This window comes from Pongo abelii, chromosome 9, assembly GCF_028885655.2.
Source record: "Pongo abelii isolate AG06213 chromosome 9, NHGRI_mPonAbe1-v2.0_pri, whole genome shotgun sequence".
In the NCBI taxonomy this organism is placed as follows: Eukaryota; Metazoa; Chordata; class Mammalia; order Primates; family Hominidae; genus Pongo; species Pongo abelii.
The window spans coordinates 84,598,936-84,743,114 of NC_071994.2; the positions used below are offsets into that span (position 1 = coordinate 84,598,936).

At 37.5% G+C, this 144,179-nt stretch overlaps 1 long non-coding RNA gene across 1 annotated transcript; it reads left to right on the forward strand.

Annotated features, from left to right (window-relative positions):
- The first annotated feature begins 16,266 nt into the window (after positions 1-16,266).
- On the forward strand, positions 16,267-85,031 carry LOC129048723 (uncharacterized). The gene is made up of 3 exons (XR_008511301.1): positions 16,267-16,305; positions 47,996-48,100; positions 84,959-85,031. It is a non-coding gene; the product is annotated as an uncharacterized LOC129048723 (long non-coding RNA).
- Positions 85,032-144,179: the final 59,148 nt, after the last annotated feature.

The window sequence follows — 144,179 nt, forward strand, 5'->3', positions numbered from 1 at the left end:
TCCATGTTTCTAAGCCAGTCTCTCTAGCTTTAATCTAAGCAGGCTTTTTCTTAATCAGCTCTCCAAAAGTACAAAAAAAAAAAAAAAAAAAAAAAAAAAAAAAAAAAAAAAAAAACTTGATTAGGATTATCCCACAAATATTTTTTGTCAAACACAAGCTAGTTTTTAATCACTTTGTATACAGAGGAAGACTTTGTGGTAGAGAACAGAGCACTGGAGTCAGACTCCAAAAGACTTGTGAAGTCCCAGTCCTGTAGTTTATCTACTGTGAGACCTTGGCCAGGTCACGTAACTTCATTTTCCTCGTTTATAGTAAAATGAGATTAATAATTTCTACTACATAAGAATGTTGGGACAATTAAATTAAATAATATAATAGAAATAATGCTTCGAAAACTCCTTAGCACTATGTCAGTAACTACAATTAATGTTTTGAATTAATGAGGAAAGGGCTCATTCTTCTCTTTTTCTACCTTGGATATAATTGATCAAAATCTTTAATCTTCAAATTTATTGTTGCTCTTCAACAATTGAAAAGGGGCTTGATGGTGCTTTAGATTTTAATGAGAGTTTCATTATAAAGCAGGAGAAAAAAATGGAAGAGAGGTGCATTTCACAAATGCTCTTCCCTTAGCCTGAATTTTCCTTCTCTCAAACTGCTTCTCCAATCCACTAACCACACTCCACACCCCCAGATCCATCTGTTTTCCTATGTACCATTTAAGTTTCATATCCCCTATCATCCACTATAGAGAAATGTTTTCCTCAGATAGAACTACCTACCAGTTCTTCTAGGTCCCCATTGTATGGGTGCTCCATTTTTCTACCTGTCATGCAGAATAACACTTACCTGTTTACATATTTGTTTTCCTTTCTAAACTATGGTCTCCTTGAAATACAAGTCTATGTATTACTTATATTTGTATCACCTACACTTAGCATAGACAATGACACATAAAAGTCCAGCATGCATGTCTTTTCAATTGAATGGAAGTGAGAATTTATTAATCACATATTATGAATCAAAAAAATATGCTAGGTGCTTTACATATGTTATCTCATTTAATCCTCAAAACAACCTAGTAAAATGGAAATTACGTTACCATTTTAAAATGTAAAAAAAACTGACGCTGAAAACCATGCAAAGTCCATTCCATAATCTTCTGGATGAACTAAGTTTCCAACCTGTGCTCATTAATAAGAATATGAATTATAGAAAAGTAATAGCTGTATATTTCTCCTTTTTATAACTATGGCCTACAAATAACCATTGTAATTGATAAAGACCATTCTCAATTCTGTGAGCATGCCTAGACTTGTTGATTAGCCAGAAAAGGGAACAATCATTCAACAGATTTTGTGACACAAAAAGTCTGATCATTCCAAACTGCATTGGAGGAGCTGTTCCTGAGACATTAGAGAAAATAAATGTAAGTATAGAAGCTCTATCTGAGAAATCTAAAAGCTAGTCATGTCCTTTATCTATTGGAGAAGAGCAGTAGTTAATCAATTTGAGCTAGGAGCTACAGGACCAAGGCTTACCAATAAAATAATGGTACCCCTGGTAGTTAAGAATAAACCATGGGGTAGTAAAAGATAAGGAAGACATATTCAGATAACTATAATTATAAATGACTTTTAGCCTCAGCAAAATTAATTGAGAATCTCTTGATAGATGGTTAAGACTGAGCCCTAAATGACATTGACTGTGAGATAACGACTTTCTGGTACAAACTCTGAGAGAATTTCCCTGAAGTGAATCAAAGCTAGATCTATTCCGATGACAATGCATGAGACGGAGAGAAAATGTGTCCAGTGATTGATCAGATGCTTGACCACAGGGTTGCTGAGTATAAATTTTAGAAATTGAAAAGAAGTTTTTACGAGAAATTGGGCTTTAAACTACATCATCTAGGGAGGAAAAAGGAAGGTCACAGAGAATAGACTGCCTCAGTGGGAGGCAATAGATTAGTCTCTGACTTAGTCTTTAAATTCCTGCATGATGGCCTATCATCACCACCTTCTGATCATCTAATCCAAACTCCGCAGTGCCATTAGCATTATCATTTTCAAACACAGAACAGTTCAAAATATTTTAGGGCTCCCAGTTTTCCACAGAATGAAGTCCCTTCCTCCTCATATGGCATGTATTGCCCTTTACGATGTGGACCAGACTTACATTTACAGGACTAGCTTCTTCCTACCTAAAGCATAACTCTTTCAAATATATCATACTTTTTACATGCTAAAAACTGTCTAAGATGCTCTTTCCCCTTCCTGCCATTTGGTGGATTCTATGCCAGTATTGCCTTTTCTGTGAATCCTGTCTCAGTTCTCCTAGGCAGGATAGTGATATTATCTGAACACTCATCTTACAGCATTATCCTGTCACCTTATAATTATCTATCTCCTCCTCCAAACAGCAAGCAGAGACCAGGACATGTCAGCCTTTGCATATACTCCAGGGACTAATGTCTGATCTCGAGCACTCACTATATTCCTTAGGTCCTGAAATACAGTAGTAAACAAAACAAATCTTTGCTTTATATTATGGTGGTGGAGAAAAAAAGAAAATTATAAAATCAGCAAATATATGACAGGTAATAATAATTGCTAGGAAGAAAAATCGAACAGGGTAAGAGAATAAAAGAATAGGAGATGGGTGTTAATTTAACTTGTGCGATCAGCAAAGATCATCTGAAAAGGTGATATTTGGTATCTAAACAGAAAAATTTAGTGGAGACATTGAGAAAGTAAGCCAAAGTATGCCATCATCTGGGTGGCACCCAGATAGGGGAGCATCATAGGAGAGTCATCCAGTGTTCAAGAGCAAGAAAAGCTGAATGTAGAAAATAAGCCACATCCTAGAAAAGACTGAAAGTCAAAGCTGAAGAATCCATACAGACAGCCCTAACTCTGATGTCCAACCAACCCAAGTTGATATCCTAGCAACACCAACTGTCAGCTCTGTGTGTGTGCGTGTGTGTGTGTGTGTTTGTGTGTGTGAGAGAGAGAGAAAGAGAACGCGCATGTGTATATGTGTTTATGAGAAAGTAAGGTAGGGTGGGTAGATTGCAGATTTGCCTAGAATCTTGAACCTCCAGTGGCCAAACTCGCAATGCAAGTAGCTTTAAACAACATCAGACACTTGCATTTCATTTCCATGTGCAGTGCCACAGTTAACAGCCCATGGGGAGCTCAGAGGTAGGAATAGTTTAGGAGATCAGAATCCTTGCAATCAAGGGTTTCTCAATAGCAGTGTATTCACAATTCAGACCAGACAATTCTTTGTTGTCAGGAGCTGTCCTGTGCATTGTAAGATGTTTAGTACCATCCCTGGCCTCTATCCAGTCTCCAACATTGCCAAATGAGCCCTGTGGTTAAGAGAGACAAAATCTCCCCCGGTTAAAAAACACTTTTATAGACAGAGGGACAGCAGAGAAGCCATGAAGACATCCCACAGACAATTAAAGCCAATAGGCCTGAGGAGTCTAAGACAATTTTTATTTTAGTTTTCATTTATAAGTTAGCAACAATTAGCCAGAAATGTCTTCATAATCCTGTTTCTGAACTCTTGAAAATCTTTAATTATCTGAATCATTTATGCTAATTTGACCAAACCAAACAAATTAAAATAATTTATTTTAGAAGGGTTTTTAACAAGGTTTGAAAAGATAGCAAGAGTTCATTAAATCCTCCTTTCTGACATACTACAATTAATCTATGTTTTGTTGGCTTGTAACAAATGTCAAGTTTATTTTTGTGTTCCCTAAGGATTGGATTTTTTTGATGTGTCACTTTTATTCCTTTATTATAGACAAGCATACATTAAATGATTACAGTGTGTTTGTATATAGGTACTTAATAGAAATAAGATACAGTCTCCAGCATTCAGGATACACAATGAAAAAGACATATATATCCTACTTCTGATCAGTTCATAACTTGGTGCAATAGCATGTGCTGCTCCTGAATACTGAATTAGAGATGCCACAGAAGTGTTAGGAAGAAAGTTGGTGGATCTCAGATACTGACCTAAAAATCTATGAAAAATTCCTGGATAGACAGAGTGACTGGGTCCTGGGGTGTCAGGGGGAAGATTGGGGAAAAGTGGAGAGAGAAATGACAGTCCAGAGCAAAAGAGGGCTATGCCATAAGATCCCATTTGTCTCTGCAAATAGGCATTACCTACCAAATTAGCTGATATCTTCAGGAGACTATTCACTTGCAAAAAGAAAGATATACAAAATACAAATATTAGAAAAAGCTATACAATCTACATTATTTGAAACAGTCTTAATGAACTAATCAAATAATAACTCAAAATAGCCATATTAAATATTACCAAACAGGCTGGGCATGGTGGCTCATGCCTGCAATCCCAGCACTTTGGAAGGCCGAGGCGGGTGGACTGCCTGAGCTCAGAAGTTCGAGACCAGCCTGGGCAAAATGGTGAAACGCCGTCTTTACTAAAATACAAAAAAAAAAAAAAAATTAGCTGGGCGTGGTGGCGTGTACTTGTAATCCCAGTTACTTGGGAGGCTGAGGCAAGAGAATTGCTTGAACCCAGGAGGCGGAGGTTGCAGTGAGCCAAGATCGCACCACTGCACTCCAGCCTGGGTGACAGAGTGAGATTCCATCTCAAAAAAAAAATAATAAAATAATATTACCAAACAAATAAAGGAGGATATCAGGGGAAATGAGCAGGAACAAGAGCAGTGGGCATCAAGAAAATTATAATAGTTATAATAAAGAGTTCAATTATTGGTTAAATTAGCAGAATGGATCTATTCAAAGAATAAATTAGTGAGTTTGGATATCAGGATAATGGACTCTTCCAAAAGCCATCAGGAATAACAGAGATAGACAGATTTTTAAAAATCATTAGTACCAGAGGAAAGAAAAATAATAATAGATGAAAAATATTTTTAAATTATAACTGAGAATATCACAAAATTATAACTGAAAATTTCATAGATGTTAAACTACTTCGCAAATAATAGTTTAAATTTAACATTAATTATGGTACTATAGGCCAGGCATGGTGGCTCACACCTGTAATCCCAGCACTTTGGGAGGCTGAGGCAGGTGGATAATTTGAGGTCAGGAGTTTGAGACTAGCCTGGCCAACATGGTGAGATCCTGTCTCTACTAAACAACAACAAAAAAATACAAAAATGAGCTGGGTATAGTGGCGCACTCCTGTAATCCCAGCTACTCAGGAGGCTGAGGCAGGAGAATTGCTTGAACCCTGGGAGATGGAGGCTGCAGTAAGATGAGATCGTGCCACTGCACTCCAGCCCAGGTGACAGAGTAAGACTCCATCTGAAAAAAAAAAAAATATATATATATATATGTATGTATATATATGGCACTATAAATGAGTTAAACTTATATCAAAAGACAGAGACTCTCAAATTAGCTAAAAAAGCAAAATCCAGAAATATATTAGCTGTGTAAGATAATTTTAAAACAAAATAATATACCAAGTTAGTAAATACACAAATAAATAAAGATAATCCAAACAAAAGTCATGGTTAGCAATTTTATATCAGTCAAACTATAATTTAAGCTGGAAAACATCAGAACTATAAGAAGAGCTGCTACATATTGGTATAATGAGCAATAAATTGTGTAAAAAAATTATACTTTTTATATAAATTTAACACTATTGTTCCAATCTATATAAGAAACAGTTGACATATATAGGTAAAGATTAAATAAAATTATAGTTGGAGATGTTAATATACACCCACTCAGAATCTGATAGAGTAATTCGGCCAAAAAAAAAGACAAAACGACAAAAGATATAAATAATTCACTTTCTGTGAATTATTTACCCAAATGGCTGTAAGTATATAAAGACATGCTAAAACTCATTAGTAATGAGAGAAATGCTTGTGTTTTTTCTATCTTCTCCATACTTCTTTTAGGATCAATGGATTAAGTATATGGTATATATAATATGGATACATATTAAAACCTAATTCTACAGTAAAAAAGAAGAAAATACATTTTAGCATACATATGAAAACTTAAAACATACAAACAAAATGAAACTATATAATTTTTAAAAATTTATGCATAGCTAAGAACATAAATAACATTCATCAGAGGGACTACCCATTGGGTAGAAATTAGAAGTAAAAAGATGACATGGAGAACAGAATAATAATGTGAAATAAAGGAGCCGTCTTTTGCATACAAATAATTATTATAACCCTGTGAAATGATGAATATGATTTAATCAACTCTATGAACTGATAAAAAATAAATTACATTATTTTGGAAGCAGAAAAGGAGGAGAAACTTGTTGTATGTAAGAAAAATGGGTTGTAAATGCCTCACGGAGGCAAGAACAAACAACTAAGCTGAGTATTCAAAGAGAAGTAGGATTGTTTATACTGGGTGGAGAATGTGGGAAGAAAATTGTTTCAAGGTTATGAAACCTTGTATTCAAGGGCATGGCCAAGAAGGAGATCATCATGTGCAGGGAACCGCAGGTAGAGTGGTGAGTATAGACTGTACGATTTGGTGGATTGGCTGGGGAGAAAGGAGTCACAAGGCTGGTGTCAAGGCCAGAGTGATAGATTGGGTCCAAACTGTGAAGCTCTTGCATGCCCTTTTAGAAAGCTACTAGAAACCTATAGAGGTGGGAATGAAGGGTAGACTGACCCTTGGTGGCTTGTGAAAGCCACATGAAGAATTTCCCGGCTGTCACAAAGTAGCCAAGCTATCAAGATTCCAGAACTGGAGCAGAGTAAAGCAGTTAACTAAAATGAGGCTTCTGTGAAGAATGTCCCTGTCACTCTGTCTGGGGTGGCATCTGCTGTAACTAGAGACTAGCAAGTCAGCAGACACTTTGATTGTCAAATGATTTATGTCAGCCATCATGTGTTGGAGTGGCAGCCACACATCTGTCATCAGGACCATGTTGTACAAAAGCGATTTTAATTGCCTCTGGATTATAAATAAAATGAGCACAGCATCACAGAGATAAATTATGGGATCACTGCTAATTTGCAGATTGTGTTATGAAGGACAAAGTAAACCCCCAATGGGCTTAGGGGGGAAAAGTTATTTTACTGATGGGAGGTGCAGGCAGGAGTGTTTTAATAACAAAAGGCAACATTCGTCCTATGACAAGAGCCTCGATTCTGAAAATGTCAGGCTGATGTATTCCATTTTCTGTCCTGTATTTAATCAACTGTAGAAGATATTGATGGAAGAAGCAGGCTGTAAGAAAAGGACTTGTGAATGTCAAACGTTAAAAGAAATATTTGCATCTAGGTAATCTTTTCAAATTTGCTATGCCTAATGGCCAGAATTTAATGTCTTCGTACCTACTTTTCACTTGCCTTTCTCTAACATTTCCCTCCCCTCCATTCCCTACCGCCTATGCCCTCATGTAAATGCTTACATTTCTCTTCCTCACTTGTGTCTCTCACCTGTCACTGCAGAATGAATCCTCCTGAAGCACAACTAGGGTTATTCCAGCCCCTTGCTTAGAAACTCCTCTAGGCTGACCACTGCCTGCAAAATCCAGTTCTTATTCTTTTTGTGGTCAGAGTCCTTCATGATACCCATTCATTGATTCAGTAGTTATTGAATACCTTCCACATGCCAGACACTGTTCTGGACACTTTTAGAGCATATCAGTGAACAAAACCTTACAAATACCCCTGCCTTCATGAATTTTACATTCTAAGGAACCCCTAAACTTAACACTTCAAACGAAATTTCCATCAGACATCTAAGCAAACACAAACTAGGTTACTCATAGACTGACAAGCTCAATCTCTACTTTGGCTTGACTTTTTAATTTACATATTTAATAAGTACTATTTTTCTATTAAATGTCTTTTACATTGATGTGTATAAGCCATCCAATTCCTTTGGCTCTCAGTTCCTCAATCTTTTCTTCAAAGATCCCTTCCTTCTCTTCACCTCAGCCACCATGGTCATTCATTTGACATCCCACAAAAAACAGCGCGAGCTCTTAACTCTTTATTCCAAGTTTCCTGCCTCTGATGACCACCTCCTGATCTTCCAGCTCTCCTCTGTCAGTGCTCAGCTGCCATAATTCCCTGACACCATCAACACTTCTAAGAGACACTTTCTCACTCACTATCAGTCCCCATTACCATGTCCTTGCTGAACTCCTTACTCAGATTTAAGGCCAAATTATTACATTTTTAACATCATATGTCCATGTAACTATCTCCCCATGCATATATTTTTGTCATTATATCCTTGAGACCCAGGGCAGTAACCCACGCAATAATCACAACTCATATTTATTGAGTACTCACACGATACCAGGTTCTGGTCTAAAATGCTTTAATATGTGAGCCAATTTAATCCTTACAGCAACTTTATTTTCTTCCCTTTTAAGGATGTGAAAACTACTATTTTGCAAGTTTCAATTATTTTATTTTTGATTATTTCAAATTTTATTTTAGATACGGGGTACAGGTGCATGTTGGTTACATGGGGATGTTACATAATGCTAAGATTTGGAGTATGGATTTCAACACCCAGGTAGTGAACATAGTACCCAATATGTCATTTTTAAACCCATTCTCCCACCCTCTAGTAGTCTACAGTGTCTATTGTTCCCATCTTTATGTCCGTGTGTGCTCAGTGTTTAGCTCCCACTTATAAGTAAGAACATGCAATATTTGGTTTTCTGTTTCTGTGTTCATTTGCTTAGGATTATGACCTTCAGCTCCATCCATGTTGCTGCAAAGGACACGATTTCTTTCTATTTTATGGCTGCATGGTATTCCATGGTGTATATGTACCACGTTTTCTTTATCTGATCTACCATTGACAGGCACCTAGGTTGATTCCATGTCTTTGCTATCAGGAATAGCACAGCCATAAAAATACAAGGGCATGTGTCTTTTTGTAGAATGATTTTTTGGGGGGTATATATCCAGTAATAGGATTGCTGGTTTTAATGGTAGTTCTGTTTTAAGTTATTTGAGAAATCTCCAAACTGCTTTCCACAGAGGCTGAACTAATTTACATTCCAACCAACAGTGTATAAGCATTCTCTTTTCTCTGCAGCCTTGCCAGCATCTGTTGTTTTTTGACTTTTAAATAATAGCCATTATAACCCATGTGAGGTCGTATCTCACTGTGGTTCTGATTTGCATTTTTCTGATGATTAGTAATGTTGAGCATTTTTTCATGTGTGTTGGCCACTTGTATGTCTTCTTTTGAAAAGTGTCTGTTCATGTCCTTTGCCGATTTTCAATGGAGTTATTTATTTTTTGCTTGTTGATTTCAGTTCCTTATAGATTCTAGATATTAGGTTTTCGTCAGATGCATAGTTTGCAAATATGCTCTTCCATTCCGTAGGTTGCCTGTTTGCTCTGTTGATAGTTTCTCTTGCTGTGCAGAAGTTCTTTAGTTTAATTAGTTCCCACTAATCTATCAAACTATAAAAATCCTGGAAGACAACCTAGGAAATACTTTTCTTGAACTCAGCCTTGTCAAAGGATTTTTGGCTAAGTCCTCAAAAGCAACTGCAACAAAATCAATTCTTTTAAAAGCTAACATATAATTATAATAAATATCCTTGATTTATGAAATCTAACATTAATAAGAGGCCCTAAGAGCTTAAGTAAGCTACTCAAGTTCACACACCTTCCACGTAATAGAACAACTATTCAAAATTCAAACACAGAAGTCCTGGTTCTAGATCTTATTTACTTAACCACTACACTATCCTGGAACATAGTAAGTACTCAATAAATATTTGTAAAATGAAAGAACAAATGGTTCCTCTACTTATAAGTCATGCATTCCATGTGATTCTTGAAACTCTTCCACTCTATCATGACTCGGCTTGACTATTACTTCCTTCTGGAAAACTTCTTGCTAAGTCCTTCTCCTTCCCCAATTCAACTAGAAGCAAAAAGAAAATCTGCTAGCTGCCCCATATAAATCTTGAAAACAACCTTATGAGGTAGAAATTATGTTTACTTTACAGATGATAATAACAATAATTGTAATAATAGGCATTTTTGAGACCCTACTATATTCCAGGACGTGTAAAAGAGCTACAGATCTACTGTCTCATTTAATACTCATAACATCCTCATGAAATAGATTATATTATTATCCTCATTTTATACATGAGGAAACAGAAAATTAAGTAGTTTCAGAATATGGTGATAGGTAAACAAGTAAGTTCTTTTGTTTTTTCTTTTTCTTTTTTTTTTTTTTTGAGACCGAGTCTCGCCCTGTCACCCAGGCTGGAGTACAGTGGCGTGACCTCAGCTCACTGCAAACTCCACCTCCCCAGCTCACAACATTCTCCTGCCTCAGCCTCCCAAGTAGCTGGGACTACAGGTGCATGCCACCACACCCAGCTAATTTTTTTTTTATTTTTTTTTTATTTTTAGTAGAGATGGGGTTTCACTGTGTTATCCAGGATGGTCTCAATCTCCTGACCTCGTGATCTGCCCGCCTTGGCCTCCCAAAGTGCTGGGATTACAGGCGTGAGCCACCACGCCCAGCCTAAACACGTAAGTTACAAATAAAATTATAGCTGCTCAGTAAATGTACAGTGAATATAACTCAATCCCAATGTAACTAGAAACCACATACTTTTAGGAACAATCTTACTCACTATTATTGTGTTAGTAAATATCAATGTGTTTTGTCCACAACACAATTATCCTTTAACTTCTGCCTAAATGCAATAGGGTTGTCACCAAAATCAACATGAGATGAAATTATCTCTTTTGAGTTTACTCTGGTTCTTTCTGTGTCTAGCCCAGGCCACAGACATACTGGCTGGAATGTGACTAGATCACAACTCAGCAGCCAAAAAGCATAGCCAAGGACTGATTCAAAGGAGACTCATCTTTCTGTGAGTGGACTGCAATGGCAAACACCATACTGATTTGGCAAATGGATTCTTAGAATTTTAGGATTCCTATAGGATGGTATACTAGGCAGAACAGTGCCCATGGAGTCAGAAACCTAGGATTCAAATTCTAGCTCTGTTATATCTCCTCAGACAAATTCAGTAACCTCATTCTTTTTCCTCATCTGAAAAATGAAACAAATTATGTCCACTAGATAGAGTTATTTTTAGGGTTACTTGAGCTTAATATCCATGGCAGCAACTTTATAAACTATGAAACACAATAACTATTAGACTACTTGATATTGGCTTCAAAATTCCAGCCCACCCAAAAACATGCCTAGTCACCAATCCACCAAAGCCTAAAATTTCATTCTTGAATCTATCTAGTTATCAGGGAACCAGGTTTCTTCTTTACTTCTGTTTTACCATCTTTACCAAATGGATTCCATCCTCAAAGTCATGATATGGCCGTAAAAGGTATGCCAACATGTCTGCATTCCAGCCAATAAGAATAATAAAAAAAAAAGGGGGAGGATATTTCTCCCTGCTAAATCAATCTTATTTAAAGTACTTCCTGAAAAACCCTCAAAACAATAGAGTCATCTGTTGTGCCCACTGCTACCATGGAAACGTTGAAGTTTTATAACTAGGGTAGAGAAAAAATTGGTTACTGATAATCAAGTAACATTCTTTGTTACAACTTATATTAAGTTTTAATTTTACAAAATAATCTAAAGTTAATTTACCAATTTTATTTTCCTAAAAATTTTACCAAGTAATCAGAATAAGAATTATTATTCACATTTTATAGATAGAAAAACTAAGGGCTGTGCAATACAGTGTTTCAGAATATGCTTTTAAAAAACATGTTATTGTAAAATATGACACATACAAATAAAAGTCCACTTAAAAACTAAAGCTCAATGATTTACTGAATGAAAAAAAAATGTAATGACCATCCTAAGTTAAAAACAAACAAACGAACCTTGCCAGTACTCCAGAAAATCTCTATGTTCTCTCGTCTCCCCAAAGGCAATAATTAGTCATTTTAATTTTAATTACTTTCTTAGTTTCATAGCTATTTTTCCCACTAAATATAGAACGTTTAAAAGTATAAATGTTATCCACCAGAATGACTGAGGATCCTAAGATGGAATGTAGACTGTGAAGAAGAATTTTACTGTACTAACAATGTAAAACTGAAGTAAGAGGGGGAGGGGTGGAGGAATTAAGTAACTTTTGAAAACAATGTTTTCACTAGAAAGAATAAGGCTAAATAAAACTATACATAAACACCCTACTTTCACTGATAAATGTGTTTCTCATCAGGGTGTGGGTTAGCAGTTCTGAAACTACATGTGTTCTAGGATTTAACACATAAGTAAGTCATTTGTCAATAAGACCAAAGTTTTTCACTGTCAGAGAAAGAAGTTATAAATAAACAAGTGGAGAAGGCTAGAAAGGACTCTGGTGTGCTGGAGTAAAGGCCGAGATATCAGCATGAACAGATATTCATTTAGATAGATAGGAGGCTAGATAGGAAGACAGATAGGAAAGTGATATAGACGGATAGATAGCGATAAATATGTATGTATACATGAGTTAGTATACAGACATACGTTGACTGTCTTTGTCCACTAAGAGAGCTGAGAATCAGTAACACCCCAGTTGCAAAAAATACACATAGTACCCAGATCTTTACATCTAAATACTATTATTCAATGAAAGAAACCAGAGATCCTTGGAGAAATGACTGATTATAGGGCTGGGATAAGTAGTGAAAAAAGATGAGCGTGGAGCATTGTGTAATGTCAGAAAATAAGGTAGTGCTCAAAATGAGAGAGAAAAAAAAAAAGACTCCTCAAAAAGATTGAGGAGCCAACCTGAAAGTTCCCAGTGACCACATCTGGAACAATTTTGTCAACAAGGTAAATAATGATAGTATTGGATTATAAGCTAAAAATAAAATAAATATCCATGAGCCTATATTAATATAAATAAGTTATTGAATAAATAAATGGAGGAGAAACAAATCTTCCTCACAAAAGAATTACAAATAATAAATCTAGAAAAGAATAAGTGAAATAAAAATTACCAATAAAACACCACCACAATAATAATTGTTGCATAAAAGATATGCTAATGAATGTTAAAATTAGTGGGCAAAACTTTTTAAGGAGCAACAGGATATTTCCATCGCCTCAAAATATCTCTTCCAAAATATTTTGGTTACTGTGGTAGTTTTAACTCATGTCCACAAACTCCTTCTAGGAAGTAAAGTTTAATTTTTCTGTCCTTGAATATGGGCTGGACTTAGTGATTTGCTTCTAAAGAATGACTTATAGTAATTAGCTGGGCATGGTGGTGGGTGCCTGTAGTCCCAGCTACTCGGGAGGCTGAGGCAGGAGAATCGCTTGAACCTGGGGGGCGGAGCTTGCAGTGAGCTGAGATCACGCCACTACACTCCAACCTGTGTGACAGAGAAGACTCTGTCTCCGAAAAAAAAAAAAAAAAAAAAAGAATGGCTTACAGTAAAGGAAAAGTAGCAACTTTGCAGTGGAGAAACCTGGCAGACACCACCTTAACCAAGTAATCAAGGATAACATCACCAGTAATAAGTCTTGTTAATATTATCCCCCTCATCCCCTGCTATGATTCAATGAGTGTTCCCCAGCTATGACACTCTACCTCTGTGGTGTTCTTCCCAAAAGTCGATAACACAAGTCTAATTAAGAAAAAGTAGACAAACTCAATTTTAGGCAAATTCTACAGTATAACAGGCCAATTCTCTTCAAAAATACCGGTCATGATAAACACAGACAGACTGAGGAAACATGATGACTAAATGTATCCTGGAACAGAAAATGAACATTAGTTCAAAAACACAGGTGAAACAGAGTAGAATGGTGTTTAGCAGAAGTTAGGGAGTGGGAGGTGGGAATAGGGAGGTGTTGATTAAAGGATATAAAGTTTCCATTAGACCGAAGGAATAAATGAAAAGTATTTGAGATGATATGCTAATTACCTTGATTTCAATCATTCCACATTGTGTACATATATGGTAATACCACTTTGTACCCCGTAAATATATGCAATTATAATTTGTCAACATTAAATAAAATTTTTAAAACACAGGTGAAATCTGAAGAGAATCTATAGTTCAGTTTATGGTATTAGACCAATGTTAATTTCCTAGTTTTGATAAATATACTATGGCTATATAACATGTTAACATGAAGGGAACCTAGAAAAAGGGAACCTTTGCCACTCCTCTGAAAATCTAAAATTATTTCAAAATAATTTTTTTAAATTATAGGCAATTTGTTTTCTAAACTTTGTGTAAGTGGAATGAAATTATATATATTATTGGTTCCCTGAGTTCTTTCAACACATAATTATTTTTGTGAAATATACTCATATTGTTCACTAACTTTTGATGTTGCAGAGCATTATATAATGTCAATATATCATAATTATTTTTAATGGAAATTTGGGTTATTCCCAGTTTGTTATTAAGAATACTCATATAAATATTTATGTAGATGTCTTTCAGTGCCCAAATGCACACATTTCTGCTTATTATACACCTGAGAGAATTGTTTGATTACAGATAAGGCCTATGTCCAGCTTATCAGACAATGCCAAATAGTTTTCCAAACTTGCTTTACCAAATTACATTCTCACCAGCAGTGTATGTGAATTTCAACTGAGTTTCACATCTCAAACAACACTTGATATTGCCAGCATTTTAACTGTAGTTCATTTTCATCATGTCAATTTTAATATGTATGATTATTGGCCATTTGTATAGCCTCTTTGCTAAAATGTCTGTTCAGGGCTCTTGCCAATTTTTCTACAGAATTTGTTTTTACCTTTTTACTTATTAAGTTGCAGATTTTTTTATGTACTCTGAATATGAATCTTTTGCTATAATATGTATTGCAAAAAGTTCCCTCCATTTTGTGCCTTGTATTTTCATTCTCTTGATGACACTTTCTAAAATATTTTTGTGGATACATAGCAGTAGATCTTAATTTTAATACAGTCCAACCTAACAATCATTGCTTTTGTAATCAGTGATTTTTTAAATAAATTTTTTATCTAACCTAAGATCGTAAAGGTATTTTCTTATATTATGTTCCAGAAGTTTTATTGTTTTCATATTTAGATCTACAATCTACCTAAATTTTGTTTATGTCATTAGATAGGTTTCAAATGTCCTTTGTTTAATATGAATATTCACTTGATAATCAACTTTCATTATTATACCACTCTGCAATATTATTTTTATGCAAAACCAAGTGTCCATGTAAGTACGGATTTGTTCCTGGGGTTCTTAATACTATCCCCTTGGTCTTGTTCTCTGTTTCTAGGCCTACACCAAACTGTAGCTCTATAACAAGGCTCAGCATTTGGTAGAAAAAGTCTTCCTACCTCGTTCTTCCATAAGAGTGTCTCAATTCTTCTTGATCCTTTGCATTTATATATAAATTTCAGGTTTAGTTTTCCAAATTACACCAAAAAATTTTTTAGAATTTTGATTCAGATTGTATCAAATCTATATAGATCAATTCAAGGATAACTGGCAATATTTAGACTGATTTCATTTATTAATATTAATGTCATTTTAGTTTAACTTGTTAATATTTGGCAGTTTTTATGAAAAGGTGTTGTAAATCATTTTTAAATATATTCTTATATACATATTTTTGATAGTACTCTAAGTTGAATGTTTTTATAAATTTTGTTTTCTAACATTTTATCAGTAACACATACAAACAAAATAGTCATATTTTGTTTATCTTTCCATATTAGTCATATTACCAGCAAGGCTAATCATTTAATTCCAGTAATTTATCTGTATTTTTTATTTCCTATTTACTCAATCTAATCATCTGAAAATAAAGGCAATTCTTTATTATTTAACAATGATTTTTCTGTCTTTCCAAACTTCATAACTTTTATTCATCTTGTCTTACTGCAATGGCCAGGATCTCCAATACAATATCAAATAGAAGTAGTGATTGGGTTACTAGGTCTGTTCCTGTTTCTATGACAGAATACCACAGATTGAGTAATTTACATAAGACAATATTTCTCACAGTTCTGGAGATTGAAAGTTCAAGATCAAGGTGCCAGCAGGTTTGGTGTTTGGTGAGGACCCAGTCTTCTAGGACCCAAGAAGGTGCCTTGTTGTTGTGTCCTCTAGAGGGAACAAACACTGTGTCCTCACATGACGGAAGGGCAAAAATGTCACATCTAATCCCCCCTGGCCCTTTTATAAGGTCATGAATCGCATTCATGAGGGTAGAGCCCTTATGACCTAATCCTTTCCAGAAAGCCACATCTCAGTACTGTTGCTTTGGGGATTCCATTTCTACATTAATTTTGGAGGGGATACAAACATTCAAGCCACAGCAGTGAGTATCTTGTATTGTTTAAAAGAAAAGCTTTCAATATTTCACCACTTAGCACGTTTTCTATAAGCTTTTTTAAAGGTACCCCTTGTTAGATTTGAGGAAGTTCCCTCTTTTTTTTTTTTTTTGAGACAAGAGTCTCGCTCTGTCGCCCAGGCTTTAGTGCAGCGGCGCGATCTCGGCTCACTGCAAGCTCTGCCTCCCGGGTTCATGCCATTCTCTTGCCTCAGCCTCCCAAGTAGCTGGGACTACAGGCGCCCGCCACCATGCCCGGCTAATTTTTTGTATTTTTAGTAGAGACGGGGTTTCACCGTGTTAGCCAGGATGGTCTCCATCTCCTGACCTCGTGATCTGCCTGCCTCAGCCTCCCAAAGTGCTGGGATTACAGGCGCGACCCACCGCGCCCGGCCGGAAGTTCTCTCTATTAATAGTTACCTAATAATTTTCTTTTTAAATATAACCTCCTGTTGAATCTATTTAAACTTTTTCTCCATCTTCTGAGATGATCACACAAACTTCATGTTTTATTTTGTTAATGGGATTAATTACATAGATTTTTAAACTTTCTATTTTGAATAATTATAGATTCTAATTATAGATTCACAGAAGGTTGCAAGGAAATACCCAGAGATGTCCTGTATATGCTTGATCCAGGCTTCCCCAATGTTAACATCTTATACAAATCTAGTACATTTCAAAACCAAGAAATTTACATTACGATAAGCTATAGAGCTTATTCAGATTTCACCAATCTTACTTGCACTCATTCATGTGTGAACAATTGCAATTTTATCACACAGATATCCTCCTGTATCCACCATCACAATACTAATACTCAACTGATACTCATCAACACAGGACTCTCTCACATTATCTCTCTGTAGCCCTCCCTATTCCCTCCCCAATACTTAACTCCTAGAAAACATGAATCTGTTCTCCATACCCATAATTATTCTATTTCATCAATGTTACATTATTTAAAATCATCCAGTTTGTATCCTTTTGGGATTGAACTTTTTTTTTAGGTGAAATTCCTTGAGGTTGATCCAAGTTGTTGCATGTATTAATATCAAGTTTGTTTCTTTATAATTGCTGAGTAGAGTTTCATGGCATGGATACATCACAATTTGTTTAACCATTCACCCATTACAGGACTTTTGGAGTATTTCCAATTTGAAGCTATTAGGAATAGTGTTTCTGTGAAGAATAATTTATAATTTCTTGTGTGAAAAATAAGTCTTCATTTCTCTAAGATAAATGACCAAATACAGCTGCTAGGTCATTTTATAAGTCCATTTTTAGTTTTGAAATGAACTGCCAAACTAGTTTTCAGATGGGTCGCACCATTTTCATTCCTAACAGGGATGTGTAGGTGATCCAGTTTCTCACATTTTTGCCAGAATTTGGTATTATCACTATTTGTTTTTCAGTAACACTAGTAGGTGGATATCACATTGTAATCTTAATTTGCATTTTTCTAATGGCTAATAATATTGGATATTTTTCTCATATTTATCATCTATACATCATTTTCAGTGAAATCTCCATACATTTTTTGCACATAACTTGATTGTTTAATGTTGAGTTTTGAGAGTTCTTTTTGTATTCTAGATTCAAGGCTTTTTTTCAGATATGTAATTTGCAAATATTTCTTCAACTCTGTAATTTGTTTATTCATCGTTTTAACAATCAATCTATTTTTCCTCTTATAGATTGCACTTTTGATGTTAACCTAAGAACCCTTTACCTACTTCTAGTTCCTGAAAATTTTTTCCTATGGTCTTTTCTAATAGTTTTATAGGTTTACATTTTATATTTAAGTCTATAATTCATTTTTAGTTAATTTCTGTATAATGTGTGAGGTTTAATTTAATGTTCTCTTTTTCTTTTCCTTTTTTTTTTTTTTTTTGTCATTTTTGTTTTTGCAGGGGAGGGGTTTGGGGAGTGGCTGATGGATGCCCAATTACCACAGCATTGTATGTTGAAAGTCTTATCCTTTCTCCATTGAACTGTGTGTGTTCATTTGTCAAAAACTAATTGAGAACATTTGTATAGATCTATCTTTGAGTTTTCTATTGTGTCCCATTGATCAATGTGTTTATTTCTGTGACAGTACCACAATGTCTTAATTACTAAAACTATATAGCAAGCCTTATTATTAGGCAAAGTAATTCTTCCCACTTTATTCTTCTTTTCAAAATTGTTTGAGCTATTCTAGGGCCTTTCCATTTACACATAAATTTTAGAATAAGCTGTCTACATCTACAAAAACACTTGAAATTCTGACAATGTATATTAAAACTAAATATCAATTTAAGAAAAATTGTCATATATACTATGTTGAGCCTTTCAATTCATGATTCCCAAATATGTAGGTAATTTTTTTTATTTCTTTTATCACTGTTTCATAATTTTTATCAGATTTTGATCATGTTTTATAAGAGTTATACCTAAATATTTCATTTTTTAGAGTAATTGTAAATGCTATTTTTTTTTTATTCCACTTGTTTGTTGTCAGTGTGTAGAAATGCAATTGATTTTTATGTATTGGTCTTGTATCCTGTAGTTTTACTGAATTCACTTGCTTGTTACAGGATTTTGTGTGTGTGTATATTCCTTGAAATTTTGTACCTTCACAAGCATTAGTGTCTGAAAATAAGGACAGTCATATTTTTTCTTTCCAATTATTTAATTTTTTTAACCACATTGCAGTGGCTAGACCTTCCAGCACTATTAAATATGTGTATAGTGAGAGAGCAACTATTCTTGAGTTGAAGAAGAATGCCTTATTCTTGAGTTTAAGAAGAAAGCATTCAGTTTTTGTCATGTTTAAGTATGATGTTAGCTCTAGGTAGGTGTCTTCACCAGATTAAATAAGTTCCTCTTTATTTCTAGTGTACTGAGAGTTTTTATCTTGAAAGGATGTTATATTTTGTCAAATGCTTTTTCTGTGTCAATTGATGTATTCATATAATTATTTTGTTTATTTAGTCTGTTGATAAAGTAGACACGTAGATTTTTGAATATTCAAATAAGTTTGCACTTATAAAGTAAGTTCAACTTAATTATGATACATTATCTTTTTAATATATTGCATAATTCAGTTCCTTACACTTTTTTACAGTTTGAGATTCTATGTCTTCTCTCTCTTAACTGTCCTGTAGGCTTTCATGTCAACATTATATTGCCTTTATAAACTGAGCTTCAGTGTCATTCTTCTTTTTCTATCTTCTGTGGAAAAAAAAGTTCAAACTGTGATTTATTCTTAAATATATTACATATTTTATAGATGAAGGTATCTTCTGTCCAGGATGGTTTTTAAATTATGGATTCAATGTCTTCAGTAATTCTAAGATGATTCAGATTTTCTATTTCTTTTTGTGTCAAAATTTGTAAGATGTATTTTTTTAGGGATTTCTCCATTTTATATAAATTTATTAGCATAAAAATTTTTATTTTGAAAGTCTGTTCAAATGGAAATTATACTCTCATTCCTGGTATTGTTGTGTGTCTTGTTCTTTCATTTTTTTTTTTTTTTGAGACAGTCTCACTCTGTCACGAGGCTGGAGTGCAGTGGTGCAATCTCTGCTCATTGCAACATCTGCCTCCCGGGTTCAAGTGATTCTCCTGCCTCAGCCTCCCGAATAGCTGGGACTATAGGCACTTGCCACCATGCCTGGCTAATTTTTGTATTATTAGTAGAGACAGGGTTTCACCGTGTTGGTCAGGATGGTCTCAATCTCTTGACCTCATGATCCGCCTGCCTCAGCCTCCCAAAGTGCTGGAATTACAGGTGTGAGCCAACCCACCTGGCCTGTTCTTTTATTCTTATCAGTATCACCAGCAGCTTGTCAATTTTATTGGTCTTATTAAAGGATAATTTTAGGTTCATTGATCTCTCATATGTTCTTTTTCTTTTTCTTTTTCTTTAATTTTTGCTCATCCCTTTCTAATTTATCACACTCTGCTTTTGAAGTTTAATTTGTTATCATTTTTCTACATTTTATTTTTTATTTTTGTAGGTACATAAGTGTGTATATCTATGAGGTGCATCAGATACCCCAATACAGGCATGCAATGCATAATAATCACATAGACATAGAATTTAATGGCAACAACAGGGTGACTATAGTCATTTTTCTACTTTTTGAAATGAATACCTATTTTACTGATTTTTGTCTTTTTCTTTGTGTAATAGATTATTTAAGCTATAAATTTCTCTCGAGTCATGGTATTATTGGCATCCCAGAACTATTTTAAAAAAGCTTGTGTTGAATTATTGCATACCTATGGAGAACTGTACAAGCACATTTGTCAGTTCTATTCATTTACCAGAGTACATGCAGTCACATTGCCGCTTCTCCCCAGTAGATTTCTAAAATAATAGTTTACTTTCATGTACATCTGGAATTGGTATAAATAAAACCGTATCAATTATTTTGTGTCTAAATTCTTTAACACCACGTTAAGAATATAAAATTCATCTATATAGTGGTATGTAGCAGTAGTTTGTTTATTCTCATTGCTGTACAGTACGTTATTAGGGAAATATACTACAATTTATTTTTTCATTTTGCTGTTGATGAATACTACTTATTCTCAAGTTTTTGCTATTTAAAAAAAAACTATTATAAACACTCCTGGTTAGGCCTTTTGATGCCTATGTGTACAAATTTTTGATAGGCATATTTGCAAAACAATGTATTTTTTTCCTGTTTTCTGAAAATAGATATTAACGTCATAAATTTTCAGTCTTCTTTTCAATTGTATGCATTTAAAGCCATTAATTTCCCAGTTCATGGCTTTACCTGAAGTGTACAAGTTTTAAGATACCATATTTTATTATTATTTAGTTCAAAATATTTTCTTCTTTATCTCATAAATTATTCTTTGACCATGAGTAGTTTAGAAAAAGAGGACTTGATTTGTACTACACACAGTTATTAATATTTTCTAGATATATTTCTATTATTGATTTCTAAATTTTTTCTATTACAGTGGACAAAAATTATGCTCTATGTAATTTCAATCTTTTAAAATATGTTAAAACATATTTTACTATTCTAAAATTAATATGGAACTGTGGAAGGAAAATAAATCTTGGGGCCCCCAAAATCACTAAGCTAAAGGGAAAAGTCAAGCTGGGAACTGCTTAGAGCAAACCTGCCTCCCATTCTATTCAGAGTCATCCCTCTGCTCACTGAGATAAATGCATATTGGATTGCCTCCTTTGGAAAGGCTAATCAGAAACTCAAAATAATGTAAACTTTGGCTCTCACATACCTGTGACCTTGAAGGCCCTCCCTGCTTCAAGTTTTCCCACATTTCCAGATGGAACCAATGTACATCTGCATATATTGATTGATATCTCATGCCTCTCTAAAATGTATAAAACCAAAAAAGAGCTTGTATAGCCAAGGCATCATGCTACCCAACTTCAAACTATAGCACTACAGTAACCAAAACAGCATGATACTGGTACAAAGACAGACAAATAAACCAATGGAACAGAATAGAGAACACTGAAACAAGACTGCACATCTACAACTATCTGATCTTTGACAAAACTGACATAAGCAATGGGGAAAGGATTCCCTATTCAAGAAATGGTGCTGGAATAACTGGTGAGCCATATGCAGAAGATTGAAACTGGACCCTTCTTTACACCATATGCAAAAATTAACTCAAGATGGATTAAAGACTTAAATGTAATATACAAAACTATAAAAACTATAAAAAGACAACCTAAGCAATGCCACTCAGGACATAGGCACCGGCAAAGATTTCATGACAAAGATGCCAAAAGCAATTGCAACAAAAACGAATATTGACAAATGGGATATAATTAAACTAAAGAGCTTCTGCACAGCAAAAGAAATGATCAACAAACAATCTACAGAATGGGAGGAACTTTTTGCAAACTATGCATCTAAAAAAGGTCTAATATCCAGCATCTATAAGGAATTTAAACAAATGTACAAGAAAAAGACAACCCCATAAGAAAGCGGGAAAAGGACATGAATAGACACTTTTCAAAAGAAGACATACATGCAACCAGCAATCATATGAAAAAATGCTCAGCATCACTGATCATTAGAGAAATGTAACTCAAAACCACAATGAGATACCATCTCACACCAGTCAGAATGGCTATTATTAAAAGGCCAAAAAATAACAGATGCTGGTGAAGTTTTGGAGAAAAAGGAACGCATATACACTGTTGACAGGAGTGTAAATTAGTTTAGCTATTGTAGAAGACAGTTTGGCAATTCCTAAAAGACTTGAAGACAGAAATACCATTCAACCCAGCAATCCCATTGCTGGATATATACCCCAAAGGAATATAAATCATTCTATTAGAAAGACACATGCACACATATGTTTATTGCAGCACTGTTCAGAATAGCAAAGACAGAGGATCAACCCAAATGCCCATCAATGATAGAATGGAAAAAGAAAATGTGGTACATATACACCATGGCATACTATGCAGCCATAAAACAGAAGGAGATCATGTCATTTGCAGAGACATGGATGGAGCTGGAGGCCATTATCCTTAGCAAACTAACACAGGAACAGAAAACCAAATACCACATGTTCTCACTTATAAATGGGAGCAAACTGATGAGAACACGTGGACACATAGAGGGAAACAACACACAGTGAGGCCTTTTGGAGAATGGAGGGTGGGAGGAGGGAGAAGATCAGGGAAAATAACTAACGGGTATTAGGTTTAATACTTGGGTGATGAAATAATCTGTATAATAAACCCCCTTCATGCAAGTTTACCTATGTAACAAATCTGCACTTGTACCCCTAAACTTAAAATAAAAGTTTAAAAAAAGAGAGAAAAAATGTTTTACAACACAAGGCAAAGTCAATTTTGGTAAAGTTCTATGGGTATTTGAAAAATACACACGCATTCTTCAGTGTGCTATATAAGTCAACTAGGTCACTTTTGTTAAGGTGTTCAAATAATCTCTGTCTTTAATGATTTTTATCTATCTGCTCTGTCAATTACAGAGAAAATAATTTGGAAATCTTCCCATATGATTATGACTTTATTTGTTTTTCCTTTTAGTTTTGTTAAATTTTTCTTTATATATTCTAGGATTATTTTGTTGGGTGCATACAAATTTAGAATTGTTATATTGCCATCATAAATTGAACCTTTTCTAATTGAGAAAAGCATTCCCAGTTATGTTATAATTTCTTAAAGTCTTTGATATTGATATGGCTACGAAAACACTCTCACTTAGTGTCTGCATAATGCACGCTTTTTCATCATTTTACTTCTAAACTTTTTGCCACCTTGTGTTTCTTACAAGATTTCTAAAATTGAATATGTTAAGTGTAGTTTAGTTGAGTCTAAAAATATCAATCTTTTGATAAGAACACTTAGACCATTTACATTGAAAGTAATTATTGATATATGCAGGTCTAAGCTTACAGTGTTACTCAGTGATTTGTATTTTTCCAGCTAATTCCATGTTCCTATTGGTCTGTTTTTATTTATCCTGTCAGATTACTAATTTTATTATTTCATTTCCCCTTCACATGTTTGCAATTGTCAATAATTTTAGTGTTTACATAAATTATAAATTCTTAATTTACAAAGTGCAATGATAATCAGTGCATTATCTTTTTAAATTTCTTATTAATATATAATATTTGTACATATTTGTAGGATATATGTCATATCTTGTTACAAACATAGAATGATGATCATGATCAAGTCAGTGTATTTATTTCTTTATTTTTATTCTTTTATTTATTTTTAATTGTTTTTTTGTTTTTTTGTTTTTAGATGGAGTCTCGCTCTGTCGCCCAGGCTGGAGTGCAGTGGCATGATCTCAGCTCACTGCAACCTCCAGCTCCTGGGTTCAAGCAATTCTACTGTCTCATCATCCTGAGTAGCTGGGACTACAGGCTCATGTTGCCACACCTGGCTAACTTTTGTATTTTTAGTAGAGGCAGGGTGTCATCATATTGGTCAGGCTTGTCTCCAACTCCTGACCTCAGGTGATCCACCCACTTCAGCCTCCCAAAGTGCTGGGATTACAGGTTTGAGCCACTGTGCCTGGCCTCAAGTCAGTGTATTTAGAATATGCATCACCTCAAGTATATATCATTTCTCTGTGAATGCATTATCTTTAAACTGGAAGTTTGTGAATAAATCATTCTAATGACTTTTACTGAATTCTTGGTTATAGTTTTGAATTGATTAACTACATGTTTTCCTATGTTGCTTTCTAAACATTTAAACTGAAAAAGCAAAAAATAAATTATTTAATGTGTCAGGCATCAGACCATGAATTTTCACATATATTGAATTATTTAAAAGCTTCCAGCACTATGTATTATATATCCTGATATTCTGATTTTGGAGATGAGGAAACTAAAACAAAAAGAAGCTCTTATGTATTAGAGTGCTGGTTTTACCAGCTTGGTTTTACTTTTACTGCTGTATAGTTACTGCACAAAGAAAGGGCAGTGTGACCTGCAAGGACACAAAAAACTGTTTGGCTCTCTAACTGTCGGGACTTTTCTAGAAAAAACAAACTCCCCATGAAGAAATGGTCCCAAATGATAGGCTGAACTATCTGGGTATCAGTCCTCTGCACTGTCCAACTGTTAATTTGGCACTGTCTTGTTAGGTCTTCAATATCCTTAAGCAGATTTATGCTTATATTTTATCTAGATCTTCCAAGTATCTTCAGTTGTAGTATTGGCCCAAATTACTCATTCTACCATTACTGGGAGAAGTCATAATCAACTTTTTTCACCCAATATTTGATCTCAAATATAGTCTCATATCAACAGCCCATAGTTTATTTTTTTTCCTTATTTATTCTAAAAAGAAATGGGATACATGGGAAGAACATGCAGGTTTTTTACATAGGTATAAATCTGCCTTGCTGGTCTGCTGCACCTATTGACCCATCCTCTAAGTTCCCTCCCCTCAACTCCCAACCCCCAACAGGCCCTGGTGTGCGCTGTTCCCCTCTCTGTATCCATGTGTTCTCAATGCTCAACTCCCACTTATAAGTGAGAACATGCAGTGTTTGGTTTTCTGCTCCTGCATTAGTTTGCTGAGGATGATGGCTTCCAGCTTCATCCATGTCCCTGCAAAGGACATGATCTCATTCCTTTTTATGGCTGCACAGTATTCCATGGTGTATATGTACCACATTTTCTTTATCCAGTCTATCATTGATGGTCATTTAGGTTGGTTCCATTGTAAATAGTGCTGCAATAAACATATGTGTGCATGTGTCTTTATAGTAGAATGAGTTGTAATCATTTGAGTATATACCCAGTAATGGGTTTGCTGGGTCAAATGGTATTTCTGGTTCTAGATCATTGAGGAATCACCATACTGTCTTCCACGATGATTGAACTAATTTACATTCCCACCAACAGTGTAAAGGCATTCCTATTTCTCTACAGCCTTTCCAGCATATATTGTTTCCTGACTTGTTAATAATCACCATTATGACTGGTGTGAGATGGTATCTCACTGTGGTTTTGATTTGCGTTTCTCTGATGATCAGTGATATTGAGCTTTTTTTCATATGTTTGTTGGCCACATAAATGTCTTATTTTGAGAAGTGGCCATTCCTATCCTTTGCCCACTTTTTAATGAGGTTTTTTTTTTCTTGTAAATATGTTTAAGTTCCTTGTAGATTCTAGATATTAGACCTTTGTCAGATGGATAGATTGCAAAAATTTTCTTCCATTCTGTAGATTGTCTGTTCACTCTGATGATAGTTTCTTTTGTTGTGCAGAAGATCTTTAGTTTAATTAGATCCCATTTGTCAAATTTGGCTCTTTTTTTTTTGCCACTGCTTTTGGTGTTTTAGTCATCAAGTCTTTGCCAGTGCCTATGTCCTGAATGGTATTGCCTAGGTTTTCTTCTAGGATTTTTATGGTTTGGGGTTTTACATTTAAGTCTTTAATCCATCTTGAGTTAATTTTTGTATAAGGTGTAAGGAAGGGGTCCAGTTCCAGTTTTCTGCATATGGCTAGCCAGTTATCCCAGCACCTTTTACTGAATAGGAGATCCTTTCCCCATTGCTTGTTTTGTCTGGTTTGTCGAAGCTCAGAGGGTTCCAGATGTGTGGTGTTATTTCTGAGGTCTCTGTTCTGTTCCATTGGTCTATATGTCTGTTTTGGTACAAGTACCATGCTGTTTTGGTCCTTGTACAGTGATGTATGGAAAATGGAAGTGAAGTATAGAAATAGCTGTATTATTTACAGCTTGTTGTTTGCCTAATTTGAACACAATTTGAACAGACGGCCTTCTTTGATTGGCCAAAACTCAGTGATTGACACAGGAGTTTATACCTCCATTTAGGTTATAGTTCACCATGTTACACATTTATACAGCTTCTTAATTTTTACTATTGTAAATCTCCCCATAATATTAGTAACATTAATAAGAACAATAAAAATTGCAAATAAATGTTGTGATTAAAATAATCCATAAACTATACTAAATTATTATCTAGTGCTTTATTGACCTTATAACAACCTTATTCTAAAGATAAAATACCGAGAAACTTAGATGGGTTAAGTGGCTTGCCCAAGATCACAGAAGTGGAAGGTCATGGGGCTAGATTACTTAGTTGCCATTAGATGAGGTACCTGATAGAAGGAAATGGAGGGACCCCATGGCAAAACAGCCATCCTTCCTCACATGGTGGCAACAATGAGAAGTGCTGAGTAAAAGGGGGAAAAGCCCCTTATAAAACCATCAGATCTCTTGAGAACTCACTCACCATCACAAGAACAGCATGGGGGAACCACCCCCATGATCCAGTCACCTATCTCCTTCAACACGTGGGGATTACAGGTCCTCCCCTCAACAGGTATGGACTACAAATCAAGATGAGATTTGGGTGGGGACACAGACCCAAATCATATCACCTTCCCTGGTCACCATATAAAATCACTTCCTTCCTGCCCTGCTCCCCCATTTCTTTTGCTGCTTTAATTTCACCTTTTAGTCTTCTTTATCATCTAACACACTATGTTTGTTTTCGCGTGTGTGTGTGTGTGTGTGTGTGTGTGTGTTTTGTTATGGTCTGTATTTCCCTTGCGAATGTAAATTATTTTTAAGGGTAAATTTTTGCCCATTGTTTTTTGTTCAGTGTTGCATTCGCAGTGCTTGGAATAAAGCATGGATTATAGTATGCGAAACATAAATATTTGTTGAACAAATAAAATTAACATTTCTCTTCAATTTTTCTCTCAGACTTTCCATCAATTCAAATGCTTCTAAAACAGTCCATACGTCCTACTAGAGTATTGAGATGCTTTTCCCATGTTCTCTGAATGCCTGCCTTGGACTAATCCCTAAAGGTCAGGAGTCAGTGACTTCCAGAAAGCAGAGCAAAGGGCCTAAATCTTGAAATCAGAGCTCATTTCCAGCATCTCCTATTCGCAACTTTCACTTTTATTGATTCTGTCTGAGCTCCCAGACTCTGTATTCCACATTTGTAGTCCTAAGGTAGGTTCATATTCAGTAACAATCCTCGGCTGATTGACTCACTCCTGGCTGAATGTTCTTACTCCTGCTTCTGGTTTGCTTCTCTCCTACCATCTGTCCAACAGCAACATCTCAACAGACTCAGCCCTAGATAAGACGTCAAGTTCAGGTCCCTCTTATTCCCCGTGTCAGATACTGAGGAATTTCTTTAAGAAAATCTACAGCTCCAGAAGGATACAACTCTTTGTTCAAAAAATTATGAATCACGTTACATTCTATCTGCCAGGCCTAAGCTATATTAGTGGTTTTGTGTATATTTGGGGAGGAATGACTGCTAATGGGTATGAAGTTTTTGTGGGGAGGTAGAGAAAATGTTCTAAATTAGATTGTATTAATGGTTGAATATGCTTAAAATCAGTAAATTATATACTTTAAATGTATGAATCTTATGAAATGTGAATTATATCTCAATAAAAAGGTTTTTTAACTAACTTATATACACTCTGTTTTGCCTCCTTAAGTATCCATCTACTGTTGTTCTGATCTTTATATCTCAAACGCTTCTTCTTTCATTCACTACATAGTTATTGAGTGCCTGTTACTTATCAGATACTGTACTGGGGATATAGGAAACAAGGAAGCCACAGCCCCTGCTTCTGGAGATATACAAAGAAGTGATAAATGTTTGAGGTGATGGTTATTTCAATACCCTGATCATTACACACTGTATGGAAAATATCAAAATACCACTTGTACCCATAAATATGTACTGTCATGTATCAATTTAAAAAGAGATTGGATAAGTGATAATAAAATGAAATGGGTGTTTTGAGAGATGACGTACAGGGTGCCATGCCTAACACAATAGTAACTATAGCCCAGCCATCATAGTTACCATAATAGTTATTTGATAAACATTGAGAGAATATTGTCACTCATATCCACAATTCTGATTGTGTGTTTTTTTCTTTCACTCTTCAGGTTTTAGCAATTTCCACACAGGTACCAAAATATCTGCCACTATCACAGACCTCGTGTGTGTTCTCTGTGTGTCCAGAAAAGACTCAGACACAGTCTTTCCCATGACAGACACATAACTCCTGGAATTCTATGAAGTCTTAGGTTTTTTTCATGCAAACTCCCATTGTTTGAGAAGAACATGTTTTCAGGAGATAATTTCCCTTCAAATTTACTTTAAAAAATCAATAGATTCCTCTTTGTTGTACAACTTGAATCCCAATGATTTGGCATGAGCTATTTCCTCCTGGCACTCTGCTTCAAAACATAATATTGACTTCTTGTTAAAGTGCTGAAAAGATATGTTCATAACACAATCATCTATGAAACAGCATCTTTCACTTCAAAGTGGAATGAGAGACCAGTGGATTCAGGGATTATATTATTCCAGAACAAGTGTTACACTTATGAAATTTGAAGTATTAATAGTTTTCAAACACCAGCATCAGGGTGCCCCTAAGTTATTTCGTTGCACTCCAATCTATGAGGAAAACCATAGTGAAGTCTTGTATTGCCTCTCTAGATGTGTTCAGCAGTGTGCCTTAATTTGTGAACCTTTATAGCAGCAGTTTGTGGCATGTCTTGTTTGTTTTCATTTTTTTGGCTTTTTCTCAGCTGCAGGACAAAAGTCAATAAAGAGATGTTTAAGAAGATCCTCAAGAAACTAATTACAATCCATCTGAGCCACCTTTGTAGTCTGATCTACGCCAAAAGAGTCTATGATTGTTTAGACATTAAAAGATATTAAAAGAGGCAGCCATGTTTTAGTGGGAAAACTGGGGTCAAAACACCTATATCCAAGATCTGCCTTGTCAAAGCCCTACTCCTCTCTGGGACTCAGTGAAAATGTTTAGTAATCTGTAAGGCACTGTGGAAATGTAAGGTTTAATTCTGAAGATATTTTAATAACTCAAAGTGTTTTGATATTATTTCATGCTGATTTTCCAGTCATGATGTTATATATACAGAATTATCAGTAAATATTCACACTTAAAATTATACTACTGCATCAGAAGATAAAAGCTGCACCCTCCAAGACCCCAGAACTATAGCCTACTCTGGCCCACCCTCTATTCTTGTCAGTCCAGTTTCTTCCCTGCCACCCTCTTTCCTGCCCCCTTCCTTCCACATCTCCAGTCTCTGTGTTTGTACTCATGCTGTTACCCCACCAGATATGCCTTCCTTCTCCTTGTCACCTACCTTTTCCCTATTTATACCACAAAACCCAAGATAGGTCCTATTTTATCCTTGATGCCTTTTTTAGTTTCTCAAATAAGTATGGTTCTTTTCTTTCTCTAACTTCTTTTGACAAAAGCACCATACATACACATTTGTTTTCCAAGTTACATCATGTTTCTTGAAACTATGACAGATTAGGCTCCTGCTTAGAGGGAATGGTAGAAAATCAGCTTGGAAACATCAGTTGGGATGAGATTGTGTAAGACCTTGAATTCCAGGCCTCTAGAAGCACCTCGGAGATATAAAATGCTTTAAGTGTAAGGGTGACACATCAGAGCTGTGTTTAAGGAAAGTTAAAGAGTTTACACACCAGCCATAAGCCTGCTGCAATGGTCTGGGCATGAGGTGATAGAGAATAATGAGAACCCTGACAGTCAAAGTATTGAGAGGCTAATGGTAAGAAGACCAGGTAGGAGGCCCATGGCAATGTCCCACGTGGTCCTCATCTTCTCACCAAATCTGCTCCTGCTGTGTGCTCCCTGTCTCATAAACTGTGGCCATCCTTGCAATCGTGAGGACAGAAATCCAAGAGGCCTTCTGGACACCTTTTTGTCCTTCACTCCACATTCTACCAAGTTACTAAGTTATACCAATTCAGCCTTTTCAATTTCATCTACCGCTTCGCTCTAATAACCTGCTATCCTCTAGGACCAGGCCTGTGGCATCTCCAACCTAGGTGATTTATACCTGGTATCTTTCCTCCAGGCCTAACCCTCCAATCTATCTTCCAACTTTCTATCAGATGAATCTGTCTCAACTGCTACTCTTATCCTTTCATTTTCATGCTTAAAACATATCAGTGTTCGCGTCTTGCCTATAACGTTAACTCCAATTTGATATGACTTATAATGTCCACTGTGATGTGACCCTGTGCCAATCCCCTCAGACTCTCCTCTTGCCTCTCTATGTTCTAGCCATCCTCCCACCCTAAACGTCTCACATTTCTGAACGGGCTGTAATGTTGAATACCTTCATGTCTTTGTTTACTCATTCTGTTCCCCCTTCCCTCTTTCCTCCTCTTAAAATCACCCTATTCTTCAAGTCTTCAAGGAAATGTTCATCCTTGCTTGAAAATCTTCCGTGGCCCTTCCTTCCACTCCCAGAACACCATCATAATCCCTGCTCACTTCACAAAACATAATAATTTGTAATTATATATACTTTGCTCTATTTTATTTAGCGTTCCATGAGGAAAAAGACTGAGATTTTTATCCTATTATCCTCAGAAAATTTCAAGGCACAGACATGATGTTATAAATTTTTTAAAATATAATTTCAACTTTTATTTCAGATTCAGGGGGTATATACACAGGTTTGTCACATGGGCATATTGTATGAAGCTGAGGTTTGGGGTACTATTGATCCCATTGCCCAGTGGTGTGCATATTACCCAATAGTAAATTTTTCAAACTTGTTTCCATCATTATATCCATGAGTACCCAATGTTTGGCTCCTACTTATAAGTGAGAATATGTGGTATTTAGTTTCCTATTCCTGTGTTAATATGCTTAGGATAATGGTCTCCAGATGCATCCTTGTTGCTGCAAAGGAAATGAATTCATTCTTTTTTATGGCTTCATAGTATTCCATTGTGTATGTGTACCACATTTTTAAAAATCTAATCCATTGCTGATGGGCGCTTAGGTTGATTCATTGTCTTTGCTATTGTGGGTATTGCTGCAATGAACATATGAGTATACGTGTCTTTTGGATTAATAATTTATTTTCTTTTGGATATATACCAAGTAATGAGATTGCTAGGTCAAATGGTAGTCCTAATTTCTTTCAGCATACCAAACTGCTGTCCACAGTGGGTGAACTAGTTTACACTGCCACCAACAGTGTGTAAGTATTCCTTTTACTCCACAGTCTCACCAGCACCTGTTACATTTTGACTTTTTAACAATAGCCAGTCTGACCAGTGTGAGACGGTATCTCATTGTGGTTTTGTTTTGTTTTGTTTTGTTTTTGAGACAAAGTCTCGCTCTGTTGACCAGGCAGGAGTGCAGTGGCGCAATCTCGGCTCACTGCAAGCTCCGCCTCCCAGGTTCATGCCATTCTCTTGCCTCAGCCCCCCAGTAGCTGGGACTACAGGCGCACACCGCCACGCCCAGCTAATGTTTTCGTATTTTTTTGAGACGGGGTTTCACTGTGTTAGCAAGGATGGTCTCCATCTCCTGACCTCATGATCCACCCGCCTCGGCCTCCCAAAGTGCTGGGATTACAGGCGTGAGTCACTGCGACAGGCCTCATTGTGGGTTTTTAAATTATTTTTTAAAGCTACTTTATTCCAGAGCCCAGGAATCCATCTTAGGTATTGCGAAAAATGAGAAATTACAAGGAAAGTAAAGAGCCAGTCCATTCTTCATGAATTCAAAATAAAAATATGAGGGAGAGGCAGATGATACAAAAAATTACAAAAAACAAATTAACATTCTGAAGTTGTTTTTTTTTTGCCACCAATCACTGGTATAATTTTTAAACATGCACCATTCAGGGTGGAAAGGTCAAGACCAGTTGTTTTAAGTCAAATGTGTATAATGTCACACTAATTTTACTATTTAGCAAATTAACAGATAGTAATTTTTAAAAAGCAAAAAAAACTATTAGTGTTTTGTTACAAATGTATCAAAATATCACTTCACCCTTAGTTTTAGATTTGGATTCTTGTGGGCTTGTAGACATGCGTGTTCACACTCAAGCAGAGATAATACTTTTGGATGGCAATGACAAAGTCTCTCAGATTACACACTTTTTCCAAAATAATGTATCTCCCACTGCCCAACTAAACTCCTAGACCATTATAGATCCTTGTAAAATAGAATACATGTTCAACAAAATGCTAAACCTGCGCAAGGAACTACAATGAATATCAAACAAACCATGCTTCTTTTACAAAATAGTTTTCTCACAAAATGTCAATGCAAACCTAGCAAGATGCTATTGTGTAATATGTTTCTATGTATACTCACATGGAATATTTTCTCTTTTTTTTTTGGATGACTTTTTATTTTTTTATTTTATTTTTATTTTTTTAATTAATGAATTAATTTATTTATTATTATTATACTTTAGGTTTTAGGGTACATGTGCGCAATGTGCAGGTTAGTTACATATGTATACATGTGCCATGCTGGTGCCCTGCACCCACTAACTTGTCATCTAGCATTAGGTATATCTCCCAATGCTATCCCTCCCCCCTCCCCCCACCCCACAACAGTCCCCAAAGTGTGATGTTCCCCTTCCTGTGTCCAAGTGTTCTCATTGTTCAGTTCCCACCTATGAGTGACAATATGCGGTGTTTGGTTTTTTGTTCTTGCGATAGTTTACTGAGAAGGATGATTTCCAATTTCATCCATGTCCCTACAAAGGACATCAACTCATCATTTTTTACGGCTGCATAGTATTCCATGGTGTATATGTGCCACATTTTCTTAATCCAGTCTATCATTGTTGGACATTTGGGTTGGTTCCAAGTCTTTGCTATTGTGAATAGTGCCCCAGTAAACATACGTGTGCATGTGTCTTTATAGCAGCATGATTTATAGTCCTTTGGGTATATACCCAGTAATGGGATGGCTGGGTCAAATGGTATTTCTAGTTCTAGATCCCTGAGGAATCGCCACACTGACTTCCACAATCATTGAACTAGTTTACAGTCCCACCAACAGTGTAAAAGTGTTCCTATTTCTCCACATCCTCTCCACAACCTGTTGTTTCCTGACTTTTTAATGATTGCCATTCTAACTGGTGTGAGATGGTATCCCATTGTGGTTTTGATTTGCATTTCTCTGATGGCCAGTGATGGTGAGCATTTTTTCATGTGTCTTTTGGCTGCATAAATGTCTTCTTTTCAGAAGTGTCTGTTCATGTCCTTTGCCCACCTTTTGATGGGGTTGTTTGTTTTTTTCTTGTAAATTTGTTTGAGTTCATTGCAGATTCTGAATATTAGCCCTTTGTCAGATAAGTAGATTGCAAAAATTTTCTCCCATTCTGTAGGTTGCTAGTTCACTCTCATTGTAGTTTCTTTTGCTGTGCAGAAGCTCTTTAGTTTAATTAGATCCCATTTGTCAATTTTGGCTTTTGTTGCCATTGCTTTTGGTGTTTTAGACATGAAGTCCTTGCCCATGCCTATGTCCTGAATGGTAATGCCTAGGTTTTCTTATAGGGTTTTTATGGTTTTAGGTCTAACATTTAAGTCTTTAATCCATCTAGAATTAATTTTTGTATAAGGTGTAAGGAGGGGATCCAGTTTCAGCTTTCTACATATGGCTAGCCAGTTTTCCCAGCACCATTTATTACATAGGGAATCCTTTCCCCATTGCTTGTTTTTCTCAGGTTTGTCAAAGATCAGATAGTTGTAGATATGTGGCATTATTTCTGAGGGCTCTGTTCTGTTCCATTGATCTATATCTCTATTTTGGTACCAGTACCATGCTGTTTTGGTTACTGTAGCCTTGTAGTATAGTTTGAAGTCAGGTAGTGTGATGCCTCCAGCTTTGTTCTTCTGGCTTAGGATTGACTTGGGGATGCGGGCTCTTTTTTGGCTCCATATGAACTTTAAAGTAGTTTTTTCCAACTCTGTGAAGAAAGTCATTGGTAGCTTGATGTGGATGGCATTGAATCTCTAAATTACCTTGGGCAGTATGGCCATTTTCACGATATTGATTCTTCCTACCCATGAGCATGGAATGTTCTTCCATTTGTTTGTATCCTCTTTTATTTCATTGAGCAGTGGTTTGTAGTTCTCCTTGAAGAGGTCCTTCACATCCCTTGTAAGTTGGATTCCTAGGTATTTTATTCTCTTTGAAGTGATTGTGAATGGGAGTTCACTCATGATTTGGCTCTCTGTTTGTCTGTTGTTGGTGTATAAGAATGCTTGTGATTTTTGTACATTGATTTTGTATCCTGAGACTTTGCTGAAGCTGCTTATCAGCTTAATGACATTTTGGGCTGAGACAATGGGGTTTTCTACATATACAATCATGTCATCTGCAAACAGGGGCAATTTGACTTCCTCTTTTCCTACTTGAATACCCTTTATTTCTTTCTCCTGCCTAATTGCCCCGGCCAGAACTTACAACACTATGTTGAATAGGAGTGGTGAGAGAGGGCATTCCTGTCCTGTGCCAGTTTTCAAAGGGAATGCTTCCAGTTTTTGCCCATTCAGTATGATATTGGCTGTGGGTTTGTCATAGATAGCTCTTATTATTTTGAGATACGTCCCATCAATACCTAATTTATTGAGAGTTTTTAGCATGAAGGGCTGTTGAATTTTGTCAAAGGCCTTTTCTGCATCTATTGAGATAATCAAGTGGTTTTTGTCTTTGGTTCTGTTGATATGCTGGATTACATTTATTGATTTGCGTATATTGAACCAGCCTTGCATCCCAGGGATGAAGCCCACTTGATCATGATGGATAAGCTTTTCGATGTGCTGCTGGATTTGGTTTGCCAGTATTTTATTGAGGATTTTTGCATCAATGTTCATCAAGGATGTTGGTCTAAAATTCTCTTTTTTGGTTGTGTCTCTGCCAGGCTTTGGTATCAGGATGATGATGGCCTCATAAAATGAGTTAGGGAGGATTCCCTCTTTTTCTATTGATTGGAATAGTTTCAGAAGGAATGGTACCAGTTCCTCCTTGTACCTCTGGTAGAATTCGGCTGTGAATCCATCTGGTCCTGGACTTTTTTTGGTTGGTAAGTTATTGATTATTGCCACAATTTCAGCTCCTGTTATTGGTCTATTCAGAGATTCAACTTCTTCCTGGTTTAGTCTTGGGAGAGTGTATGTGTCGAGGAATTTATCCATTTCTTCTAGATTTTCTAGTTTATTTGCGTAGAGGTGTTTATAGTATTCTCTGATGGTAGTTTGTATTTCTGTGGGATCGGTGGTGATATCCCCTTTATCATTTTTTATTGCATCTATTTCATTCTTCTCCCTTTTCTTCTTTATTAGTCTTGCTAGCGGTCTATCAATTTTGTTGATCCTTTCAAAAAACCAGCTCCTGGATTCATTAATTTTTTGAAGGGTTTTTTGTGTCTCTATTTCCTTCAGTTCTGCTCTGATTTTAGTTATTTCTTGCCTTCTGCTAGCTTTTGAATGTGTTTGCTCTTGCTTTTCTAGTTCTTTTAATTGTGCTGTTAGGGTGTCAATTTTGGATCTTTCCTGCTTTCTCTTGTGGGCATTCAGTGCTGTAAATTTCCCTCTACACACTGCTTTGAATGCATCCCAGAGATTCTGGTATGTTGTGTCTTGGTTCTTGTTGGTTTCAAAGAACATCTTTATTTCTGCCTTCATTTCATTATGTACCCAGTAGTCATTCAGGAGCAGGTTGTTCAGTTTCCATGTAGTTGAGCAGTTTTGAGTGAGATTCTTAATCCTGAGTTCTAGCTTGATTGCACTGTGATCTGAGAGATAGTTTGTTATAATTTCTGTTCTTTTACATTTGCTGAGGAGAGCTTTACTTCCAAGTATGTGGTCAATTTTGGAATAGGTGTGGTGTGGTGCTGAAAAAAATGTACATTCTGTTGATCTGGGGTGAAGAGTTCTGTAGATATCTATTAGGTCCGCTTGGTGCAGAGCTGAGTTCAATTCCTGGGTATCCTTGTTGACTTTCTGTCTCGTTGATCTGTCTAATGTTGACAGTGGGGTGTTAAAGTCTCCCATTATTATTGTGTGGGAGTCTAAGTCTCTTTGTAGGTCACTCAGGACTTGCTTTATGAATCTGGGTTCTCCTGTTTTGGGTGCATATATATTTAAGAGAGTTAGCTCTTCTTGTTGAATTGATCCCTTTACCATTATGTAATGGCCTTCTTTGTCTCTTTTGATCTTTGTTGGTTTAAAGTCTGTTTTATCAGAGACTAGGATTGCAACCCCTGCCTTTTTTTGCTTTCCATTTGCTTGGTAGATCTTCCTCCATCCTTTTATTTTGAGCCTATATGTGTCTCTGCACGTGAGATAGGTTTCCTGAATACAGCACACTGATGGGTCTTGACTCTTTATCCAATTTGCCAGTCTGTGTCTTTTAATTGGAGGATTTAGTCCATTTACATTTAAAGTTAATATTGTTATGTGTGAATTTGATCCTGTCATTATGATGTTAGCTGGTTCTTTTGCTCGTTTGTTGATGCAGTCTCTTCCTAGTCTCGATGGTCTTTACGTTTTGGCATGATTTTGCAGCGGCTGGTACCGGTTGTTCCTTTCCATGTTTAGTGCTTCCTTCAGGAGCTCTTTTAGGGCAGGCCTGGTGGTGACAAAATCTCTCAGCATTTGCTTGTCTGTAAAGTATTTTATTTCTCCTTCACTTATGAAGCTTAGTTTGGCTGGATATGAAATTCTGGGTTGAAAATTCTTTTCTTTAAGAATGTTGAATATTGGCCCCCACTCTCTTCTGGCTTGTAGAGTTTCTGCCGAGAGATCCGCTGTTAGTCTGATGGGCTTCCCTTTGAGGGTAACTCGACCTTTCTCTCTGGCTGCCCTTAACATTTTTTCCTTCATTTCAACTTTGGTGAATCTGACAATTATGTGTCTTGGAGTTGCTCTTCTCGAGGAGTATCTTTGTGGCGTTCTCTGTATTTCCTGAATCTGAATGTTGGCCTGCCTTGCTAGATTGGGGAAGTTCTTCTGGATAATATCCTGCAGAGTGTTTTCCAACTTGGTTCCATTCTCCCCGTCACTTTCAGGTACACCAATCAAACGTCAATTTGGTCTTTTCACATAGTCCCACGTTTCTTGGAGGCTTTGCTTGTTTCTTTTTATTCTTTTTTCTCTAAACTTCCCTTCTCGCTTCATTTCATTCATTTCATCTTCCATTGCTGATACCCTTTCTTCCAGTTGATTGCATCGGCTCCTGATGCTTCTGCATTCTTCACGTAGTTCTCGAGCCTTGGTTTTCAGCTCCAGCAGCTCCTTTAAGCACTTCTCTGCATTGGGTATTCTAGTTATACATTCTTCCAAAATTTTTTCAAAGTTTTCAACTTCTTTGCCTTTGGTTTGAATATCCTCCCGTAGCTCAGAGTAATTTGATCATCTGAAGCCTTCTTCTCTCAGCTCGTGAAAGTCATTCTCCATCCAGCTTTGTTCTGTTGCTGGTGAGGAACTGCGTTCCTTTGGAGGAGGAGAGGTGCTCTGCTTTTTAGAGTTTCCAGTTTTTCTGCTCTGTTTTTTCCCCATCTTTGTGGTTTTATCTACTTCTAGTCTTTGATATGGTGATGTACAGATGGGTTTTTTGTGTGGATGTCCTTTCTGTTTGTTAGTTTTCCTTCTAACGGACAGGACCCTCAGCTGCAGGTCTGTTGGAGTACCCGGCCCTGTGTGGTGTCAGTCTGCCCCTGCTGGGGGGTGCCTCCCAGTTAGGCTGCTCAGGGGTCAGGGGTCAGGGACCCACTTGAGGAGGCAGTCTGCCCTTTCTCAGATCTCCAGCTGCATGCTGGGAGAACCACTGCTCTCTTCAAAGCTGTCAGACAGGGACATTTAAGTCTGCAGAGGTTACTGCTGCCTTTTTGTTTGTCCGTGCCCTGCCCCCAGAGGTGGGGCCTACAGAGGCAGTCAGGCCTCCTTGAGTTGTGGTGGGCTCCACCCAGTTGGAGCTTCCCGGCTGCTTTGTTTACCTAAGCAAGCCTGGGCAATGGCAGGCGCCCCTCCCCCAGCCTGGCTGCCACCTTGCAGTTTGATCTCAGACTGCTGTGCTAGCAATCAGTGAGACTTTGTGGGCGTAGGACCCTCTGAGCCAGGTGCGGGCTATAATCTCCTGGTGCGCCATTTTTTAAGCCTGTCAGAAAAGTGCAGTATTTGGGTGGGAGTGACCCGATTTTCCAGGTGCCATCTGTCACCCCTTTCTTTGACTAGGAAAGGGAACTCCCTGACCCCTTGCACTTCTCGAGTGAGGCAATGCCTCGCCCTTCTTCGGCTCGCGCATGGTGCGTGCACCCACTGACCTGTGCCCACTGTCTGGCACTCCCTAGTGAGATGAACCCGGTACCTCAGATGGAAATGCAGAAATCACCCATCTTCTGCGTGGCTCACGCTGGGAGCTGTAGAGCGGAGTTGTTCCTATTCGGCCATCTTGGCTCCTGAAAGTCATTCTGAAGTTTTATATTTACCATCAAGTCAACACATTATGGTAAAATGCCTTCAAGCTTTATGAACTCCTTTGTATATTCCCAAGGTATTACTTCAAAGGAATAACTTATGTTTTATTATGCTTTAAACCTACTTCAGTTTAGCTATAAATTTTTAATACTGTAAAAATAAACAATACAAAATTCTGGATTAAATTTTATATTTGCTAATATTTGGGTTTGAGCTCAAATTCCCGCTAACTGTAGAAAGAATTTTATAAAAACACTGTTCGTTTTTTTCTTTTCTCAAGCTATATATTTATCATTATTATCATTAATTATTATTTCAATAGTTTTTGGGAAACAGGTAGTTTTTGGTTACATGGATAAGTTCTTTAGTGGTCATCACTGAGATTTTGGTGGACCCTTCACCCAAGCAGTGTACAATGTACACAATATTTGTGTTTTATTCCTCAACTCCCTCTCACTCTTCCTCCTGAGTACCCAATGTCCATTACATTATTCTTATACCTTTGCATTTTCATAACTTAGCTCCCACTTATAAGTGAGAATATATGATATTTGGTTTTTTCATTCTTGAGTTACTTCATTTAGAGTAATGGCCTTCAACTCCATCTAAGTTTCTGTAAAGGTCATTACTTCATTTCTTCTTATGGCTGAGTAGTATTCCATAGTGTATATATATATACCACGTTTTATTTATCCACTCATTGGTTGATGGGTATTTATGTTGGTTCCATATTTTTGCAATTGCCAATTGTACTGCTATAAACATATGTGCACACGTGTTCTTTTCATATTTTCATATTTATTTTCCTTTGGATAGTTACCTAGTAGTGGGATTGCTGGATCGAATGGTAGTTTTACTTGATTTGCATTTCTCTAAGGATTAGTGATGTTGAGCATTTTTCCATGTATTTGTTGGCCACTTGTTTGCCTTATTTTGGGAAGGTCTACTCATGTCTTTTACTCCCTTTTTAATGAAGTTATTTGTTTTTGGTTTGTTGAATTAAGTTCATTATAGTTTCTGGATATTACTGGGTATTACACCTTTGTTGGATGCACAGTTTTTAAATATTTTCTCCCATTCTGTAGGTTGTCTGTTTACTCTTTTGATAGTTTCTTTTGCTATGCAGAAGCTCTTTAGTTTAATTAAGTCCCAGCCGTCAATTTTTGGTTTCGTTGCAATTGCTTTTGAGGACTTAATCATACATTTTTTTTTTGCCAAGGTTGATGTCCAGAATGGTGTTTCCTAGGTTTACTTCTAGCATTCTTATAGCTTGAGATCTTACCTTTAAATCTTTAATCCATCTTGAGTTAGTTTCTGTATATGGTGATATGTAGTGGTCCAGTTTCATTTTTGTGCATATGGCTAGCCAGCTTTCTCAGAACCATTTATTGAATAGGGAGTCTTTTCTCCATTGCTGGGTTTTGTCAACTCTGTCAAAGATCAGATGGCTATAGGTGTGTAGCTTTATTTCAGGGTTCACTATTCTGATCTATTGGTATAGATGTCTGTTTTTGTACCACTACCATGCTGTTTTGGTAACTATAGCTTCATAGTATAGTTCCAAGTTAGGTAATGTGATGCCTCTGGCTTTGTTCTTTTTGCTTAGGATTGCTTTGGCTATTTGGGCCCTTTTGGGTTACATATGAATTTTAGGAATTTTTTTCTAATTCTATGAAAAATGATGTTAGTAGTTTCATAGAAATAGCATTGAATCTGTAGATTTCTTTGGGCAATATGGCTATTTTAATGATATTGATTCTTCCAAGCCCTGAGCATGGAATATTTTTCCAATTGTTTCCATCATCTCTGATTTCCTTCAACAGTATTTTGTAGTTTGCCTTTTAAAGATCTTTCATCTCCTTGGTTAGATGTATTCCTAGGTCTTTTTTTTTTTTGTAGCTGTTCTAGGTGGGATTATGTTTTTGATTGGGCTCTCAGCTCGAATGTTATTGGTGTATAGAAATGATACTGAGTTTTATACATTGATTGTGTATTCTGAAACTTTACCAAAGTCATTTATCAGTTTCAGGAGCTTTTGATAGAGTCTTTAAGATTTTCTAGTCTAGCATCTATCATTGGTGAAGAGAGGTAGTTATTTTCTTATTTGAATATTTTATTTACTTATTTGAATATCTTTTATTTCTTTCTTTTGCCTGATTGCTCTGGCTAGGACTTCCAGTAATGTTTTGAATAGGAGTTATGAGAGTAGGCATCCTTCTCTTATTCCAGTTCTCAAGAGCAATGCTTCCAGCTTGTGACCATTCAGTATGATGTTGGCTGTGGGTATGTCATAGACAGTTGTTACTATTTTGATGTATTTTCCTTCAATGCCTAATTTTTTGAGTGTTTTTATCATGTAGAGATGTTGGATTTTATCAAAAGCTTTTTCTGAATCAATTGAGATTATCATATGATTTTTGTTTTTAATTCTGTTTATGTGGTGAATCACATTTATTGATTTGCCTATGTTGACACGACCTTGCCTCCCATAAATGAAGCTCACTTGGTCATGGTGAATAACTTTTTGTTGTGCTGCTGGATTCAGTTTGCTAGTATTTTGTTGAGGTTATTTTTGTGTCTATAGGCATCAGAAATATTGGCCTGTAGTTGTCTTTTTTCATTGTGTCCTTGCCAGGTTTTTGTATTAGGGTGATGCAAGCTTCATAGAAATAGTTAGAGAGGAGTCCCTCCTCCTAGATTTTTTGGAATGGTTTCGGTAGAATTGGTACCAGCTCCTCTTTGTACATGTTGTAGAATTTGGCTGTGAATCCATCTGGTTCAGGGCTTTTTGGTTGGTAGGTTGTTTTATTACTGATTCAATTTTAAAATTTGATATTGGTCTGTTTAGGGTTTCAATTTCTTCCTGATTCAGTCTTGGGAGGTTATGTCTTCCCAGGAATTTATGCATTTCCTATGGATTTGTATGGATAGAGATGTTTGTATGGATAGAGATGTTCATAAAAGTCTCTGAGGATCTTCTGTACTTCTGAGGGTTTGGTTGCAATGTCGTCTTTGTCATTTCTGATATTGCTTATTGGGATCTTCTCTTTTTTCCTTTGTTAATGTAGCTAGCACTCTTTTGGTCGTGTTTATCCTTTCAAAGAACCAACCTTTGGTTTTGTTGATTCTTTCTATGGATTTTGGCTTCACAGTTTCATTCAGTTCTGCTCTTATTTATTTCTTTTTTCCTGCTAGCTTTGGGGTTGGTTTGTTCTTGTTTTTCTAGCTTCACTAGCCGATATTAATTTGAGATCCTTCTAATTTTTTGAGGTAAGCATTTAGCACTATAAATTTTTCTTGTATCACTGATTTTGCTGCATCCAAAGATCTTGGTATGTTGTGTCTTTGTTCTCATTCGTTTCAAAAAAATTTTTTAATTTCTGTCTTAATTTCATTGCTTACCCAAAAGTCATTCAGGAGCAAGTTATTCAATTTCCATGTAATTATATGGTTTTGAGGGATCTTTGTATTAATTCCTATTTTTATTCTACTGTGGTCTAAGAGTATGGTTGGTATTATTTTGATTTTTTAAATTTTTATTGAGACTCACTTTATGGCCAAGCACGTGGTTTGATTTTGGAGTATATCTAATGTGCATATGAGAAGAATGTATATTCTGTGATTGATAGGTAGAGTATTCTATAGATCAGTTATTTTCAACCCCGGGGCTATAGACCACTACCCATCCTTGGCCTGTTAGGAACTAGGCTGCACAGCAGAAAGTGAGTGGCAGATGAGAGATCATTATGACCTGTGCTCCACCTCCTGTCAGATCAGTGGTGCCATTAGATTCCCATAGGTGCGCAAACCTTACTGCAATCTCCGCATGCGAGGGATCTAAGTTGTGTGCGAACTCCACATGTGAAGGATCTAAGTTGTGCTCCACCTCCTGTCAGATCAGTGGTGGCATTAGATTCTCATAGGTGTGCAAACCCTATTGTGAACTCCACATGCGAGGCATCTAAATTGTGCTTTCCTTATGAGAATCTGATGCCTGATGATCTAAGGTGGAACAGTTTCATCCTGAAACCATCCCACACAGGTCCATGGAAAAATTGTCTTCCATAAAATTGATCCCTGGTGCCAAAAAGTTTGGGGATCACTGCTATAGATGACTACTAGGTCCAATTTGTTAAGTGTCAAATTTAAATCCAGAATACCTTTGCTAGTTTTCTGCCTCAGTGATCTGTGTAACTCTGTCAGTGGGGTGTTGAAGTCTTCCACTACCATTGTGTGGCTGTCTAAGCCTTCTCATAGGTCTAGAAGTACTTATTTTATGAATCTAGGTGCTCCATTATTGGGTGCATATATATTTAGGATAGTTAAGTCTTCTGGTTAGATTAAACCCTTTATCATTATGCAATGCCCCCGTTTTTGTTCTTTTTTACTGTTGTTGGTTTAAAGTCTGTTTCATCTGTCATAAGAATAGTGACCCCTGCTCTTTGTCTATTTGTATTGTAAATCTTTCTTTGACCCTTTACATTGAGCCTATAGGTGTTATTATATGTGAGATGCATTTCTTGAAGACAGTAGATAGATGGGTTTAGTTTTTTTTTAATCCAACTAACCACTCTGTGCCTTTCAAGTGGGATGGTTAGACTATTTACATTCAAAGATAATATTGATATGTGAGATTTTTATCCTATCCTGAAGTTGTTAGCTGGTTTCTATTGTGTGGTTGCTTTATGGGATTTTGGGCTATGTACTTAACAGTGTTTTTGTGGTAGCAGGTATTGTTTCTTTGTTTCCATGTTTAGAACTCCCTTAAGGATCTATTGTAAGGCTGGTTTAGAGGTAACAAATTCCTTTAGTGCTTGCTTGTCTCAAAAAAAAACACATATTTTTGCTTCGTGTATGAAGCTTAGTTTGGCAGGATATTAGATTCCTGGTTGGAATTTCTTTTCTTTTTTTTTCTTCAAGAATGCTGAAAATAAGCTGCTGATCTCTCTTGGTTTGTAGATATCTGCTAAGAAGTCCACTGTTAGCCTGTTGGGGGTTAGCTTTGCATTAGTTGATCCTTTCTCTTTAGCTGTCTTTAAAATTTTTCTGTAGTGTTGACCTTGGTTAAATTAGGTTTAGCCTAAAGCTGCCTTTTTATGCATTTTAAGTTCAGCCAACTACTTTTTCTGTATATAGTGAACTGTAACCTAAATGGAGGTATAAACAGACTAACCTACTCTTGTGCCAATCACTGAGTTTTGGCCAATCGAAGGAGGCCATCTGTTCAAATTGTGTTCAAATAAGGCAAACAAGAAGCTGTAACTAATAGACTGTTTCTATACTTCACTTCCATTTTCCATACGTCACTTTTCTTTTTCTGTCTATAAATCTTCTTTCACCATGTGGCTGTGCTGGAGTCTCTCTGAGCCTACTCTGGCTTGGGAGGCTGCCCAATTCATAAGTCATTCCTTGTTCAACTAAACCCTGTTAAATTTAATTTGGCTAAGGTTTTTATTTTAACACCTTGGACAATCTGGTGGCAATATGCCTTGGTGACGTTTGTTTTGTATATCTTGCCGATGTCCTCTGGATCTCTTGTATCTGAATATCTACCTCTCTAGCAAGATTAGGAAAATTTTCTTGAGTTATTCCCTGAAGGATGTTTTCCATAGTGTTTACTATTCCTCCTTCTATCTCAAGAATGCCAATAATTTGTAGGCTTGGTCACTTTACATAATTCCATATTTCTCAATGACTGTTCATTTTTTAATATTCATTTTAAAATTCTTTATTTTTGTCCAACTATGTTAGTTTGAAAGACCAGTCTTCAAGTTTTGAAATTGTTTCTTCTGCTTGGTCCAGTCTATTGGTAAAGCTCTCAATTGTATTTTAAAATTCCTAAAATGAGTTTTCCAATTCTAGAAGTTCTGTTCTGACTGATTTCTTTTTAAGATGTTTATCTCTTCCTTCATTTCCTGGATTGCTTTAGAAGTTCTTCCTTGATTTTAAACCTGTCTTGGATCTCATTGAGCTTCTTTGCAACTATGCTTTGTATTCTTTGCCTGTTATTTCTGCATTTGCATTTTGTTTAAGAACCATTGTTGGAGAGCTAGTATGGTCCTTTAGTGTTATTACTACACTCAGATTTTTCATGGTGTCATAATTCTTTCTTTCTTTTTTTTTTTTTTTTTTTTTAAGATGGAGTCTCCCTCTGTGGCCCAGGCTGGAGTGCAGTGGCATGATCTCGGCTCACTGGAAGCTCCGCCTCCCGGGTTCACACCATTCTCCTGCCTCAGCCTCCCGAGTAGCTGGGACTACAGGTGCCCGCCACCGTGCCCGGCTAATTTTTTTGTATTTTTAGTAGAGACAGGGTTTCACTGTGTTAGCCAGGATGGTCTCGATCTCCTGACCTCGTGATCTGCCCGCCTCAGCCTCCCAAAGGGCTGGGATTACAGGTGTGAGCCATGGTGCCCAGCCTAGGGTGTCATAATTCTTATACTGGTTCCTTCTCATCTGGAAATGCTGACACCTCCAACTTTTGCAATTATTTTTTATTTTGATTTTTTCTTTTTTTTTCCTATGTTTCCTTTTACCTTCCCCCAATTCCTTAGGGGGTGTAACTGTAGAGAATGCTGAGTAGAATCTTTTGGCTTTGCTTCTATAGCTAACACTATGCAATTTTGTTGGCAAATTTTATATTAGGCTGTGTGGTTCAACCTATGAGTCAATAGGTGGCACTCGTGGGTAAAAGCTAGGTGTATACTGGATCCTTGTTTACTAGGAGGAGCTCTCTGTTGCCTCAGGCAATGGGCTGATTCTTGGCATGAACAGTAGTCAGAGCTCCCTGCTCAGCTCTGCGGGCTGGGGACAAGAAGGGTGAAGTCAGACTGGGCATGCCCACCTGAAGTTCCCCCATTGACAGGCACAAGCACCAGCACCAAGGGAAAATCCAGTGGCTAGCCACCTAGCACCCAGAGTAGTGCATACGCAAGGAGATGGGAAACCACTTTGGCCCCAAGTCCTCTGCACAGGGAAGAGGGTTGCCTAAAATCCTAATCCAGGAGAGTGGGTGCTCCAGATGCCCAGACATCTGCCTAGACACGGGGCAGAGAGGGCCCTGCTGCATCAAGATCTCTTCATAGAAGGGGTGAGACAGCTCAGGCTGCTGATTCAGGTGAACAGGCACTCCAAATGCCTGGAGAGCTACCTGAACATGGGGCTGAGAGGACCCCACTGCACCATGATCTCTCTGCAGGAAGGGTAGGGCAGCTCAGGCTGCCAAGCAAGGTGAGCAGGTGTCTGAAAATTTGCCTGATTGTGGAGCAGAGAGGACCTGGTGCACCAGCCTCTGCCCAGAATAGTGGGATGGGTCAGGATTTGGAACCAGGCAAGTGTGTGCTTCAACTGCCTGGAGATCTGCCTAGTCATGAAGCAGAGAGGGTCCCCTTGCACCCAAATTGCTACATAGGAAGGGTGGGGCAGCTCAAGCTGCTGATCCAGGTAAGTGTGTGCTCCAAATGCCTGGAGATCTGCCTGTGTGTAAAGCAGAGAAGGCCCCATTACACCTGGGTCTCTGCACAGGAAGGATGGGAAGGCTCAAGCTACTAATCTGGGTAAGAAAATATTCCAAATGCCCAGAGAGTTGGGACTAAATCAAAGGTAAGGACTCCTGCTAAGATCAGTGACAGAAGCAAATTAAAGCTGGTATTTTGTCAAGCTGCCTTTTTAACTCATAAATGCTGTTGATTTTGAAGGAGTAGCCAAAAGTGCTAGAGTGAGCTTGACCTATTTGTCATTGTTGTGTGGGCAGAAAACAAACAAACCAACCAACACTGGGCATATTATCAGAAACCCTCAGTTAATTTTTTATTCTTGCCTCTTACTTGCCTGTAACTGAAGCTTATCCTTTCTGTGAGTTTCTAAGTTTCACCATCTGTAAATGGACAGGATAATATCCCCACCTCTCAGAATTTATGTGAAGTTTAAACAAAATAAGGTATATAAAGTGGCTATGATAGTGGCTGGATCTGAGTAATAAGCAGAAACTATAATAATGACTGCTATCATGTGAGAGTTCCAGGCAAAGTATACTTTACATGTGTTTGTACTTAAGGAGTGTGGACAGTCCAGCTCCAGGCTGAATTCTAGGTGAGCCTGATTCTGCAGAGGATACTAGCTCAGGGTTAACACATACTAGAGATTCATCTCAGTTGGTTGTTGATCATGCTACAGGGCATAAAAGATGTATAGAGGATAGAGGATTTCAAAAACTGAATGCTGTTCTCACCTATGCAGTTATAGAGCAATGATTATATGTCAGATGCCTTAAATGCATTGCTGCATTTAATCTCCACAATTGTAGGAGGTAGATGTTATTGTCCCCATTTTACAGATTGAGGAAATATGTTCAAAGAAGTTAAGTAATGTGCGCAAAACCACATGAATATGGCAAAACAAAGACTTTAAACTGGTCTGTTGACTGCCAGCCCCATGCTCTTCCTATCCTTGCTGTTTTTTCACAGAGTGTTGCCCCACAATTTATGGGATGCACAGCCCTTTATATACATGATGCTCTTTGATTCTGCCAAATTTCCTATGAAATAACCAAATAAAGGAACAGAGACTCTGGACATCTAAGTAGCTTTCTTAAGGTCACAAAACCAGTAAACAGCAGTTCAGGAACCCAAGCTTCTTTCTTCTGACTCATATTCACTATGCTTTCCTACAAAGGAGTAACCACCCTCTGGCCAGACTAAACAGAATAGAAATATTAAGGAAAACACTACTTCTCGAACTTAGTGTTATCAATTTATATGAAACTTCCTTCCGGTGCAGTAGTTATAGGAGCTATTCTTATGTGAGGAAAAGATTATTACATATTATATATTAATTTCTTCCCAACTTTCTCTTAGGATTAGAAGAACCTAAATAATATATGCAAAACCATGCATTTGCCAAAGAGCACACCTGTGATTGAAGGAATCTGCTCATAAATCATGAAGCTGTAATATTTTAAGGTGATATTTTATTTATTCAGAAGATGAAACTTTGTTAAAACTGTAGAGATTTGTATAAAAATGTAAATATGTGTTAAATGTAATGTTAGCCAGCTGTATTATGTCAAGTAAATTGTAAATGTCTGTTATTCAAAAACAGCACCTATTCCATTTGTTTGAAAAGTCTATTGAGCATTTATTGAGATGGTCATTGTCTTAGGCAGTGGGATACAAGGGTGAATAAGTCATGGTTGCCCCTTCAAGGAGTTTCTGGCCCAGTGAGGAAAAATGACTTATAAATAAATGAGAGTAATAAAGTATGTGTTTCATTTGCCTTCATTATCATACTAGAAAGAGGTACACAATGTATGAAACAGCCAGTTTTATGCAAAGATAAAAGTAGACTTCAGAAAATAAGCTATGCTCAAGTGAATCTTGAAAAGGGAATAGGTATCGCCAGGTGGACAAGGAACTACAAGTGGCTATGGGTGGGTCAAAGAGCATTATATCCTCTTTTGTCCTGAGTACTGCAAATGGTGTCATGAGAATGCAGTTTAGGAACAAAGGGAAGCATGTGCGGTAAGGTGATATAAAGTTATATTAAAAAAACTATAGCAATAGCAATAAAGTTAAACAGATGAGCATGTGTCTGTGAGAGGAAGGGGACATAAAGTTTGAGGCCTGACTACATGTGAAGGACAAAAGGGAAAGCTTTCTGCTTTGGTGGCTTGAGGATGTCAATAACTGTGATAGGGAATAAAGGAGGAATATATTTATGGGATAGGGCATCAAGTTCTCTCCAGGATGATGGGCTTCAGAGGCTATATGAAATCCATATGAGGAAGGGAAGTAGGCAGCCAGATAAATGTAACAGGATCTCAGAAGATAGGTCCAGACTGGAGATACAGCATCATATTTGATAGTTGATAAAATCTCATGAATAGATAACTTTGCCCAGAGAGGGTAGAGAGAGTGAAAAGGGAAAAAGAGCTGAGGACTGAGTACTAAGTACTAATACTGAAGAAATGGCATAGGAATCAGAAAGATGAAAAGAAACCCTGTAAGAAGATGAAAAGGAAAGGTCATATAGGTAAAAGAAAACCAAAAGAAAGCTGTGTCTTAAAAGCCAACAGAGAAAAGAGTTTTAAGAAAAAAGAAGGAGCAGTCACCAGTTCCAAATTTCACAGCAAGCTTAAAGAAGAAAGGAACTAGGAAGAGGAAACAAGATGTGCACAGAATACAATTTAAAATTCCATGTAATAGACAAAAGATTATCAGAATCTTCACTAGGACAAGAATAAAGGAATGATGAGGATGTAAGAAATGGAAGGGAAGTTGAGCAGTAATAACATGCCTTGAATTCTTATTGGATATGAGGGTTATGTAAAGGTACAGCCAAGGATGATCTTACCAACATTTGTAGGTTATGTGACACAACTCACCAAAATAAGAAATACTGAAGGACCTGGTTTGGTCACAAACATGAGTTGAGTGTTGGACGCTTTTTGTTTTAAGTTCCTGGGGTACACCCAGGATAGCTTCTATAGAAATAAAAAGTGGAAGGGTATTGAAAAGAAAGGAAGTAGCTGTAATGAAGTACCACTGGTCTAAGGTAACTAAAGAAATAACTGAAGTCACGAAAGAAAATACCGGGGAAAAAAAGGCAAAAGAAAGAAACTGAACCCTCAAAGAGAGAATAAAGACCTAGAGTGATAAGGTAGCATCATTGCAGTTTAACATTTCAAGAGTTGTAGTTATACCTGCAATAACTGCCATATGACTTTGGGAGTGAAATAGCTGGAATAAAGGAAAAATTTATTGGGGTCCATAAGGACAGGAAGATTTGAGGCTAAAATGGATCACCCACTTGGGTATGGAAATTATGGAGGATGACAACAGGAATTGGAATAATGCCCAGGAGCAAATGTTCCTGATGAATATGAGGGAGTGACTGGAATTTCAGGAAATAGGAGCCACCCAGAGAGAGAGAGAGAGATAAGACAGATAGATAGATAGATAGATGATAGATAGATAGATAGATAGATAGATAGATAGATAGATAGATAGATAGATCGATAGAGATAGATAGATAGATAGATAGATAGATAGACAGACAGGCAGACAGACAGACAGGCAACAACTATCATGAGCTTCATATATGGAGGTGTTTTATGAAAGGTGGGAAGTAAGAGTGGTGGTTTGTATGTGACAATGAGGAAAAGGATAATGTTGACAGAGGCTCCAAGAATTTTAGGCACATGACTTAAGAGAACAGTCTCTGCTTAAGGGAATTGAAACAAAAAATTGTATCCATGCAGAAACACCAGAGTTCTAATCATAGTTTGAGAGTAAAGGTCCTATGGAAAGGACAGAGGAATAGAACCAGAAGAGAACAAACACTAAGCAGAATAAGGATGGCAGTACTTTTAAAAGTAAGCTGAAGATGGAGGCCCTTACCTTTCACTCACATGTCTATGATGATAGGATGAAAGTCACCTTTGAAATTGTTGGTGTCAGACTTCAGAATGGGAATGGAATGTCAGAGGTCGGATGAGGCTGAATCTTTAACTTACATGAGGTATTGTTTAGATACTTCTAAAAGGAATCTGTGGTGACAGGGAGCACACATTCTCTGGTCTCTGCCTTTAAGGAGCTTCCGATGTAGGAGGAAAGGCCATCTCAGAAGCAAATACTCATTTACATGGTAGAAAGATGTAATTTCTCTGATAGATTTAGAAATCCTGTCCTGATCTAGTTTCTGCTAGAAATGTTCTCTAGTGCAGCTTTTATAGTCCTTTCCTTTTAAAGTTGTTTATGTGAGTGCTACCTTGCCTGAGCAACAAGGTAAGAAGTGGGGTGGATAAAGTAGCAAGGGGCAGAGCCCTGGTGGTAAAACACAATTGCTAACTCACCAGAAGACATTCACTGTCTCAGGTATGAAGTTTATCCAGAATGACAGCAAAAATTGGTACAGAGATAAAAAATATGACCAGGTGCAAAAGTCTTTGATGACCTAAAGTTCAAGGACTTTTTATTGTCTTTCCTTGGAAAACAGTAATATCACTTAGGGTTACTTTCATGGTAGTAGAGTGGGAGGTTGCAGTTTTCTTGTTTTTATATGAATTATCTCATCTAATCTTCAAACCAGCCCTGCAATGTACATTGGCAATAATTTTTGGAATATCAGGTTCCACAAAAACTATTTCAAGTCATTAGCCGTCTCTAGGATTAAGGTGAAGTAAAGAGAGAACACATATAAAAATAACTGTTCCACATTGTTAGAATCAGGTATCTACCATGTACATTACAGGGCTGCTTTGAAGATTCGATAGATAATTCATATAAAAATTCTTAGCATGATGCTAGACACATGGTAGATACCTGAATCTAACAATGTGGAACATTTATTTTTATATGTGTTCTCTCTATATGTCATCTTAATCCTACAGATGGCTAATGACTTGAAATGGCTTTTGTGGAACTTGATATTCCAAAAATTATCACCTATTCAGTTGTCTTTTAACTGGTCCCAATTAATCCTCATCTCTCTATATATTAATTTTGAAACTTTCATTCTCTCTAGCTAAGAATTGCATCATTCATTCCAAAAATTAGCATATAAATGCTAGCATATATAACACAGCCCATACATATATATTGAAGTATGCATGCATATCATAGTAGGAAATTAATTTCCCCTCTATTCCCCAAAACTTATTTTGTTGCTTGTTTTCAATTTGCTTTGTTCATTGGATTTTTAAACCAATTTGCTGATGTGTCACTATCATTCTTGAAAGTGAAAACTTCTTTCAACTATCTTTCTTTATAATGAGAATAAAACTTACATCAAGAGAGGTTCTGTGAAGATTCAAAGGTCTCATGTAACTGCCTAATTCAATGTCTATCACAAGGTTGGAACTCAATTTATTATAAAAATAGTTATTTTTTTCCTTGACATAGAGGCAGCATAGGGCGGAAGGAAGAGAATGAGCTTTGATCTCTAAAAAACATGAGTTAAGGCCGGGCGCAGTGGCTCACGCCTGTAATCCCAGCACTTTGGGAGGCCGAGGCAGGCGGATCACAAGGTCAAGAGATCGAGACCATCCTGGCTAACACAGTGAAACCCCGTCTCTACTAAAAAATACAAAAAATTAGCCGGGCGTCGTGGCAGGCACCTGTAGTCCCAGCTGCTCGGGAGGCTGAGGCAGTAGAATGGCATGAGCCCAGCAGGCGGAGCTTGCAGTGAGCCGAGATCGCGCCACTGCACTCCACCCTGGGCGACAGAGCGAGACTCCGTCTCCAAAAAAAAAAAAAAAACATGAGTTAAAATCAGGTCTCTACCTTTTACCAGTCATACGACCTTGGTCGGTTATTCAAATTCTTTATGTTTTAATGCTATGTCGTAACATGCGAAAAATTATATTGACTTCAAAGCCTCATTGTAGAAATGAATGAGACAAGATTTGCAAAGAGTTTGGCACAGCAAATAATACATTATAGTTGCTCCATAAAGTTTTTTTTAACAAAAACCACGTAGTTTTCTAACTGTATGTTTTTTCAAGCATTTTGAAGATTTTTATTTCTTATTTCAACCCTTTATAGCAGCAAGGTAATCTTTTTGTGATTAGAAGAAACTTGCATTTCTGAGAAGTCCTTTCCCCAATATCAGAGAAATGACAACCTTGTCAGGGTTCATATTGGTTTGGAGACTTGGACCATCTTCCCAAAACAGTCTAAAGAGGCTTTATTTTTCCTCCTACTTCACTCCTTTTAATCAATATTGATAACTTACATCAGTATAGTCATTTTTACTCCTATAAAGTGCTTTCAAAAATTTCATTCCATGATATTCATACAAATACTCCCTCAATATAAAGTAGGACATACATTCTCATCTCCTTTCTAGAGATGAGAACTGAGGAATCAAAAATGAGCTCATCAAGGTTGAACAGCTGATAAGTGACAGACTGGGATTTGAACCTGGTCTTTTCAACTCCAAAGCCTATATTCTGCACACAAAGAGTTAGAGTGGAAAGGCCAAATTGAAATTATAACTGCAAATTCTAATTTCACTGATTGTTTTATTAGATTATAGCTGCCTGTCCCATCAGCTAATAGTATCTTCAGAGTGCCATCTTTCCCTATGTGACACCACTAAAATAATCAATCTAATACATTTCTATAACATAGTCATAAAGTCACAGAATGTTAAAAGTAAAAAATCCCATAAAAACATCTAATTCAATCTTTGGGCAAGAAATTAAGACCAAGAAAATATTGGAGACTTATTCAAGATTATACTTATTAATGGCAAGCCAGAGCCCACCATAGATAGGTCTCTGACTTCTGATCCAGTGGCCCTTTCAAACACTCCACATTGATCTTCCAGACAAGGATAACAAGAACGACATTGAATTTCTTTTGTTTCTTCATTGAAATACTTGTTTGCTCAGAATTCCTGAGACAATTCTGTATTCTATTAACTTAAAATCAATTCTGTATTCTATTAACTTAAAACCAGAGAGGTTTCTCTAAACCAGAAGTTTCACTTAAATTTGTTCAGCACTCCTTTTAAGAATTGTTCAATCTATAAAAGAAGGAGTATTGTTCATTCAAATGTTTCACTTTTATCCCATAAACCTAGATTTAAGTAAATATCCTATTTTAATTAGAAAGAAAAAAAGAGCAACTTTTTTGTCATTCTTGAGGTTTCCGTTTATTTGCTTAAATCAAAACTCACTTTAGAAGTGAAATCTGGAGTATTCTGCTTTGATTCCACAATTAATATAAATTTTTCTCAATTATTCTGCCACCGTCATGAATGTATTAATGAGACACATTTTACACTGTTATGATATAGGATGTAACTACAACTATTAATACATCAGAACCTGTTGCAACATTCCCAGCATAGTAGTCAGTTTCTTTTCTTTTCACCTTTCTATCAAAGTAGTAGAGCATTAGCTCAGGCATAAAAACTCATTTTTTACCTTTATCTTTGAAACACTAGTTCATAGAATTGTACTTTCTTACAACAGCTATTTTCTTGTGCTTGCAGAAAGCTTCTGGGAACTGACATATACCACCTCTTTTCCTTTTGGGCAATTTAAACTTTAGAATTGGATTAAGACAAAGCTAAAAGTTACAGATTGTAAATTTATTACTTGCCTAGACTACAAAAAATATGGGGAAAAGTGTGGACTTTCAAGTTACACATACTGTGGTTTAAGCCCTAAGTTTATATCTTCCACACATAAACTTTATGAACTTGTATAAGCCTTACTTTTGGCGTTTTCAGACTATAAATAATAAAACCTACCTTACAGAGAAGTTGCAATTATTAAAGGATGTAAGGTATGTAAATAGCCTAACACAATATTTAGGACACATTCATAGCACACATTAAAGAAATATCGAAATAAAGTAATAACAATAAAAAAAACTAACATGCTAAAGTTTACATTCGTTAAATTGGAAACAGTCAGATTATGCTGCCAGGTTTTATGGTCTTTTCCTAAGCTTGGAGCAAATAATCCAAAAGAAGTGAGTGAGTAATTGGGGCTTTAGTCCCTATTCTTTAATCATTCATTCAACAATGATTTAATGAGAGCCCACTGTGAGCCAGGCACTTTGCAAGTCACAGAAGATACAGCAGTGAGTAAAACATTGTTACTGAAACACCAGGGGTTCAGTCTATGTCTTGCTGCCTGCTGCAGGGAAAGCCAATGACTGAGACAAGTATTGTCAAGGAAGAAGGCTTAATCGGGGGCTGCAGTCAAGGAGATGGGAGCTCAGTCTCAAATCCATCTCCCTGACTGACTACAATTCCTATATAGAAAGGAAGAAAAGTAACTATGAAGGAGAAAATAGGAATTCGGGAGGGGTAAGGAAGCAATCATGATGAATGAGGGGCCTAGAATTCATTGTCTGGATGCAATGATCTGATGAATTTCAGTTCTTTGATACTTTTCTAGAAGGCTGGAGGTCCTTTCCTGAGGAAGGAACTCAGATAAAACAAATGTAAGTTTCAAGCTTTAAGACCAGAAATGTCCATTTCTATGTTTATCCAAAAAAAAAAAAAATCTGTCCATGGGAATACTGGGTCAGTTTCAGCATTGTCCCCATGAAGCTCATAAGTATGTAAGAAAAACAAGGAATAGAAAACGACAAGTGAAGGCACCTAGTTGGGGGTTCTACCAAAAAGATACCCTAAGACAAGGATTTGAGCACATATAATTATTTGGTAGATAGTCCCAGTAAACAAAGAAGGGAATAGGGAAGTGAGAAAAACTAATAAAGAATTCCTTGATGAGTAAGTTACCATGTGGGAAAATGGAGGTAAATCTCACTGTAGATTTTTGGAGACACTGTGTAGCACATACCTAAGAATTGTTCCATCAAGAGGTTAAGGAAGTTGAAGTGTGTATCCACCAAATACTGTCCCTAATTGGTTGGCAGTTGCTCCTCAGGGAATTAATTCTTTTTTAATGTTTTTTTTAATTGACAGATAACATTTTAGGTATTTATCATGTACAATGTGACGTACTGAAATATATATACATTGTGAAGTGACTAAATCTAGCTAATTAACACATGCATGAGTAAGCCTGGTCTCAGTGTCCCCACTTCAAGGAGAGAATGGTCATCCTCGCTCTTGGTGGTTAATGAGTATGTTGTATGAAGTGACGCCAACTTTGCTTCTTTGTGAGAAATAGAAACTAAAACTATGAGGACTCCCAAAGAAGACAACTCCTTATGTTATTCACAAAAACAAAAGGAAATTGAAAGTTTATCAGAAAATTGAAGTTTTCACTAGGTTAAAGAGTGTATGTTGCTGCTAGTAGTGTTCATATTTAGAGCAGGAATAATTGCAGCTGCCCCTCTGAACTTTACAGATGAGAGGTAACTTTGCAAGGCTATAAAGCTGTTGAGAGATGAAGCTAATACACTCTGCTGTGTTGCTTATTGTTGTTGCTGCTGCTACTATTTCAGAAGAAACAATGAGAGGAGTTAAATAGGTATATAGGCAGCCCTCCCTCTGCAAACTGTAGATGCATCTTACCATCCCCTTCCAGATTCCCATATGCCATATTTCTTGTAGCTTCCTCTCCATGGGTGAAGTTGCTGATATCTTTGTTCAAAGTTCTAGAAACCACTAAAGATCACTGTATATTGATAGAGTAGCAGTCTGGCACTGGGCTGCTTTCTACATCTGTATAATACGGAAACACAGGCAAAGTTTGGCCTCTCAGGGGATTCTGGTTCTCTCTCACCTTCTTCATTCTTCACTAAAGTGGACAAGTTTAGCCAGTCTGCAATATACACAGGTTTAACTAGCTCCTCCCTCTTTGCTTCTCCCATGCAGCCAGAGGGGTGAAGAGAGCCTGTTTAAGACCTAAGCCTGAGCCAAAACTCCCTACCTAATCTTTACTAGGTGTTTATATTAGGAAATCAGGTACTTGTACAGCTTGTGACAAAGTGATGCTTTGTTTCCCAATCTGCTATTGTGCCCTGTGTGTATGGCTCCCATAGGAGCCCTGTGGGAGAAGGAACAATTGGCAGGGCATGATTCATGACATAATGCCATCAACACCCACCCCAAATTACAAAGCCAAAGTGACAGGATGTTTTCCAAGTCACTACCAAATGCCATATGTTAGTTTGTGATAATTACTGCTATGATAACACCAATGGAAACAATAATAATTACATGGTGAAGCAACCGTGTTATCACTCAGACACCCGGAGTATAACACTTGTCATCATGGTATTGACAAGAGGGATTAGGATTTCCTCTGCTCCAGTGCTTTTACAGAGATGTCTTCATCTACCAAATAAGAAGGTTCCCTTTCATTTTAATAATAATACAGCTTTACAGGTTTTAAGAATTCCAAAGGCTGATGCTGGGCATTTTTAATATCATCTTTTTAAAGGGATGGGATGTGTTTTCCCCAAGTCAAGCATATGGATACAAAAGCTGATGACATAAGAGGATGTTTTCTGTACAGTCTCAGTTAGTGGGTAGACTGGTTATGCATGTGGGCTCTGCCCTTCAGTGAATTAGTTCAAATATGTTCTCTGCTACCAGCTTACAGCTGTTCAACTTTGGACATCCAGCTAGTGGGCCTTCTTATCTCGCCTTTCTAAGTCTCATTCCTCAGTTATAAAATGGACATGATTATAACTACTTTATAGGATTGCTGTGAAGATTAAATAAGATTATGCTTCACACAGAGCCAGACACAGAGTAGTTGCTTAGAAATATTAGTGTGTTCTTATAGTGGCTTTGTTCCAGATTTCGGGGGCATTGCTTATTTCCCTTTCTGTTTCTTGATTCAGTTTTTGTTAAATGTACACAAAACCTAAGAAGTCAAGAGGGGAAAGGGGACTGGACAGCCACTCTTCCTGCTTCTAGAATAGAACTTTGGTCTGCTTCAGCTGAAATGAAAGGATTCCACATGGTTCAATGTTGTTCAGCTCAGCTCACCAGGAGAAGTGTATTGGGACTTGTAATCAAACTCCAGCTAGTGATTAAAAACACCACTCCCACCATGAAGCATTCACTTGACCTTGTCCTCTATGTGCCCCCACATAGGCCTGATCGAGGGATTTGGGATCTCTAGCAGTAGGTGTCTTAAATAACCAACTACCAATACAGTCCTTTCATTGAAACTATTACAACACTGACAGTTGAACATTATTATCCTCTTTTCACGGGATGAGGAATCTGAGACTTAGAAAAGTTATAAACTACCAAGGGTCATCACACCATAAGGAAGCTGAGATTTAAGCTCAGGTCTCTGTCTACCAATGCAGGAGTCCTTTCATGGCGGTTTATCTGTACAAGATTCATAACAGAGAGGCTGATACACTAACCAAGACAATAGGTTTAGATGATTTTCAGTCAAAGCAATTCTGTTGTCACCTGGAAATCACTTTAATTCAGCATGTTTGTTTTTAATGACCATAAGCAAGCCCCCCACAAAAAAGCTAAGGGTTTTTTTTTTAGTTTAAATAAAGCAGTTTTTAACACCCTTGAATTAAAACATAAAAATACCATTTAACTCAAATGTTTACATCTACACTGGTTCTACAGAGTCTATTTATGAGCCAAATCAGAGCAACAGGGCTCAGTGACAGGAGCAGCAGTATTGGCCCCCTGTTCCCTTTTTATAGGTTTTCACTTTCCCATTATCCAGCCAGAGTCCATTTCTCCCCATCCCCAGAGAAGAAGTGAATGGTGAGGATTTCAACAAAGACCTTTCACATTTTTGCTGTGAAAAAAAATTTGCTTTGGACATTTTCAGCCACTTTTGTAGGATGTGCACCATTGAACTCATTAGACCCATAGGTCAAGAGAATATGTTATTTGTTCAAAAGTAGACCTGATTTATCAGGCTACTATGTATAGATGGAATTATACAATTCTGGAAATGCGTTTAGTTATAATCTGAATGGTTTTAAAAAGCAATATTATTTTCATTCCCAACTCTTTTCTAAGTGTCTCTCCTCAAGAGCCAGCTCCCTGACACCTGCTTTGTAAAGCCCTCACAGACCAGCTAGTCAAAGGAACCACTATTCTTCTGGTATACAGTTTTCCTCCTGTCAATTTTACCAAGAGCTGGCCCCTCAGAGTTTGCCTGCACACAGTAGTTACTCAATAAATATACACTTAAAAAATCAAATTGGTGAGTGCATATCTGGTAAATTTATTAAAATGCCAAGACTGAGTAGCTGCGGTTCAAGCTCTGACCTTGCACTCATTGACCTATGCTTGCAAGTTTGTTTGCTTTAATGAAGTCTCACTCTGTCGCCCAGGCTGGAGTGCAGAGGGGCAATTTTGGCTCACTACAAACTCCATCTCCTGGGTTCAAGTAATCCTCCTGCCTCAGCCTCCAAGTAGCTGGAATTACAAGCATGAGCCACAACATCCAGCTAATTTTTGTATTTTTAGTAGAGACTGGTTTTCACCAGTTAACCAGGCTGATCTCGAATACCCGACCTCAAGTGATCTGCTAGCCTAGGTCTCCCAAAGTGCTGGGATTACAGACGTGAGCCATTGCGCCCAGCCTCTTGTACGTTTCTATACTATTTCACTCACCCACCATTTCAGCAAACATGTATTAATATGCAGTTTTTAACATGCTCTGTGGCAAAGCTAAAGAACACAAAGACAAAGCAATCACAAGAACACAGTTCCTAACTTTGGTATTCACAGTTTATGGATGGTCAGTGGTAGGGGCACAATGGTGAAAAATAAATATGCACTGCAATGTGGTAAATGATATGCAGAATGATCTGGAAAGTGCAATGGGATTACAAAGAAGGAAGCATTTCATACTCCTTGGGGAGGCCAAAGAGCACCTTCACAGAGGAAGAAAACCAGGACCTAAAGGATAAATAGTGTTTTCAAAGCAGATAACAGAAGGCACTCCAGGTATAGGTCCCACATTGGCAAAAGAGTGGTACTTCAGGCAAACAAAGGTACTGTACTTCTGTATGACTTGAGCATAATACATCGACAGAAAGGCCAAGAGAAAAAGCTACAGAAAAAGGTTGGGAGCAAATCACAAGAGGGCTTGTACACCATCCAGAAGTTAAAACCTAATAAAGAGCCCTGACAGAGGTTAAATGGTGTTTACTAACTGCTGGGTGAGATGGTTGTGGTGTGTGGATGAATGGGTACCAGATTTTCTTCAGAAGAGAGAGCCATTTACACAAAGTCAGTGGGTGAAGATAAGGAAGTGTCATTGATTGGGCTTCAGGCAGCTCAAAGGAGAGCCTGGCTTTTGAGGCACGGAGTGGGTTTGGAGTCAGACCATGGAAATGAAAGAACAACTGAAGAGAACTAGAGCACTGACACCCTGGAGGTCAAGAAGAGAATCTATGTCTGAGGATGGAAACAGAGGAGGCACTGGAGCCAAGGATTAAAGTAACAAGTTAGTCTTCCTCTTCAAGGGCCCACCTTTGAGGGTGTCTCAGCCAAGGAACAATCATGACCCACAAGAAGGCACTGATATCCACCACCCAGTAATTGCATATGAAACAAGAAAAAGATGTCAGAAACTGGAAAGGGACCCTTGGAGCCCATGTCCAGGATCTCTGGAGCACAGCTCAGAAGGATGGAGATTTCTCTCTAGAGCCTCGAGAGCCCCTCTACACTCTCCTGCACCTACGGCATGGCATTGTTCTCCCCCAGGACCCTCAATGACACTTATCATATGTTGCCTTCCATTGAAGGCATCCAACATTCAGTGTCCTCAAGCACTTACTGAATGTCAGGTTCTTGGCACATGAGAATAGATAAAACTCTCCCAGCCTTCAGTAGAAGGAGACATAAAAGAATGCCATTATGATGCAATGCAACACATTGGGAATGTACAAAGTATACTTGGCACAAAGGAATGGAAGATACCCCTCTCTAGACTATAAGGTAACATTTGAACAAAACTTGAAATATGATAGAGATTTAACAGGATGGAGCAGGTAGAAACCTGCAGGCATTTCAGTAATACTGAAACATTAAGTGGGAGAAATGGACCTGTACTAAGTAAGGCTGGTCAAGAAGGGAATGGCTAAATCATAAGGTCCGTATATGCCATGCCAAGAGGTTCAGATCTAATTCTATAGGCAAAGGAAGTTTCTAGCTTTCATTTTACCCCACCCCCACTTTTAAGTTGACAGTTTGCACAAGGCTGAAGCCTTATTGTTTCACCTATCTTTCTCCCAAACTACCTAATTTACCAAGTTCTTTCTCTCCCTCCATCTCTCTCTCTCTCTCTCCATTTTCAAATGTTATAGAAAGTACAAAATAGTAGATAAATGCATCAACATTAACCCATAGACTAGTATCATATTGAAAAAAAAAAAACCATGTCTCAACATTTTACAAAACAAAACCATCACATTCAGATCTCTCTAAGCCTGAATCTTGTTTCGTAATTCATATCTCATTTCAAATGTCATCTCCTCACTGACACCCCAACATCTAAATTAGCCCTCCTTCTCCTACTTGAATCACTCTCTGGGGATTTGTCATTGCAGTATCTGATGTTATTTTGTGTGTTTGTTTGTTTATTTACTTCTATATTTTCTGTCTCTTTCCACTAGAGTGGTAACCACAACTGTTTAAGATCCCCAGGACCTAGAAACTTCCTGGCATGTGAAGAGCAGTCAATTAATTAATTGTTAACTAAGAGTTCAGTAGCACCTTCATTCTGCAGTTATGCTTCCAATGAAGCAAACCCATGGACAGGCACTTGGCAATATCCAATTTTTTGTTCTTTTTGAAGAAAAATTACTTCCATTGGATTTCTCAAGTTGTAGATACAACACTTTCTACTTCTACAACCTCTATTGCTTTTTAAATTAAGCATCAGTTAAGGAGAACTGCAGCTTTGGAAAATCTGTTGAAACTCTAAGGGCACTGAGTTTCTACAAAATACTTAGCAAGATTCATTCATTCATTAACTTCAGAAATGATGAGCACCTAGTATGTGCTAGCCTCTGGTATGCACTAGCACCTTTGTCCACAGAGAACAAGGATGAGTAAATAACTACTATGCAAGAACAAAATATGACAAGTGCCAAGGGGATATGGAGATGAGGGAAGTCACTTCCAGCCACTGGGAAGAACACTCAAAAAGGTGACATTCAAGCTTGACATTGAAAAATAAGAAAGATTTCAGCAGATACAGATACAGACTTTTTTTTTTTTTTGAGACAGAGTCTTACTCTGTTGCCAAGGCTGGAGTGCAGTGGGGTGATCTTGGCTCACTGCAACCTCCGCCTCCCCGGTTCAAGTGATTCTCCTACCTCAGCCTCCCAAGTAACTGGGACTACAGGCGCATGCCACCACGCCCAACTAATTTTTGTATTTTTAGTAGAGACAGGATTTCACCATGTTGTTCAGGCTGGTCTGGAACTCCTGACCTCAGGTGATCCACCCACCTCAGCCTCCCAAAGTGCTGGGATTACAGAAATGAGCCACTTTGCCCAGCCATATTTTCTTTCTTTAAATGAGTATTTATTAACACCTTTCTGTATGTCAGACAATGGTTAGATACTGAAAATAAAATCAGTTCAAATTTAATGAAGGAAGAGAAACAGGAAAAAAAAAATTTAAATAGAATAAGACCAAAACTAAAGTAATGAGAAACATAGTATATCATGGAAACACACACACACACACACAAAACAGGGTAAATGAGGAGATGATGCTTGATTTTCTTAAGTGACTTTCTATATGACTGCAAGAGTGAGAAGGAGTTCACCTTACAGAGATCTGATCACGAGAATCTCAAGCAGAAGATGAAGGCTGCATCAAGAACTGTGACATGGCTCTGTGCATTCAGGGTGCTGTAGGGGTTCAGAGTATCTGGAACCAAATTCACAAGATGTACGAAAGGGTGAGGCTGGAGAGGTAGGCGGGCCAGATTAGAAAGGATATTTATGTTATAAAGTAGTTCCCCGTTTATCCACAGTTTTGTTTTCCATGGTTTCAGTTACCTGCAGTATAGTACAAATAAGACATTTTGAGAGAGAGATAGAAAGACCACAGTCACATAGCTTTTATTGGATTATTATATTGTTCTATTTCATTATTATTGTTGTTAATCTCTTTGTGTGCCTAACTTATAAGTTAAACTTTATCATAGGCATGTATAGGAAAAAAACATGGTATATGTAAGGTTTGGTACTATCCGTAGTTTCAGGCAACCACTGGGGGTTTTGGAATATATCTCCCATGAATAAGTGGGGACTGGAGTGTGAAGAAGAGAGAACAGCAAGAGCAAAAATGCAGAATCAGGAAAAGGCCATGAGACTTCAGCAGGAAGAGTGGAATCCAGCCTAGTGGAAGCAACCTGCTGTTACAGAGGTTATGCATTTGGAAGAAAGGTGGAGGCTGAATCATGCAGGATCCCAGGCTGCAGAGGGCAGAGCTTCTCTAAGTAATGTCAGGGAAGCTAGTGCAATGGTTTTCTGCTTTCTTTTTGCCCCTGTAGCTACATGATAGTATATGTTTGACATTTTAATGACATTAGACATCTGAATCATTTTGCTTTTGATGTTAGTGTGAGGAAAAACATAGTTACGACATTTTCATACCCATTAATTTTTGTCCATTAAAACTATTCTCCTTGAGTATTTTTTCCAGAGGTGGAAAAAGTTTAAATAATTTTATGGCCAGGCAAGGTGGCTCATGCCTGTAATCCCAGCACTTGGTGAGGCCAAGGCAGGCAGATCACTTGAGGTCAGGAGTTCGAGACCAGATGGGCCAACATGGTGAAACACCATGTCTACTAAAAATACAAAAATTAGCTGGGCATGGTGACATGTGCCTGTAGTCCCAGCTACTCCAGGAGGCTGAGGCACAAGAATTGCTTGAACCTGGGAGGTGTAGGTTGCAGCGAGCAGAGATCGCACCACTGCACTCCAGCTTGAGTGACAGAGTGAAACTCCCTCTAAAAAATGTTAGTAGTCTTATGGCTCTTCTGACATATAATTGTCTTGTGCTCCAGACGAAAAAGACAACATTTTTGTGCCCTTAGCAAAAGTGTACTTATTTTCTATACCTTGATAGAATTGAGATTCACCATTTATATTTATCTTGTTAAATTGAAATACCTACTTTAAAGATATTTAACTATGATGATAAGAAAGTAGATTGTTAAATGTTATGGTATTTTCTACTATTTGAACTGAAGCATCTTAGTGCTAAGGAAAGATCATGACCAGTATTTCAGGAAAGGGTCTGTGAAGATCAGGCATACAGGGCACTACTGTACACAACTCTGGTCAGTGCCCATACATAGGCATTCATTTAACACATGTCAAATTAATAAATGAATAAGTGAACAAAAGGAATTTGTAGTTAAAAGACCTAGAAATCTAATTCCACTCTTTTCTGTGACTCTGACATCTTTAACAAATTACTAAACCTTCTTATGCCTCAGTTTCCTCAATGGGTAATTTAGAACAGAGTTTCTCACACTTAAATGTGTATATGAATCACCTGGAGATCTTGTTACAATTCAGATCTTGACTCAGTAGTTCTGAGGCTGGGCCTGGGATTCTGCATGTCTAGTAAGATCCAGGTGACGCCAGCACTGATGAACTGAGGACCACCCTTGGAGCAGAAAAATTTTAGAAAATCGAATGAAGTATATAAACACTTCATAAGTTGTTAGATATTACTGAAAAGTTAGTCCTTGTTAGATATTCAGTTTGCAAGTTTTTATCAGTTATGATTGCCATATATTCAGCCTCTTATCTTTTAGTTTCTTTTAAGTATTTCTTCAATTACATCTCAGCTTGTAAAAATATATCTTGCATCCAAAGAGCATAAATTTACTGTATGATTTCATTTCATTCTAGATTTCTACAGATTCTAGAGGAAATGTTTAACTCTTTGATCCCTCTGAAAATTGTCAGAGCATAGAATACGGAATAAGGAATGAATAGTGCATACCATAAGAAATTAATTCAAGTTAACATATTTTATACTGGTATTCAGCTGCCCCCACAGGACATTCAATATTCATTAATTTTCTCATTATTATAATACTTTTGTTAAATTTTGAGGCCTGAGATATATTGAATCTCTCTTTAACAAATATTTTTAGATATCTACTTTAGTAATTTAAATGTATTTCTGAATTTATCCAGTTTTCAGCTCCATAGCATGTAGTTTTGATTTTCATTTCAAAAATCTTATATAGCAATGACACTGTTATTGCCTTTAAAAAAAACTTCCGTCACTCTTGCCCACTCTTCCATAAAGATTTCTATTTCAAAAAATTTAATGTCTGAGAAATATTTGCAAAGACTCCAATATTGTACCAGATATAAATATGAACTAGGGAATATTACTATCTTCATATCAATTAGTATTTCCTCCCAGGAATAAGACATAGGTATCCTATTATTTGTATCTTCCTTTGCTTTTCCCATTGAGTCTATGTAATTTGTTTCCATGAGAACAAAAAAGCCTTTGTGTTTAGGAAAAAAACATAAAGTATACATGTAGAAATATCAGGTGATGTACAGGCTAGGGGCATTGGCCAGTCTCATGAAATATATTTTTTGGCAATTTCCAAGCTCTATATTAATAGGATATGAGTAAGAATTCAATTGATTTTTATAGATTTGTATATACATATAAATAGCCTGTCTTATTGCTATCAATAATTTTTGTTATATATTTAGTTGTACAGCCAAGATATATGCAAAAATGACTCATTTATTACCTATAGTCATTTCTTTTTTGAGACAGAATCTTGCTCTTTCCTTGCAACCTCTGCCTCCTGGGTTCAAGCGATTCTCCTGCCTCAGCCTCCCAAGTACCTGGGACTACAGGTGCGTGCCACCACGCCTGGCGAATTTTTGTATTTTATGTAGAGATGGGGTTTCACCATGTTGGTCAGGCTGGCCTTGAACTCCTCCTCGGCTTCCCAAAGTGATGGGATTACAGGTGTGAGCCACTGATCCTGGCCCAGTCATTTCTTTTAATCACTGAAAACACTTTACTGAGTGCCAAATGTAAGCTGAGCACATTGGACATACACTATGTTCTACTAAACACAAAAGATTCAGAAACAAACAACAAAACAACAACAAAAAGCAACCCTTCAAATGGCCCAGAACCTGAAAAGAAAAACACACAAGCAAGGCAGGGATTGAAAACACAGAATGGTAAGGAGAGTTTATTAAGTATAAAATACTGTGCATTTTCTGAAGGAAAGAGTCTACCAGCACCTTGGACCAGTACATATGGGAAAGAGACCACCAGTTCTAATATGGGTTAGCTTACTACACAAAGCAAGTGGCTCTGAGGGGCTCCATGAGGCAGGGATTTTTTTTTTTAATTATACTTTCAGTTCTAGGGTACATGTGCACAACATGCAGGTTTGTTACAAATGTACACATGAGCCATGTTGGTGTGCTACACCCATTAACTCCTCATTTACATTAGGTATATCTCCTAATGCTATCCTTCCCCTCTGCCCCCACCCCACGACAGGCCCCGCTGCATGATGTTCCCCTTCCTGTGTCCAAGTGTTCTCATTGCTCAATTCCCACCTGTGAGTGAGAACATGTGGTGTTTGGTTTTCTGTCCTTGCGATAGTTTGCTCAGAATGATGGTTTCCAGCTTCATCCATGTCCCTACAAAGGACATCAACTCATCATTTTTTATGGCTGTATAGTATTCCATGGTATATATGTGCCACATTTTCTTAATCCAGTCTATCATTGATGGACATTTGGATTGGTTCCAAGTCTTTGCTATTGTGAATAGTGCCCCAGTAAACATACGTGTGCATGTGTCTTTATAGCAGCATGATTTATAGTCCTTTGGGTATATACCCAGTAATGGGATGGCTGGGTCAAATGGTATTTCTAGTTCTAGATCCCTGAGGAATCGCCACACTGACTTCCACAATGGTTGAACTAGTTTATGGTCCCACCAACAGTGTAAAAGTGTTCCTATTTCTCCACATCCTCTCCAGCACCTGTTGTTTCCTGACTTTTTAATGATCACCATTCTAACTGGTGTGAGATGGTATCTCATTGTGGTTTTGATTTGCATTTCTCTGATGGCCAGTGATGATGAGCATTTTTTCATGTGTCTTTTGGCTGCATAAATGTCTTCTTTGAGAAGTGTCTGTTCATATCCTTTGCCCACTTTTTGATGGGGTTCTTTGTTTTTTTCTTGTAAATTTGTTGGAGTTCTTTGTAGATTCTGGATATTAGCCCTTTGTCAGATAAGTAGATTGCAAAAATTTTCTCCCATTGTGTAAGTTGCCTGTTCACTCTGATGGTAGTTTCTTTTGCTGTGCAGAAGCTCTTTAGTTTAATTAGATCCCATTTGTCAATTTTGGCCTTCGTTGCCATTGCTTTTGGTGTTTTAGACATGAAGTCCTTGCCCATGCCTATGTCCTGAATGGTATTGCCTAGGTTTTCTTCTAGGGTTTTTATGGTTTTAGGTCTAACATTTAAGTCTTTAATCCATCTTGAATTAATTTTTGTATAAGGTGGAAGGAAGGGATCCAGTTTCAGCTTTCTACATATGTCTAGCCAGTTTTCCCAGCACCATTTATTAAATAGGGAATTGTTTTCCCATTTCTTGTCTTTGTCAGGTTTGTCAAAGATCAGATGGTTGTAGATGTGTGGTATTATTTCTGAGGGCTCTGTTCTGTTCCATTGGTCTATATCTCTGTTTTGGTACCAGTACCATGCCGTTTTGGTTACTGTAGCCTTGTAGTATAGTTTGAAGTCAGGTAGCGTGATGCCTCCAGCTTTGTTCTTTTGGCTTAGGATTGTCTTGGCAATGCAGGCTCTTTGTTGGTTCCATACGAACTTTAAAGTAGTTTTTTCCAATTCTGTGAATAAAGCCATCGGTAGCTTGATGGGAATGGCATTGAATCTATAAATTACCTTGGGCAGTATGGCCATTTTCACAATGTTGATTCTTCCTATCCATGAGCATGGAATATTCTTCCATTTGTTTGTGTTCTCTTTTATTTTGTTGAGCAGTGCTTTGTAGTTCTCCTTGAAGAGGTCCTTCATGTCCCTTGTAAGTTGGATTCCTAGGTATTTTATTCTCTTTGAAGCAATTGTGAATGGGAGTTCACTCATGATTTGGCTCTCTGTTTGTCTGTCATTGGTGTGTAAAAATGCTTGTGATTTTTGTACATTGATTTTGTATCCTGAGACTTTGCTGAAGTTGCTTATCAGCTTAAGGAAATTTTGGGCTGAGATGATGGGGTTTTCTAAATATACAATCATGTCATCTGCAAACAGGGACAATTTGACTTCCTCTTTTCCTAATTGAATACCCTTTATTTCTTTCTCCTGCCTGATTGTCCTGGCCAGAACTTCCACACGATGTTGAATAGGAGTGGTGAGAGAGGGCATTCCTGTCTTGTGCCAGTTTTCAAAGGGAATGCTTCCAGCTTTTGCCCATTCGGTATGATATTGGCTGTGGGTTTGTCATAAATAGCTCTTATTATTTTGAGATACATCCCATCAATACCTAATTTATTGAGAGTTTTTAGCATGAAGGGCTGTCGAATTTTGTCAAAGGCCTTTTCTGCATCTATTGAGATAATCATGTGGTTTTTGTCTTTGGTTCTGTTTATATGCTGGATTACATTTATTGATTTGTGTATGTTGAACCAGCCTTGCATTCCAGGGATGAAGCCCACTTGATCATGGTGGATAAGCTTTTTGATGTGCTGCTGGATTCAGTTTGCCAGTATTTTATTGAGGATTTTTCCATCGATGTTCATCAGGGATATTGGTCTAAAATTCTATTTTTTTGTTGTGTCTCTGCCCAGCTTTGGTATCAGGATGATGCTGGCCTCATAAAATGAGTTAGGGAGGATTCCCTCTTTTTCTATTGATTGGAATACTTTCAGAAGGAATGGTACCAGCTCCTCTTTGTACCTCTGATAGAATTCAGCTGTGAACCTGTCTGGTCCTAGACTTTTTTTGGTTGGTAGGCTATTAATTATTGCCTCAATTTCACCAGCCTGTTATTGGTCTATTCAGGGATTCAACTTCTTCCTGGTTTAGTCTTGGGAGGGTGTATGTGTCAAGGAATTTATCCATTTCTTCTAGATTTTCTACTTTATTTGCATAGAGGTGTTTATAGTATTCTCTGATGGTAGTTTGTATTTCTGTGGTATTGGTGGTGATATCCCCTTTATCATTTTTTATTGCGTCTATTTGATTCTTCTCTCTTTTCTTCTTTATTAATCTTGCTAGCGGTTATCAGTTCTGTTGATCTTTTCAAAAAATCCGTTTCTGGATTCATTGATTTTTTGAAGGGTTTTTTGTGTCTCTATCTCCTTCATTTCTGCTCTGATCTTAGTTATTTCTTGCCTTCTGCTAGCTTTTGAATATGCTTGCTCTTGCTTCTCTAGTTCTTTTAATTGTTATGTTAGAGTGTCAATTTTAGATCTTTCCTGCTTTCTCTTGTGGGCATTTAGTGCTATAAATTTCCCTCTACACACTGTTTTAAATGTGTCCCAGAGATTCTGGTATGTTGTGTCTTTGTTCTCATTGGTTTCAAAGAACATCTTTATTTCTGCCTTCATTTCGTTATGTACCCAGTAGTCATTCAGGAGCAGGTTGTTCAGTTTCCATGTAGTTGAGTGGCTTTGAGTGAGTTTCTTAATCCTGAGTTCTAGTTTGATTGCACTGTGGTCTGAGAGACATTTTGTTATCATTTCTGTTCTTTTACAATTTGCTGAGGAGTGCTTTACTTCCAAGTATGTGGTCAATTTTGGAATAAGTGCGATGTGGTGCTGAGAAGAATGTATATTCTGTTGATTTGGGGTGAAGAGTTCTGTAGATGTCTATTAGGTCCACTTGGTGCAGAGCTGAGTTCAATTCCTGGATATCCTTGTTAACTTTCTGTCTTGTTGATCTGTCCAATGTTGACAGTGGGGTGTTAAAGTCTCCCAGTATTATTGTGTGGAAGTCTAAGTCTCTTTATAAGTCTCTAAGGACTTGCTTTATGAAACTGGGTGCTCCTGTATTGGGTGCATATATATTTAGGATAGTTAGCTCTTCTTGTTGAATTCATCCCTTTACCATTATGTAATAGCCTTCTTTGTGTCTTTTGTTCTTTGTTGGTTTTAAGTCTGTTTTATCAGAGACTAGGACTGCAACCCCGAGGCAGGGATCTTTGCTGTCACTATACTTCTGTATCCCCAACAACTAAAATAGTACTTGCCATGAAAGTGATGCTCAATAAACACTTCCCCAGTAAACAAATAGAATTGAGACCCTCCTTGTCTTTCTAATTACAGCAAAGGCTGGAGCCCTGCTACAGAACCTCAGAAGGCAGCTAAGAGTCGCTACCTGCCAAACCTACTGGATCTAACTGACTATCTCCGTGTGCAGGTCTCTGAACTGGTCCTGGATTCCCATGGTTTGAGACATCCCTTTGCTTGAAAAACCTTCATTACTTCCTGTTTGACCTCCCTGCTGCTGATATATACCTGTTCCTGAAATTGGTGCCCTTCCCTTTAATTTTCTCTTTTTCTTCTTACTTATATGTTGCCCCATCACCTAGAATTTATTTTCTCCCAAATTACACCTACCACCAGGGAGTGGCTGAGACAAGATTCAGACCCGAAAATAGCTGATTTCAAAATTATGTTCTATCTACTTTATCATGCTGCCATTCAAGATGTAGTAATCACAGCTATGCTTATGACAAATATTTGAATGCCCCTTTTACAGTTTACAAAGCATGTTGATATCTTATAGCCAGGCCAATGCTTAGGAACATTAATTGCATAGTATATGACCTTTGTTGTGGATGTCACCACCTTTACCCCTCCTGGAAATACCTGAAATGTCAGAAATATCCTCTAACCACAAATTTACCTCAAGACAAATGTAAAATTCAGAAATCATATATAACAATAGTCACGTTGGTAGTGTTGCACAGATTCCCAAAATTCCCCAAGCTGCCTAAACTTCCATCTATGTCCTTCACTTCACTCAGAAGGCTGAGGAAAGAGGCAGCTTCCTGTGTCATTTTTCCCAGAGCCTCAGTTTTAGGCACTGTCTGGATTTCTCCTCTCACAGCTCTCCCTGATTACTGTCTGTGGCATGGTGTCAGTTGTGCACATGATTCCCTGGGGCATTTTAGAAGATGTTGTTCTCCTTTCATTTCCTCCTTGTGAAAGGAACACAGAGTAATCACAGGTTTTTTCCCCCTTCTGGATGCTATCTGGTTGTTCTTAGCTCTTAAGCGTCTTTTTCCTGTGCAGCTGTTCCTCTTTTTAAGACAGTCACCTCAGGCTTCCTTTGACATGGCTTCTCCTAATAAGATTTTCAGCGCATCCATCCACATCTCTGAATTACAGCTACATTAGGCTATAGCCAATGCTCAGGAAAATCCTCTGAGGGGGCCAGTGTAGGGATTATTACCATGATGATAAGCATTTTATCAAAGAGAAAACTAAGTCAATGATTTGCCCAGATTCACATTGTCATTAAGTGACCAGAACAAAAACAATCTGTTTCTAGCAACAGATCTTTTGGCTTATCCACTGCAACATCCTCATGTATAACAGCAAAAACGTCAACAAGAACTGCTTACCATTTGCTTAACACTGGCCTAAGTTACTATTACATACTAGCTTGTTTCACCCTCAAGACAATCCTTTTCTCATGGAATAGGAAAATAATGATGCCATCTACATTTTACATATGTGGAAACTGAGGTTCAGAGAAGTTATGTGCAACCTGCCTCAGGTTGCATAATTAGGAACTATTGGAGCTGAGATATGACTCAGTCATAGGTGATTGCTCTACCATGTTGCGAAATTAACTGTTATTCTAAGACATTCCAAGTCCTTGGTCTTATTTGTGATATTATGTTGGCAGAATGTACTTTTCAGAGCCACATGACTCATATGGCACTTGTCTTCCATGTTCATCTGCCATTGTATAAAATTTTAATTACCTTCTGGAAACATAGTTACTTCTCTATCCTTTTCTTCTCAAGTAATATCCAAACATTTATTTCAGGCAAATTCTCACTTGAAAACTCTCTCACAGATATTATGAATATAGGTAATCTGCAATATCTTCAGGCCAGCAACATGTTTATAAAAAGGAATAGACTTAGTATCTATTGAATGTTCACCCTGCACCATCTAGTTTACATGACTCACATGGTGTGCACAACCACTCTATAAACTAGGTATCATAAACCCATTTTGCACATGAAGAAACTAAGTTTCAGGAAATTTAAGGAACTCACCTAGAATCACACAACTTCCAAATGGCAAAAAAAAAAAAAAAAAAAAAAATTCAGATTCAGATTTGCCTGACTCTAAAGCAGAATACTCTTTCTGCCACACTGCATATGAACTGACTATAACAATGAACGTGAAAAGAGCTGAAAATTAGCTTTTAAGCAACAATACAGAATTTCCAGACTGAGTCTTTTGCATTTCATCAGGATTTTGATTTTTTGTCCCTCTCCTCCCAAGACTTCACAAGTCCACTGGACATTCTTCTCTGTTAAGCAGGGGTATTTTTAATATTAATAACAAAAAAGAAGCCAAATACCCATAACTACAAAGTACCAGAAAACAGACATAAGAATTCATCTAATTTGTTAGAAAGACTATTTATTACCTTGTACTGAGAAAATCCGGTTTCCTGTGTATATTGCTGGGGGCAAACTAAGAAGATTTCAAAGTTAATTTCCCTTCATAAATAATACACTGCCAAGCCTGAAAGATACAGGCTTTTGCCTCCAGACTTCATCTTTGGGCTACTGACGCCATCTATGGGGCCCTGTGCTGCCTACAGCAGCGACTGGAGTTGTGAAAGTTGCATCCTGCACACACCCAGCCTGTGTGATTGTGGCTCTCTAGACCAGAAAGGAATGAAGCTTAATGTCACACCAGATGTCCTTTAAAGGGATTCATTTCAAAAGACTGCTCTTGTTTTTCTTCAAAATGATGACTTGTTCCTAACAGAGTGTGCATAAGGCAGGGAGATCTCCCTGTGGAGAAGTCAGTGAAGAAAATGTGTTGCTACCACAAAAATAAGGCAGGAGAAAACCAAGAGCCAGAAAAGAATACTTTGTCCGAGAGAGTCTGTGAAATTAATGAGAAAGAGAATGTAGCATTCTGCAACGCAGCCAGTACAAACTCAGTACATCCCAGTTGAAAGCCTCATCTCTCAGGCAATATGGGAGGCATTTTCACTTCTTCAGGGCTTTCAACCTGGTTCATAGATAGGCTTCAGGGGCTCTGTATTAGTCTGTTCTGGCAATGGGTAATACTATAAAGAAATAGCTGAGACTTGGTAATTAATAAAGACAAAACGTTTAATTGGCTCATGATTCTGCATGCTGCACAGGAAGCATGGCTGGGGAGGCCTCAGGAAACTTACAATAATGGTGGAAGTCAAAGGGGAATCTGGGGCTTTACATGGCCTGAGAAGGAGGAAGAGAGAAGAAGGGGAAGGTGCTACACACTTTTAAGCAAACAGATCTCAAAATAACTCACTCACTGTCGTGAGAATAGCACCAAAGGTGGAAATCCACCCCCATGATCCAATCACTTCCCACCAGGCCCCACTTCCAACACCGGGGATTGTAATTTGACATCAGATTTGGGCAGAGACGCAGACCCAAACCATATCAGCTCTGTAAACCCCCTGAAATTTTATGCAAAATGGCTTTCCACATGCTTTATTATTCTTCATGGCAGATTTGTGGAGGTCACTAACTTGTCAAAGTCTCAACACACTAAAGGGTTAATAACCACTGACATTATTGCCTAAGAAGACAAAATCATATAGGCAAATAGTATGGATCTTGGAGTTATACAGGGTAAGGATGAACCTCTCTGCCAGTGTTTAGTTGTGTGACCTTGAACTTACACACACAGACACACTTAGATTTTCTGCCTTAGATTCCCCATTTTAGAGATGCAGATTAACTGTACCAGGAGAGGAGAAATGGCTTGTCAGAGGTTAGATACCAGGAGATGAGGGAGCCAGAGCTCTAACCAGGTGTTCTTCCCAAAGCCTAACAACTGCTTCTCTAGCTTCCACATTCCCCTGCTGAAAACTCCATGCTGCCTGGTTCATCAGCAACAACGAATAGTTCTTTAAACAGAGTCTGTTTCTTGAGCTTGCAACCTGTGCAGTCATGCAGGGCTCCACGCTCATAAGGGCCCATGCACTTGGGGTTTAATGCTCTACAGCAATTGTCTTGAAATTTTTAATAATTTTGTCTTTGAATTGGCTTTTTAAAGTAAAGCATGATGGGACAATGGAGCATGGGCTGGTGGGAGCTTGATGCATCAGCTCACACAGGGTCCTCCCTCCTGCCACTTCCTCACCTCCTCAACATATTCTCAGGCTTCCTCTTCAGGCCCTTTGTCTCTATCCCACATCATCTCTGATCCTTGTTTTCCCACCCCAGCCTGCTGCTGACCTGCAACAAAAGGTCTCAAGGCCCAGTTCTCTCCACCCTGCTCCACCTCCTTCAGGGGCCTTGGTACAGGCAAGGTGAAGGTCTGCATTGAGGGGTGGTGTCTGGGAGTAGAGTAAGTCAGCAACCATCTCTGCCCTGGGCTAGCAACACCACAGGGAGTTTAACAGCAATTTGGAGATGGTCCCTCACCCATCCCCAATCCTGGTACCAGGCAAGTTCCTGAAAGGAGGTTGAAAACCTTTAGGGGTTGCCCTTCACTATTGATTAGGGCAGAAGACACAGGAGAAGAAGAAATTGACTACTATGCCTTGCTAGGGCTTCACATGTTTATTTTGCATTGGGCCCCAAAAATTACATAGCTGTCACTGTCCTTAAAGGAGTGTATATTTTTTGACATTGAAAAATAAATGCTAATAAGCTGCTATTACCTGAACTAATGCTTTAAACTTCTTCCAGATAAATTCTCTATCTGCTGGCATTACATTCTGGCCTCACATTCATACATCATTAACCATTTGGGGATGAAAGTGTAAACAAATAAAAAAATCAGTCATATCAACAAAGAGACTATATATAACACTACACTAAAGATATTCTATCATATGGAACCATACGGTATTTCTATTTTAAAAATTGAGGGAGGGAAATGGGCCAGTTGGAATAATTCTAATATTTTCCTTGTCCTTACTTTCTCTTCTATGCTAAAGCTCTGTTCTGGTAGTTAGCATTGACAGGAAAGCCTGTTGGAGATTAGTTTATTTTACAGACTAAACAGCCTAAAGCTTTCTTTCTTTCCACTATTATTCCTTGAGGAAATAGGCTGCAAGCTGTATTTTCTGGTCTCAGCAACAGTGCTCAATCCACGATATTTAAGAAATAGCATACATCCTTTCATATCTCAGAGGAAACTCAAAGATTCACCTGCTTTCTCTCTTCTTTCTTCCTTTTCCTCAATGCTTAGCTGGATGGACTTGTTCAGACAAAATTAGAAGTAGTAGGGGAAGTTGTTTTGATGACCCCGTTCATCTAGTTCCCAAATCTGTCATTTCTACCTCAACTTCTCATCCACAGTACTACCTGGGTGACAATTTTAAAGACAAATATAATCCTCTCACTCCTGTAATTATAAATCTAGTGAGTCCCTAATGCTTATAAGAATCTGTTACTGCTAACAGAATCCATCCTTCCCCTGCATTTGGGAGTCCTGGAGCAACTTGCTATAAAGCAAGCAGAGCATAGAGGATTGTATTCATTGCATTATCTCTCTCTCTCTCTCTCTCTCACACACACACACACACACAAACACACACACACACACACACACACACTGCATAGGAGTTAGGCAAGGTCGCAGTTCAAACCTAACTCAAAGAGAAAAGCTTTCACAAAAACTTTACAAACAATCTACCCAATTTTGTACTCCTCCAAAATCCATGGAACAAAAGGGTCAAAGGAGAGATTTCTAACTATCCTTTCAATATCAGGGAACTTTAAACTTTAAGCATATACTTTAGTGGAACCCAGTCCCTTAGTAGGAATACTAGAAATAACATAGGCCAATTAGCTGGAGACAGGAGACAGGACAAAGAGAAGCTTCTGGGTAAGGGTCTGGAAGTCAGGTATCCAGCCTGTAGTAGGACATAGAGAGTATAAGATGCAGAGAGGACAGTAAGGGTATCAGCAGCCATCATAGTCTGCTAGGGACACACCAAGGGAAATCTCCTTGGTAGCTCCATCATAACAGCCATCACACTGCATTATACTCACAAGGTTAATTGTCTTTCCTCCTTACTAGGCTCTGAATGCCTTCAGGGCAAGGACCCGCTTTACCTCTTTCTGCCCTAATGCCTGCCTGTGATAAGTATAAAGCCTCCACCCCCAACCATAGTAGAGGGGCTTGAGAACATGCATCTTCAACTGAAATCCGGACCATTGCCTTTTTTAAAGACTGGTCCCCAACCCAGAGAATCAAAATCATATTAACAGTGCTCTTTCCTTTTCAGTTTCTCAACTGCCAGTCCTAAAAGCGGACAGTTTATCCCTGGTACCTAGAACAAGGCCTGGGCATGAGCATCATCCATACAGGTTAGCCCTACTCCCCTTCTCCGAAGGGAATCACCCAGCAGGTGGAAGAAACATTAACTTCTCTTAATTAGGACTACCCCTCTAAATTACCAAATTGTAGCACCCTCCAGTCAGGAGAGATGGAGGCTTGTGGTCTCTAAGTGGAACTCAGTAGCCTCAGCCAATTCGATAGCCCCACTGCCATGCATGATCTCTCACCTGGAGCCTTGTCAGTCCCTGATGAACGAGCTGACATATTTCATTGTCAGTCAGTCTCCAACTGCCTCACCCCACCTGAGACAGCTGACTCTGAAGACTAAGATGAATGGGGCTTCAGTGTGTAACTCCCACTTCCTCATGATTTCTGCCAGAAATACCCATATAGACCAACTGTCCAATTTTCCATGATCCACATCACAACTGGGGAACATTCTAGCTGCCATCTGTCACCTCCTTTCTGTCAGATTTCTCACAAGGTGAAGGGAACTGATTGTGTTTTTACATATAAATTACAGTGATATCGGCAATAAAACACCTGACTGAGTGGCGTGACTTAATAAATGCTGCCTGTTCACGATAACCATGTTGCACAAGATAGAGTGGCAGTAATCTATCAGGAATAGTGGGCCCTGCCTGCCTGTCTGACTGCCTGCTCCCAACATGGATCCTATCTCAGTGGCCCTTGCAGTAGTGACTTTTGTTTCTATCCCACACACCTGTTTCCTTGGGAGTATGAATGTCATGGGGGTGGCAAAGGCTAAGCCATGATATGCAGTGGGAAGTACATCTACTATGGAGCCAGGTAGACTTGGATAAAGATTCCCACTCTGATTCCCGATTGCAGGGTGCACTTAGGCAATTCACTGGCCCTTTCTAAGCCTCAGTGTCTTCAATGTGTAATATGAATTTTACAGTAACTACCTTTGATGTTTCTTATGGGGTTAGAAATGAGGTATGCTAAGCATTGGGCTTGCTACTGATCATCCATAAGAAGCAGTCAGTAGAACATGAGTAGTCATGTATACCAACCCTCTTTCCACTTCCTCCAACAAAAGACTACAACTGTATTATTATTGTTGTTGCTGGTGTTTTTTAAATAATTTTAGTGGATTATTTGGGAGTGTAGCAGGTTTTGCCAGAGTGAGTTAACAAGGATTAAAATGGAGGGGTAATATCTACTTGTGGAATAAAATTCCCTTTACTTTGGCTCATTCAGATTACCTTTTCTACAAATAGAAATAAGGAAAATGGGAACTTTAACAGTAGAATGCAGTTCTCACATAGATAAGGATACTGCTAAAAGCCTGGAAGATCATTAAGATTTAACAGAACCTTAGCAACCAAGTTTTCCTGTCACTCTCTCAGTAGTCAGCTTCATTGGCTCTAGTACACTGCCATTAGTGACTCAACACTGTCCTTCTCCACTTCATCTGCTCTTGTTGTTATAATTGCCACTGTTATGATGTCCCTCTCCTAGACATCTCGAGCTTTCTGCCTATACTGAGCTTCTGCTTACTCAAGGCTCATACAGCTTCGTGACTTCTACTGTTTCATGAAACCCGTTTACATCTCTCATGATGTCCTCTTTGTGTTCTCTGCCTCCACTGACAATTGTTGACTCTACATTTCTTATTCAAACACCCAGTGGAGAAAGACTTTATAGTTCACTTTATCAGTGTCAAAACTGATCAGAGTTAGGAATAGCTCTTACACCAGACCACCACATAGGCTGCTGACCAGCCTCAATTCAGATACCGACCCCTTTTCCAATCAATTATGGCCAGGACCTCAGAACCAAAATTCTACATATGCTGTGCATAGGAACCCCCTAGGGCTGCTTCCATCCATAGCAGCCTGCAGGCTTGGTGAGCAGTCAACACAACAGATTCCTCTTCAAAACATCTCTTTCCTCGGGCATTTTCATTCCAGAATGAAACAGAGAATTAATTACTGCTCCAGAGATGGTACTTATTATACAGGATGTCTTGTTTCAGAAATTTCAGAGTAATCAGAATAACAAAACACCATACCTAAACCACGTCCTTTGGAACAGAAAGATTTTCTATCAAAGAAAACTTTGTATTTATTTCCAAATGCAACCAAGCTAATACAGAATTCATTTTGAGAGTTTGGATAGAATGTTAATAATATTCACAAGTTAACTGGGAAAATTTCAAGACACCCTTGAAAGAATAGTTTGGTTATAAAAGCAGGGTGTGGCATCTCCCTTACTCTGATTTTTGATCCTGTATTTGGTAGCTTCTCCATTTAATAAGTACTTATGGGTCATAAACTAACAAAGAGCGACTGCTTGCTGGTTGTTTTAATACCCATGGATGATAAAAGACAGTCTCAAAATAGCTTTGGTGAGTACCAGGTGGTGATCCCTGTGAAAATTGGTAAAACAATCTCATGTCTGAAATTCACACCTCTAATTGTGATGTTCCACTGTTTTGTTTCTTGGCAACATACCCTTAACTCATTCCCTTGTAGCAGTAAAGACTAACAATTCAATAAAGCCAACTCTCCTTGCTTGTACGGATGAATTTCTCTTCTATACTATTAAGAAAGAGGTGTTGAGGGGAAAAATGTGTGGCTAAATCAGGAGTCTCTTTTTTAAATGTTTGGGAGCATAATGCCACACTTTATGGCAGTTTAAGGCAATTTGTATGACTTATTAAATGACAAAAAGCAAAGTAATATTGCTTCATGAATGATCATGAGGTCAGAGGACTCAAGGGTGGTATAGCAGCGCTAACAATCTCGCCTATGAAATGCTGCTGTGGGCAGTTACCCAGATGTCATTCCTGCAAAGGAATCGGTCCAACAATTTCATGTCTCACACCAACTGGACCACCTACATCTGAGCAGCACCAGTGTAGCACTTTTGTAATGTATAATGTGTTGAGTCGAAGGAGTTGTTTTTTTAAAGCAACATTTAGTGAAGAGGCTTAGTAGGTACCACCATGATTCCTCAGGCCAAAAAAAAAAAATTCTTTTGTTTAGAAGAACATGCTGAAATGATCTACTTAAGGGGCTGTCTCTCCAGTTAAAAGGAGATGACCTTTCATTTTTATTGCCTCAGCACTTAGCATAAAGTAGATGGTCAGTGACAGCTTGTTGAATTAAACAGGGTGGGGTTCACCCAGCTTAGATATTTCTTATGAAGGTTTGTTGATGATATTTTGAAAACAAACAGTGGGGGTTAGCTACGTATGACTTACTGAGATGAAAGTGTACAACTTTTTTATCATTAATATATACTCCGTGTGTGTTTATTTGAGTGTGTGTGTGTGTACGTGTAGCATGCTGACTGAGAACCACTTCAACTAAATGCTTAGGATTGGTAGGCTGTTCAAACTATGTTCATGCATCTTTGCTCCCAATGGTTAGGATGTAAATTTGCCAAGCATCAGTGATGTTTGTTCCAAAATCTCTTTTTGCTTGTTATATGTGTTATTGTAATCATGTCATTTAATTAACTATGATTATAAATCCATTAAATATGGGAGCAAAAAGATGCCATACACACACAAAAAAAAAAATACCTAGGAATACATCTAACCAAAGCAGTAAAAGATCCCTACAAGGACAACTACAAAACACTGCTGAAAGAAATTAGAGATGACACAGGTGGAAAAAACATTCCAGGCTCATGGATTAGAAAAATTATTATTATTAAAATGACCATACTGCCCAAAGCAATCTACAGATTAAACACTATTTCTATCAAACTACCAACATCATTTTGCACAGAATTACAAAAGAAATCTAAAATTCATCTGTAACCAAAAAGAGCATGAATAGCCAAAACAATCCTAAGCAAAAAGAACAAAGCCAAAGGTAGCACATTACCTGACTTCAAACTACACTATAAGGCTATAGTAACCCAAACAGCATAGTACTGGTACAAAAACAGGTACATAAATCAGTGGAAGAGAACAGAGGACCCAGAAATAAAACTGCACACCTATAACCATCTGATCTTCTACAAAGCAGACAAAAATAAATAATGTGGCAAGGACTCCCTATGTGCTAAATGACACGGGAATAACTGGCTAACCATATGCAGAAGAATGAACTAGACCCCTGCCTTTTACCATATACAAAAATTAACTCAAATGAACACTTAACACTTAAATGTAAGACCTCAAGCTATAAAAAAATCCTAGAAGAAACCCTAGGGAATACCATTTTGGACACTAGCCTTGGCAGAGAATTTATGACTAAGTCCTCAAAAGCAATTGCAACAAAAGCAAAAATTGATGAGTGTGACCTAGTGAAACTAAAGAGCTTCTGCACAACAAAAGAAACTATCAACAGAATAAATACCCCACAGAATCTATTTGCAATATTGTGGAGAAAGTATTTGCAAATCATGCATCTGACAAAGGACTAATATCTAGAATCTATAAGGAACTTAACCCAACAAACAAAAAACAAATAACCTTATTAAAAAGTGGCCAAAGGACCTGAACATACACTTCACAAAATAAGACATACAAGCAGCCAACAAATATAGGAAAAAATGCTCGACATCACAAATCATCAGAAAAACACAAATCAAAACCACAATGAAATACCATCTCACACTAATCAGAATGGTTACTGTTATAAAGTCAAAGAACGTCAGATGCTGGCAAGACTGCGAAGAAAAGGGAACACTTATATATTGTTGATGGCAGTGTAAATTAGTTCAGCCACTGTGGAAAGCAATTTGGAGATTTCTCAAAGAACTAAAATAGAACTATTATTTGACCCAGCATCTCATTACCAGGTATATACCCAAAGGAATATAAAGCATTCTATCATAAAGACACATGCACTCATATGTTCATTGCAGCACTATTCACAACAGCAAATACATGGATTCAACCTAGGTGTCCATCAACAATTGACAAGATTTTTTAAAAATGTGGTACATATACACCATGGAATACTATGCAGCCATAAAAAGTGAATGGAATGAAATCATGTTGTTTGCAGCAACACTGATGCAGCTAAAGACCATCATCCTAAGAATATTAGCAAAGAAACAAAACCAAATACTGCATGTTCTCACTTATAAGCAGGAGCTAAACATTGGATACATGTGGACATAAATATGGGAACAATAGAGACTGAGGACTACTCATGGGGGGAGGACTGAAAAACTAATTATTGGGTACTATGCTCACCACCCGGGTAATGGGATCATTATGCCATATGCCTATGGTGCATCATGCCATATGCCCATGCAACACACCTGCACGTGTACCCCCGAATCTAAAATAAAAGTGGAAATTATTTAAAAAATAAGTGTGTTAGTGGGTTTAAAAAAAGAAAAAATATTGTAGCATTATTTATATTTTATTAATAAAAAATAAGAGAAAGGGAATTGGACATGGTGCAAGGATAAAAAATGTAATCGGTCAAGGCAATTGTGCTGCTCCCATATGGAAAATTTTTGCAACTATTAAAAATTACTTCTAAAAAAAGAGCTGCTATACCAGTAAAAAGAAATGGAATGCCTTGGAAAAACTCAGTGAAGGTAAGCTATTTTTAAAAGGCTACTAAATTAGCAATGAGAAAAAAATGGTTTCAAAAGATTGAGAAGAAAAAAATAAAAATTGTAAAAGATTTTATGTTTAGTTTGCTTGTCATGTACCTAAGTTTTAGCTCCACTTTAAAGAAATGGAAACTGGGAATTATAAACAATGTGATGTGGGTGGGGTTTATTCAAGTAGGATAACTGCAACCTCCTATCAGCAGACTCATAATCAAAGAAAAAAAACATAACTTTGCATTAAAAGATTAATGATTAAATATGCCCTTCTCTGTTATAAGTTAAAATAAAATGTTTAATGTACGTATTCATCATTTTGATGATATTTTGAAAAATTTCGTTAATTAACCAAACAACCAATATAAATAACATGGTCTCACATTGCATTGGTTATACAATGTATCCAGGTTTAACATAGTGATTAAAACATAGCACACCATTAGTAAAGGCTTGCAGAATGAAAAAAAATGTGGGGTGGGAGAAAATAAGGCATAAATTACTGCGTATTAAATGAGTTGCTTTGAGGGGTTCAAGTGAAAATACTGTTCTTAGGCTGCCAAGGTTGCAGTTCAGGAAGTTGCAACACCTTAAAATTGCAACGCAAGGTATGAAGAATGGTATAATTTGCTCCCTACACCACCTCCCTATAAAAAGGTTTCAAGTCAAAACTTTGTTTTTCCTACCACCAGTAGGTTCGTTATCTAAAACCAAACTCCTAAGAAATGTGAGAAGATTCACTTAGCCTACTGCTTCTGCTGCATTTAATATTTATGCTCTTCCTCCAAATTTTTGCAAATTAGTCCATTGACTATGCAGGGAGAGTTGGATTGTTACACATTTCCACAGCCAGCAGAAGAGAGAACAATGTAATAACTAGCAGGAGAAGGTTATTCAGACTTGACAACTTACAGCTCCAGGTGTGTCTAAGGTTAGGAAGTTTCTATTTTATGCATAATTTGTTGGGATGACTATCCTACAAGAGAATAGGAAACCAAGGAAAAATAACACTGATTAAGCCCTACTGTGCCCCAAGAGCTGTTCTAGTCCTTTACCTATTTAATCCTCACGGCAATCCCATGAGGTAGGCATTGTTATCTTCGTTTGACAGATGCGAAAACAGTCTCACAGAAGTTAAGCCATTTGCTCAGGATCACACAGCTAGTAAAAGGAAGGAAGTCCCTACACCTTACGCCGCCCCACCTTGCTCTCCGACCTTATCCCTTGTATATTTGTGCAAGTTGGAGTTGGTTTGCATAATTAAGTGCTAAGCCCACAGGAAAGTCCAGAGGTTTAGAGTTTCACCTAGTCATAACTGAGAGTAGAAACCTAAAGAAAGATAATATTAACTATACCCACTGTCTCTATTCTCATCATAATGCAAGCAGCATAACTGTCTGCCACTCCAAATTATGCGAGGCACGGAGGAGCACTTGAGTATACTGGAGGGTCCTTGTACACATTTGGGTAATTAGGACTGGGATTCTTCTAACCACTCATTGACCAAAGCAATTCCTCTCACAGACGTTTCTGCTCACTTTTATTTTTTTAAGGCTGCATGAAAATCATTTCCCAGGGTAAGAGTTCCACCTGGAGGATGATAAAGAATCTAGGCCACCCTCCACACAATTATAAAGGAGATAAACTATACATGGCTGAATGCAGAACGAATGCTCAGAAAAAATGCAGAAATATAAAGATATTAAAGCATATAACAACCATTTTTAATCAAAATGGTTATAAAAATGATAACCATATTTAACAATTTTTAACCATTTTTATCAAAATGGTTATAAAAATGATAACCATATTTAACCATTTTTAACCATTTAAACCATTTTTAACCATTGTTAAATGGTTATCATTTTTGAGTACTTACTAGGCATTAGAAACTGCTAGGTACAAACTTTATAGAATTATATTTAATCCCCAATAACTCTTTGAAAGGGATGCTACTATTCCCATTTTGGCGATAAGGTAACTGAGGTTTCAAAGCCAATAATTTTTCTGAATTCATCCAGCTATTAAATATTGAAGGGGTGGTTAAAACTCAGGTTTTTTTGTTTGTTTGTTTTTTGTTTTCTTAAGACAGTCTTGCTCTGTCACTCAGGCTGGAGTGCAGTAGCACGATGTTGGCGAACTGCAAACTCCACCTCCCAGGTTCAAGCAATTCTCCTGCCTCAGACTCCCAAGTAGCTGGGATTACAGGCACCCGCCACCACGCCCAGCTAATTTTGTATTTTTAGTAGAGATGGGGTTTCGCCATGTTGGCCAGGCTGGTCTCAAACTCCTGACCTCAAGTGATCTGCCCGCCTCAGCCTCCCAAAGTGCTGGTATTATAGGCATGAGCCACGGCACGTAGCCTAAAACTCAGGTTTCTATGAACACATTTTAGACTCTTAAACAGTGTTATATATTGCATGTCTAAGCAATGAGAATATTAAAAGACTGACTAATAGGCTCAGAAACCAAAACATTATCTTTTTCCTCTCGCCCCAATTCCAGAAAACTCCCCAGCTTGGATTCTTCCTTCACCCCTTTGTGCTACTATGCTCTACCTAGAAACTATCACGTTCCTGTCACAAGAAATCTGACATAACCCCATTCACATTCACGTGTAAATAAAGCTTAATCAATAAGGCTTAAGCTTTATTTATTTATTCAAATTGATTATTTAAGCTTAACAAACAAGACCTAAGCAAAAATTCATTATGTCTTTACCGTGCAATTAATTATTTACATCTAAATTGAGATAAACAAGGCTTAGTATAACAATCATTGATAGAAAACTCCCATCAGATCTGAACTGGTTCTGGGTTCTCCTTCCTTCTCTGTGCCCCACACCTCAGTACTCAACTTTCTTTTTCTTTCCTCCATGCTGTCACCACCTATTCCATCCTTCACGAGTCTTCTCCCCTAAACCCATCTTCAGAATAAAACACAATCTCCCTGGCAACCCCAGTTCTCACAAACTTTGAAAACAAACTCATGGATGGCTTGTGTTTTAAGGGTTTCCTTATGGAGTATGGTGGACAAGTAAACAGAAGGTAACGGGTAGAACAGTAGTTTGTATTTTCCAGGATGGCCACAGTAATATCTCTCATCCACGTGCTCTTGTTCAAATGTGACCTTGGCATTGGCACTCTTTTCATTAAGTGATGGGGACTAGGTCTACTTATCTAAACCTGAGTGGATTTTATGAATGTGTGCCAATAGGGAATGGTGGAAGGGATATTCTGTGACTTTGCATGAAAAGGAAATGCCATAACCTTTCTCCTTGCCTTCTTAGGACAAGAAGAACCCAGCCACCATGCCTCAAATAATCTCAAACTACCCATGGGGGAAGATCATATTGGAGAAGCCACAGACCAACTACGCTTTGGCTTTCTTCACACTCCTGTAGCACTTTATCTAAATACAGTAACAGTTAACAGTATATTATTTGTTCCTTTCTTGTCTCCCAATAGAACTGAGCTTATTGAGAATAATCCATTTTGGACCTCAGCTCATTGCCTGGTACAGAGTGGCACTTTTAAAAGATGTGTTTTATCATTCAAATAAAATGTCATTATTTAAAATGTGCTTATTTATTCAAAACTAAATGAAATATCAATTTGTATTGATTGGATTAAGGAAGGCTACCTGGAAAAGGTAACATTTGAACTGAGTATAGAAGAATGGGTTGAACTGGAACATTCTAAGCAGGGATTCTGTTTCAGTAAATATTCAGGGATAGTAAAGTGATGGGAATTATAGGTCAGCAAAATACATGGAGAAGTAGAAGTATACAGCACATACAAAATAATGAGAGACGACTTTGGTAAGGTAGGGTATGATGACTCATGTAGAAATTTAAACAAGTCTTTGGAATTTTGACTTTATTTACTGGCTGGAAAATACTGAAAGGTTCTAAGAAGGAGAATGTTGATATGTTTTCTGTAAGCCAGACTTCCTTTTAAATCCCTGGTTCATAACATATTTATTTTACATAAATGTTAGGACATTCTTCTTCCATATCTAATATTCAGTGATGTTAAGATTCCTGGTCAAAATCAGGTTCTCAGGTAGAGAAGTGCTAACTCCTTGACCTTCTTCTCTGGGTGGTGCATGGAGATAACTGGCAGCTTATGACAAGTTCCCCATGTCCCAGTGCAATGGAGCTCCAAATGCAGTCACCAGCCAGCCCTCGTGTAGCTCTCTCAGCAAAACTAATGTGATGAAAGAATCATTATCCAGAGAGAAGTAGGAGAATTATTAATTTCAGCAGCACCTCAAACAGTGCTTTACAAAGAATCCTTGCCAAACAGCCTGAAGCTGATGTTTCTTTGACAAGTGCACGTTTGGATCTGCTTCCTTTACTTGTGGCTCTAAAGGTAAACATTGTGTAACATTTAGCAAAATTTCTAAACAATATAATAGGATAACTACTAAAAACATATCCCTCTACTAGGTCAATTCATGCATAATTCATCAAACATGTAGTGAAGACCTATGTGCCACCCATTTCATAAACATTATTTCATTTAATTATATCTTTATAATCAGGAGAAATGAGTCAATTATACTAACTGTTTTATAGAAGATGAAGCTTAAGAACATTTAGTAATCAGGCCAAAGCTAGTTTCAAACACTGTCTGACTAATTTTTTTTCTCCATTACCCAGTTCTCTCTATATATAAATGATAGAAACTGGCTTGGTATTGGGAGTAAAAAATTGAGTAAGATGCCATCCCTGCTCTCAAGGGCCTTATAAAATATGTGGGAGATGATATATAAACCAAAAAGAATGAATTAAAGGCCAAATAGAAATACCTATAAAATAGAATAGAAACATAAAAAGGAAGCAATTACTTCTAGTCACAGGAATCTGGGAAGGCCTTACAAAGGAGAAAAACTAGAATAGATTTTCATGAATGAACAAGATTTTGATTGATGGTAACAAGAGACACTAAGAACACCGTCACAGGAATTACTAGCTGGGACTGGGATGTCAGACAGACCTGAGTCCAACAAAAATCTAAGAATCAATTCTAGATATTGATGTTATTGGATAGATAGCTAAAGAGATATATTTACTATATATAAAATATAGAGTGAAATATTAAATTAAAACTAAGAAAAAGGTACCATTGGCATGGAGTAGCAAATTAAAAAAATCAAACTTAGCAAACCCAAAGCATCAACTTATAATAACAAGTTTTAAAGAAAATGACATGACTAAGTTTCCTTTGTTCTGGGAATGCAAAAATCTCTTAATGTAATTCACCAGGTAAAATATTCCAGGAGAAAAACCTAAGCCATCTAAATATATACAGAAAATTTTAATTAAATTCAATATTCCTTCTTGAGTATAACTCTCAGCAAATTAGGATTTTCCCTAAGGTGATAAAGAATGCTATCAAAAAAGATAAAAATAAAAAAATAAAAAGCCCACAGCAAACAAACTCAATGTTAAAGTAAATTAAAATGGAGACTGGGCCTGAAGAAGCCCTGAGCCAGACAAAGTCAGTTAGGCCTCACAAATACCTGAACCTTGCTTAAATTGCAAATGTAAGTGAAAGCTAACTTGGGCCATGCTTATAAATGCCTTTGTTAGAGAAAAAACAAATTTAAGCTCATTCAGTCAGAAGCATCCAACAAACTTATAATTACATAAGTAAGGACTTTCCAATGGGATAGACCAAATAAGGCAACTGTATAACTGTAGCCTAACCAATCAAATATTTGCTTTGCTTTACTTCCGTTTTTGTTCTATAAAAGCCTCCCCCCTTGTATTCCTTAGAGGAGCTACCAAACCACTTCTGGTTTGGAGCTGCCAGATTCATGAATAACTATTTGATTAAATAAACTCTTTAAAATGGTATTGTCCCTCAGTTTATTTTTAACAATGGTAAAATGTTAAATGCATACCCATTTAATATTAAGGATATAACAAGGATGCCCATTATTTCTGCTTCTGTTTTGCATTGCACTTGAAGTACTATTCAGCACAATGAAACAAGAAAAAATAAATAAATAAAATGTGTTCAGAATTGCATTGAAATGAAAGAAACAAAACTATCATGTTTTTGTAGTGGATATGATTACCCACTTAGAAAACCCAAAAGAATCTTCAGACAGATTAGCAGATTAAATATTCTACTAATTCTAGAAAAACGGAACTATGCCAAACTCTTTTAATTAAAATCAATATTGTAAACTCAATTTTCTCCAAAATTAAAAGCCAAATTTCAATCAAGTCTCAACAGATTTTTTATGTAATTTTGACAATGTAATTCTTAAAAGTACTTGGAAAAACAAAGGCAGAGAATTCTTATTCAAGAATACTATATGAAAACATATAACAGAGTTAATATTGCAGACCAGTGAGAAAGTGTGGGCACTAGTTCCTTAAACAAGGCATATGAACTACAAATCATATAGGGTATTATTAATAAATTTGATTACATTATAATTTAAAATTTTTTTATCAAAAATTATATGAAGAGAATAGAAGAAAAACCATAATCTGGAAGAAAAATTTATAAAAACAAAAAATAAAAAAGAGACATTTATTCAGAATATATTAGGTTGAACCATACAAAACTGTCATTCTTATAGGTCAACAAAATATCAAATATTGATAATTCATTTGGTCTAAACTGATCTAAATAATTTTATAGATCACTAAGAAAAAGCTAAGCAGCTCCATAGAAAAATGAATAACAGGCATAAACTAACATTTCATAGAAGTGGAAAAACTGGCCAATCAAAATTGTACAAGCAATAAGCATTAGAATCAGGAAAGTATAAATTAAACTCAGAATAATACGCAGTTTCATATCCATTAGATTGGCAGAAATTATAAATTCTGACAATACCCAGAAAGCCAGGGTAGTCCATGAATTGCTGAAGACATGGAGCAAAGAAACCTTTTATTCAGAATTTTATTCCATCTTGGAATCAATTGCCATTAGTGCTCCTTACCCATCTTAATACCTGCTATATCAAGGCAATAGCAAGAAGAGAAGGCATTCCTGGGCATTATTCTGCAGAGCTGGACTCCTGCAACCTATGCAATGTTCAGATTTGCTCATAGACCCTAGGAATAACAGAAGCAAATTTGTTGGGACACTAGTTTAAACAGGAAGCCTACATTTTAGGGCAGTGGTCCTCAAACTTTAGCATGAACCAGAACCACCTGCAGGACTTCACATATTACTCAGCCCCACCCTCAGAATTTCTGATACAGGAAGTCTGTGGTGGGGCCAAGAATTTGCATTTCTAACAAGTCCCCAGGTGATGATGATGTGACTGGTCTGGAACCACCCTTTGAGAGCTATTGCTTTAGATAATAAACTTTTATCTATTGTATGCTCAGAAGAAAGGAAGGAGTGATGTGATGGAACGGAAGTTGGCATTTATTTAAGGTTCACCATATACCAGGTAGTATGCTTTTAAATATATTACTTCTGTTAATAATTACAACACTACAGCCAGGACATGGAATCAATCTAAGCATTCCTTAACAGAGGAATGAATAAAGAAAATGATAAATGATATGTATACACATATATATACATACAATGTGTGTGTATATATATACACACACTATATATATAGTGTGTGTATGTATATACTATTTGGCCTTTAAAAAGAAAGAAACCCTGTCATTTTTGAAAACTTTCCTGAACCTGAAGGACATTATGTTGTTAAGTGAAATGAGCCAGGCACAGAAAAACAAATACGTGATTTCACTTATGTGTGGAATCTTTAAAAGTGGAGCTCACAGAAGTACAGAATAGAATGGTGGTTACCAAGGGCTGGTGGGGACCTGGGCAGGGTTGGAGAGATGATGGTCAAAGAATACAGAAGTTCAGTTAGATAGAAGGAATATGTTTAAGAGACCTGTAGTACAACATGATGACCAGAGTTAATAACAACGTATTGTATTTTCAAAATCAGTAAAAGAGTAGATTCTAAGCATTCTTGCTACAAAAAATAAGTGAGATAATGCATACATTAATTAGCTCTATGGAGCCATGCCACAATGTATACATATTTAAAAACATCATGTTGTACATAATAAATACATAAATTTTATCAATAAAAATAATAAAATATTAAAGAAAATAGTCACAGCAAATCCATGAAGTAGGTGTTATTATTCCCATTTCACAGATAAGAGAACTAAGGCTCTCAAAATTAAGAATTTTGCCCAGTATTCCCCAGGTAATATATGACAGAGGGGAGATTAAAATGCAGTTCAATCTAATTACAATCTTGATACTCTTCAATTAGATAAAACATCTTCTGCTATTGGTTTCATTGATATAAGACCTGAGTGGACCATAGTTGCCTGGCAGTCAACACGCATATAAGTTGGATGTGTACAACAAATATAAGAAAGATGGAGGTGCCATACCAGGCCTAAAAAGCCTTCTTAATATCCTAATGAAGAGTGAGAAGGAACACTGTAGATACTCGTATATTTTTTCAGTTTTATAGACAACTATTAACATACAAGTATGCTTACTTAAGCTATACACATATTGAGTACAATTCATTTCAGTATATGTTAACTTCTTTGCAAATTTTTATGCTGTTCCTGTAATATTAAAAATAAGGAATTGTAACAGAAGTTATTAAGAAGATATCCTCAGCAGAGTAGACTGAGCATCTTTACCCAGTCCCTCTCCAGTTGGACCACTGTCTCATCAGAAAGTTAAAACAACAGGCTGGGTGTGGTGTCTCATGCCTGTAATCCCAGCACTTTGGGAGGCCGAGGCAGGTGAATCACTTGATGTCAGGAGTTTGAGACCAGCCTGGCCAACATGGTGAAACCCCGTCTCTACTAAAAATACAAAAATTAGCTGGGCATGGTGGCGCATGCCTGTAGTCCTAGCTATTCCGGAGGCTGAGGCAGGAGAATCGCTTGAACCCAGGAGGCAGAGGTTGCAGTGAGCTGAGATTGTCACTGCACTCCAGCCTGGGTGGGCAGAGCGAGACTCCATCTCAAAAAAAAGAAAAATTAAAACAACACTTGCTTTTAATCTCTAATGTTTCTATGACCATAAGGTGCTATAGAATACAACAAGAAGTGGCTGCTTTGCTATATTCCTCAGACTCTTAAAGCTCAAGAAGAAAAACCTTCCTGGATTTTTGAAGTTATAACTGACCACCAAAGCTCTTTAAGGTGCCTACCATTTCTAAATAGGATTATCAGTATGCACTGTAGTGTGACTATCATATCAGAACAGGCAAGGCATGAAACAATGTAAACATTCATTGCTATTTAAGCTTTATGTTAACATTGCTTACATCTCTGTAACTCTACAAAGCCTCAAAGGACGACAAAAGCTCTGCTGAGTTTGGCCTGCTGGCAAGCATGAATAACTGTCTACCTCTATTACTCTTTAAAGTAGCAAAAAAAGGCCGGGCACGGTGGCTCATGCCTGTAATCCCAGCACTTTGGGAGGCCGAGGCGGGCGGATCACGAGGTCAGGAGATCGAGACCATCCTGGTTAACATGGTGAAACCCTGTCTGTACTAAAAATACAAAAAATTAGCCGGGGGAGGTGGTGGGCACCTGTAGTCCCAGCTACTCGGGAGACTGAGGCAGGAGAATGGCGTGAACTCGGGAGGCGGAGCTTGCGGTGAGCCGAGATCACGCCACTGTACTCCAGCCTGGGCGACAGAGTGAGACTCCGTCTCAAAAAAAAAAAAATACCACACCTTCCTCTGTGGACAAAACCCAGACTTATAATGAAGCACAAATCAACAAATTGCCACTCTGTGCAATTTGCCTAGAATGTCATAAGAGTTCAAGTATAGATGCTAATATAATTAGCCAATTACACTGCCACCTTTCTTTTTAGGTCATAATATATTGTCCATCATAAGCCACATCAGTTTATTACAGCTTTGTTGGGGGAAGAAGTGGAGAATCACATATTCACATTTTAGATTTAGCAATCATCTACATTTATCCATACTTCTTTCTTCAGTGGCCTAATCAAGTTTGGAGCATAAGGTGTAGACTTGGCATAACCTATGCTTAAGATAGTGGGCTTTTCATACCTTTAGGATTAACAGTATTGTTTTCAGGCATACAGAAGACTATTGGTGTTTCATCTACATAGCCTCACAGCTTTATTCTTTCTCTTTACTAAAGGAAGTATCCTGAAAGTTAGCCAACTTCTTTTGAAAGTCAGCCAACAGCTTTTGAGAAAGAGCTATTTGGTACCTAAATGACAACTCTTTTTTTTTTTTTTCTTTTTCTTTTTTTAGACAGAGCCTCGCTCTGTCATCAGGCTGCAGTGCAGTGGCGTGATCTCGGCTCACTGCAATCTTCGCCTCCCAGGTTGAAGCAATTATCCTGCCTCAGCCTCCCGAGTAGCTGGGACTACAGGCATGTGCCACCACGCCCAGCTAATTTTTGTATTTTTAATAGAGACAGGGTTTCACCATGTTGGCCAGGATGGTCTTGATCTCTTGACCTCATGATCCACCTGCCTCGGCCTCCCAAAGTGCTGGGATTATAGGCGTGAGCCACCACACCCGGCCCCTTAAATGACAACTCATTAAACACGTAAATTTGTCACTGCTAATTCCCACTTTATGATTTCTATTATCTATTTTAGCAGTTTCTATTTCCTTTCATTGCATTGCCTGGTATGTGTCAATCATTCTTCTGGAAACATGATTTTTTTAATTTCAATTAAATAAATTATTATTTTATTTAAGTGCCTAATTATTTATTTAGATGCCTTCAAAATACTGGATGGCAATGCAGTATTCTAAAGGCATCTAAATAAATAATTAGGATCCTAATTTAAATAATTAGGAATTCAAAAGTAAGCTAAAATTCAACCACTCAGTAGTGATATTGATACAAATAATTCAACAGAGTTAACAATAAAGTGATTAAATAACCACTATATGGACAAGTTTATACATCTTCAGGCAATATAACAGTCCAGTAACTAACTATCCTGCTTGGCAGCTGACATAATTGTTTATCTTAATTTTGAGATGCATCTCAACCACAGAGACATTAATGAGTAGGAAGAAGCATCTTGGTGTCAAGAGAATACTATAATAATAACAGCTGTCATTTATTGATCACTACATGAAAGACAATTTATAACCTTATAATAGAAGTATTATACCTTTATTGAAGATGATAAACCTGAGGTCCAGAAAGGTTAGGGAATTTTTCTGAGTTCAACAAAGAAATAACAGGGCTTTAAAACATGGTGTGAACAAAATATCTATGATTCTTTTTTCACTACATCTGTGTTTCACTAATCTGAGAGCCTGCACATGAGGATTACTTAAGAGTATGGGTGTTTTCCAGATGGGAAGGCCTGGTCATCCTTCCTACTCAGTTAGCCAACAGCAAATCAGGGTTTAGGATCCACTAGATTGAATTATACTGATAGTGGTCTGCTTATACTTTCTCATACATTTGCTATAATCCAGAAGTCTCATTGCACTAACTTTGAAAGGTTGGTTATTTAAAACATAGGATAACAAAGAAAAATGTTATCACAATCTTGAGTATGGTATGGATGTACATGAATTTACAATAACTTTGGCCCATGCAATGAGTCCTTCAAATTACCTTTCAGATTTTGAATATAATATTCAAATTACCTTTCAGAATTGAATGCTTAATCATAGGTAAACACCATATCCCTTGAGTGCTGTTTTCAAAATATATGACCAAATAAAAATAAAATAAAATAACATATAAAAAGGAAGCCTAAGTTATTTGTTCCAGGTCATGTACCAAGAAGTGGAGGATCCAAAAACAGATCTGTCTAACAAAGCAGCCATGAGCTTTCAAGGAGAACAGGCTGCCTTGTTATATCTGCTTAAGTCAATCATACTGATGAACATAGAGATAAAGTTGTAGCAATTGTAGAACATAAAATTGTAGCAATGAAATTTAGAATACATTAGAATGAAGTACACTCTATATGAGAAATGCAAGGATGGTTTAAAATCAGGAAATTCATTAAAGTAATTCACTGTAATACAAGATTAAAAGAAATACGCCAGTAGAGAGATGTCAAAGACTTGATGAAATGTAACAATATTCCCAGCAACAAGCTAAATACTCAATGGTAGGAAAAAGGTTGTAAATTATAATCTATTCACTTAACAAGTATAGGATATCATGAAAAATTACCTTTATGTAAACCATATCTAGAAAACGCTTATTATATATATAATTGTACATAAAATTACAATTATACAAGAGGTCCAGCATAGAAGAGATTGAAAAATGCAAACCAAAATGATAAAAGTGATATAATGTGCAAGAATTGTGGGTATTTTTTCATCTTTTCAAGTTTTTGTTTCCAATATTTCTTTTTTTTTTTTTTCTTTTGAGATGGAGTCTTGCTCTGTCACCCAGGCTGGAGTGCAGTGCTGCTCTTGGCTCACTGCAACCTCCGCCTCTCAGGTCCAAGCAATTCTCCTGTCTCAGCCTCCCGAGTAGCTGGGATTACAGGCATGCACCATCACGCCCCACTAACTTTTTTTTTGTTTTACTGTTTTATTTTTAGTAGGGATGGGGTTTTACCATGTTGGCCAGGCTGGTCTCAAACTCCTGACTTAAAGTGATCCACCTGCCTTGGCCTCCCAAAGTGCTGGGATTACAGGCATCAGCCATCACTCCTGGCCCAGTATTTCAAAATGAAAAATATAGTCTAATATAAACAAAAGTTTTTTCATCATAACACAAATAATGTGTTGAAGCTACTTTCATCTTTTTTTCTAACTACTTGTTTTTATTTTCTTCTTCATCATCAGGACAATTTGGCATATCAAGGATCTATGTTTCCCAAGAATTGTAAATATTTCATTTTGCACATTGCCTGTTTCATACCTCATCAAGGGATGGCATGAAGTGTACCAATTATTTACACGTACACAGTTTTTAATAGTGGTCATATAGAGAACAGCATTTTATCTACCATCATACTAAATCTATTCCAGAAATAAAATTACATTCTGAATGTAAGATTTGCCAACTTTCTCTTGGATGGGAAAAGATTTTAATTAGAAGAGATTAAATTGATTTCCTTTTCTCGTTTTAAAGCTCAAAACTTCCATGACCTCATGACCTATAGAATACAAGCTAACATATTATATGTTTCTACATGCATCACTCAGCCTGTCTTTCCTCTTGCAAAAACTAGAGAAATTTTTTTTTCAATTTTTTTCTAATTTAAACTTGAAACAAAGGATATCGCCCATGGATTATACATTTATGCCCTCACACTAAGGAATCCCAGTTACTTAATCCATCTGACTGGCAGGGACTCCAAGGGCCATTTGCAGTCATCACGTCCCAGCCTTCATTATTTTACTTTATTCCAGCCTTCTACTGTCTAGCCCCATCTAGTTTCTCTCCTTTCTCTCTAATTTTTATCCATAATCCTAACTGACACCAAAAACCAACTTTCAGAGGTAGCATCATATCTTGGAAAGCATGAGAATTCTCTAGCCACACAGACAGAAGTTTGGCTGCTTACTAGCTGTGTGAGCTGGGCAAGTTGTGTAATCTCTCACAATACCATCAAGGATACCAATGTCTTCTCATACAACTGTTGTAAGAATTATAGAAATTGGTCTGCATGAGCCTGGCACATAATGAGACTCAAATTATATACACTGAATAGTAAAATATTACTTAAACAAATAACTGCACAACAGAAAAAGAACTCAAATGGAAAGGGAACCAGATAGAAGGGGATGATGGAAAAAAATATTTGCCTATTTGTCTAGATTTTTATTCTAAATCCTTCCTGCCACTAACTAGCTGTGTGACTTTGGAGCAAAACATTTTTCTCTATGGGTACCAGTCTGGTTGTAAATTGAGGAACCAGATTACATGATATCTTTGGCTGCTTCCTGCCTTAATTTGCTCTATTCTTTTGTTTTCTTTTTTAATCATACCAAGTGCACAGCTTTCAAATCTTGCTCAATTCTTTGAGAGAAATCCTTGGCTTTTATCTTTTCACCTGATATTTCTTAACAGCTGTCACTTCCTACACAGAGCTACAGAAAGGGCTTGTCATAGCCTCGAGCAAGCACGGGTGTTTGGCAGCCAAAGTGCAGAGCTGAGGGAACAGGGCAGATTCTCCAACCTTCCCCCCTTGAATGGGGCAGCAACACAAGATGTTTGATCAGACACGGCTTTCTGCAGCCTCTCTGTCTGGACTCTCCCTCTGTGTTCAGCCAGTCACTCACATTCTTATTACAATTTCCCCATGAGCCAGCTGCAAATTGGAGCCAAAGGGTCTGAGTGCTTTGTGCATGTGGGAGCCTTAGCTGCCTGGCAATCCCCAGCTGTCCTGCCACATTTCATCTAAAGCAATAAATGTGCCTCGTCAATGCTCACTTGGGAAGCTGCAGCCAGCAGTTAATCTGGAAAAGAGAGAAGAGAGACCTCTGCTCACTGAAGCAAAGGCCATTTCCACAAATGGTCCAAAAGGCTCTTCCAAAAGGACAGTCCCTGGCAAAGACAGCCCATAGGCACAACCCCAGGAGGAGGCAGCCACTGCTGCACTGTGGACATTTCCTGAGTTTGCACACTGTGACTGTGAGGATGCAGACAGGAATGAGACATGCTGGAGGAACTTGCAGACCCTGGAGGGGATTCCTTATGTTTGCACAGCTGCAACCATCACCAAAGCACTTGGGTACTCCCTTTGATCCTGAAAGTGGTCATATGCAGTAGTTGGGCAAGCAACATTATCCTCATTGCACAGCTAAGAAAACTGAGTCTGGAAAAGTTACACAATAAAGAGTAGAGGAAGTAGGAGTTATACAATAAAGAGTAAATGAGCTAAAGGAGGAAGCCCTTCATTGTCTTCCCCATCTTGAAATCTGGCCTATCTATGAAATTCCAGGGTGCAGTGTAATATCACTCGGTTTTTCCGGTTCAGAATTCTTTATTCATCTCTTGATAACAGCGCCCAATTTCTCTTTGACAAAAATCGCTCTCCCACTACATACAATCTTAATGAGAGGGGGCCATTAGTCGGGGAGGCACTTTCACCGCCACAACATTGGGCTTCTGACCCTGACTGCCAGGTCAGAGTACCCTGGTTAAATAAAAAGGCATATGACCAAGCAGGACCAATCAATGTTTTGGAGATAATTGATACAGATGCTGAGAGGGAGGATTTCTTTACTACTGGGATTGCAAATACTAAGATCCATGTATATTTCGACATCCCAAAGTTATCCTTAAAACCATCAGGAGAGACTACCTGAAAATGAAGCAAATACAAAAAAAAAAAAAAAAAAAAAGTAGATAAAGAAATGAGGGATGGAACGACAGAAGGATAAAAGAACAGTAGGGTGGAGGGAAAAGAGAAAAAAGAAAGAGGAGGGAGGGAGAAAGAGACAGAGAAAGAGAAAGAGAGGGAGAGAGAAAATTCTTCAAACCCCCAATCTAGCTAAGGCTAAAGGAAAACACTAACCACCTTAGATTTCCTAGTTACATAAAACATTGTATTATCTTGGTTTTTCACAAATTTAGTTTCAGTTCCTGTCACTTTCAACCAAAAGAGTTCTTATAAATACTATACTATGTAACTTTCAGACATACATAGATATATCATCTACATAGTAATAAATTCCAAGAAATGTTTTTTAGAAAACTGCTTTTTATTTCTTTTTTTTTTTTAAAGTTCCATGATACATGTGCAGAATGTGCAGGTTTATTACATAGGTATACATGTGCCATGGTGGTTTGCTGCACCTATCAACCCATCATCTAGGATTTAAGCCCCATATGCATTAGGTATTTGTCCTAGTGCTCTCCCTCCCCTTGCCCCCAACCACCTGTGTTGTTCCCCTCCCTGTGTCCACATGTTCTCATTGAAGAACCGCTTCTTTGAACCGCATGGTGAATAGTGATTCTGAGAAACTACTGACCGAATGCAATTGTAAAAGTGCTAGACATGAACTCCAAAAACAGAATCCCAATTTCAACTCCCTAAACAGAGAACTTTGTTCCAAGAGCCAGCACAATCACATACAATTTCTGCCACACTGAACAAATCTTTTAATTTCTACGAGAGTCGATCTCCTTGACTGCAAAATAAGAACATCTGTTTGCCTCTCTTACACACTAGTTGTGAGAATTATTAGGGAAAAATGTGAAGTGCTACATGAACTAAAATATTCTGTACAGATATAAGGGACTTATTACTAAATGATACGGTTTTCTATGTCCCCACCCAAATCTCATCTTGAACTGTAGGTCCCATAATCCCCAAGTGTCATAGGAGTCACCCGGTGGGAGGTAATTGAATCATAGGCACAGTTACCCCCTGTATTAGTCCATTTTCACACTGCTGATAAAGACATACCCAAGACTGGGCAAATTTACAAAAGAAAGAGGTTTATTGGACTTACAGCTCCATGTGGCTGGGGAGGCCTCACAATCATGGTGGAAGGTAAAAGCATGTCTCACATGGTGGCAGACAAGAGAAGAGAGTTTGTGCAGGGAATCTCCCCTTTTTAAAACTGTCAGATCCCATGTGACTTATTCACCATCACGAGAACAGCATAGGAAAGACCCGCTCCCATGATTCAGTCTCCTCCCACCAGGTCCCTCCCACAACATGTGGAAATTCAAGATGAGATTTGAGTGTGGACAAAGCCAAGCCATATTACCCTTTTGCTGTTTCTTGCTGTTCTCATGATAGTGAGTGAGTTCTCACGAGATCTGATGGTTTTATAAGGGGCTTTTCCCTCTTTTGCTCAGCACTTCTCCTTGCTGCCACCATGCGAAGAAGGACGTGTTTGCTTCCTCTTATGCCATTATTGTAAGTTTTCTGAGGCCTCCCCAGCCATGCTGAACTGTAAATCAATTAAAGCTCCTTCATTTATAAATTACCCAGTCTCAGGTGTGTCTTTATTAGCAGCATGAGAACGTACTGATACAGCAAATTGCAAATTGATACCAGGGATGGGGTTCAGAACAGAAGTGCAAGACCATGGACCCTGCTGAGCTACTAACACTTTGCTAAAGTGAGTGTGTGTGGATGCACACACACACACACACACACATATATATATGTGTATTGTGTGGTTGTAAATACAGAATGAAATAATATTTCAATGACTGATCACTCTTTAGCTTTGATGGGGTAAGTATTTTGAGGTGTTTGTTGGTTTGCAGTGTGCTTCCTAGATGATTTCTGCCACCAAATATCATAGCAGTAAAACAATAATGAACTTTGACAGACTGAGTTGAAGCTGTCTGGACTGTTCAATACAAAATTCAGTTCCATATGTACTGTTTCATCCTCAAATGCAAATGCTCCTGACAGCATGTCCTAGTGGCTTTTAAAGGTTCTGTAAAATGCATGAGGTCTGTTAAACTCTGCCTCTTTGAAATTCAGATTACTGAGATCAGCAACCCAGGAGTCATCCTCTCTTCCTCAACTTCACATCCTATCCATCCATCCGCCTTCCCAGACCCCCTTCATCCCTTCTGACCCACTGATGTTGCCATTTAAGTCCCTCATCACCTCAGAGCCCAAACACCAGAATGATTTGTTTGTTTCTAAAACAAACACCTGACTGTGATACTCCCCAGCTAAAACTTTAATAACTCCCTATGACCTACCAAATCACATATTAATTCCTTTAGTAAATAAACAACCATTCATGAGTTTACCCCCACTATTATCCCTTCATCCTTTCCTCTTGCTTCCACACCATGTGCACCTTATTTTCTAGCCACACCAAAATATTACTGAAAATTTCCCAAACTGCCAAGCTCTCTCACATTTTTCCACCCTTGTATTTGCTGTGTCTTCTGCCTAGAATCCTTACACCCTTCTCAAGTATACCTTCTTTGCCTGGAAAAATTCAAATCATCCAAAGAGGACGAACTTCAGTATCAGCTCCTTTGTGAAGCTTTTCCTGAACACAATTTCTCTACTCCAGCCTTTTGGAGCTTAACTCCCTGCATTATAATCACCATAGCTAACATTAATGGAAGGCTTACAATGCTCCAGCTACAATACTAAGCACTTTACATAAACTAACTCATTTGATCTTTTCAACAACACTAGGAAGTATCTATTATTTTCATTTTCATTTTACAAATGGAGAGAATAAAGCTTGAACATTGTTTAATTACTCCAAAATCACAAAGGTAATTAGTGATAAAACCAGGACAGGAATTCAAGCAGTCAGACTCCAGAACTCTTGTGCATAATGCCCAACATATCACATTGCACTGTCTTTATATTTCTATGCTAGTGTTTATCACATTATGCTAAATTATTTTTTGGTTTTTTTCCCCAAAAGGAGATATTTTTAGGAGAAGATTCCCTAGCATTTTAGGAGAAATTGCTAGCATGTCTATTTAACTTGGAAAGAGCCTTGAGCTGACTATGAATCCTAAAGGTCAAGATGTATCTTCATTTAATCAATCGCTCAGGTGTTGAGGGCAAAACCTGAAAGTGACAAACACAATACCAAATGGTAAGGATGGTGTGATGAATGGGGGTAAGAAGAGGATGCTGTGAGGACACAAAACAGCAGGATCTAAGAAGAAAGGGAAATAAGTTTGATGGAAAAATGACATGAGCAAAGGCTTGGAGTCTGGGAAATTATAGAAATTTTCAGAAGTCCTTTCCTGAATTTGCCCTGTAGTTTGGCCTGTAGCCTTCCATTCCCAGGAATAGGAACCACACTCTCTGTGGAAAGAGAAGAAAGCTCTCTGAAATGCATAAGCATGGAAGGAAGTTTGCTGTTAGAGCTCCTCCTCAAGCTAGACTGTGCTTCCCAGTGTGTTTATTTCCCCCAAATAGATGTAAGTCCAATGAGACCAGCGACCATGTTTGCTGATGCTTCACTCTATGTTCAGCATCTTGAACTGTATCTAGAACTGTAGCTGGCATATAGTAGATGCTCATAAGTAATCATGGGGAGAAGGCATGAATCTTCAAACTGAGCTTTGATATGAGATACTTCATCTACTAGCTCCTGACAACTTCCAAACGACAGAGACCTTTTGCCATCACTTTGCTAAGAGACCTTTTGCCATCACTTTGCTATCTTTTTTTAAAAAAACTGACTTCACCCTCCATCCTCATAGTAACCTGACTATTTTGTCTGGTTTAACCAGATGTGCCTACAGGCAGTTATCAGAAGCTCAGTATCTCTTTTCTCTCAGGCTTTAATGTGATTCACATCGATAAAAGTCTTGTCTTTAATTCTATTTATTTCAACAATGAAGGAAGAAGCTACCCTTGCACTCAAGAAACTCACATTCAATTTACGGAGACAGACACACACCTAGAAAACCCTTACATAGGGCAGTGTAAGTTATATGGCCTGATAGAGGTAAAAAAAAATCATGATCTTCATAGGAATGTGAGTGCAAGTATTAATAGTAACTTAAGAGAAAGTGGGAATATAAAAGGAAAATGGCACGGAGTTGGATGTAGGGTGGTAGACAGAGGGGACAGTATTATAAGCACAGTTACAGATTAAAACAAGCCACTTTGATGAAGGAATATCTGGAGGCTTCAAGGGCAGGGAGTAGTGGTCTATGGCTAGAGCTCTGAGTACACCGGATGGAGGGAGGTCAAGAGATAGGTGGATTACAGAGCGGCATACTTTCTGCATCAAAAGTCAAGATGCATGGGAACTGATAAAGCCTAATAGACAAAAGCATGAACGTGGCCATCAGAAAACCTGGGTTCCCGTTCTAGCTCTATCATGTCCTAACTCTTGTTACCTTGAAAAAGTAAATCAACCTAATTAAACTAAGTTATATCCAAAATAAAAATGATAATAGTATCTGGCTCAAAGAACCATTTGGAAGGACTGAATGAAATAATAAATATAAGGCTTCTGGAACATGTAAAGTCTTTTTTAAAGGGTTGGATATTTTTTAATGTTATTATTGTCTAGAAAAATTATTTCTCCAGGTTTTAAACTTGCTTAATACCTTTGGAAGACTATAGAAATTAAATTCTTTCTGTAGCTTGTTTAATAAACCATCTTTATGGAAAGTGTAAGTTGAAATTAAATCCAAATTCATGTAGAAAATACTATATTTAATGTGCAAGAAAGGAGTGTCAAATGCATTGAAAGGCAAGAATAGTGAAAAGCTGACAGCAACCAAAATTTACTGAGCACTTATGATGGCTTGAATTGTATGCCAAGCACAAGTACTTCTAGTTCTTAGTTGTTCCATGTCCTCAAGTCAAGAATCAAGCCGAATAAACTCAGATCATAATTTTTTTCATAATGTGAAGAATATATCTTCCCACTTATAAAACCCAGGGTAAAAGGAAGCCAGAACCTCAAAGGAGTTTCCTCCAGCATAAAACCAAAATGAAAAGCTTTCTCCTTCTAGTATAGAAGAATAGTGGGGAATGTCTATTTAAAATGAATTTTTACTTAAAAAGAAGAGAAGCAAGTAGATACACCAAAAAGTCAAACTCTCAGGGTCAGGAGATATGAGTTGTACTCTACTCTCCATTTGGAACTAGAGACCAGCAATGAGAGACAACTAGCAAAGTAGTCCCTTAGCAGCATGGAGTAAAAATAATCACAGAGTCATTTTAGGAGAGTCTGAATTAGCATTTCACATGCTCCTCAACACCAGTGTTGCAAGGAATCCAGAAGTCCCCCTTGGACTATGGAGTATGCTGTATCTGGAGTAAAGTGACCTTATAAATAAAGGCTACAGGAAGGGCTGTTTCAACAAAGACCTAACAAGGACCATTCTCAGCATGAGTAAAATAGGGTAGGGTTAGCAATGGGGGTAAAAGAATCCCACCAGACCCTGTTGGAGGCCAGAGAATAAACCATGGGTTCACTAATCATAAAGTTCAGCCACTAAGCCAATGTCAATGACCAGGTGAAAAAAGACATTGCCATGGAGACTCAAAGAGCCAGAGGGAGGTAAAAGGGCCTGCATGTGGGGAGCCAGGCCCCCTCCTCCCTGCTGCCATAGGCGGCATCAGCCTTCAGCCGTAATGTCGTACACTTAGAGATGAGCAAGGAAGAAGTGGGATTTAAAAGAGAAGCATTACCCAAAGGGATTGAAACTCCCAAAAGTTATTATCTAAACTGGAAAGGACTGAGATATCAGTAATTGGAAACTTTGGGTCCCCCACCCTCAACCTTCTTTCTAACTTCCAAATGACGTGGAACTTTTGAGCATGATTAAATCCAGTATAAAAAATAAAATTGGCCAGGCACGGTGGCTCACACCTGTAATTCCAGCACTTTGGGAGGCCAAGGCAGGCAGATCACCTGAGGTCAGGAGTTCGAGACCAGCCTGACAAACATGGAGAAACCCCGTCTCTACTAAAAGCACAAAATTAGCCAGGTGTGGTGGCAGACGCCTGCAATCCCGGCTATTCAGGAGGCTGAGGCAGGAGAATCTCTTGAACCACTCGAGCCTGGGCAACAAGATGGAGCGGAACTCCATCTCAAAAAAATAAAGATAAAAATAAAATAATAAAATCATATGTTCTTTGAGTAATAGTGAGAATACAATCTTGACCCAAGAATATATGTAATGTAACATCTGTTCTTTACAGATCTGTGAGCTGGACGCTATTACTATCTCTATTTTACAGGTGAGGAAATTGAAGCATAATGAGGTTAAATAAGTTTCCCAAGTCAACAGCTAGGATTCCAACCCATATCTGATTGAGGCCAAAGCCACTCTTGTAACCACTACATCTAACCAACGTTTAAAGTCAAATCATGGAAGATATTAAATGTCAGCATGTAAACTTCAAGCTTCACTTTATAGAAATTGGAATAAATAAAAAGTTTTCAACAGGGAGAAAGATTATTATTATACTTAAAGTTTAGAAGAATCACTGTCATGATGATGTGTGGAACAGACCAAACAGGTCAGGACTGATACACTGAGTTCATGTAAAAGATTTACCAAAAAAAAAAAAAAAATAGAGTGAAGATTCAAACTCAGGTCTATTTCATATAAATGTCAGCGAATTTTCCTCTGGGCAAACTGTCTCCCCCAGATGACCTCCAAATTTGAAGACAGAAGGAATGCAAGTATGGTTGTACCATCCACTGAGTGATGAGAGTTGTGTCAGTATAGAAAAAAATATCAAAATTGGTTTTGGATATATGCCTTCCTTAAATATGAATCTTCTTGAAAATAAATGGAACTCCATAAAATTTCAAGAAACCATTTCCAAAACTCTTGATATGGAAAAAGAGCATCATCATTATTATGATACATGTCTTAATTAATATTTTCTCAGAATGACTCAGTGTTGATATTGCCTCAATTACTTTTAAATTTTAACACATGAAAGTCCTATTTAATACAACCCATAAATTAAACTGAAAGTTTTTGAAAAATTCTTGTAATCACTTTGGAAAGGTAGATAAATATTTTTAACAGATACATGACCTGATTTCAGATATGTCCTGGGAAATTAGTATTTGTAGTTATTAATGAAGTCGAGGCATATACAACTGGAATTATAAATAGAAAAGCAAAGGATAGTGATGAAATAATCATTTGGTTCAATTCAAACCAATTAAATAAACTGTTATTGAACATCTGCTTCATGCGGGGCACTTTGCTAGGTAATGGGATTACAAGAAGGCTTGAGATAAAGTTTCTGTCCCCAAGGACTCGGAATCTGTGTTGCTGCAGAAAGAGCATGGCTTTTATAGCCACACTAACCTGGCTTTGAATCCTGACTCTGTCCTATAGCAGTGCATGTCCAAGGGCAAATCACTCAAACTCCAAGCCCCCATTTCTTCCCTGTAAAGCAGTGAAAGTAATATACTACACCTAACTTGCAAGGTCACTATGAGAATTAGTAATGAAGTAGGTAAATCCTAAAAACTGTGAACTATCAGCCTCAGTAAGAAACACTAGTTTACAAACAGCTATAACAAATGACACTCTAGTGTAAAAGCTATATTATTGAGACAGAGTCATGCTGCTTTTGTTCTTTCTAAGAGGTGGTCTGAGGTTCCAGGTTTTTTGTTTGTTTTTGTTTTACAGAGATGTATTTCTACAAGAAGAAAGAGGGCAGACATTGAAAACAGTTTTCTTCAATCATCTAATAAATGTTGTTAGATAGCAGACAGTCCAACTAGGAAAGGCAACTAGCCATTTATCCAATCAACCACATTCAACCACATTCTCATGTTATATTACTTAATCCTAACCACATCCCTGTGATGATGTATTGTCTTGTTTTGTTTATCTTAAAGATAAGGAAACAGACTTGTTGGAGAGATTAAATTATCTCCAAGATCACACAACTAGCAAGTAGCAGGACTAGAATCCAAACCACTATGTACCCTGTGCCTTGCATCCCATGTGCTACCTCTCAGCCTATCTGGAGACATCTATATAAAGAATCTTGTAGAAGGTGTTCCATGAACATGAATCAGTGAAGTTGAAGGACCAGGTTGGATGTATCTGGAGTATGGAGAAGCTGTCTCACTGGAGGGACTGGGAATTTAGCAGGATTTGGAGATCTTTGGGATAAGGAAGGCAGAAAGTTGCAAGGAACTGAGATGGATATGAATGGAACCCACCCACCTGCAAGCTCATTTTGGAATGCTGGAGGATTGATGCCTCTGCAAAGCATCTTTCAAAGGCAGGAAAGAGAGTAAGTTTTTTAGTATACAAGTCTACTTTCTTCAAGAGTTTCCAGATGGCCTTCTGAGCCTTCCCACTATCCTGATCTGCCTCTGAAGCTATATCCTTCTTGAAATCATAGTTCCCAGAGATCAATGCAATGATCCAAGTTGTTTTCATATTTAAATGAATCAAAAGCACTATCACCTCCTTCACTTTGAACACTATCAAAATTAATGCAACCTAAGATGACAGTGGTGTTCTGTTTTCTCTTGTTTTTATCAGCCATGCACCATTTAGTGACCCATGTGGCCTGCACAGGTTTTATTTACGAGACACATGTTTTTAATTGACAAAACAATGCAATCCTGGTGTTTTCCAAAGCCTTTAAGAGATGCCCATAAAGAAGACTTTATATTTCAGACTGTGACCAGGTTAAGGAGGTTTTAGAATCACAGCATTGTTTCCTAAACAGGAATGACAGCTAAAATGTTTTCTTTTAAATGATTTAAGAGGTATTGAGCCACTGTCTGAAGAACAAATCCATCCTCAGTGTGGCAGCTTTTTTCTCCCTCATTTGTTTTCATTCTGTCTGCATCACAAATTGTACACAACTTTTAGGGGCAAGTTTCTCTAGGAAAGAAAACTGATTAAAATGGAAAGGCCTCCCAAGAAAGAAATACTTATTTTGGGATCACAATTTTTTAAATGAATAAATCATGCCATGGGGCTGTGCTTCTAGCTTTATATTTCTAAACTGAAGTTTTCTGAGAAGATTTTGCCAAGGTTTGTTAAAAAAGGCTTTGATATATGAGAAAGATTCAACCCAATTGGACTGTGGCTCCTTCTCAGAATATTGCCTTAGTAACAGAGTGAAGAGGGTGGTCTTTGTCTGTTGCTGAAGTCTCTGCAAGAAAAACACTATGAACCAGTACTGCACAGAACAATAGCCTCATGACTAAATAGTTGTGTGAGATAATTAGTTGCAAATCATTAATAATAGGCAGGGGTATGAATAAGAAAAAAAACAATACTTAGAACCAAAATATCTTTTCCATTTATATTCAGAATTAAAATATAGGTTAGGAATATTCTTTAACTAGACCAATCATGTGCTAATTTTTCCTCAAACCCAGTTTTCAAGAATTAAGCATTTATTGAGCACCTACTCATGGCCAGGAAAAGCCAAGTATTGGGAATACAAAGAAAAATAAGACCAGTTTTTTGCTCTCTAGTAGCTCTAGTTCAAGAGTGATATAAATCGACAAATTATAATGTAGCATATAAGAGTAATGGTAAGGAAGTAGGCACTGTGTTGTTAAACACAGAGGAGGGAGCCCAAAACCCTGGGCTGCCAGCCAAAGGAAAGCCTCACGAGGAAATGAAACTGAAGTAGTCTTTACAGTTGGGTGACAGCTATTCTGAGAATGGAGGCAAGGCATTGTAGGTAAGATAAACAATGTGTATACAAGGAGTTATGAAAGTTTGATATAGTTTGCATAATTAACAAATGAGGACAAATTCAATGTCCAGACTGTAGGGTAGGTGGAAGTAATGTAGGTGGTAGACAAGAATACAAAGAAATCTTGGGGCCAGAGGACAGAAGTCCTCTCTGGCCAACACAAGATGGCAAGTTATGCATCTGTCCATGGTGGTCTTTTGGCAATGACTGTAATGATTCCTGCTGTATTAGAGTCCTTCTGAATTGGAATTTCTTGCATGGCTTTTTTCTCTTCCACCCTATTGAGAGATATCTGGAAACATTTCAGTTTTTGTAAAAGTCCTATAAGAGTATCTTAAGTTCTGTGCATGGCTTCCTCAAAAATCTCAAGACATAAGGTAGGGCCAGTCCTGAACAAAAACATGAAGCAGGGAAAAGAATAAGCATTTATTGATCACATTCTCTTTCTCAGACGTTTTTTACATCCTATATCATTTAATCTTTACAATAATCCTAAAAGGGTAAATATCATTGTGCTACAAAACAGATAAAAAAGCTCAATATATATTTGCTTCATTAATGAGTGTGCTCAAAAAGAGAAAGCATTTTGTCAAAAGCCACACAGCCAATAGGTGTGTCTGGCTTCAAAGCCTCTTTCCATGACATTAACCTGTGCAGTTTAGCTTCAGGGTCGTCCGCCTTTCCATTTCTGTAATATTTGCCTCTTCTCACACATCACCATTACTATAGACTTCCAAGTATCTTATTGCTGATGTGAATGAATTTGAACCCCATGTGACAAGTAGATCTAAAATGTGCAGTCACAATTCCCAGCATGTAAGCCTGGATTTGCCATTAGTAAGCTGTGTGACTCTGAGTGAGTAATTTTGTCTCCCAGTTTTCTCACTTTTAAAATAGAGAGATCTGAAGAGTCTTCAGGGGCCCTTTAAGGTCTAACATTCTGTGGTACACTCTATACCTATGAGGAGCATTTGAAGAGAAATAGCAATGCTTGACCAAAAGGAATCAACTCTCTAATGATGGAATTTCAGATATTGTGCCATAACTTGGGGAAATAGACATCTGAGGCTGAAGAAGGTATGTCTACCTGATACCAATCAATTCAACAGGCATTTAAAGAGAGCCTACTATAGGCCAGATAAATAAAATAGCTTCTGATTTCAAGGAGTTTTTGTTTCAGCGGCAAAAATAAACCTGTAAGAAAACAATGACTGTATGGGAGAATGAGGCACTGCAAGAGAAGAAAACACAGGCAGTGAGTGAATACAGAGAAGAGGCACCTGAAACACTTTAGAGTTTCATGGAAGGTTTCCCAAAGGGGGTGAAAATTAGGCTGAAGCATGAAGGACAAGTACTTCTTAAAGGCCTCATAGGAGAAAAAGGGTAAATGTGAATGTCTTCCATACAGAAGAAGCAGTAGGTGAAATGCTAAGAGGTGTGAATTAGCAGGATGCCTGTAGAAATTATAAGTTGCGCAATGTTGTGAAAGCCAAAACTCTATATTGCAAAGAAGCAGGATATAAGCTGAAGATGGGAAAGTAAGCAGGAGCCAGAAAACTGAGGGCCTTGCATTCCATGCTAAGGAGTTTTGACATTATCTCGTGGATCTCAAGAGATAGTGAAAAGCTTTAAGCAGAGATAGTTATTCAAAAGTAACTTCCCTCTTCATCCACACCTTGGACCAGCTTGCCTCTTTCAAATAAGCCTACAAGTTGGGGTCAAACTGCGTGGCCTTTCCAGTCCTTTCTTGAAAATCTTCTAAGTTGAACCTTCCATAACCATATACCTATGATCTTATGCTCTGAAGACCCCAGAAGAATTAATTCTGTACATGCTAAGCATTTCTGCATGGGCTGCTTCCCAAGCAAGACAGCCAAAAGCCGCAGCACAAGCTCTGAACAAACTCTGCAGCTCCTGAATTATTCAGGGTACTATTAAAATGAGGCTCATGACTCACAGGGCAAATTAATTTTAATTTTTAAACAGGCAACATTTTAAACTGTTCATTTCCTTGAAATGTATCTGTCCTGGCATTTTTATCATCAGAAGAGTAAGTAAAGCTCACAATGGAAAGAGAAAAAACAGCTGGCATGTCCCTAAACTGGGACTCTTTAGTGTCCGGGAAGAGTCTGTCTAGAATGAGCAAGAGTCACATCATATATTCTTGCAGGGTACGTATCTTGAAACTCTAGTGTGAGTCCGAGAAATTCAGGGCTAGAAAATTCATTTTCCTTCTGCTTTTGTCATAGTTACATGTGGTCAGCAGCCTGAAACTCCAGCACTTCAGCCAGAGTGCTTTAACTCTGCAGCCTATTTCCACACAAAGGCAAGAGCACAGTCAATGGCCTATGCTATGGAAGCCTAAGAACATCTCTCTGACTGTAAACTTCTCTCTAGGACAGGGACACGTTTTTCCTTTCCTTTTATACTATCTCAGCATTCTATGGCTAGCAACTGAAGTGTCCTTGCCATGCCCATTAGCCCCAGGAACAAAATAAGATGTCACCACTGCTGCCTAAACTTTGCCTCCAAATGACTCCAGATTCTAACTCTCTTGTCACTCAGACATTCAGATCAAGGTGGCTTCCATGAATGAACTGAAAGTGAGGACGTTAAGTTTAGGGTGGAGCCAGACCGGTACTCAGGCTTTCTCCCTTCCTATCCAGGCTTCAACCACTACACTTGTTGGCACATTAGAATCAGGAAATCTCTCAGATGCTCACCTGACTTCCCTCCCTACTCCTTGCCTTCGTGATCACTGGCAGTCACACACACACACAAAGAAAATAAGTAAATATTTTTGAAGACCCCCCCCCCAACTGTAGAGCCATCACTCTGATAGTCAATTTATAGACATCACAATGCAATTTAATCCTTTCAATAAGTCTGTGAGGAAGAATGCTTTAGGCCGGGTGTGGTGGCTCACTCCAGTCATCCCAGCACTTTGGGAGGCTGAGGTGGGCAGATCACTAGGTCAGGAGATCGAGACCATCCTGGCTAACACAGTGAATCCCTGTCTCTACTAAAAATACAAAAAAAAATTAGCTGGGCCTGGTGGCGGGCATCTGTAGTCCCAGCTACTCAGGAGGCTGAGGCAGGAGAATGGCGTGAACTCGGGAGGCAGAGCTTGCAGTGAGCCAAGATCGTGCCACTGCACTCCAGCCTGGGCAACAGAGTGAGACTCCATCTCAAAAAAAAAAAAAAAAAAGAATGCTTTAGACCTATTTTGTATTTGAAAAAAACTGAGGCACACAGATTACACAGAAAACCAGTCATAGTACTAACATTTAACCCATGTCTGTCTGACTGTAAAGTTTTTGGTCTTTCTATTTCACTGAGAATTTGAGGGGGTTAGGGTGAACCCTCTGATTGAGTAAAGAGTCTTCTATTTCACAGCTTGACTCAGGCCTTCAGCCCGTGTGATATTTAACCCTTGTGGTTCCCTCATCCCTACACAGACAGGAGTTCGCATTTCCTGCCCATCTGTGTCTCATCACAACTTCTCAGACTCACCAAAGGTCCTCCCTGTGTCACCATGGGACTAATATTCACGGCCATTTTGGAAAAAGCCCCAGTGGCCAGAAAGGCAGCTTTGTTCATTTACAGTCTACCCACTCTTGCTTAGCTATGCTCCAATTTCCAGACACAAAGCACAGTCTTAACTCAGGTCCATCCGCTCTCTTGCTTGACACCTTCCTGTCCAAAGTGGTCTCTTTGCTTCCAGTCTTTCCCTTATCCAATCCACACTCCACACTAATGTCAAAAATGCAGCTCCAAAAGGTATATATAAACATGGCTCTATTTGCTGAAAACTCCTTGCCTAATTTAATAAGGGTGTGTGAGGCCCTTCATGTTCTAGCCTCTGACTTCAGCCTTATTCCTTGCCGTTCTTCCTGTCCCCATTCTTAAACCCTATGCTTCAACCATATCAAAATACTGCCATTGCCCAGGCTACAGCACTTTTGTGAGTTTTGCATATACTGCAACACACATACGTGTCCAGTTGGTGAACTCCTAATCATTCTTCAAAGCCCAGATCAAGTGTAGCACTTTCATGAAGCCTCCATGTCCATTGCAGAAGAAATTTATCACTCATTTTGGGGCTCCCACTGTTTTTTGAACATTCTTAAGTTACAACACCTATCTTATATCAGTCTGTCATTTTAGAACTCTCTTAATTTTTCTTTATTATACCGTGTGTTCCTTAAGGAAAGAGAAACCATATCTGATTCATCTTGGAAGCCCAGTTTGCATAAAACAAGCATTCAACAAACTTTTGAGGAATGAATTACGGTCATTTCTCAATATACATTGGGGAATGGTTTCAGGATCCTCTCATATACCAAAATCCCAGTATACTCAAGTAATTCACAGTCATCGTTGCAGTACCTGCCTATAGGAAAAGTCAGTTTTCCAATGCATGAGTTTCACATCCCTTAAATATTGTATTTTCCATCCACATTTGTTTTTTTAAAAATCTGCATAAAAGTGGACCCACACAGTTCAAATCCTTGCTGTTCAAAGGTCAACTATAGTTGAAAATAAATAGTTTAATAATTCATATATCAAGAAATTAAATCAGAGTAGCTCAGTTTTACTCGGGTCTCTCAATAGCATCTTGTTAGAAATCAGTCTTCTAAATATTATTTTCACGTCTCATGTAAACAGTTTTCTGTATGGAAAAACATTCTAATCAGCTAATAATACTTAGTTTCAAACATGCAGCAGTTATATTTCTCATAAATTAATAAATGAGCATTCTAATTTATACATAAGTCATCTATAAATTTGGTTAGTGCAAGTCAGTCCTCTTGAGACTGATAACCTCCAGCTACTTTGGGAAAATTGTCTTTCAGATCAGATTGTAGTAACCTAAGAACCAGCTTGCAGAATTCTATGAAAGCAGCCAGTCAACTTCTATCTTTATGGAATTGCTCTTTAAAATTAAATTGTGAGGCCTTAACCACTGAGCCTTAATTTTTTAATTGCAAAATAGGGAGTTGGATTTGGTCTTGAGTCACAAACTCAAATGCTTGCTGTTAACCTGGTGAGAGAATTCAACTGGGTGTCAGACCAAAAGAGCTTGATTGCATGTATAACAATCATAATCAGTCACAATTTCTACCTAGTTGCATTGTTCATCAACGTATAAGACATCAAATGCATCACAGACATAGGCCTTGTATGCCCATCAGTCACCTGATGTGGAAGCTCTCCTTACTCACAGAACTCGAATACACTTTAAGAGTGTGATATTGTGACTGCCATTTCTATGACCTCCATGCTTGCTTTATTTATTCATTCAATAATAAGTATTGCAGGCACTCAAGTAGTGGCTGACAGTACTAGGGTAAATAAACATGACCCTACCTTCAATGGACACTAGGGTCTGGTGGAAAAGACGGATAATTAATTAAAGACGTGCGGTATTAAAGAGAGTTTACAAAGAGCTGTGGGAGTACAGGAAAAAATATTGTCTATGCAAAGAGTTGTTGCCCTGGAAAGGTCAGAAAGGTTTCACAGAGAAAGTGATATGTGAGCTGAGCCTAGAAAGATAAATAAGAGGTTTTCAGACAGTGAAGAACATTCAGGTAAGGTGAATAGTATGGGTAAAGGCATAAAAATAGGAGTGCAAAATGGAAAGGGGAAGGGTATAAAACGTAGTTATATCTTCTTCATCCAAAAACTGCAGAAGGTGAGAGAGCATAAAAGAAAAGAAAAACACAACTTTCTAGTTCCACTGAGACTTGTCCCCACTTAAACACAGCAACCCCACCACAAGCATTAAGCCATTCATTCAACATTTGCACTGCTAACCTAGCCCAGGTTTTTGAGCAAAGATGTGAGCAAGACATCTCTCATACCCAATGTACCGTATTCAATGCAGTCAGCTTCCTTTCTTATGAGGAATTTCTCAACCCGGTAAACAAGACCCTCCTTCTCAGAGGCCCCAGCAGCCCAGAGGAACTCTTCACTGAAAAACAATTTGAATAATGCTAATTCTTTAGAGTGATGGATAGACACTAAACAGTTGATTTAACATATTACTTAAATTGCCTCTGTACAGAGTAGAGGGAACAACCACTTAAGATACAAGTTGTTAAACTTTTTATTAATGCTTCATATAAAATAGGGAGCAGAGGAAGGAATTAACAACAATAAGAGCCACTACTTATGTAGCACTCACTATGCTCTGATTATCACTGTAACTGCCTCACAAACATTAATTTACTTAATCCTCACTACAGCCCAATGAAGAAAGCCCTATTATCATCTTATTTTACAAAAGGAGAAACTGAGGCTCAAGGAGACTGTTTCTCACTCTTTGCTGATAAGTGGTAAAAAACTGACATTTGAACTCTGGCAGAAGACCCCTCAGACGTTGCTCTTAAGAATTATAATACGGCCTCATAATATAGAAGATACAAACCCTCTGTCATATTATATGCCAAATGTTCTGGATAAACTGTATCATTTAATCTTCATGACATCCAATATTATGAATTAAGAGCTGAGGCCTGGAGAGGGTAACTGGCCCAATATTACACAGCTGGTAAGTGAAACAGGCTGAATTTGATTTCAAGTTTATCTGATTTAAAGCTTACGTCACAGTGTCTGTCTCTGTAAGTGACACATAAGGAAGACAAGTGGCTAGCAAGTCAGAAGTTCTGACTTCCCTGGATGACATTATTTTAACTTTAATGCCAATATCTGGTAGATTTGAAAATACCTGTAACTGAGGATCTTCATTAAACAGTGAAGAGTTTTGCCGGGTCAGTAGTTTTCAGACAGTGTTCCTTGAAGCCCCAGGGGATTCTTCAAAGGGGAAAGTCCAAGTTCAAGCTTTTGTTGGGTTTTTAATAAGAAAGGTTTATATCTCACTCACCTTACATATAGTCAGGACCATGACATTGCCAGAAACAGCATCACCTCTAGAATTAACTCAATCTCCTACTAAGCAATCACAGACTCCTATTCTTTCAGCTTATTTTCTCTAGTACTCTCATGTCAATAATTATCCAAACTCATTGAAATCCCTGACCCCCTCCAATTTCTCTCTAATTGCCAGCCTTCTATCATTCAGACCCTAGCCCAGATTCATGGCCCATGATACTATCATAGTAATATCCCTAAGTTTCTTGCCAGTATGTGCTGCAATTGTGCTCATCTCAACCCTGAATGAATCTAAGCCTTTGCCTTCTCATTTCGTCATTCACACAGCTTAATTTGCTGAAGACCATCACATAACTGGAAAAATTGCTTTCACCATATAGCCATGATCACCAACCCCAAACTCAATACTGTCTAGCTCCTTTGGTCTGATACCCAGTTGAGTTCACTCACTAGGTTATTAACAGCAGGCATTATTCTAATAAGCTCAGTCTCCCACTCTTTGCAGAATTCTCCAGTTTCTCAAAGATCCCAAACTGCAGCTCTATTTATAGTAGTTTGGCTTACCTTGTATCTTGTTAAAGAAAGAGGAGGAGGGGGGACAGGAGGAAGGGAAGAAGGAGGAGGAGGAACAAGGAAAGGAGAAGAAGGAAAAGGAGATAGAGAAGAAAAAGTGGAAGCAACCTAATAGTATCTCCCATACCTTCCTACCTTCAAATGTACAAAAATACCTAATCTGCAGTCATTTCTCTTTCTTTCCAATTATAACCATGAAACATACCTTGCTAGCAATGATCACACCCTCTACCCTTTCCATATGCTTTGGATTTCATTCTTTCTCATATTCTCAGTTATCCTACTCTCCCTTGCATCTTCTGTCTCTCCTTCTATAACAGATTTTTACATCATCATTAAATATTATCACAATTCCCATATTGTTTTTTTAAATCCTCATTTAGTCTCATGTTCCCCTCTAGCTACTTCCCCATTTTTCTGTACAGCAAAACTCCACCAAAAAGTTAAAAATAATATCTGACATACTTAAATGAAGAGGCATAAACCAACATATTTAATATACCTTTCACCAGGTCTGATCTATGCCAGATGCTCAATAAATGATAGCACTGGTAGTAAAAACAGGAATAAAAATAATAATTGCAACAAACATAGAAATTTTCTTATATGCCAGCACAACCCTTAGCATTATGAGTAGATTGTCGAAGGTTGCCCCTTCAACAACCCTATGAAGCAGGTATTAATTTTATCCTAGTTTTATAGATGATGTATTTGAAGCTTAGAAAGCTTAATTTGCCCAAGGTCACACATCTAGTAGAAGACATGACCAGGATTTCCTTCCAAATCTCTCTGACTGCATAGACAATGATTGTCACCCTCTAAGTCACCTCTTCCTCTGTTGATCCAGTGCTCTTTTTATACTTCTACCTCACAAGACCAGAGTAGCACAGTAACAATTAGGAAGGATTTCTGTGAAGTTGGATAATGCTGGCTTAAACTCCAGCCCCCTTAGGGTGTCAGTCCATAGGCAGATCCACTAGGAAAATTCTAAGGAAAGTGTTTTTATGGAGGGGAAACAAGTTTTACTCACAACAAATGATTGAAGAAATATTCTGTGAATAAAGATGATAAAAGAAGTTCTAATAAGGATAACACGAAGTTTGGGAGAGAGGTGATCTCTGTGGGTTTAGACAGCATAGGAGTGGACAGATGATGATGATCTTTTGGTGAATATACCAAATATAAACTAACTATGGAAACACTTTTTGGTAACCAGTTACAGAAGGAATGGTGGACTCAAATTTATAGGACCTCAGACATTAAGTGATTTCTACTCAGCCAACTGTGTCCTTGATTCAGAGTCTTACACAGCTCATACAGGTTCATTTAGGTAATGCGCCTAGCACAGCCTCTGGTATATAACAGGAGATCAGCAATGGTAGCTATTATTATTCAGGTTCTGTGGTTATTGAATAAATGGCAACTCCTCTTTTCATAGCATATTTTGAAATTGCATATTAATATAATTCTACATGCACCAGAGATGCATAAAAACAGATAATGCTTTTTAGGCATTCAATTTGCCAGCCTACCAAATTAACTCTTTTAATCTTTTCATTTTTTATTTTATTATTATTATACTTTAAGTTTTAGGGTACATGTGCACAATGTACAGGTTAGTTACATATGTATACATGTGCCATGCTGGTGTGCTGCACCCATTAACTCGTCATTTAGAATGAGGTATATCTCCTAAAGCTATCTCTCCCTCCTCCCCCCAACCCACAACAGTCCCCAGAGTGTGATGTTCCCCTTCCTGTGTCCAAGTGTTCTCATTGTTCAATTCCCACCTATGAGTGAGAATATGCAGTGTTTGTTTTTTTGTTCTTGTGATAGTTTATTGAGAATGATGATTTCCAATTTTATCCATGTCCCTACAAAGGACATGAACTCATCATTTTTTATGGCTGCATAGTATTCCATGGTGTATATGTGCCACATTTTCTTAATCCAGTCTATCATTGTTGGATAGACTATCATTGGGTTGGTTCCAAGTCTTTGCTATTGTGAATAGTGCCCCAGTAAACATACGTGTGCATGTGTCTTTATAGCAGCATGATTTATAATCCTTTGGGTATATACCCAGTAATGGGATGGCTGGGTCAAATGGTATTTCTAGTTCTAGATCCCTGAGGAATCGCCACACTGACTTCCACAAGGGTTGAACTAGTTTACAGTCCCACCAACAGTGTAAAAGTGTTCCTATTTCTCCACATCCTCTCCAGCACCTGTTGTTTCCTGACCTTTTAATGACTGCCATTCTAACTGGTGTGAGATGGTATCTCATTGTGGTTTTGATTTGCATTTCTCTGATGGCCAGCGATGATGAGCATTTTTTCATGTGTTTTTTGGCTGCATAAATGTCTTCTTTCGAGAAGTGTCTGTTCATGTCCTTCACCCACTTTTTGATGGGGTTGTTTGTTTTTTTCTTGTAAATTTGTTTGAGTTCATTGTAGATTCTGGATATTAGCCCTTTGTCAGATGAGTAGGTTGCAAAAATTTTCTCCCATTTTGTAGGTTGCCTGTTCACTCTAATGGTGGTTTCTTTTGCTGTGCAGAAGTTCTTTAGTTTAATTAGATCCCATTTGTCAATTTTGGCTTTTGTTGCTATTGCTTTTGGTGTTTTAGACATGAAGCCCTTGCCCATGCCTATGTCCTGAATGGTAATGCCTAGGTTTTCTTCTAGGGTTTTTATGGTTTTAGGTCTAATGTTTAAGTCTTTAATCCATCCAGAATTAATTTTTGTATAAAGTGTAAGGAAGGGATCCAGTTTCAGCTTTCTCCATATGGCTAGCCAGTTTTCCCAGCACCATTTATTAAATAGGGAATCCTTTCCCCATTGCTTGTTTTTCTCAGGTTTGTCAAAGATCAGATAGTTGTAGATATGTGGTGTTATTTCTGAGGGCTCTGTTCTGTTCCATTGATCTATATCTCTGTTTTGGTACCAGTACCATGCTGTTTTGGTTACTGTAGCCTTGTAGTATAGTTTGAAGTCAGGTAGCGTGATGCCTCCAGCTTTGTTCTTTTGGCTTAGGATTGACTTGGCGATGCGGTCTCTTTTTTGGTTCCATATGAACTTTAAAGTAGTTTTTTCCAATTCTGTGAAGAAAGTCATTGGTAGCTTGATGGGGATGGCATTGAATCTATAAATTACCTTGGGCAGTATGGCCATTTTCATGATATTGATTCTTCCTACCCATGAGCATGGAATGTTCTTCCATTTGTTTGTATCCTCTTTTATTTCATTGAGCAGTGGTTTGCAGTTCTCCTTGAAGAGGTCCTTCACATCTCTTGTAAGGTGGATTCCTAGGTATTTTATTCTCTTTGAAGCAATTGTGAATGGGAGTTCACTCATGATTTGGCTCTCTGTTTGTCTGTTGTTGGTGTATAAGAAAGCTTGTGATTTTTGTACATTGATTTTGTAACCTGAGACTTTGCTGAAGTTGCTTATCAGCTTAAGGAGATTTTGGGCTGAGACAATGGGATTTTCTAGATATACAATCATGTCTTCTGCAAACAGGGACAATTTGACTTCCTCTTTTCCTAATTGAATACCCTTTATTTCCTTCTCCTGCCTAATTGCCCTGGCCAGAACTTCCAACACTATGTTGAATAGGAGTGGTGAGAGAGGGCATTCCTGTCCTGTGCCAGTTTTCAAAGGGAATGCTTCCAGTTTTTGCCCATTCAGTATGATATTGGCTGTGGGTTTGTCATAGATAGCGCTTATTATTTTGAGATACGTCCCATCAATACCTAATTTATTGAGAGATTTTAGCATGAAGGTTTTTGAATTTTGTCAAAGGCCTTTTCTGCATCTATTGAGATAATCATGTGGTTTTTGTCTTTGGTTCTGTTTATATGCTGGATTACATTTATTGATTTGCGTATATTGAACCAGCCTTGCATCCCAGGGACGAAGCCCACTTGATCATGGTGGATAAGCTTTTTGGTGGATTCTGTTTGCCAGTATTTTATTGAGGATTTTTGCATCAATGTTCATCAAGGATATTGGTCTAAAATTCTCTTTTTTGGTTCTGTCTCTGCCTGGCTTTGGTATCAGGATGATGCTGGCCTCATAAAATGAGTTAGGGAGGATTCCTTCTTTTTCTGTTGATTGGAATAGTTTCAGAAGGAATGGTACCAGTTCCTCCTTGTACCTCTGGTAGAATTTGGCTGTGAATCCATCTGGTCCTGGACTCTTTTTGGTTGGTAAGCTATTGATTATTGCCACAATTTCAGAGCCTGTTATTGGTCTATTCAGAGATTCAACTTCTTCCTGGTTTAGTCTTGGGAGGGTGTATGTGTCGAGGAATTTATCCATTTCTTCTAGATTTTCTAGTTTATTTGCATAGAGGTGTTTGTAGTATTCTCTGATGGTAGATTGTATTTCTGTGGGATCGGTGGTGATATCCCCTTTATCTTTTTTTATTGCATCTATTTGATTCTTCTCTCTTTTCTTCTTTATTAGTCTTGCTAGCGGTCTATCAATTTTGTTGATCCTTTCAAAAAACCAGCTCCTGGATTCATTAATTTTTTGAAGGGTTTTTTGTGTCTCTATTTCCTTCAGTTCTGCTCTGATTTTAGTTATTTCTTGCCTTCTGCTAACTTTTGAATGTGTTTGCTCTTGCTTTTCCAGTTCTTTTAATCGTGATGTTAGGGTGTCAGTTTTGGATCTTTAATGACAGGATCAAATTCACACATAACAATATTAACTTTAAGTGTAAATGGACTAAATGCTCCAATTAAAAGACACAGACTGGCAAATTGGATAAAGACTCAAGACCCATCAGTGTGCCATATTCAGGAAACCCACCTCATGTGCAGAGACACACATAGGCTCAAAATAAAAGGATGGAGGAAGATCTACCAAACAAATGGAAAACAAAAGGCAGGGGTTGCAATCCTATTCTCTGATAAAACAGACTTTAAACCAACAAAGATCAAAAGAGACAAAGAAGGCCATTACATAATGGTAAAGGGATCAATTCAACAAGAAGAGCTAACTATCCTAAATATATATACACCCAATACAGGAGCACCCAGATTCATAAAGCAAGTCCTGAGTGACCTACAAAGAGACTTAGACTCCCACACAATAATAATGGGAGACTTTAACACCCCACTGTCAACATTAGACAGATCAATGAGACAGAAAGTTAACAAGGATACCAAGGAATTGAACTCAGCTCTGCACCAAGTGGACCTAATAGACATCTACAGAACTCTCCACCCCAAATCAACAGAATATACATTTTTTCCAGCACCACGCCACACCTATTCCAAAACTGACCACATAGTTGGAAGTAAAGCTCTCCTCAGCAAATGTAAAAGATCAGAAATGATAACAAACTGTCTCTCAGACCACAGTGCAATCAAACTAGAACTCAGGATTAAGAAACTCACTCAAAACCGCTCAACTACATGGAAACTGAACAACCTGCTCCGGAATGACTACTGGGTACATAACGAAATGAAGGCAGAAATAAAGTTGTTATTTGAAACCAACAAGAACAAAGACACAACATACCAGAATCTCTGGGACACATTCAAAGCAGTGTGTAGAGGGAAATTTATAGCACTAAATGCCCACAAGAGAAACCAGGAAAGATCTTTTAATCTTTTCAATAACCCATTAGAGAAGATACTATTATTATCCCCATTTTACAGAGAAGCTAAGCAGGTTATATAACACTTGCGGTAAATAGGAGTTAGAGGCAGAATGGAACACATGCCTTTAACCAACACTTTAAAATGATCAATATAGGTATTAGGTATTATGCAACTGATTTCTCCAATGCATATAATACTGGCTTAGAGACATAAAGGGTGTGTGTGTATGTTTCAAATGAATCATCATCTATTTCCAACAAATAGAATTGTTGGTTAACATAAGGTACGAGAGAGAAGAAATGAAAGAGAAAGGAAAGAAAGAAGGAAAAGAGGACGGGAGGAAAGATGAAAGAGAGGGAGGGAGGAAGGGACGGAGGGAGGGAGGAAGGAAGGGAGGAAGGAAGGAAGGAAGGAAGGAAGGAAGGAAGGAAGGAAGGAAGGAAGGAAGGAAGGAAGGAAGGAAGGAAGGGAGAGAGGGAGGAAGAGAGGGAAAGAGCAAGAGAAAGAGCCAGGTATGGTGTCTCATGCCTGTAATCCCGACACTTTGGGAGGCTGAAGCAGGTGAATTACTTGAGGTTAGGAGTTCGAAACTAGCCTGGGCAACATGGCAAACCCCATCTCTACTAAAAATACAAAAATTAGCTGGGTATGGTGTTGCATGCCTGTAGTCCCAGCTATGCAGGAGGCTGAGGCATGAGAATTGGTTGAACCCAGGAAGTGGAGGTTGAAATGAGCCAAGATGACACTCCATCCTAGGAGAGTGAGAGAGAGAGAGAGAAGCCTGTATTAAATACAGTTCAACACAAATGGAAGGAACCCTAAGAAGCAGAAAGTATTCAATGAATCAGGTGATGACCCACTCTATATATTAAATGTGAGGGATGACTGGCAAAGTTGGAATGTCCTCAAAGATGTTCTCAATCAATAGGAAAATGTCAAGACCAGAGGGAAAAGCTGAATGTAAACAGATGCATCAAAAGTGCTTACAATTAGATAACAAAAAGTCAGGTAGGAAACATTGGAGGTTAAAACACATTGATTGCAAAATCAGTCACAATATGAAAAGTGTACCCTTGAATAGAGGCCAGATACAATTAAAGAAAGTGTGGAAACTAAGTATACCTAGAGAAGGAAAAAGGAAAAATAAATTGTAATGGTTGAAGGGAGGGTTGCCTAAACTGCTATATACCAAACAGTTAATTTTTATATGCACCCGTTGAAATATGTTGAATATTTGTATTTTACATGAGAATATTGAGGCTTAAAGAGGCAAAGTGAATTTTCCAGGGTCACTTAACTGTCATGGTGAATTTCAAGCACAGCCACTAAGAATCAGAATTTGCACTATATTGACTTATAAATTCACGATTTTTTTCATTCCCAGAAATTGCCTCTGAAGAAATAACTATATAGTTATTAGCAAGCATGTCCAAGAGGTTTAACTAAGAGAAGAAAATGGCATGGAATCCCAAGCCTTTTCTTTCCAGACAGCCACTTGGGATTTCTCATGCTTCAGAAGCACCGTTGCATTTTGACAGCACCAGTTATGGGTTGCTCAGCCTATTATAGCTTTGCATTAGTTTCTTGTGGATCCTTCTCATGTTCTCTTTTTTCTTTTTTTTTTTTTTTTAATTTTTCATGGCACCAAGTATAAGACAGATGAGCTAGGTATTGGTGGAAAATAAAATCCATAGGCCAGGTGCAGTGGCTCATGCCTGTAATCCCAGCACTTTGGGAGGCCAAGGTGGGTGGATCACAAGGTCAGGAGTTCAAGACCAGCCTGGCCAAGATAGTGAAACCTCATTTCCACTAAAAATACAAAAATTAGCCAGGCATGGTGGTGGGTGCCTGTAATACCAGTTACTCGGGAGGCTGAGGCAGAGAATTGCTTGAACCCAGGAGGTGGAGGTTGCAGTGAGCCAAGATCACACCACTGCACTCTAGCCTAGGTGTGCATTAGATTAACATTGACTCAAATGTTAATCTCCTTTGGCAACACCCTCACAGACACACCCAGGATCAATACTTTATATCCTTCAATCCAATCAAATTGACACTCAGTATTAACCACCACACCTAACTAACGTACTTTGTACCAACTATATAGTTTTTCATCCTCCATCCCACTTCTGACCTTCCATAGCCCATTATAGTACTCTGCATGCCTTTGTGTACCCATAGATTAGGTCCCACTTATAAGTGAGAACATACGGTATTTGGTTGTCCATTCCTGAGTTTCTTCACTTAGAATAATGGCCTCTAGCTCCATCCAAGTTGCTGCAAAATACACTATTTTGTTCTTTTTTATGGCTGAGTAGTATTCCATTGTGTATATATACTGCACTTCACTCACTCATGGGTTGATGGGCACTTAGATTGGTTCCATATCTTTACAACTGTGAATTGTGCTGAGATGAACATATGCATGTAGATGTCTTTTTGATATAATAACTTCTTTTCCTTTGGGTAGATATTCAATAGTGGGATTGCTGGGTCAAATGGTAGATCCACTTTTAGTTTTTGAAAAAACTCCATACTGTTTTCCACAAAGGTTTTACTAATTTACTTTCCCACCGGCAGTGTGTAAGAATTCCCTTTTCACCACATCTACACCAACATCTGTTATTTTTTGATTTTTTAGTAATGGCCATTCTGGCTGGGGTAAAGTGGTATCTCACTGCAGTTTTAATTTGCATTTCCTAGTGATTAGCAATGTTGAACATTTTTTCATGTATTTGTTGGCCATATATTTACATATATTTGTGTATCTTCCTTCAAGAAGTGTCTATTCATGACATTTGCCTATTTTGATGAGATTATTTTTTCTTGCTGATTTGTTTGGTTCCTTGAAGATTCTGGATATTATTCCTTTGTCTGATGCATAGTTTGCAAATATTTTCTCCCATTCTGTGGGTTTCTGCTGTTTCTCCCATTCTGTCTGTTTATGTCTTTTGCTGATTATTACGTCTTTTCCTGTGTGGAAGCTTTGTAGTTTAATTAGGTCACATTTATTTTAGTTTTTGTTGTGTTTCCCATTTAGGTCTTAGTCATAAATTCTTTGCCTTGGTCAATATCCAGAAGAGTTTTTCCTAGGTTTTCTTCTAGAATTTTTATGATTTCAGGTCTTAGATTTAAGTCATTAATCCATTTGAATTGATTTTGTATATGGTGAGAGAGAGGGATCCAGTTTCATTCTTCTACATATGGCTATTCAGTTTTCCCAACACCATTTGTTGAATAGGGTGTCCTTTCCCCAATTTATGTTTTTGTATGCTTTGTCAAAGATCAACTGGTTGTAAGTATTTGGCTTTATTTCTAGATTCTCTATTCTGTTCCATTGGTCTATGTCTCTACTTTTATACTAATACCATGTTGTTTCAGTTACTATAGGCTTGTAGTATAATTTGAAATTTGGTAATTTGATGCCTCCAGATTTGTTCTTTTTGTTTAGGATTGCATTAGCTATTTGAGCTTTTTTGGTTCCATATGAACTTTAGGATTATTTTTTCTATTCTGTGAAAAATGATGTTGGTATGTTGATGAATTGCATTGAATCTGTAGATTGCTTTGGGCAGTATGGTCATTTTCATGATATTGATTCTTCCAGTCCATGAGCACGGAAAGTATTTCTATTTGTTTGTGTCATCTATGATTTATTTCAGCAGTGTTTTATAGTTCTCCTTGTAGAGATCTTTCACTTCCTTGGTTAAATATATTCCTAGGTATTTCAATTTTTTTTCATCTATTTTAAAAAGGATTGAGTTCTTTATTTGATTCTCAGTTTGGTCATTGTTGGTGTACAGCAGTGCTATTGATTTGTGTACATTGATTTTGTAACCTGATATTTTACTGAATTCATTTATCAAATCTAGAAATCTTTTGGAGGAGTCTTTAGGGTTTTCTAGGTATATAATTATATCATCAGCAAACAGAAATAGTTTTACTTCATCTTTTCCAATTTGGATGCCCTTTCTTTCTTTCTCTTGCCTGATTGCTTTTGCTAGGACTTCCTACCATAACTTTTGTAACATGGATCTATGGTTGCCAATTATATTGTCCATGCAAAGCAGGGTCTTTGTACTTGAAGTTTATATCACTATTCAGGAAGAACTTACTTAATTCTTTTAAGGGAATATGATAGAATTGGAAATGTCATGATTCTCTCGCTCTCTCTGACAATTTCAAAACTTTAGGGTATGTTTCTTGCAATATTTCACTTCTGGTACCAAATTATTTTTCATCTAGGCTTCTTTGGATTGAAAGTAAAACAAAGTCCAACAAAGGAAAATTTACCATCTCCTGGAACCATTAATGTAAATCCTAAATAATGTGGCTCCAGGATTGGTTAATTCAGTTACTTCACATTATTAAGGACCCAGGTTCTTTCAACCACTGATGTGTCACCTTTGTCCAATTGAAAGATGCTGCCACATTTTCTAACTTCCTATATAAACACAACAATATCCCTCTTGTGTGTTATTTTTAAAAGGAAAAAAAGCTTTTCCAGAATCTCCTTATTAGGCATCTTGTTTTGTCTCAGTGGCTAGGATTGCATTACATGCAATTCAAAAAATCTAAGCTCAATGAGAGAATAAATGTTGCCCATCTTGTTCACTTTTGTCTCCCTAGAATTCAGAACAATATCTGGTACTTATATTTAAATAAACTATAACAACCTATTTCATTTTATAATATACTAATGATAATAAAAACAATAATAGAAATAATATAGCACATCTGTTACAACCTGTATTCTGGAGCCAAATAGCCTGGTATTATTTTCTCTCTCTTTTTGGGTCTCAAATCAACAAAAGTTGATTAATCATGATCTTTCATTCATGATACACTCTGGTCATTCCTCCATATATAGATCAGTTGTTTATTTACTTATTTACTAACAGTGCAAGACATATTCATGAACTCATCACTCAAAACAAAAATCAGGACCTTGACAATAACCTACATCTAACTTTATGATTACCATTCTGATTCCCTGCCTGACCCCACCAAAGATAACAGTTCTAATGAACTAGTCTAGTGAATCATGTTTCAATATTCCCTAGATTTTCTTGATTTGTCTTTTATAGTTTATTAAATCTACATATATCATAAAAATATTTTATTTTATTGTTTTCAACTTTACAAAAAGATTATAAACTTATACATAATATTTTGGGATTTTTTCACTTAATATTATATTTGCTGATTTTCACTCATATCTTTGCATGTCATTATAGTCTATTCACTTTAACTGCTATATAATAGTCCATTCTGTGAATATTCTGCCATGTGTTCTCCTACTTTCCTGTTGATTATCACTTGATTTATTTCATATATTTACTATTTTTTAAAGAGCTGCTGTAAATGTGCTGGCATAGCTCCCCACTGTATGCATACAAGAGCTTCTCTTTGATATTTACAGATCCATGTGGATTTGCTGGATTGTGAGGTACATGAATATTCAAACCTAGTGGGTAAAAAAAAAAAACTGTTTTCCAAAATGGTTGAACCAATTTACAAATCCAGTAGCAACGTCTGTGATAGCCTGTGGCTCCACTTCCACTTTGACATGTGATATTGTCCTTTCCCTGATTCCACTTTTTTCTATTGAGTTATTTGTGCTTTCTTTATAGACTTGTAGATCACACACACACACACACACACACACACACACACACCCCTCGTATTTTTGATCCAACCCCTTTCTTGTTTTCTGCTATATTTGGGGTAATCAATTTATCTGTGCCTTTGTTTTTCACCTATAAAATGAGGGGAAAGATGCTACCTACCTCATAGAGTTGTCTTGAGGAATAAATTAGTTAATATAGAGATGGCAATTCAAAGCATACCTGAAGTGCCACTAAAGTGTTAATTTTTATTTATTACATGGAAATTGCTATCTACTAGGCATTATTATACTGGAGCTCATTCAATCTCACAAAATCCTAGGAGATATCAAGTTTATCATTCCCACTTTACAAATAAACAAGTTAAGTCTTTAAAAAGTTAAATAACTGGCCCCAGATCACACAGCTAGAATATGGTAGGGCTAGAATGTGCCCCCAGATAATCTCATACTGAACTTCAGAGTGCTTTTTAATCACTCTACCTTACTGCCTCTTTTTTCATCATGAAAAATGAAAAACTCTTGTGAAATTTTGCAAAGAGGAAAATACCACAGAAAGTAACATTTTGATTACCATGCTTATTACATATGTGGAAAATATAGTTTCTACCTTGCAGAATTGTTATTTAAATTGATCTGAATTTTTGAATAGGAGTAAAAATTTACAGTAAAATGTTCTAGATAGATCAATTTACCTAAAATTGATCAATATAATATATATGGTATACAAGTAGCACATGATAGGTGGTCAGTTAGCAAATGCTAGTTATGATTATTATTTTCTCATATCTCACAAATCCAATGAGACAGAACTGCTACCCATCTTATCAATGGGAAAATGAAGCTCCAAGAAGATAAATAACTTGCTCAAAGTTATGCGTTATCAGAGTAGTTGTAGACCCATAAGCGTGACTTATTGCCTACACACATCTGCAAAATGCTATATTTTACTATAGAAATTGCTAAATTTCTCTAGTCCAAAGAACAATAATTACATAGCCTAGATGGGAAAAAACAAATATGAACAACCGTCATTATTAACAAATGGCCTAACAATGACAGAAAATGATTAATTCAAATTTTAGGCAAATTGATCTACCTAGAACATTTTACTGTAAATTTTTACTCCTATTCAAAACTCAGATCATTGTTTTTATGATGCACACAATAAAGAAATTAACATATTTGTAGGGCTCTTTAATAAATATATATACACTCTAATGACTGATAAATATCGAGAATGGGAAATATGGTGTTAGAATATCAAATCCCATGGTGTAACATTCATTTTTTTAACCATTTAAGGGCAGTTTACATATATTATAGTTATTTATCCTTAAATAGTTCAGAGCATATTCTTAGTACAAGATATTTTCTTATGTAATCACAGTGCAACTATTAGCCTCAGGAAATTTAACACTGACACAGTACTTTTTGTCTAGGTTAGTGTCCATATTTTAATTCTGTTAATTGGCTCAATAGAGACCTTTATAACATTTTGCCCCTTCAATACAAGATCTAGTCTAGGGCCAGGTATTGCAATTAGTTATGTCTCTTTAGCCTCCTTTATTTACTCTGGAGATGGTTTATAGGTCTTTTTAAATTTTTTATTGATACATAGTATTGTACATTTTTATAGGGTACATATTTGAGATCTAAAGAAGTTAATCTCATGGAGGTAGACATTAGAATGACAGTTATCTTCTTTTTAGTGATCTACTTTATCTTCTTTACCTCTCTGTCTACTTAAATTATGTGATAATCATCTTCAAATATTTAAAAGGCTTTGTATTGAAAAACGAATTAGGTTTGTTCCATATGGCTCTGTAAAAGAGATCTAAGACCAATGGCAGACTGTATAGGGAGATAATAACATTATTAGCAATAATAATAAGCTAATATTTATTAAGCATTTATTATCCATTAAGCACTGTGACAAGTACTTCATTTGAATCATCTCATTTAATTCCAACAATGATGCAAGTGGTAGGTTTCACTCTGTAAGAGAGAAAACAGGAGGCTGGAGAAGTTAAATAATTTGTTAAATAATTTATGACTGACAAGCAGTGGATAGTAACCCAGGACTGCTGAAGTCTAAAATGCATATTCTCTACCATAGTGGAATATGCTTTAAAAGAAGAAAAGCTTTGAAACTGAACTGTCCAAAGAGCCATTTCCCCATCATTAGTGACATAAAAGAAAGGGCGACCTAAAAGAAACCATTTGACTGGGATCTTACTGAAAAGGTTTACATATTTATTAATTTAAGCCAGATTTATTAAGTGACTATAGGAGTCACATAATTTTACAAGTTAATGATTAAATGAAAGTCAACATTGTTTCAAGAAAGTAAATTTAAATGTAAGGTAGAAAATTGAACTGAATGATTTTTTTAGTTTCTCTAGCCTTGTAATTCTGTGACTCATTATTTCCCTATGCCAAATAATGCCAGTAGTTACTAAAACAATAAAACTAAAGGAAATTGTCAATTCAGCTAGCCAATTTCCCTCTTTCCCAATATATTACCAACTCTCCTAGTCAATATGCTGATTAATTATGTTCAACACCACCCAAAATTGAGAAGTGAAATCCAGGCATTCCTACGGAGTTTGAAACTGATGCTGAAACTTCAAGCTGTGATGTAGCTGTGAACTGCCTATCTCCTAAATATTTCATATACTTTCCCTGCCATTTTGTCAGGGATGGAAGATAATCCATTTTTCTGCATGAAATCATCATTTCATTTCCTGTTGTCAGGCTAGATAGCTTATCTATTTTGATAACAAAAGATGTAGATACCACTTTTGTTTCCTCCATTTACCAAACATTATGAGACATTTCCCTACTAATTACTGAACAAATTGAAAAGAGTAAGACAAGTGCCAACCTTCCCTGATTTGTTCATAAAAAACCTTTTGAATGCTTTGTACACTTTGGGAAGATTTTATAACAAAAGTAGTTTTGAGAAAAAATCATTTGTGGTCATTTTTGTATTTTGTAGTTTCTGACAAGAATACATCCACAATGGAGGATGGTTCCATAGTAATCAGATTCTATTTGTTCTTTGCATTTGATTGGAAAGTGGCAATCGATTATTACAAGGTTGGGTAGTAAACATTATGACCAACTTGTGCTTTATGAGATGGCTGTAGGTCACACCACAACAATAGAAAAGCAAGAAAACACTTTGTGTGCCATTGAAAAAAAGGTGTGAAACTTACAATGGTTCCACCATTGCCTACAGTGGTTTTGCATCAGATTGGTCCATAAAGCTTTGAAAATAACATACACTGCAAGCTCGCCTTTGTGCTTTCTAATTCAAGAGGGTTGGGGTGAGCCAAGACCTCAGAAATGTATTTGAAGTCTTCAGATGAGTCTGATGTACTCTCCCAGTGGAGAATTGTTGATTTGCCTGATAAAGTACAAAATCCTGCATGCCTACATCAAAACATCTGATGTATCCCATAAATATATATACTTACCATGTACACACCAAAATTAAAAATTAAATAAATAAAAAACAAAAACAAAATTCTTAGCATGGTCACTAGACTCATGATGCTTAGCATCACATACCAGCCCCATTTCCAAACTACTTCAAGACTTATGCTTAAGTCATACTGAATTACTTGTGGTTTCTTGAAAGCATCGTGCTGTTTTTCATGATGCTCCTTTCCCTGGATTAAACTTTTCCCCTTGCATTCTATTCTGTTTTTTTTTTCCCCATTGTATACTTGGAGCTTTCTTTCTTCTTTCTTTCTTTCTTTCCTTCTCTCTTTCACTCTCTCTCTTTCTCCCTCTCTCTCTCTCTTTCTCTCTTTCCTTCTTCTCTCACTCTGTCACCCAGGCTGGAGCACAGCTCACTTGCTGCCTCAACCTCCCAGGCTCAAATGATGTTCCCATCTCAAGCTCCCCGAGCATTCTATTCTTATTTTAAGACCTATTCCAGGGGGAGGGACGAGACGGCTGATTAGAAGCAGCTGAGGTCCACAGCACTCACAGAGTGAAATGAAAAGGGGCAAGTGAATTCAACACCTTTAACTGAAATATCCAGGTTCTCGCATTGTAACTGAATAGGCAAGCAGCTTGGACCCACCGAGGCAACAGCCCACCCAGGCGTAGCCTGGAGCCAAAGGAACCCGCACCCCCAGCCAGGGGATGCTGTGAGTGATTCTGTGACCCACCAGCGAAGCCACGCTTCTCCTATGGATCTTTGCAACCTGAAGAACAGGATGCATGAGCCCACACTACCAGGGTCCGATACACAGAGCTGAGTCTCTGCAAAACAACGGCTCAAGCGCACACAGGGACCCAGGAGCTTTGCGTACTGCGGACCTGGATTCCTGCCAAAGCGGAAAATCCATCCATACACATCCCTAGGAAGGGGGCTGAATACAGGGAGCCAAGTAGTGTTGTTCTACGGACCCCACTTCCACGGCAGCTCACAAGTTAAGACCCACTGGCTTGGAATCCCAGTGAGCCAAGGCAGAGGGCTGAAGTCCACCCGAGTCAGGGACTGTGTTCCCGGAAGGAGGGGCAGCTGCCATCTCTGTGGTTTGGGGGAAACAGTCATTCTAGCTTGCCTGCTGTGAAGAGTCCAGATGGCCCAGAAAAGGAGGGGCACCCCATGGAACAGTGCAGTGGCCTTGCCAGATTGGGGCCAGACTGCTTCTTTAACTGGGCCCAACTCACTCCTCCTTACTGGGGAATCGGGGCCGGAGGGGAGGGGGTTAGGGGGAGGGCTGGGAGGGTCTTCAGTTCAGCAGACAAGAGATCTGACCTCTCCCTGGGAGGGAGCTCCCAAGGGGAGGGATGGTCGCTATCTCTGCAGTTTCCTAACCTCAGCCATTCCATCCTGCTGGCTGTGAAGAAAACAGGCAGTCCAGATGAAGAACGGTCACTCCCAGCTCAACACACCTGCTCTATTAAGAAGCAACCAGACTGCTTCATTGGGTGGGTTCCTGAACTCATCCCTCCTGACAGGGTGAGATCTTCCAGCAGGGGATCCCAACCACCTCTACAGGAGAAGCCAAGGAGACTGGAGGCTGGAGCGGACCCCCAGAAAACAGCAGCATTCCTACAGTAGAGTGGCCTGACTATTAAAACAAACAAACAGAAAACAGTATCAACAAGTGAAAGACCCCACAAAAACCCCACTCAAAGATCAGCAACTTCAAAGATCAAAGGTAGATAAGCCCACAAAGAGAGAAAGAATAAACACAAAAATGCTGAAAACTCAAAAAGCCAGAGTGCCCCTCCTCCTACAAATGACCACAACACCTCTCCAGCAAGGGCACAGAACTGGGATGGGGCTGAGATGGATGAATTGACAGAAATGGGCTTCAGAAGGTAGGTAATAACAAGTTTTACCGAGCTCAAGGAACATGTTTTAACCCAAAATTGATCAGTTAGTAGAAAGTAAAATACGCCTCAGCAAATGCAAAATAACTGAAATCATAACAGTCTCTCAGACCACAATGCAATCAAATTGGAACCAAGATTAAGAAATTTATTCAAAACCACACAATTACCTAGAAATTGAACAACCTGCTTCTGAATGACTCTTGGGTAAATAATGAAATTAAGGCAGAAATCAAGAAGTTCTTTGAAACTAATGAGAACAAAAAGACAACATACAAGAATCTCTGGGATGAAGACAAAGCAGTGTTAAGAGGGAAGTTTATAGCACTAAATGCCCACATCAAAAAGCTAGAAAGATCTCAAGTTGACAAACTAACATCTCAACTAAAAGAAACTAGAGAACCAAGAGCAAACAAACCCCAAAGCTAGCCTGCTTTGACAAGATGTAACCAAGATCAGAGCCGAGCTGAATGAGACAGTGACACAGAAAACCCTTCCAAAAATCAGTGAATCCAGGAGCTGGTTTTTTGGAAAAATAAAATAAAATAAAATAGACAGACTGCTAGCTAGGCTAAGAGAGAAGAATCAAATAAACACAATTGGAAACGATAAGGGGGATATCACCACTGACCCCACAGAAATACAAACAAATATCAGAGAATACAATAAACACCTCTATGCACCTAAACTAGAAAAATCTAGAAGAAACCAACAATTTCCTAGACAAAGGCACCCTCCATAAACCAGGAAAAAATTAAATTCCTGAATAGACAAATAATGTGTTCTGAAATTGAGGCAGTAATAAATAGCCTACCAACCAAAAAAAGCCCAGGACCAGACAGAATCACAGTTGAATTCTACCAGAGGTACAAGGAAGAGTTGGTACGATTTCTACTGAAACTATTCCAAAAAATTGAAGAAGAATGACTCCTCCTTAACTTGTTATATGAGACCAGCATCATCCTGATACCAAAACCTGGAAGAGATACAACAAAAAAAGAAAACTTTCTCAATAAAATACTGGCAAACCAAATCCAGCAGCACATCAAAAGTTTATCCATCGTGATCAAGTTGGCTTCATCCCCAGGATGCAAGTTTGGTTTGACATATGCAGATCAATAAATGTGATTCATCACATAAACAGAACTAAAGACAAAAAACGCATAATTATCTCAATAGAGGCAGAAAAGGCCTTCAGTAAAATTCAACATCTCTTCATGTTTAAAAACTCTCAATAAACTAGATATTGAAGGGACATACCTCAAAATAATAAGAGCTATATATGACAAACCCACAATCAATATCATATTGAATGGGAAAAAGCTGGAAGCATTCACCTTGAAAGCCAGCACAAGAGAAGGATGCCCTGTCTCACCACTCCTATTCAACATAATAATGGAAGTCCTGGCCAGGGCAATCAGATAAGAGGTAGAGAAAACGTATTCCAATAGGAAGAGAGGAAGCCAAATTATCTTTGTTTGCAGATGACATGATCCTATATCCAGAAAACCCCATCATCTCAGCCCAAAAGCTTAAGCTGATAAGCAAGTTCATCACAGTCTTGGGATATATAATCAATGTGCAAAAATTGCTAGCATTCCTATAAGCCAACAACAGGCAAGCAGAGAGCCAAATCATGAATGAACTCCTATTCACAATTACCACAAGAAGAATAAAATACCTAGGAATATGACTAACAAGGGAAGTGAAGGACCTCTTCAAGGAGAACCACAAACCACTGCTCAAAGAAATCAGACATTACAAACGAATGGAAAAACATTCCATACTCACGGAGAGGAAGAATTAATATTTTGAAAATGGGCATACTGCCCAAAGCAATTTACAGATTCAATGCTATTCCCATTAAACTACCATTGACCTTCTTCACAGAATTAGAAAAACCTATTTTAAAATTCATATGGAACGAAAAAAGAGCTTGAATACCCAAGGCAATCCTAAGCAAAAGGAACAAAGCTGGAGGCATCACACTACCCAACTTCAAACTACACTACAAGGCTACAGGAACCAAAACAGCATTGTACTTATACAAGAACATACACATAGACCAATGGAACACAATACGGAACCCAGAAATAAGACTGCACACCTACAACCATCTGATCTTAGACACACCTGACAGAAACAAGCAATGGGGAAAGGATTCCTTCTTTAATAAATGGTGCTGGGAGAACTGGCTAGAACTGGCTGCCTTCCTTATGCCATATACAAAAATGAAATCAAGATGGATTAAAGACTTAAATATATACCCAAAACAATAAAAACTCTAGAAGAAAATCTAGGCAGTACCATTCAGAACATAGGCATGGGCAGCAGTTTCATGACAAAGACTCCAACAGCAATAGCAACAAAAGCAAAAATTGACAAATGGGATCTAACTAAACTAAAGAGCTTCTGCACAGCAAAAGAAACTATCATCAGAGTAAACAAACTATCTACAAAATAGAGGAAAATTTTTGCAATCTACCCATATGACAACGGTCTAATATCCAGCATCTACAAGGAACTTAAACATATTTACAGGAAAACAACAAACAACCCCATTTAAAAAGTGGGCAAAGGACATGAAAAGACACTTCTCAAAAGAAGACATACATGTGACCAAAAAACATATGAAAAAAAGTTCAACATCACTGATCATTAGAGAAATGCAAATGAAAACCACAATGAGATACCACCTCATACCAATCAGAATTGCTATTATTAAACTAACAAATTATTAAATGTTGGTGGGAGTGTACATTAGTTCAACCATTGTGGAAGACAGTGTAGTGATTCCTCAAAGACCTAGAGGCATAAATACTATTTGACCCAGCAATCCCATTACTGGCTATATACTCAGAGGAATATAAATCATTCTATTATAAAGATACAGCCAGGTGTGGTGGCTCACACCTGTAATCCCAGCACTTTGGGAGGCCGAGGTGGGTGGATCACCAGACGTCAGGAGTTCGAGATCAGCCTGGCCAACATGGAGAAACCCTGTCTCTACTAAAAATACACAAGAATTAACTGGGTGTGGTGGCAAGCACCTGTAATCCCAGCTACTCAGGAGGCTGAGACAGGAGAATCGCTTGAACCTGGCAGGCGGAGGTTGCAGTGAGCCTAGTTCCCACCACTGCACTCCAGCCTAGGGCATGGAGCGAGACTGTGTCTCAAAAAAAAAAAAAAAAAATCTTTTTTTTTAATGTTTGTTTGGCTGCATAAATGTCTTCTTTTGAGAAGTGTTGAGTTCATATCCTTTGTAGGGACATGGATGAAGCTTGAAACCATCACTTCAGCAAACTAACACAATAACAGAAAACCAAACAGTGCATATTATCCCTCATAAGTGGAGTTGAACAATGAGAACACATGGACACAGGGAGGGGAACATCACACACCGGGGCCTGCCGGGGGTGTGGGAGGTTAGGGGAAGGATAGCGTTAGGAAAAACACCTAATGTAGTTGACGGGTTGATGGGTGCAGCAAACCACCATGGCATGTGTATACCTATGTAACAAACCTGCACGATCTGCATATGTATCCCAGAACTTAAAGTATAATAAAAGAAAAAAAAAGATACATGCACACATATGTTCCTTGTGGCACTATTTACAGTAGGAAACTCATGGAATCAACCTAAATGCCCATCAACGATAGACTGGATAAAGAAAATGTGGTACATGTAATACTATGTAGCCATAAAAAGGAATGAGATCACATCCTTTGCAGGGACATGGATGGAGTTGGAAGCCACTATTCCCAGCAAACTAACGCAGGAACAGAAAACCAAACACCACATGTTCTTGCTTATAAGTAGGATCTGATTAATGAGAACACATGCACACAGGGAGGAGAATAACACACACTGGGGCTTGTTGGGGGTTGGGGGTGGCAAGGGTAGGGAGAGCATAAGGAAGAATAGCTAATGGATACTGGGCTTAATACCTGGGTGATGGGTTGATCTGTGCAGTAAACCACCATGGCACACGTTTGCCTATGTAACAAACCTGCACATCCTGCATAGGTACCCCAGAACTTAAAATAAAAGTTGAGAAAAAGAAAAGGAAATTCAAGCTGAAAAAAAATGTCTAGGGAAAGCAAAACAGCCAACTAAGGTAGTAAATGCCTCAGCAAAGTTTGATAATAGTAATATGAAAAATCTTGCATGTGTGATTTCATTTCATAAACCCCATCAGTAATGGGATGAATAAAGATTTCTTACCTGGAAAGAAAAAAAAAGACCTAGCCCAAGAATCATCACCTCTCTCACACTTTCCTAGTCACCCCCAAGAAAAATTTATACCCTGTTCTAAATCTTTATTCTACCTTATAACTTTAAAACATCATTGTAATTAACACACTGTATTGTCACTATTTATCTACATCTCTGCCTTCTCCACTAGGCTGTGAGCTCCTAGAAATCAAAGCCCATAACCTGTTCATCTTTTTCTTTATTGTAAATAAAACAATTCTCTGCTAATGGTAGGTATTAAATAATATTTAATGAATGAACAAATGAATGAATGAGTGAATGGAATTAGCATTCATCTAGTCTTTCAAGACAGAAATATGAATCTTAGATTCCTCTCTCCTATTCAGTTGCCACAGTAATAAAGTTCTACAGATTCCACCACTGTAGTATTTGTTTTAATAGTTGATTCCTTTCCTTCCCCATTGCAAATGCATAAATTGTCTTCCACAGACTAGTGCCACCTTAACACCTTTCTATGATACCACACAGTCTTCAGCAAAAAGGCTTAACACTCTATGATGCTACACAAAGCCGTTTCCACTCTTATCCACATGTTTCTAGGCCTCAGTTCTTATCATCACTACAAATACAGCCTAGAGTACACCTACACGGAACTGCCTCCAAAACGGGTCATTACCTCTATCTTACCTCTGTGCTTTTGGATATATTTCTTCTTCCCTTCTTAGATATTTTTTCTTCTTCTCTGCCTAAATAGGTTCTACCTGCCATTTAAAAAAAAAAAAAAATCAGCTCAACTGTTTAGAGTCCCTGGAAAGGCTCAGCAAATTGTCAACCTTCTGGGCTGGGCTAGGAGCATGGTCTTCTTCTGGCTTCCTATAACTCCCAGTGCATCCTTCTAGGCTCAGGCCATTACATCAATGATTTATCTGTCTGTCTTTCCCAGAAGACTAAGGAATTTTCTAAAGAAGAGATTCTAGAAGAGGTATACTAGCACCTAGTACAAGCACACTGCATGCGATTCAACAACTCTACCAGTTGTATTGGTAATGTAACTTAAGACTTATCTTACATCAATTTTTTAAAATTGTATTTAGTTTGAAGGATGTAAATACAGTTTTTCTTAATATTACCTGGAAAACATTTTAATGAAGGATACTTACATTGTAATGAAAGATGAAATTTGAGAATTAAAAATCAAGAGCCATTTTATCATGAAAACATCTTGCAAGGGGATTTTTGCAGAATATACCTACAGAACTGAAGGCCTTTCACAATCAAAACACAGTGCCAGACACAGGGGATCCAAAGATTATTTCTACCCTCAAGCAGTTGGCAGCTGAGTTTAATAATTAATTAAGAAATGAAATCATCAGTATTAATCAATAGTATTTAGGCACAAACATCATCAGTAGCAATTTTGCACTGCGACGCAGAAGTTCAAACTCATGTGTTCTCCCTGCTTTTTTTCTAATTGTGAATTTTGCTCGATTAAAAAGATGACTCTGTAGGAGTCTTCAATTCACTTATTTATTCATTCATTTAATAAATATTTCCTGACCATGTTCTACATAAGGCACTTTGCCAAGCACAGATGGTACAAAAGAGAAATAAGACAAATACTTTTCCTTGGAGGCACTTTTAAGGAGAACAGATAAATATAATAAATGTAGTAAGCCTAAAAACAACATTAACTCTCCATGAAAATTATGAAAAGCTTCTCAGCTTCTCAGCATAACATTTAACTTGAGTTTTGAGGAAGAAGTTAGAGTTTAGCAGAAATTTTATTATTAGAGGAAATGATAGTGTTTAACATGGAATTTGTTTTTACTGCGCACTCTAATCAATATAAGCCTCTAGCCATGCAGGCACAATTAACAACCAATTAAAGTGACAACTTTCCTAGAGATGGGTGTTCTGGCATTTTTCTGAGTAGTATCTCTCAGATTATTTTCCCAGGCACTTGGATTTCTTTTAGTTTTCTTTTTTTTTTTTCAGTTGACAAATAATAATTGTATATATTTATAGGGAACAATGTGATGTTTTGATATATGTATACATTGTAGGAAGATTAAATGAAGTTAATTAACATCCATAACCTCACCTACTTGCCTTTTTAATTTATTTTAATTGACAAAAATCATATATATTTATCATGTATGTTTTGAGATGTGTATACATAGAGGAAAGGCTAAATCGAGCTAATTAATGTGTGCATTACCTATTTTCAAGAATACAATATGTTATTAACTATATTCACCATGTTGTGCAATAGATCTCTTAAACTGATTCCTTCGATTTAACTGAAATTTTGTATCCTTTAACCGACATCTCCTCAACCACCCTCTCATTCCCCCAGTAAGCACCATTCTACTCTCTACTCCTATGAGTTCAAATTTTTTAGATTTCACACACAAGCAAAATCATGCAGTATTTGTCATTCTGTAAGACACTTGAATTTAAAGAAAAGTTCTCTCAATATAGACTCCTCAGGAGTTCTAAATGCCAAATTATTCATTTTCTATATTTTACATATATTAACTAAAGGAGTTTTAACAAACCATTTATAAGTACATGTGTAGGAAACACTCAACAAACTATATTTTTCTATGCCATAAAGTCTTTGACTTGAGAACAATTCTACTGTCACTAGATTTTGCAAACATGGGCTTTCCAATGCCTTTAAAATATTCATGAAGGAGAAAAACTTTTGCAACACTTTCAAAAAGTAGAAGACGTTTTGGTGAACAGTCGGTCAATGCATTTTAAATTCCCAGCTAGGATGAAGGAGGAAGACTCATGCAATATACCAATTTTGGTTATTTTTTTTCTTTTTAAATTTGATTTTTCTAATTATAAATATAACAGAGTCACATTGTGGAAAATTGGGAAAATACAGAAAAATAATGATCATAATGGCTGTAATTTACTGAATACTTTCTCTGTGCCCAGCATTATGCTTTACATACTTTATCTCATATAATATTCATCACCACCCAGTGAGATGTGTATTAGAATTATCTTCATTTTTACAGAAAAGGAAAAAGGACTTAAAGTGACTTAGAGACACCAGTGAAGGATGGAGCATCTTAATGGCAGAACTGATCAAGTTGAAGAAATAACCAGTAAGCTCAAAAACATTACTAAAAAATACACAGAGGAGAAAAAAGAAAATGAAAAGGAGCAAAGGACAATTTGTTCTTTGGTACAGCATCAAAAGAGCAAATGAAAGAGTTATTGGCCTTCAAGAGGGAGTAAAGAAAAAGAGAGGAATACAAAGGCTATTCAAAGAAATAATAACAGACCACTTTCGAAACATAGAGAAAGACATAAATATCCAGATACAAGAAGGTCAAAGATCACCAAGAAGATTTAACCCAAGTAAGACTACCTTAAGGCATATAATAACCAAAATCTCAAAGGTGAAGGGCAAAGAGAGTGTCTAAAAACAGCAAGAGAAAAGAAGCAAATAACATATAAAGCAGCTCCAATACATCTAGCAGCAGACTTCTCAGTGGAAACCTTACAGGACAGAAGGGAGTGGGATGACATACTCAAAGTGCTGAAGAAAAAACTGCTCGCCAAGAATACTGTGTACAACAAATCTATCCTTTAATAATCAAAGAGAAATACAGACAAATAAAAGCTGAGGACATTTATCACCATTTTACAAAATGGGTCACCAGACCCATCTTACAAGAAATGCTGAAGGGAGTTCTTCCATCTGAAAGAAAAGGATGTTTACATGCAACAAGAAAACTTCCGAAGATACAAAACTCACGGATTAAAGTATATAGTATAAAGCATATAGACAAATTCAGAATACTCTAATACTGTAACTGTGGTGTGCAAACTGCTTATATCTTTAGTATGCAGACTAGAAGACAAAACTATTTAAAATAGTAATAACTACAACAATTTGTTAAGAGATAGGCAATATAAAAATATACAAATTGAGACATCCAAAAGTAAAAATGTAGGGAATCTGGAGTTAAAGTGTAGGGTTTTTTAGAGTTTGTTTCTTTCTTTCTTTTATTCTTTGTGGTCAAAGTTAAGTTGTCCTTGGTTTAAAATAACTTGTAACTATAAAAAGTTTTTGTAAGCTTCATGACACAACAGAGAAGGGTAACACAAGATTTCGAACACAATGTCTGATTCCAAAGGCTTCAAACTTAATCATCTTCCACAAGGCTACCACCACTCCATCTAATTGCGTATTTTCTTTCTTTGCTTAATCAATTTATTAGCTTAATTATTTAAATGTTTCACTGTGAATTTGTGCTAGGCACTATACTAGGTGCTGGAGAATACAGGGTTAAGTAAAACGACCCAGTCTCTGCCATCCCGTCTGCATTCTAATGGAAATAGTAGACTTCGCACAACTAATTACGAATGTGATGAGTATAACAAAGGAAAAGTGTGAAGTGGTTTGGGAGCTTATAATAAAGGGGCCAAATCTAATCTGGTGGATTACAGGCTTCCCCAAGCCACCTATATATGCACTTGTTTACACATAATTAAGTCACACTGTTTTTGCAATTTTATATGTTGCTTTGGTCATATAACTCTATATCCTGAGCACTTACTGAGTAATTAAATATTATTTGTTTCAACTGCCTACATAATATTTAGACATGGGAATGCATTCATTTATTTCACCATTTTATATTATTAGATATTTTACTACTTTCCCATTTTTCTTTATTATAGACAACAATACAGTCAATATTACTGTGCATAAATCTCTTTATATATGTTAAATAATTTTTCATGGGGAAAGTATCCCCAAATTTGAAGGTTTTGGATACTTAGAGCATTGAAGAATTTTAAATGTACATTTGCTAGATGGATGAATGTATAAACAAATGGGGAAAAAAAGCATATTATCACCATTTCAATTTGAAAGAGATTTGTGGCCATTCTGAGGAAGGGAAATGTATCACTATATAGTTCTTGTTATGACTGAAATCCGAAGTGTCATTTTTGACAGCAAAAAATTAAAAAGCATTGGCACCTTCATCAATCACACTTCTGTGTGTGGTTTTGTACAGAATCACATTTCATCATTAGCATAAAACAAGACCCTCTTCCTCAATGCCTAGCACCAAAACTCTGGGTGCCACCCAATCACCAATAGGGAATTCTACTTGTGAATTTCATGCATGCTGTCTATTATCCCCACTAAGGGATAAGAGCTCTGGAGACCAGCTATGTGACCATGGACACTTTTCTTAACTCCTTAGGTTCTAACTTCCTTATTTAGAAAATCAGGAATAAAATCTCTGGCTTTGTGACTATTAACAATATTAAAAGATAAAAGAGGGATAATATACATGTGCTGCACACCAACAGTGTATGAACTGTGTAAGGGCCTTCATTATATATAATGCCTACCAGTGGTGACTCAAGTAGCATTCAGACTATTTGTTAAGAAAGAAAAAAATGTGGGAAGAAGGGATCAGGGAATAAGTGGATAATAGCTAAAGAAAATAAGTCTTCTTTTTGAGGTGATAAGAATGTTATGAAATTGACTATGGTGATGGTTGCACATATCTATGAATACACTAAAAACCTAGTAATTGTGCGGTTTAAATGAGTAAATTTGATGGTACATGAAATATATCTCAATAAAGCTACTCTGTAAAAGTAAGTTATTAAGCAGCAATGTAGCCCTAGTCAGACAGATTCTGACCTAAGCAAAACTATGTTTTAATTAAGTTGATAAATATTTATTAAGCATCTGCTGTGTGTCAGGAACTATACTAGATGGCAAGAAGATAGTGACAGATAAGCCAAATAAATCAAAGCCCTAAGGGAGCTAAAAAAGGGAGTATATATATGAATATATAATATTCAAGCATGATGATAAGTACTATAAAAATAAAGAAAAAGATTAAAGACTATTTTAAGGAAGATGATTTGGGAAGATAGCTCTTCAGAGCTACCATGTAAACAGAAAACTGAATTAAATAAAAAAGCAGTTGAGGCAAAGGAAGTGGAAAATATACTGGCCCTGGGATTTTAAAATGAGCATGGCTCATTCAAGAAATAAAAATGCTGGCCGGGCGTAGTGGCTCACGCCTGTAATCCCAGCACTTTGGGAGGCCGAGGTGGGCGGATCACGAGGTCAGGAAATCGAGACCATGCTGGCTAACACGGTGAAACCCCGTCTCTACTAAAAATACACAAAATTACGGCAATCATTAAAAAGTCAGGAAACAACAGGTGCTGGAGAGGATGTGGAGAAATAGGAACACTTTTACACTGTTGGTGGGACTGTAAACTAGTTCAACCCTTGTGGAAGTCAGTGTGGCGATTCCTCAGGGATCTAGAACTAGAAATTCCATTCGACCCAGCCATCCCATTACTGGGTATATACCCAAAGGACTATAAATCATGCTGCTATAAAGACACATGCACACGTATGTTTATTGCCGCATTATTCACAATAGCAAAGACTTGGAACCAACCCAAATGTCCAACAATGATAGACTGGATTAAGAAAATGTGGCACATATACACCATGGAATACTATGCAGCCATAAAAAATGATGAGTTCATGTCCTTTGTAGGGACATGGATGAAATTGGAAATCATCATTCTCAGTAAACTATCGCAAGAACAAAAAACCAAACACCGCATATTCTCACTCATAGGTGGGAATTGAACAATGAGAACACATGGACACAGGAAGGGGAACATCACACTTCGGGGACTGTTGTGGGGTGGGGGGAGGGGGGAGGGATAGCATTGGGAGATATACCTAATGCTAGATGACGAGTTGGTGGGTGCAGCGCACCAGCATGGCACATGTATACATATGTAACTTACCTGCACATTGCGCACATGTACCATAAAACCTAAAGTATAATAATAATAATAATAATAATAAAAGAAAAACAAAAAAAAGAAAACAAAAGCTACTACAAAAAAAAATTAGCAGTTGCGAGGACGGGCGCCTGTAGTCCCAGCTACTCGAGAGGCTGAGGCAGGAGAATGGCGTGAACCCGGGAGGCGGAGTTTGCAGCGAGCCGAGATCGCGCCACTGCACTCCAGCCTCGGCGACAGAGCAAGACTCCGTCTCAAAAAAAAAAAAAAAAAAAAAAAACAGAAAAAATAAAAAATAAATAATGCTGATGTGACTGGAGCATACTGAGTCAATCATCTCCAAGTTTGTGCCTCTACCAGACTCAATACCTGCTTCTTAAGTATATTCCCATTATAAACCAAATTCTTTGCCTATGGCACAATTTCACCGAAAATAATTTAGAATTACAGTACCACTTAGGAGAATTTTTGATATAACCAGGATTCTCCATCTTGGAGGTTTTATTTTTTTATTTTATTTTATTATTTATTTATTTAGAGACGGAGTCTCCCTTTGTTGCTAGGCTGGAGTGCAGTGGGGCGATCTTGGCTCACTGCAACCTCCGCCTCCCGGGTTGAAGAGATTCTCCCGCCTGAGCCTCCCGAGTAGCTGGGACTACAGGCACATGCCACCATGTCCAGCTAATTTTTGTATTTTTAGTAGAGACGGGGTTTCACCATGTTGGCCAGGATGGTCTGGATCTCTTGACCTCATGATACGCACATCTTGGAGGTATCTTACAGCAAAAGGCAGCAAAATCTCTAATGATTAATGGTCTTCCTTTTTCTATTGGAATAAAGAAATCTCTAAACAAAATTCTTCACTGAAGTTTATTATTATGTTCATGAGAAACCTCTTTGCCCAAAGCTAATAAAATTTGTGAACATTTTAGAAAATTTCACTTTTGAATCATCAAAAACTTGTTTCTCTTGTCATTGCCTATACCCAACAGTACCATTTCTTACTTCTGATAGCCCTCCAACTGTTCCTTTTAATCCTTTTCTAAAGCGAGAAGGATTATCTTTCAGATCCTCTTCCCTTTTCCTCCAATTCTCCTAGTCTTAAACCATCTTTCCCCCAACTGATTTCATCCTAAAAGTCACAATTCCATTAAAGACAAGATTACTACCAGCCTGAGCAACATAGCAAGACCCTGTCTCTACAAAAAATAAAAATAATTAACTAGGCATGGTGGTGTGCACCTGTAGTCCCAGCTACTTGAGAGAAGAAACAGGAGGGTCATTTGTGCCCAGGAATTGGAGGCTGTAGTGAGCTATGACTGTGCTACTGTGCTCCAGCCTGGGCAACAGAATCAGACCCTGTCTCTAAATAATGATAACAATAACGTCACCAAAACAGGAATAAATACTTAGAAAGCAGGTTTTAAACTCTACCTTCAGTCTTACTCATAGGCAATCACCACATATTTTCCCAAATCCTCAGAGGAAAGAAACATTTACTGAAGAACTTTAATAATATTGGGAACTCACCATCCCAACCTCCCTGATCTATATATATATTATATATATAAAATAAATATATATATTTATATATATTATATATAATATAATATATATATAATAAAATATAATATATATTATATAATATATAATATATATTATATAATATATATAATAACTAATATTTTTCTTAGTATACCTATTCAATATTCAATGCTAAGTCAGGCACGTGCACACACACACACACACACACACACCCCTTACTGGAAATACTTTTAAATGTGAAGTTATTCTTGATGTCTAGCAAAGAGAACAGGGATGGAGAAAAGGCACAAAATGTGAGACAGCCCTTACCTAGGATTATACTTGCTGTAACTCCAGCAAAGAATGAGTGGATAATAATATAGTCCTGCAAGCAAAGAAAGGGCAAACTCAACAGAGGTTTTAGAAATCACCTTTTCAATAACTTCAGTCAATATTCAGGTAGGTCCACAGTCCAGTGTTTTGCAGGACTATCATTATTTTGTTTAAATTTTATTTTTTTATTATTTTTATTGATATATAACTGGTGAACATATTTTCAAGGTGCAAGTAATAATTTGATATATTCATATAATGTGTAAAGGTCAAATCACGATAATTAGGATTTCCATCACCTTAAATATTTATCTTTAATTTAGAAACATTCAAATTATTTTTTCTAGCTACTTTAAAATGTAAAATGGGTTACTGTTAACTATAGTCACCCTACTTATCTATAGATCACTAGGATCACTAGGTCTTAGTTCTTCTATCTAACTTTATATTGCAACCA